The 118,255-nt window shown below is 39.3% G+C and overlaps 3 protein-coding genes across 9 annotated transcripts; all 3 read left to right on the forward strand.

Annotated features, from left to right (window-relative positions):
- The first annotated feature begins 3,228 nt into the window (after positions 1-3,228).
- gria3a (glutamate receptor, ionotropic, AMPA 3a) lies at positions 3,229-57,564 on the forward strand. 4 transcript variants are annotated; one of them, XM_077241163.1, is made up of 18 exons: positions 3,442-3,754; positions 3,982-4,140; positions 10,856-11,095; positions 16,167-16,354; positions 17,685-17,738; positions 17,832-17,993; positions 18,329-18,496; positions 18,773-18,877; positions 22,694-22,801; positions 25,247-25,453; positions 28,263-28,636; positions 29,965-30,163; positions 45,220-45,467; positions 46,308-46,422; positions 49,897-49,943; positions 50,016-50,130; positions 54,548-54,795; positions 56,174-57,436. In XM_077241163.1, the coding sequence occupies exons 1-17, from the start codon at positions 3,667-3,669 to the stop codon at positions 54,791-54,793; spliced, it is 2,823 nt and encodes a 940-aa protein (XP_077097278.1). In that variant the 5' UTR covers positions 3,442-3,666; the 3' UTR covers positions 54,794-54,795; positions 56,174-57,436. The 4 variants fall into 4 exon arrangements, 3 of the variants coding, with proteins under 3 accessions (XP_077097276.1, XP_077097278.1, XP_077097277.1); XM_077241161.1 differs by lacking the exons at positions 46,308-46,422; positions 49,897-49,943 and having other exon boundaries at positions 3,229-3,754; positions 56,174-57,564; XM_077241162.1 differs by lacking the exons at positions 49,897-49,943; positions 50,016-50,130 and having other exon boundaries at positions 56,174-57,564.
- A 1,088-nt stretch (positions 57,565-58,652) lies between these two features.
- Positions 58,653-80,509, forward strand: nlgn3b (neuroligin 3b). Its single transcript, XM_077241166.1, has 8 exons — positions 58,653-58,858; positions 67,077-67,780; positions 69,021-69,074; positions 69,770-69,925; positions 72,155-72,340; positions 75,905-76,029; positions 76,226-76,893; positions 77,832-80,509. Exons 2-8 carry the CDS (start codon positions 67,315-67,317, stop codon positions 78,709-78,711), a joined length of 2,535 nt encoding a protein of 844 aa, XP_077097281.1. The 5' UTR covers positions 58,653-58,858; positions 67,077-67,314; the 3' UTR covers positions 78,712-80,509.
- On the forward strand, positions 80,298-94,511 carry plp1b (proteolipid protein 1b). Of its 4 annotated transcripts, XM_077241170.1 has the most exons (8): positions 80,298-80,417; positions 88,753-88,851; positions 91,002-91,188; positions 91,274-91,430; positions 92,080-92,254; positions 92,325-92,398; positions 92,483-92,548; positions 93,618-94,511. In XM_077241170.1, exons 2-8 carry the CDS (start codon positions 88,848-88,850, stop codon positions 93,690-93,692), a joined length of 738 nt encoding a protein of 245 aa, XP_077097285.1. In that variant the 5' UTR covers positions 80,298-80,417; positions 88,753-88,847; the 3' UTR covers positions 93,693-94,511. The 4 variants fall into 4 exon arrangements, with proteins under 4 accessions (XP_077097285.1, XP_077097284.1, XP_077097283.1 ...); XM_077241169.1 differs by lacking the exon at positions 80,298-80,417 and having other exon boundaries at positions 88,707-88,851; XM_077241168.1 differs by lacking the exons at positions 80,298-80,417; positions 88,753-88,851 and adding an exon at positions 90,171-90,418.
- The last annotated feature ends 23,744 nt before the right edge of the window (positions 94,512-118,255 follow it).

Raw genomic sequence — 118,255 nt, forward strand, 5'->3', positions numbered from 1 at the left:
TTACTATATGCACATTTTCTTATTTATGTATTTTTTATAAAACTTTCAAATACATAAACAGTAATAAAGTACAAATCATTTGCATTAATTCCTACGTGGCATTGATTCAACAAGGTGCTAAAAGCATTCTTTAGAAATGTTGGCCCATATTGATAGGATAGCATCTTGCAGTTGATGGAGATTTGTGGAATGCACATCCAGGGCACAAAGCTCCCGTTCACCACATCCCAAAGATGCTCTATTGGGTTGAGATCCGGTGACTGTGGGGGCCATTTTAGTACAGTGAACTCATTGTAATGTTCAAGAAACCAATTTGAAATGATTTGAGCTTTGTGACATGGTGCATTATCCTGCTGGAAGTAGCCATCAGAGGATGGGTACATGGTGGCCATAAAGGGATGGACATGATCAGAAACAATGCTCAAATAGGCCGTGGCATTTAAACGATGCCCAATTAGCACTAAGGGGCCTAAAGTGTGCCAAGAAAACATCCCCCACGCCATTACACCACCACCACCGGCCTGCACAGTGGTAACAAGGCATGATGGATCCATGTTCTCATTCTGTTTACGCCAAATTCTGACTCTACCATCTGAAAGTCTCAACAGAAATCGAGACTCATCAGACCAGGCAACATTTTTCCAGTCTTCAAATGTACAATTTTGGTGAGCTTCAAATTGTAGCCTCTTTATCCTATTTGTAGTGGAGATGGGTGGTACCCGGTGGGGTCTTCTGCTGTTGTAGCCCATCCGCTTCAAGGTTGTACATGTTGTGGCTTCACAAATGCTTTGCTGCATACCTCGGTTGTAACGAGTGGTTATTTCAGTCAAAGTTGCTCTTCTATCAGCTTCAATCAGTCAGCCCATTCTCCTCTGACCTCTAGCATCAACAAGGCATTTTCGCCCTCAGGACTGCCGCATACTGGATGTTTTTCCCTTTACACACCATTCTTTGTAAACCCTAGAAAAGGTTGTGTGTGAAAATCCCAGTAACTGAGCAGATTGTGAAATACTCAGACCGGCCCGTCTGGCACCAACAACCATGCCACGCTCAAAATTGCTTAAATCACCTTTCTTTCCCATTCTGACATTCAGTTTGGAGTTCAGGAGATTGTCTTGACCAGGACCACACCCCTAAATGCATTGAAGCAACTGCCATGTGATTGGTTGATTAGATAATTGCATTAATGAGAAATTGAACAGGTGTTCCTAATAATCCTTTAGGTGAGTGTGTGTGTATATATATATATATATATATATATAGATAGATATATATAGATATATAGATATAGGTGATGGGTAGGTTAGGGTAGAGGGATATAGCATATGGTTAGTAAAACATAAAAACCATTAGGCCTATGGAGAGTAATATGTATGCATATGTGTGTGTAATATATTTGTAAACATTTTAAGGAATACTGAATATGAATGCATGTAATGAGAGCTCACAGGTATTTGAATGTTACCTGCAGTGAAATTAATTTTGTTCACAGCTCTCAATCATTATGCAGAATGAATGAACTTTCCACTTGCCTGAATATAGGACAGATAATTCCCCAGGGCTTTGTGTGTGTGTGTCTGTGTGTGTGTCTGTGTGTGTGTGTCTGTGTGTCAGTGCTTATGCATATGCATTAATTAGTTCCTTTAATCAATCTCTTGAGCTTGCAGCAGTATTATAGTAGTATCATTGAGATACAATTATAGATTATATTTTTTGGGGGGATCCTGGAACAGTGATATTGTTACTGTTATGCTACATCAAGTGCTATGCATCAGTGATAATTATTATCAAGAATAAATTAATCTATAGAAAATGTTGTCACTTCAGTAACATGTTTTTTATTTTTAAGGCCTCATAGATTTGTTTGTGTTGTATATGCAGTATTTTGCACAGCTTGTGAGGGAACCCTATTGTTTATCCCATGTTTTTTCCCCCTTATATATGTTTTATGCTTTTCTCTGTCGTGGGAGTACAGGGGACTCAAAAGATATCAGATCAGCTGCGTTCCATCTGTGCTGCTGTTTCAGAGTGAAAAAGCCAGCTGTAGACAACATCACTGTTTCTGTTGCAATAATTTATTGCGGGCGAGTTGCATGCTAATCTGAATTCATATGCGACCAGTTCAGTGTGCAATACATTTCATTAGTGACACCTGTAAGAAACTGGTGCAAGATTGGTCATTTTGGGCAGTTAATTCTCTTTATAGTCACTGTGTTTCTTAAATAATTAGTTGTGTATATATACTATTTGTTAACTTGTCCAGCCATCTGCACATCAAGTTGCAAGTCAGAATTTACCCAAAAGACAAGATGGTCAACTCAGATCAGAACACACATGGTTCACTTATAAGTGTGTTTTGAATGTGAGTGAGAGAGATGATTGTGAGAGTGTGTATGTGTGTCTGCATTCAACAAGAGAGTAGGTCTGATAAATCTGGCACTGCATACACAGACTTGCCTTGTATGGTCAGTTTAAACGTACACACACACTCACTCACATATAGGAAATGAGGAGCTGAGGAAATCTGGGTTGCTGTTAGTCAGCCGTATCCAGCTCAGTGCTGTGAGCTTTAGTTTTGGGTGATGCCATTGCCAATGCTGAAAAAGTGGAAGCATATCACAATTACAGGCACCTTCAGAGAGCTTTTCTCTTAGCAGAGCATGTTTCAAAAATAAAGATCCTATAATTGCATAAACGCATTGAAACATCAATGCCGATGAACATGTTTTCTGGAAGGACAGCTTGTGTTATCTGAAGCACTCCAGAGACAGACTTCACACACAGTCAACAGCAGTGATCAAACAGATCAGAGGATTAAAATAGAAAAAAATCTCTCTTGAATATATGGACAAGACAAAATAGATAAACACTTATGTGAAAATAATAGAATCATAATAGCCGATTAAATCACAAATCTCTTGAAACTGCAAGAACCTCCAGATAAATTCTGAGGGGAAAAAATACAAATTTGGATTGTTTACACATGCAGTGCAGTGTGTTTGGTAAAGACCAAGTTAACAGCCTGCAGAGATAACCTCTATTCGACATAAAATATTAATATTCTGTTAAAAAATTAAGACAGAAGCACCTTACACTCGTTTATCGACACCTCTTGCGTTTCGACAGAATCGTAACTTACTTTAACACTATATGACTAGCATGCCGGTGTGGGATAGTAATGGTCCGGACCTGTGGGCTGCTGTACGAGAACTTTATTTTTTTCTGTTCGCGCGCGGTAAAACGTTTGGTCCGAGCGTACAAATGGACACGGGATTTGTGGCTGAATATAGGAGGTTTAAACGACGTCTTTGAAGTGGACTGTTCCCAGGGTCGCGTGCCGATTTTTCTGAGCTGTATGCGGACTGCGCACGCGGGTCCGCAGTGGCGGGTTGCGCGCGTGCGTTTGCGCGTACGCGGGTGCTGCTGTTGTAATTTCACGTCACATCAAGTTTGATCAGCGGTCCGATTGGATGATCTACACCGCTGTCCTGAATTGAGAAGCTCTTGCGCTTGTTTGCTCGTATTCGGCTCTCGTCCTGTAGCCCGAATGCACCTATCCGGCATCGCGTGAGGGAGTCGGTGCACATCTGGAGGATTTTGTTGTCGCCCTCGCGCCCGGTCTGGATGTTGCGCGCGAGCTGAAGAATTCTAGAGGTCGGAGACAAAATGCGGCGGCGAGCGCACGCGAGCGTCCTGCTCTTGCCGTGGCTGGTGCTGCAAACACAGGCAGGCTTTCCAAACCAGATCAATATCGGTAAGTGATTTGATTATTTATTGCTCAAAAAATAAAACATCTCCCCTTGTACACGTGCTGATCCTTATCTACCTGCTGCATCACCCACATATTCTTAATTCGAGAAGTTTGCACCTCTAGCGACAAACGGAGTGTGAATTATATGAAAGTCACTACTACTATCCCTACTATACACTATCCTTGTAAATTCAGGTAGATGTTTTTAACTCATCTGATCTCACATACAGGTGGTCTCTTCATGCGCTCCACGGTTCAGGAACACAGCGCGTTCCGCTTCGCCATTCAGCTCTACAACACCAATCAGAACATCACCGAGAAACCCTTTCACCTCAATTATAACGTGGACAATCTGGAGTCGTCTAATAGCTTCTCAGTCACGCACGCGTGTGAGTCTCTGCTCTTTTTTTCCTACATACAATTCTGCGGGACATCCTGCACCTGTTCTCCTTTAAGTGTTCATAACGATATATATACATATATATATATGAAGCTTATTTTGAGGATGTAGGCTTGGTTTGCAAGGACATATTGTGAGGAGGCAGGAGACAACCCTCAGATTCTAATTTTTAAAACAAACAGAACCAATTCGAACAATGAGTCACAGGACCTTGATCATTTTCACTATGTAGGTGGTGAGAAAATTCAATTGCGTGGAAGTCTCATAGTACATGCATGTACAATATTCTCTCACATCAAAGTCTCAATTTCCATCATTTCTCAGCCCACACCATATAAATAAGACTGTGGATCTGTCCTGTTTCTGATATCTGAGAGTATGTCACTGAATCCTATACCATTTTATCTGTTTTTACAACCTTTAAAGTTCATTGCATGCATTAAGTATGCATTCTTTTTTTTTTACCAAGTGTTCTTCTTTCTAGTCTAACTAGGGAACTAGACGTCAAAAGGTGTCAGCGTTCGTCATGAAGCGCTGCCCCTACACAAAAGACAAGAGACACATGCTCCATTTTTCTCCTTTAAACATTTTCTCTGAATTCTTTAAATAAAACAACCAAATATAAACTGTCATATTTAGTCCTTAAACAGAGAAAATGTTTAAATGAGAAAAATGGAGCATGTGTGGTAAAAATGTATAATTTTGTTGGAGGTGACAAAAAGCTAAGGTTTTAATTTCCAATAATGAAGTTATTTATTTGTTATTATTATTTTAATATCAAGAAAAAGAAAAGAAAGCGAGTGAAAAAGAAGAAAAAATAACACATAAAGACTGATAGTGTGAGAAGTTGGCAAAGAAGAGGAATGGAGAGAAAGAAATGTGAAAAAACTCTTCTGTGGCACAAGCCTCAGGTCTTTATAATGGAGAGATAAAGAAAAAGGGAGAAGGACTGCAAGAGAAAGAGCGATGATGATGAGTGCAGGCTGACATTTGCACACATGCCCAAACCAGTGCAAGGGTTAGTGCCCTGCACTCTCTGTGTGTGTGTGTGCGTGCGTGTGTGAGAGTGAGAGAGCTTTACCATCATTATAAAATGCCTGTTTACAGCTGCTGTCATTACCATTTTGTGTCTCTGACTGGCCTGGCTGCTCATCTGAGCGTGTCTATGTAAGAGACAGTGTTTGTGAGCTTTTGGTTTCCTCTCTTATCATGGTGTTATTGCTGCAGTCATTGATCTTTCGTCACTGCATTAACACACACACACACAAACACACTGCTCCAGGCATCAGGTTGGCCCATTGGACAAAAAAACGCTGGGCTTTTAAAAACATAAATACAAATATTTTCCATGTGGAGACATGCACATACCTCTCAGACTCTGAAGGTGATTTTAAAGTTTAATGAATAAACTGTGGAGATGCTCTCAAATCTCAAAGTACATATCCAGGAATAACATGACAGGAATGACAAAGTGCTTTAACAGGGATGCAAGAATGGTTCATAAATAGAGACAGACACTTCTTTTTCTCTCTGGGGTGGTGTTTGAATCAGAGCACACAAACTTTTGTATGCAGTGCCTGTATTAGTCAGGTGAGCCGGTTTTAGCTCAGTCCAGTCACTCACAGTGTTGTCAGTGCGATTTGTGCGTCTAACGGATCCTGCGAGAAAAGGTTTTGACAGCATATGTATGCAGTGACCCTGCTGTTTTAATTGAGGCAATCTGTGTAGTGAAGAGAAAACGGTAGGGGTCAGAGGGTTTGTAAACAGGTTATTTCTCTCTCTCTCTTTCTCTCCCTTTCTACGATTTTCCGTCTTCTCATCATTTTTTTCCATATTGCTCCCTGAAGCGTTCGAGAGACAGATGAAAAGAAGGGCAGAAAGGTAGTAAGCAGATGTAACCTGCTTGCTCAGAAAAAACAAATGAAGGAGGGAGAGACATGTAAACATTACCTTGTCTCTGTATAATTTCTGCACCACTAGTGTCACCAAACAGAATAGCAAAAATAACGACGGCATGAAATTGAAATTCACCCCATCTTTTTTCTAAATGCATGTTATTAATCTTAGGGGCTGTTTACACCTGGCCACTTCATGCGTTTTCTGTGATCTGATTTGAATCCGATCGCTCAAACCACTTCAGGAGGAGGTCTGGGCCGCATTCCAGACGAAACTGGACAAGTGTAAATGCATCTGGTTGGTGAAACTACAAAGGCCTATGTAAATTTTACTCCTCCCAAAAATGCTAAAAAATAAACATGTGAGAGCGTGTTATAGGCTATATGTAATGTTATAGCCATGTGACGGCGCTACTGCAACACGCATTACCGCAGCTGAGCATCTATTCATAAAGCCAGAGAATAGCGAGAAAGCGAGAAAACTATCGAAAATCAAAGTGAAAGTAAGTCGCAGACGCTTAACACACAATCATCATCATTAAAAGTAAAGAAACGAAATGATCTTACCAGAGCTGTTGCAGTGCTGTTTCGATAATCTAAACGATAAACCGTTTCGCTAATATGTAGGCTAGTACACCACAATATGTAAGAAAATATTTAGGGTGCTCCAATTTATCTGCGACCAATCGCTATCGGCCGATAATCGCAAATCTCTCAATTTGCCGATCTCATAAACCGATCTCATGCTGACTCCTCCTGCCGTGAGAGGTATGTGACATAGAGCAGTGGCACTGTCTCAATCTCTGTCCAGCGTGGGTAAAATAATTATTAGATTAGATTCAACTTTATTGTCATTGTGCAGAGTACTAGTACAGAGCCAATGAAACACAGCATCTAACCTAAAGTGCAAAAAGTAAATATATATATATATATATATAAATAAATCTAAACCTATATATAAAATAAACTTCTTATATGAGTGCAAAATATGAGGTATGTCTTTTTTGTGTGAATTCAATTCAGCGTTTGAAATCAGGCTTGTGCTTTGTGTAAGCTATATGTGCAACAAAATTGCTACATTGTAAAAACAAAAATGCACTGCAAGTTCAAACATGTAGGTGAGAGAATTATAATTTTTTGGAAAAATGTCTAAAAAAATTTTGAAAACTTGCTCATTCTCATTTAAAGAGACATGCACTGAAACAGGTGGCTGTGAACAGAGCTGTTTTTGAGGAGGTAAAAAGGGTGTTGTTTTATACAACCATTAAGGATTTTTAACCAAAGTATATTACAAACTTTACATGAAGACCCTAAAGAATCATACCAACTTGTGGAAAATGGGCATCCGATGACCTCTTTAAGACCGATTCACATTGCACCGACAGATGCAGACCAACGCCGACAGCCACCAGACTGCAGCATGCCACTTCGCAGACATTCTGAATCCAATTCAGCATGTTCAATCGGCGAAAACAAGCTCTGACAGATTCCAGCAGACTCCGACAGAGTAACTCACTGATCCGACAAAATCCTGACGAATTGTCAGTGCGGTGTGAATTGGCCTTTTTGAAAATATCTGTCACTACTTCTGTTTTGCGACTTTAAATTATGCAACAAAATAGAATTTCTGATAACTGCTAAGAAAAAATGTCTAAAAACAGAGAATCTGCACTTCACAGTGCTTATATGCAGACTGACCGACTCTTATCTGTTGATTCCATATTTAAATTGATATGAAATGGATGCATATTTGTTTTGCCTTCAAATTATAGCTCATATTTTTTGGGGGAGAACACAATGCAAATGGCCACTGATATATTGTGTACCTATAGTTGTTATCAAACAGGTTTTTCAAACACTCAAGCCTCATCTGTAATTGGTCAGACAAACAGAAAGTCCCGCCACCATTGGCTGAGCAAACAAGCTGGGCAATGTTTTGATTGCACCACAGAGCCACAGTGTTTACACTTTTCATGAAAATCAACCTACACTTAGTTATAGATGACTCTATATTAAGCTGAGAAAGAAGAAAGTATTGTAACAAAAAAGTAAACTCTTCAGCTTTAAGGACTAAAATGAGAGAGTGAGTAAGAACTGAATGTGTCTTTCTGAACCGCAGTGATCGTTTAGTTAGTTCTCTCATGGTGAGAGCTGCTTTCCACTGAGGCGCAATCAATATAGAAAGAGGACAGGACAGGACCACACTCTCACACACACTAAAACATATACCCCCACACACAAACACACACTAAAACATATACCCACACAAAAACAGCACTCAATTTGTGTGTAGATATGATGTGTACGGTTATCTTTCTTTGGACTCATTTAATGAATATCCAGTTGGTGAATGCCGACAGCTTTGGTAGTAGCTAACTATTTCTGGCATATTTATAATAAATGTCAATCACAAATAATTACATTGTTATAATACAATAGGCTACTGTATATCATATATATTATTAACCAAACTAAACACCAGAAGCTTTAAATGCATTAAGTGTGAAGGTGGATTATATCAATATTGCTTTCTTCTGTCATGTATCACTTCCTCAAGATTTAATGTTGTGCTTAATTTTCTCACAGTTTGTGCTTACATTGTGCTTCAGTAGAAGTTGCAGTGGGCAGTGGCCACTGAGGCTAAATGTGAAAACGTTCATGTATAGAGTCCATTCAGGACTCGCTTGAACAATTACTAAAACATCCAATTCATACTTTGCACGTGATGTCACGTGCTGGCTGGCGGGCAAGAACGTCGTTATCTAGCAAGGAAATCCAGTAAACTAATCAAGGATCTTGCCAGGACGTCGCCAGTTTTAATATACAAAAGTTGGTGTTTTGAGGTGTAAACGACATGCCAGATAGTTGTTGTACAATTGGATGCACTATTATTCAGCATAATCGGGTTAAGAACGTGCATGTAAACGCGCTCATTCCCTTAAAGTGAAAGTAGAAACGGACTTTCAGCATCTGTCGCCGCATTAATGCCGCGTTCTCTCAGAGACGACGATAACGCTATAGCAACTATCTTAATTTACTGGCTTAATATTTCTCTTGTGGACCTACATTAATGACAGTAAAAAATTAGAAGAATATTTCTTTTTAAACAAGTTTTTAAAGCTGCTTTTTATTTTCACAGATGGCAGAGTTGTGCTGTTCGTGAACTAAAGACTGCTATTTTGTTTCCATAGCACATTAACAAAACGTTTAATGACACTAATAACACTAAAAACAATACAATTACTAAATATTAATAATATCACTAAAATGATATAGAGCTCGGGATCGTTTCGTCATTTTAGTGATATTATTAGTGATATTAATAGTTAATTAATAGTGATATATATTTAGTAATTGTATTGTTTTTAGTGTTATTAGTGTCATTAAACGTGTTGTTAATGTGCTATGGAAACAAAATAGCCTCTGCCTCACTATATAATTGATTGTAGGCTAGTATTGGAAATTTGCCGTTTTTTCAGCGTTTGTTGCTCGCCAGGTATCCATGGTAGTCACAATAGTGTCAGCAGAAAAATATAGGCTATGTGTTTCACTGATTATTGTCCAAGTGCTCTGATGTTTTTTTTTGTGGAAAGATATCAATAGTTAATCAGTATTAAAAGTAAAATCATGGCGGGCACCATTGCGCTCCTGTGCGCCATACAGCCTCCGCCACCTACTAGGCTGGAGTGTGAAGTGATGGGTGGTGCACAGGAAAGCAATAGCAGCCACCACAATTTTAGTGGATTAAAAAACATTTTGATTTACTGCTAATTTAAATATTGAGGATGTTTCCCCTTCAGTGTCTTTGGTGGGTATGGCTCTATGTACAGGCATATGTGTGTGTGTGTGTTTGTTTATATGTAGTGAGTGTTCGTTGTTGTTGTTGTTGTTTTTTTGCTGTACCAAAGCTCTCAATTGTGTAGTATGAATATATTTTCTTTGCTGCATGATGATTTGAGCATCCTTTTTTCAAGCGTAGGCTGTGTATGTGTGTGTTTATCTGTGTGTGATGATTTTCAACCTCTGGGCTCTCTGAGTAATTTGACATTTGCTTGTATTTTCTTCCTTTTCTCCCTCATGCTTACATGACACATACTTCTTTTGCCTTGCTTTTTTGTTTGTATGTCTTCTGGACACATTTGGGAACATTTGCCCCGTTTGTTCCTTTTCCTTGAATCAACTAACCTCTAATCCTTCCATAGTCCCTTATTCTCTCATATTCTCTTCTTTTCAAGAGGCAGGTGTTTGTGTAAGGCAAAAAATAATTTTCTTTGGGAAACAAATAGTAAAAATGTACTCTTTCTGGATAACATATGGTTGTAAATATTCAGTTAATAACACAGCAAAAGCTGAATTAATGCTTAACACTGACCTTTCTAAGGATTCATTCATGGTTAGGGTCGTGGCGACGTCAGTGAACTCAATCTGTCTACTGTCAGCTTAGCTACATGGTTGCTAGATTTAGAAACATTTGCAGTTTGTCTTTAAATAATTTAGATGACAACTGCATTTAAGGTATTTCAAAATAAATAAATAAGACATTTGATTTGGATTTTAGAAGAAGAATGTACGCCATATTGGAATACATGCAGTCTGTGAAATAAAATATGATATCATAATCTCTCCATTTCTGCTACAGGCTATTGTCTCTTCAGTTTTTTTTAAAGACATACTCAGACACACACATACACAAGTACATAAACTCAGTAGAGAGTGTCATAATACAAAATGCTTTTAAGTTTGTGTGCCTACTGTTTGTTTATTTTAAATGTACTGACTGATGCTTCCATCTCTCTTTTGGTCTGGCAGTCTGTTCTCAGTTCTCCAGGGGTGTCTATGCAATATTTGGATTCTATGACAGGAGGTCAATGAACACATTAACATCGTTCTGCGGTGCTCTGCACACCTCCTTCATCACTCCATCTTTTCCCACGGACACAGATGTGCAGTTTGTCCTGCAGATGAGGCCGAGCCTCCGGGGGGCGCTGCTCAGCTTGCTAGCCCATTACAAATGGGAGAAATTTGTCTACCTGTATGACACTGATAGAGGTGAGTAAACACACACACACACTAACGCGTATACTGTCAGTTGCCAAGTATTCGGACACTAGGAATAGTCAGTGGTGGAAAGAGTACAAAAAATATACTCAAGTAAAAGTACCATTACATTCCAAAAAATTTAGTGTGAGTAGAGTAAAAAACTACTTGAGTAAGAGTAAAAAAGTAGCTCATTTAAAAGTACTCATGAGTAGTGAGTAGTGAGTACTGAGCTGCGGATTCTACCCCCTATAATAAACACTGTTCACTACAATTTATAAATTAAAGAAAATTTGCACATACTGTAATTCACATTATACTTTGTTCTTTGTCATAAAAAATGAAGAATATCTATCATCCATCTTTTTAAAATGCATCAGATCAGTACACTCATCACCATTTAAATCATATTATTTGGGGGGGGGGAAGGCATTTAAAATTAGGCGAAATAGCGAAGCTGTTTTATCAGCAGCATCCACACACACAAAAACAAAAGTTGAACAATGAAAATGATTTTGCGCAAGTGCACTTGCCAAATGAAGACGGATTGTATAATGGATCAATCAAAAAACGTTGTTTATTAACGAGCTGTAGTCACGCACTGACAGAAATGCAGTTCAAGTAAACGCCATGGTTCATAGAGTGCACTGATTCTGAATCTGGCGGCATGGGGAGCGCGAGACGCGGCAGTGCACAGATCGTGACGCGCGTCTCTCTATAATAATGTGATTGTGAAGTAAATGGGAGCGGGAATTCACCGCATTATGAACTCGTCACGCAATACCCCCAACCTCAGACCAAATGTTAGGCCCTGTAGACAGGCCAGCCTATATAAATATCATATTAAGCAGAAATGTGAAATGTACCTTTAGCATATTAGAGGAAGACGCTGATATCTGGATTGAATTGATGCGTGAAGAATGCACTTCCACAGCAGTCACGAGTAACAGCAGGAATACGCGGTTAAAGTTTTCTATGCTTAATTTGATTTGATGACAGTCACGAGAACGATTACTCGATCCAATCACGTTGATGGATAAAAATAAAATAAAATAAAAACAAGCATGTAACGAGTAACGACCACAAACTGAAGGAAATTAGCGGAGAAAAAGTACCGACATTACTTAAAATGTAGCCTACTCAAGTAAAAGTAAAATTACACAATTACTAAACTACTCAAAAAAGTACAATTTCTGAAAAAAACTACTTAATTACAGTAACGTGAGTATTTGTAATTCGTTACTTCACACCCCTGGGAATAGTTCACCCAAAAATGAAAACGCAATAACACAAAAGAAGATATTTTGAGAAATGTGTTGTTTTTTATTCAATGGAAGTCAGTGCTCACCAAAACTGTCTGATTACTAACATTCTTCAACATATCTTCTTTTGTGTTCTGCAGAAGAAAGAAAATCATACAGATGGTGGTACGAAATTTTTTGGGTGAACTATACCTTTAAAATTTTAAAGAAATGGAGGTGGCGACAGATCTTTTCTTCCATATTGTGACGTTAAGTCAGCATCTTTAAAAAGCTTCTTGAATTGTAACAGCATATTGAAAAATGAAAAAAAATGCATGGTGGGGATCTCTACATCGGTAGTCAAAAACCCATTCAATTGGATTTCTTTTGTAGTGTAGATGCTCGTGCACTGACATTTTGGGGGGCAGGTGCTCAAGTGAAAAAAGGCACCCCTCGTATAATTACTTATAAAATGTAAAGTTTTTAAATTGTTGATTAATTACACTATTTATCACTATACACAATAGGGCTGTTATACCAATTAATTGAAATCAGTATAATCAAAATCCATCTAACCATTTATCAACCATGAACACTGCAATTACAATTGCCTAAATAATTTCATGATATCAATGTTCTAAATATAACATTTTGAATATAGAAATATGAAATGTTGGGAAAAAACTAAATGGCGGAAAGTCATAAGTGAATCATGATCCATTCAACCAATTCGTTCTAACCGGCTGATCTTTCATGAAAGAAGCAGGTGTCCACTTTATGAATAGGTCACTGAATATTTGACTCAGCTGATTCATTCAACAACGGTGAATCATTCAAGAACGAAACACCACTGTGTGTTACTGGGAGACGCAACTTTTCTGCTTAGTTTGGAACTTGGCAAAAAACACTCACTTATATGAAAAAACAATCACTCATTTCATTGTAAAATAGAGCTAAAACAGTCCAAATTGACAGCGTTGTGTCTATAAATGAGAAAATGATCAACTTCCTGTTTATTGAACTGCTGTATAAAATAAAGATCACATTTTGCAATCGTGCTGATATTCAAGAAAATGGAACTCTTGCTGGTGTGATATTGCTAAACAATTTTATGTTATGAACACAAAATACAATACAAGGGCAATTCATATTTTGAATATTGGGTGCATTTTTACTTATTTTAGAGGTATTTCTGACCTTTTATGATGCGATTTTACACCAACGGCAGACTAGCTTGCTTGTGCTGAAGCTTAAAGGGGCAAAATATATTTACCCATGTGATGTCATCGGTCACCTAATATCAAAACGAGCCATTTTTTGATATTGAATAAATAAATGCTTTCTTTATAAGAGGACGTTTTAAGCTATGAAACTTGCAGGGTGCTTTATTGATACAAAGACCTCTTATATCTCAAAAGATCAAGGCATATTTGATTTCTCATGTCATGACCCATTTAATGGAGGGCTATTGGCTAAGTTAGGCTGGCTGTATTGAGATGTTTAATTTCACAGTGGTGACAAACAGTGCCGAGGTTTAGCACAGACACGATCGTTACCTGGCTGTCACCAATTAAGCAGATCCGGGAGACGTGGATGCTGCTCGCCTGCTCTACTGAGCGCTGTGGTGACTGTGACAAGGGATGTCAGAGAGGGGGAGGGGCTCGTGTGGTCTCACAGAATTGGTCTCACCGTGATGCCACGGGCCAAATTGAAACAAAAATTAAAATATAAAATAAAATAAAATAAAAAGTGTCTAGGCCAAAATGGCAGGTGCTTGAGCACCACTTAGGGTCTATCTGTGCACGTACCTGATGCGTTGTATAGGTCTAATGTCTACTTTTGTTCACACAAATATTATAAATCAGATTTTGGCTTGCAAATTACAGCTAAAGCAGTAGACATCACTCCTCATATTAGATATTGTGACGGCAGAGTCAAACACTGGTATAATGGAGGACAGTTTTGCTTTCTGTTTGTGTTCCAAATCACCTGATGGGCTTACAGCCAACAATCACACATTATTTTCCTAGCTTGTTTACTCTGAAGAGAGTGCTTACAGGGACAGTTAAAGATACCGAGAGAGACATTGTTATGTTTTCTCCAGGGATCCTCCTTAATGGATTAAACCCATCATACTAATGCACAGAATATTTGGAGTAACTGTGTACTTACAGCTAGAAGTTAATGGAATTTTATTTGTACCTCCACATCTTAATACAATAGGCGGCAAAATTCAGAGACCTCATTGATCATTTGTACAAAAGGTCAGATTTTCTTCCATTGAAGCACAAGATCATGCTCTTTGGAATCGGATCATTCTCAAATCATGATAGAGTGAAGACAGTCTCAATCTGTTACCACCCTTGAAATCATCCACTACAGTCAGCAGGGAGTTGTGCTGGTAGTGCCAAACTTTAAATGGCTTTACATCACCACAGGGCTCTTGGATCTGTTAAATATGCTAAACAGTGACAATTAAAAAAATCTGCGTGAGATTGGAGCCTTGGCTTGATGGTTCACATAAACATTCAGAGACATTGAGTTGTGATGTTCAGATGGGTGCCGCAATCTTTGGCAGGGATGCTCAATAAATAATTCAAAAGGCCAAGTATATAATTTGGAAAATTAATCTGTTAGAGGTTAAGAGATATTTAATGAAGGACTGTAAAAGATTTTGTCCTTACAATGTTTAGCAAGACCCTCTTAATTGCTAATGAGGAACAATGTTTAATTAACTCATAAACCTTAGCAGGTCTGAGCGCTGCTATCACATGGCACGTGCCCTTCCTCTTAATATTTAAGATTTGAAGTGCTTGTGTGTATGTATGTCATTTGAATTCTCACCTCTCTGCAAGCTGTCAGTCTTGCTTAATTGGTCACTGCTAAACAGCCTTGCGGTCTGGCACTCTAGGACGTATACTAATTAAAATAGTGATTGAGTGTATGTGTGCGCGTGTTGTCCTATAATAAATGTGATCGCGGGGCTAAAAACGCGATCAAATAGAACAGGGCTGATTTGTGTCCTGTGTGTGTATGGCCTTGAGCTGGAGGTGATAAAGGGTGTTATTGCTTTTGTGTTTGCTTTGAATCCTTTAACAGGTTAAGTATACCTGTGGTATGTTGTCTATTAATACAGAAAATAATCTATCTATCTATCTATCTATCTATCTATCTATCTATCTATCTATCTATCTATCTATCTATCTATCTATCTATCTATCTATCTATCTATCTATCTATCTATCTATCTATCTATCTATCTATCTATCTATCTATCTATCTATCTCACTTTCCTTAGTGATCTTTTTTTCTTCTCTTGAATACATATAGGATGGAAAGACTTTTTCCCCAACATTTTTACGATAATCATAGCTTATATCACAGCTAACAAAACCCTCACTCGCTGAGGTGGGGTGCCTATTCAGGGGTCTAATATGTGCTGCAGTGGATCTGATGTATTGCAGAAGACCTGATCAGTTGCGTAAAATATATGATCTGCAGTGGATCTGATCTATAGTGGAACATATCAGGGAATTACTTGAATGAAGGCCAAAAACACACCTTCACGAACAAATGCATAAAATATGTGCGTTCTGCCATTGCATTATTATCATTGGTGCAGAGTTGCAATAATTACATTCACCATGTCTCTTTCTCAACCTTCTTTTATCCCTTCAGATTTGCACTGCATCAGCAGTTCCTGTGTGTTCTCAAACCAGAGAGAGAAATGAAGCAGTACTTGCTCCATCATTCTGGCCCAATTCTGCCCTGTTACTACATCTGCACTGGCTCTGATGTAGCAGTGTTTTTCACACCATGTATTATCTCTCTTTTTCTCTCAGGGTTTTCCATCCTACAGGCCATTATGGAATCCGCAGTGATGAATAATTGGCAGGTGACGGCGCGTTCAGTGGGGAACATAGTGGATCCGCTGGAATACCGACGCATTATTGAAGAAATGGATCGTCGGCAGGAGAAACGCTTCCTTATCGACTGTGAGGTTGAACGCATTAACAGTATTCTAGAGCAGGTAAATAAAAACACATAATTTCATCTGTCGGCCTGTGAGTCTGTTTACAGTGACTGTCTGTCATAGTGGTAGATCAGGAAAAGTTCTCAGTCTTGTGGTATCGATCAATACCTTACTAAAATTCAACAGTCGTTAGCGAATAAGGTGATAAAAATAGTGTGTGTGAAAGCATGCGTGTGTTTGTCTAAGTAGGGCACAGCGTCCTATAACAAGTTAACAGTGAGAACTAAAAATACTCCCTTTCCTCTCATCCAAAAATACAGCTCTCAAAGGTACTGTTACATTCTCCGATTCTGTTTGTCTCTTTCACTTATTCTTTGTCTTTCAGTTTTTTTTACCCTCTGTCTATATTTTCTTGTTTTTTTCCCCACACATTCATTTGCATTGAGACAGAGTAGAAAAGAATGTGTGTGCGTGTGTGTCACTAGGAGGTCATAGAGATAATGAAATCCACAAGTAGATCAATCAGTGCTCAGAGAAAGCTAATAAGAGCTCTGCGCTTTCAGCAGACTGGCTGTCTGTTTCTATATGTAAATCAATAGCTGTGTGTGGGTGTGGTTGTGGTTGGGTCATACCTTTATGTTGTGCTGGCACAGCACTAAAAATTTCAATATTGCCAATGCATTCAAGTACTGCAACTGTGTAGAACAATAAATAATAACACAGTCCTGTGATGTGTGGAAGTATGCATTGTAACATCTCCACAGTTCCCAACATGTTCAAGCAGGACAATGGAGACAGTTGATTCATATCTGATTACATAACAATGGGCACTACTGACCTGATTGATTTAGTGAAAAAACATTTAAAATCTACCTATCCATCTATTTGTATATATGCATTTTCCCTGACATAAATGTTGTGGTAGTGAGACTTGGCATTTTTCATTTAAAATAAAATAAAATAAAATATATATTTTTTTTATATTTGGCTTTATTTGTGATTTCAAATATTCTATGGCATGGCCGAAACTATTACCCATAAAACGACAATCAAAGACCTTGTCACTCATGGCCCGTGACTTTTCCCTAGTATTCAGCTATACTAATAATAAAAAGAAAGACACCATTATTTTTCCCCAGTACACCCCCCCACCCCACCCCCCCCCCCAATTATTTACTAATAATAAAAAGAAAAACGCAAGCAAACTTTTTCTTTCCTCCACTGGGACTGCGAAGTGCCCACAGTTACAGAATCACCCTTCTGCAGTTAAGGCTTTTGCATTTAATTTGTTTCCAATTTCGCCTGTCATTCGTTGGTTTCGATATCATGTCCACATAAACTATCAGACATAATGCTGGATGACAGTCTTCCATTCTTTTATTTCTAGGTTGTGATCTCAGGAAAGAACAGTCGAGGATTTCATTACATCCTTGCTAATCTTGTGAGAAAATACACACACATGCAAAGAGCTCTTATTTCCTAACCTTCTGTGAGTGACCTTTCACTTTTGACTATTGGCCATTGCTCTCTGCAGGGGTTCTCTAACATGAGTTTGGATAAGGTGTTTTCAGGCGGAGCAAATATTACCGGATTCCAAATCATAAATTCTGATAGCCCGATTGTGCAGCAGTTTCTCCAGCGCTGGGAGCGGCTTGATGAGAGAGAGTTCCCTGAGTCTAGAAACACTCCCCTAAAGGTCTCTCTCTTTATTTCTATGCTTATTTATGTGCATTTGTGATGTGTTTATTTGGGAGTGTCCCACTTGTGAATATGCTTGCTTGTATGTGTAATTTATGATAACATATTTTGATGAGTTTAATGTAGCAGTCATGCTGTAGTTTTATTAATCATCTCTTTTTTGCTGTTTCTTGCTGAAATTCTCCCATACTGCACCTTTATTTAATAGAATATGAGCTCTCATTTGGTCAAAATGCAGTGTATTGAAAAACTACTTGTCTATAGTGTGGTTCATCTTTCTATACTGATGTTTCCAGGGATGCAAACCGTTTGTCTGTTTGTTGTCATGTTTAGTATACATCTGCACTCACACACGATGCCATCCTGGTGATCACTGAGGCATTTCGGTATTTGAGACGTCAGCGCGTTGATATTTCCCGTCGAGGGAGTGCAGGCGACTGCCTTGCCAACCCAGCAGTACCATGGAGCCAGGGAATCGACATTGAAAGAGCTCTCAAAATGGTAGGAGGGGTCCACAAAGGGCCTCAGACAGAGAGCTGAGAGGCTTCTTCTAAGAGTTAGAAAGACAGCAACATTCACATTTTTACTATAAATGAATGTTCAATACTGTTTAGATATGCATTTTACATTTGTTGAAATAGTTTGTGTTTATTTTCACCTGTATGGTTAAATGATACATATATTACTTTTAATAATGTTGTTTCATGCTTTTCTTTTCTTTTTATTTTGCTTGTTATTTTGTTGGTGTTACTGTTCCTGTGTACTTTCCTTCTGCAGGTTCAGGTTCATGGTATGACGGGAAATATTCAGTTCGACTCCTTTGGACGGCGATCAAATTACACCATTGATGTTTATGAAACGAAACCGGGAGGAGCCAGAAAGGTTAGTAGTTCTGGGAGGGCAGTTTCTATAAATTCACTCAATATTAATGTCACAGTGAAGCCACAAGTCACTTTAGAAAATTTAGCAGTGCTGAAAATAAGACTATTTATTTTAATACACCTACTGGCCACTATATTAGGTAATCCTTGCTAGTACCGAGTTGGACCCCTTTTTGCCTTCAGAACTGCCTTATTTTATTATGGCATAGATTCAGCAAGGTGCTGGAAACATTCCACAGAGATTTTGGTCCATATTAAAATTATAGCATCAAGCATTTGCTGGAGATTTGTCGGATGCACATCCATGATGCAAATCTCTCATTCCACCACATCACAAAGGTGCTCTAATGGATTGAGATCTGGTGACTTTGGAGGCCATTTGAGAATAGTGAACTTATTGTCATTTTCAAGAAACCAGTTTGAGAAGAGCTTTGTCACATGGTGCGTTATCCTGCTGGAAATAGCTGTCAGAGGATGGGTACACTGGTCATAAAGGGATGGACATGGTCAGCATCAGCTTCAAGGTTCGACATTCAGATATGCTCTTCTGCTTACCTCGGTTGCCTGCCGCCATATCACCTGTAACCCAAGACTGGTTGCCCACTGTAGCTAAGGATTGAGCGTGGTCAGTACCTGGATAAAACTAGGTTGCTGCTGGAAGAGGTGTTAGTTAGGCCAGCAAGGGGATGCTCACCCTGTGGTTTGTGTGGTTCACTATACTGTATACTGTACTGTAAAAAAGCACCATTGGCCTCTGTCCATTATCATGGCCTCCTAATCATCCCCATATATACTGATTGGCTTCATCACACTGTCTCCTCTCCACCAATACGCTGTTGTATGGTAGGCATTCTGGCACAATATGGCTTCTGTTGCATCATCCAGGTGGATGCTGCACATTGGTGGTGGGGGTTGAGGAGACCCCCCCCCCCCCCCTTCCATATGTAAAGCGTTTTAAGTGACGAGAAAAGCCCTATATTATTGTATGACCTCTGGCATGACCTCAAGGCATTTTCTCCCACAGAACTGCCTCTCACTGGATAGTTTCTCTATTTTGGACCATTCTCTGTAATCCCTAGATATGGTTGTTTGCAAAAATCCCAGTAGATCAGCAGTTTCTGAAATACTCAGACTTGCCTGTCTGACACCAACAACCATGCCACGTTCAAAGTCACTTAAATCCTCTTTCTCCCCAAAAGGCCCCCCCCCCCCCCCCCCATCTGATGCTCAGTTCAAACTTCAGCAGATCATATTGACCATGTCTGCCATGCCAGTTGCTGTCATGTAATTGGCTAATTAGATACTTGCGTTAACTAGCAGTTGAAAAGTCATTATTAACTCTTTCCCCACCATTGATGGAATTTTTTGTCATATTTGACACGACGATTCCCGTCATTAATGGAATTTCGCGGCAATCCGTGTTTTAACTGTTTTATAGTAGGGGGCGATGTTAAGCATCTTCTGAAAGAATACACAATCTCAGGGTCAAAATGCATGCAAAAAAGAAACAGAAACAAGTGATCGAAGCATTGCTTATGCACATGTAGTCTGACAAACATTTTATTTTCTCAGCATTTTGTCAAAATGTTGCTCACCCACATTAAAAAAAATATAGAATGCATGAAGCTAGAATAAAAAATAATTGTTTAAAAGCAGAGGCTTGTGACATTCTTTTGACATTTTGATATTGCATTTGAAATATTCATGCAACAAAATATTCTGGGGGCCATGAATTTTTGTGGAAATTGTTAAAAATCCTGGCAGTGGCTGGCAAAAAGAAAAGAAAAAAAGTTGGCAGGTAAAGAGTTAAGCAAGAGTTTTTCCCCCTTTGTTTCCCTTTTCTTTTTTTCTTTACTGTACAAATGTATAGTACTTTATGTATAGTACAAATAAACATTTTATCTTAAAAGATCAAGGAAAATTGTATTTCTCACTATACAACGCCTTTAACGTGCACTTGAATGCTCCAGCTACCGTCATACTTGCTTTCCTCCTCCAGTCATTGGGTGCGTCCCAATTCGCATACTATCCGTCCTAAATAGTATTCGAAAATAGAATTAGTATATCCCAAATCGTAGTATGTTGAAATGAGTGTTCCAAAGATACCCGAATGGTCTACTATTTCCGGTCAGAATCCAAAGTGCAGATCGATGCGCACTCTAACGGCTAATATTACCCACAACCCATCGCGCGTTGGACGGGTATTCGGTGAGAACTACAAACACGAGTGAAAAGTCTTAAAAAACTACAGGCATGGAGGACACGCGAGTCCGCCGGTTATGTGGCGAGGTTTAGATAAAGGGGTTTGAGTGATTAATTATCAGTATCTAACCTGACGAAAATGTATTTATTCAACGTAGTCTACATTATATTGCATCTGCAGCAGCATTGTGAACTTTTGTAAAGATACGTTTAGCCATTAAAGCAACACTATGTAGTTTTTGCTCTCGGGGTCCCCCTACAGTTGGGAAACAGTATTGTCTTCTACTACGGTTGTAAAATCTGTCATGGTTACACCAGGGTATACACGTGCATTTGTTGACAAGCCGATACCGTCTTGAGTTCTCGCGAGTTCTCACGTCTTTGGCAGACTGCAAGCGTTGCGTGTGAAATGTCTTCATCGCAGGTACATTGGCATATATTTCAGCATGTCAAATGAATATAATTTCATGGGTTTTATTTTTTTTCAAACGCCAAAAGATCGCGTAGGTCATGTTTACAAGCCAGCGTCATTATAGTAGCCTATTGACAACTGTTTTACATAATGGATATGCAAATTAATTTCAATGTTTGTGTGGTAGGTAATAGCCATATATCGTCAATATTATAATATAATATCAAGCTACCATAGATGAATCTTCAAATTAGAAAAATCTAGGACCAGATAGATTCCGTAACATGGCCAGGCAGACAACAAATTTAAAAAAATAGAGATAGTATTCAAGCAATATATTTACTAGTCCAACTGCATGACAGCCAGGTCAGCATCGGTCGGGCACCCCTCCTCCTCCTTTAGGACCAATATTGATCCTCGTCCGGCCTTTTATTTTCACACTCTTTTTTTCTTTTTCTAGTCTCCTCCGACAAAACCTTTGCCTTCTTCGTTTTAGTTGCTGCTTCGGTCATGACAACAACATACAGACGGCAAACAAACGCTAGTTAGGCTCTCACGTCAGAATTTGAGGAAGTGGGGGGTGGTGGGGAAGTGAGGTATGCCTTAAAGCAGTCGAATTTTGTAGTTCTTTTTGTGCTCGGGTTTCTACCCGAACCCCAAAGTTACGTAGTGCCAGTAAAAGCGATACAGGCTATCGCAGACGTGTCATTTAACCTATTGTAAGTCGATGTACCATCTCTCATGTCTTGGAAATATATTATGAAGGTTGAAAAACTACATAGTGTTGCTTTAACTTTTAAATGCATCATTATATTCAAATTGCAAACACATGAGGAGAGTCTCCACATGAAAGACCCACGACTGGCAGATGAACGTGCTACTACATTTCTCTCCGAAACGGTAGGAAATTAAATTAGATTGAATGGAGGATTTTAACTGTGACAACAAGATTGACAGGGCAGTTTACGGTAACAGGATGCACGCAACAGATCTGTCCGTTAAAGATGACGAAGTAGTATGTCTCAAAGCTTGCCTACTCTTTTGCTACACACTCAAATGAGTACATACTTTTAGGGCGTAGTATAAGTAGGAGAATTGGGACGCAGCAAATCTCTTTCTGTTTTTACTAATTTCTTTAATTGGTTGACATTGATTGATTGATTCTGTTTATATTTTTGCTGTTTCTGTTTCTGTACCTTACAGATTGGCTACTGGAATGAATACGAGAAATTTGTTTATATAGTGGAGCAGCAGGTTACCAACGAATCCTCCTCTGTGGAAAACAGAACCATTGTGGTCACTACTATCATGGTACACTATCTAAAGCTGCTTTTAAATATGCCGAACCATGACCCTTCTGCCCTCTCAGGTTTAGTGTCACAGTTGCATTGCATCCTCGGGGGGGCAGAACGTTTTTCTGTTTTGCTTTGCTTTGCACTCACTCACTACATGTTGAAACAGTCGACCACAATAGAGTGTTTCAACTGTATCCGTGTGAGTGCCAAAGCATTTTCAGTTCCATTCCAGTGGCCTGTTGTAGCAGTGACATCACAATACTGGCTTTGGTAAGAAATAGGTTAGAATGTTCCTCTCTCTGCTTCTTTCACTTCACCACAAAACGTAAGTACTGAACGACTGAGATGTCGGGCTGGATGCAAATGACAGTGTACATAGACACATGCACACAATATTGGCTGAGGGTTTTCTCACACATGTGGAATATTAAGTAAAGTGTTTTATTTTACATCCCCTCAGAGTTCAGATGTTCTCTGGATTTTCTAGCTGAGCTGTTTTTAATTTCCAGCTGTCAAATCAGAAGTGCCCATTAGGCTCAGACAGTTTGTTATTAATTTAGCTCCCTAAAATGACATAATCGTCCCAGCAGAAACAATGAATGTGAGCAGGGACATGACTGTGAGCGAGTGTGAGCAGTGTCCACTCAATAGCAAATCAATACAATTAAAGTTTTTGCTTAGATAGGCTTTTACGTATTTCTCTAATTTATTAGTGTCTATTTAAGTGCCACGTGAAGACGAGTTGTGGTTGGGAACCAGCTGAGTGCCTTTTCATTCAATATTACGTTCTAGTAATATTACAAAATTAAATGCATACAAATATACTGCCACTGTTTAGATGCATCCTGTAAAATACAGCTGCAATTTTGATTGACTAAAAATAAAAAATCTGACCAAGCAGCCCTAATTTTGTAACACCCAACCAAAGCAAAATGATGAATATATTCGAGTGAACTGCGCTTTTATACCATTTTAAAATAGCAAAATGTAATTAGAATTTTACTGTCCATCCCATATATTAACAGTTAACAAGAAATGCAGAACTTCTTAATCTAGAGCATTTCAAACACGACACGTGCCAGGTTATGCACGTGGTAATGTTTTGCCTACTGGACATGCTGCGTTGGACGACTCGTGTTTAAAGAAACATGCGTTAATTGAACCAAATGCTGGAAGTGAATCGGTTGGGGCTGTAGAGTGATTACAGCTGGGCTTAAACGAGTTTCATAATTAGGTCCTTAATGAAGAATTCTGAGAACTTGAGGGCAGGGGGGGGGATGGGAGGGGGAGGGGGGGGGATGGGAGGGGGAGGGGGGGGGAAGGAGGGGGGGGGGGCTGTAGAGGCGAGGACTTAGATGAAACTGAAAGAATATTAATTAAAGAGTGAATGTGGTAATTGATCTTTTGAATAATAACCTGAAGGTCACAGAAACCAAATCCTATTGAGAAAATGAATCAAATGAACTTCAGAACTGTGTCAATGAGTAATACAGTTATTTTAATACAGGTACATTACATTTATTAGAAAGTGAGCATTTATAAGACCAGTCAGAATTACATAAGTAAACAAATTTCACTAAATTTAGTAAGTCACAGAAGCAGTCATATTTAAATGTACCACAAGGTTCGCCTTATGTTACATTTAAAAGTGATGATGACCTCTTTCTGACTCTGCCTATGATGATCTCATAAGTAGATACAGAAAGTGAAAGAAGAACTAAATCCTAGGTTAATTAGATGATTAGGTTAATAAGAGTTTGTTTAAGGAATGTTTTATTCTGCATAGATTGGAAAGATGTGCCTGTGTATAGAAATCTCATATAAACTGACTGAAAATACAGATGAGTTTAGATGGCTCCGTTTGTAAAAAAAAAAACCTAGAGATTGATCTGATGCTATCAAAGCAGTATTTTGATTGCTTTTAATGTTAGAGTTTCATCATCATTCATGTTAACGTTTGGTCTGATTAAAATAGTTAAAAGCACGCACACATGTGAGAAAACCTTTGCCACCCTCTTTAACCCACCATCCTGCATGCACTTTAGACGTACATGTGTGTAAGTTTAAGTGGAGCCCCCTTAAACTTGCTTGCTTTAGACTGACGAATGACTCCAGTTCACTAATGAGAGGACCTGCAAGTTTACTTCTGTCAGCTCTGTATTTCTCTCTCCACTTTGAGAATTTAGATTCCATGAATAGCACTGTCCACAAACCTAAAACCCACTTTAAATTCAATCTAGCCTTCCTCACAGCTGCTGTTTGTTTGGTAGCTTGGCTGTTGGTCACATTGCTGTTACAAGACTCAAAATGCATGTTTATATTTCAGTATGTGTTTGTGCGAATGAGTAAGAATGAATGTGAATGTGTGTGTGAGAGAGAAGTATCGGCATGATGGCAGACTAATGATTTTCTGGGTTTTCAGTCTGAAAGCCAGCTCAACTTCCTCTGATTTGGTTAACAGGAAGCTCCATATGTAATGTACAAGAGGAATTATATGCAGATGGATGGAAATGATCGCTATGAGGGCTACTGTGTAGACTTGGCATCAGAAATCGCGAAGCACGTCGGCATTAGGTATAAACTGTCCATTGTAGCTGATGGGAAATACGGAGCACGCGACCCTGAGACCAAGACCTGGAACGGCATGGTGGGGGAGTTGGTATATGGGGTGAGTGCTGAGAAAATTTTCCTGCAATAGGAAGGTTTTGGTGGTGGGATAGTGGCTGTGTGAAGCCAGCAACACCTAGGAGGCCTCGTATATAATCACTGATCGCTCTGTCAAAATAAAAGTCACAGAATCACGGTTTATTTTTCTTTGCAGGTTTCAAAATGTGTCATACAGAATATTTTCATATAACTGAGCTGTTTGCTTTTTGAGTTTGGTGCTTGTCAGAGTTGTTCTCAACATTTATTTCCTGTGTCACATGATTTATTTTGACACTGTAATGTGATTTTTACATTATTTACAGTCTCCTGGTGTTGCTGACATCACCCAAGTCTTTGGTCATGGTCAGTGTTTTTACACAATAAAGCTCCAAAGTAGTGTCTCTCTGCATGTTGTTGAGGCACCATAAGTAAATCCATTTAAAATCCATTTAATTACAAAAAATAGCTTCGCCCAATTTGTTCCCGGGTGCTGTTAAAGTTAAACAACACAATATAATTTCTAAGAATGAGAAGAGTATGTGTCTCTATGCTTTTGTTTTGTTTCTGTGTGATATTCAACATATCCTGACTATATGAGATGCATATCATTTAATAATTTCAGGTGAAGAGTGTTTAACTGGATTTGTAGTCTTTTTTTTTAACTGAAATGATCCTATACACAATACTAGAATGCACTATGTATCTTCATCATATCGGCTATCAGTTAATGTTGGAATTTGTATGTATACATTGACAAATATTGGATATTTTTCAGCAGATATACAGGTCCTTCTAAAAAAAGTAGCATATTGTGATAAAGTTCATTATTTTCCAATGTAATGATAAAAATTAAACTTTCATATATTTTAGATTCATTGCACACCAACTAAAATATTTCAGGTCTTTTATTGTTTTAATACTGATGATTTTGGCATACAGCTCATGAAAACCCAAAATTCCTATCTCAAAAAATTAGCATATCATGAAAAGGGCCTCTAAACGAGCTATTAACCTAATCATCTGAATCAACTAATTAACTCTAAACACCTGCAAAAGATTCCTGAGGCTTTTAAAAACTCCCAGCCGGTTTCATTACTCAAATCCGCAATCATGGGTAAAAATGCCGATCTGACTGCTGTCCAGAAGGCCATCATTGAGACCCTCAAGCAAGAGGGTAAGACACAGAAAGAAATTGCGGCGTGGCATGGTAGCAATCGGCCTGTGGCACTGCTGAGGTGTTATGGAGGCCCAGGATGCATCGATAGCGGCCTTAAGCTCATCCAGAGTGTTGGGTCTTGCGTCTCTCAACTTTCTCTTCACAATATCCCACAGATTCTCTATGGGGTTCAGGTCAGGAGAGTTGGCAGGCCAATTGAGCACAGTAATACCATGGTCAGTAAACCATTTACAAGTGGTTTTGGCACTGTGAGCAGGGGCCAGGTCGTGCTGAAAAATGAAATCTTCATCTCCATAAGGCTTTTCAGCAGATGAAAGCATGAAGTGCTCCAAAATCTCCTGATAGCTAGCTGCATTGACCCTGCCCTCGATAAAACACAGTGGACCAACACCAGCAGCTGACATGGCACCCCAGACCATCACTGACTGTGGGTACTCCAGTGCTGCTTCTCTGTAGCCCAGGTCAGGCGCTTCTCCCGCTGTTTCTGGTTCAAAAGTGGCTTGACCTGGGGAATGCGGCACCTGTAGCCCATTTCCTGCACACGCCTGTGCACGGTGGCTCTGGATGTTTCTACTCCAGACTCAGTCCACTGCTTCCGCAGGTCCCCCAAGGTCTGGAATCGGTCCTTCTCCACAATCTTCCTCAGGGTCCGGTCACCTCTTCTCGTTGTGCAGCATTTTTTGCCACACTTTTTCATGCCCACAGACTTCCCACTGAGGTGCCTTGATACAGCACTCTGGGAACAGCCTATTTGTTCAGAAATTTCTTTCTGTGTCTTACCCTCTTGCTTGAGGGTGTCAATGATGGCCTTCTGGACAGCAGTCAGGTCGGCAGTCTTACCCATGATTGCGGTTTTGAGTAATGGAACAGGCTGGGATTTTTTAAAAGCTTCAGGAATCTTTTGCAGGTGTTTAGAGTTAATTAGTTGATTCAGATGATTAGGTTAATAGCTCGTTTAGAGACCCTTTTCATGATATGCTAATTTTTTGAGATAGGAATTTTGGGTTTTCATGAGCTGTATGCCAAAATCATCAGTATTGAAACAATAAAAGACCTGAAATATTTCAGTTGGTGTGCAATGAATCTAAAATATATGAAAGTTTAATTTTTATCATTACTTTATGGAAAATAATGAACTTTATCACAATATGCTAATTTTTTGAGAAGGACCTGTATAATATATTATAATATTTAATTTAATATAAATTTATATTGTCAGGCATTTATTGTAAACCATTTTTTTTTTCCATGTCATGAAAATAATTCCTGGCTTCTCTGTATTGGCCAGAATTGAGCGCATCCTTACACACAATGCTTTTTTTTTACAACACAATTTTAAATTGAGTTCTGAGTTGCATTCATAAGTAGATGGAGACAAGAAGGCATTATGGGACAGAAGTACATGGTAACATTCTGCTACATACAGTTACAACATACAGTTAAATGTAAAGCGTGAACCAAAGGTTCTCCATTTCTTGCTGTTATGAACCTTGTGTTGTTGGTACTGAAACAACTGGTTCACTCCTCAATTCTGCATTTTTATTGTCATTAGACTTTGAAAATGTTAAACTGTCTAATCACATTTCCATGATCACACCATGACATTGTTTTTCTCATACTATGAACTGAGAGTTACTGTGTTCCATGTTTCCAGAGGGCAGATATAGCTGTGGCTCCTCTCACTATAACCCTTGTCCGGGAGGAGGTGATAGATTTCTCCAAGCCCTTCATGAGTCTGGGCATTTCCATCATGATCAAGAAACCACAGAAGTCCAAACCGGGAGTCTTCTCCTTCCTAGACCCATTGGCCTATGAGATCTGGATGTGTATCGTGTTTGCATATATCGGTGTGAGCGTGGTTCTCTTCCTGGTGAGTCGTTTCAGTCCATACGAATGGCACCTGGACGAGAATGAAGAGGCGAAGGATCCGCAGACGCCACCTGACCCGCCCAACGACTTTGGCATCTTTAATAGTCTCTGGTTCTCTCTTGGAGCTTTCATGCAGCAAGGATGCGATATTTCGCCAAGGTTGGTGTATTATTTAGCCTGTTCTTGTCTCTCCATCCACATCTTTCTCTCTCCCCTCATCTGTGCATTTTATGGTTGTCTCCTCTTTCATGGTGCATATATGTTATTTTACTTGGGGTTTTTCACTTGTCAATAAGCTAAAGCTTAACTCTTAACCCTTAACTCATTCTATCATCGTGTCACTTCATTCATTCACTAAAAAACACTCATCAGTCACAATATTGTCACTACAACTGTTCCTGTCTTCCTCCACTTTTCCTCTTGAAATACAGCTTGTGTTAAATCAGTGGTTCTCTCTTTTTTCACTACTCTTTGGAACTAAAGAAACTTTCGCTCCACATTCAGCCAATAATATAACCATCTATCAGTATTGCTGCCAAGTTTTGGCACTTATAATGACATATAATCATTTAACAGAGGCTTTTGTACGAAGCAACTTAATATATATATATATATATATATATATATAAATAAATATAGCTGCGAGCAGCGATGAAGGGCCAAAGCCGGCGGCACCGCCACCCTTAAAAATGAGGGTAAACAACAAATAATTTAATGCACATGAACCAATGTCATGTTTGCAGTTACATTATAAAGTTTTTATTCAAACGCCTGCTGTTTAATAATAAAATATTAAATTCTTTAAAAAAACACAATGAAAACTGCATGTTTTGGATAATGATCCAGCATGTCTTATTCAGAAATAAATGAAATAATGAACAAAGTATACTGCTTTGCAGGTGCAATGATAAAGGGTTAGTTCGCCAAAAAAACTAAAATTCAGTTATTTACTCATTGTCTAGTTGTTTCAAACATACTGTAAGTAAACAAGATTTGAGAACTGCCTTGCGCTTTTGAGAACCATTGCTTTAAGTGATGCTTGACACCAACTAAAATAATTTATATTCACCATGTGTTGACTGTAAAATGTACAGATTTTCTCTTTCACTCTCTTTCTCTCTTTCTTGGAGGGCTACCGTGTTCTTGCTGCATGTCTCTATTTTACTGTCAGCAGTTTGGTGTTTATAAACTGTTTCAGTGGAGGATTGTCAGCCCTCTTCACTCATTGCATCGTTCTTCTATTCAGTCATTTGATTTTCCTGTCCATTTCTCTCACCAAATTCCTCTTGGATTTGTCTTTCATTCTTGAGGTGATCTTTGTGACCCTGTTCTCATCTTCATCTTTCTTCCGGCCATTCATTAGAGAGACCTGCCCAAACAGAAGCTTCAATTTTATCAATTTGTATTAATTGTTAACCTTTCACAGGAGATTTGTTTGCTCTCCAATTGTCTCTATGTCTCTCTTCCTCACTCCCTCTCTCTCTCAGGTCTCTGTCTGGCCGTATTGTTGGAGGTGTGTGGTGGTTCTTTACTCTGATCATCATTTCATCCTACACTGCCAATCTGGCTGCTTTCCTGACTGTGGAAAGGATGGTCTCGCCTATAGAGGGCGCAGAAGACCTGGCTAAGCAGACTGAGATCGCCTACGGAACGCTCGACTCCGGTTCCACTAAAGAGTTCTTCAGGGTAAGACCCAGCAATAGAAATGTTTTATCAAATGCAATACATTTTTAGCCAACTGGTGTGGTTATTGATGATAGTAAAAATAGTGCTCCGTGCCATTGTTTCCCAACCATATCTTGACCTTATTTACATCTACACGACCGTTCAAAAGTTTGGGGTTGGTATGGTTGTTTTTATGTTTTTGAAAGAAGTATGTTATGCTCCCTAAGGCTGTATTTAGTTGATCATAAATACAGTAAAATGCAATTTATTCCTGTGATGACAAAGCTAAATTTTCATCATCATTGCTTCACTCTTTAGAACAGGGGTTCTCAAACTTTTTGGGACCAGGGACCCCTTAGAGCGGAGAAAAAAAACTCATAACAATAACTGTCTGTGATTAATATGCTTAAAACTATTTGTACTTCAATGCCATTGGAATTAATTGCATTGTAATCTTTTTCACCCTAAAAACTTAAGACATGTTTTATAAAACAGAAACACATGTCAGTTTATCATGTTAATACCACTTATATTCTTGTAAACAGTGGGTCTTTTATTCAAATTGCATTTGGACTCAATTCAATAGCATTTACACTAAGTAATTTATCTTAAAAGCTTTGATAAAATCAACAGCAAGATAGCAAGCACAGGCTTGTTCTAATAAAACCAAACATTAAAATTCCCTAGATTAAAATTAAAACATTAACATTTTACATTAAAATAATAGTTAACCCAAAATGAAAATTCTGTCATCATTTACTCACCCTCAAGTTTTTCCAAACCTGAATGAGTTTCTTTCTCCTGCTGAACACAAAAGAAGATATTTTGAATAATGTCGGTAACCAAACAGTTGATGGACCCCATTGACTTCCATATGTTTTTTTTAAAAAGTACCAGAAACTCATTTAGGTTTGGAACAACTTGAGGGTGAGCAAATGATGACACACTTTTCATTTTCTTTGGGTGAACCATCCATTTAAAATAACATTTAAATTATGTAATGTTACTTTACATGCATTAACTTTAAAATAATGAACTCATTGCACCTTATATCAATGGCAGAACAATCAACAAATCATAACAGAATTAACACTGTTGCAGAACACATCCTAGTAATTAAGTTAAACCAAACTTTTGTTTTGGTGGGTTGTAGTGAATAAAAGTTTTGTATTGTTATTTATGTAGGCCCAGGGGCGGAATGTTTTTTAGTAAAGCCCCGCAATGTATTTGATTTTCTTTATGCTGCTCTGATGCACTCCATTACGCACCGCTCTGTTTGTTGGATGACAAAAAGTTCAGCGGTCTAGCTCATCAATTTCAAAATGATTAAAGATCGCCTGGCAAAATGTAAGTAGATAAAGATTTAATATTTGACAACTTTAATTATTTCACTAATATAAGCCTTTCTTTTTCTTTATTCCCTTAAATCGCTTTTATAATCAATTCATTAATTTTAATAAAAATACCCAATTTTAGTTTGGGCTAAAGCCCCGAATATCCACTGACCCTAGAACCGCCCCTATTTTTGTAAATGAAATGCTGAAACGTTCTCAAAACTGACGGATAAAAAAAAAAGGAACTGAAAATTGTAAAGGCTAGGCTACTGTATATTCGCGGATTCACTCTTCTCTCTGGATATGCGCGTGTGTCTGTGGGGGGAGGGGAGAGAAAGAGAGAGCTGGAGCGCTCTGCCAAGAATTTCCCCGATGGTCTGACTGGATTCCGCGATTCCGTTCATAGGGTACTAACATTATTTCGCGGAACCCCTGGCAACGGGTCCGCGGACCCCCACTTTGAGAACCACTGCTTTAGAAATCATTCTAATATGCTGATTTGGTGCTCAAGAAACATTTCTTATTAATGTCAAAAACAGTTGTGCCGTTTAATATTTTTATGGAAACCATTATAATTTTTTTTCAGGATTCTTTGATAAACAGAAAGTTCATCAAAGAAAGTTTGAAATAGACATTTTTTGTATTGATGTAAATGTTTTTACTTCACTTTTGTTCAATTTAAAGGCACAATATGTAAGATCTTTTGACTAAAATATCCAAAAACCACTAGAACAATGTTATATATTTTGTTGACTTGTATACTTACATTATCCCAAATGTTTCCAACAATGTTTAAATCTGGAGAATCAGCTAGTGTAACGACCCGTGTCATTGCGTAGCCTGTCAATTAGGGCTGGACGATTTTGGCTAAAATCATAATCGCGATTAATCGAACAAGTTACCTCGATTACGATTATTGAACGATTATTTTAAAAAAAATCTTTCTCATGTGTCACTGGCAAGGCTTATACTATAAATATGTTCACGGTTATTTTTTTGAATGAAAGAATGCATAATCCTATCTTTGTGATTCTAAAATAAGGAAACACACAGATAGCTTTTAATGCTTACTTATTAAATATTTCAAACAATTGAATCAAACAAAGCATACAATGCTTGAAATAAAAACGTCTAATAAAAAAGTAATTAAGTTTTAATGTAAAAAGAAAGTTTCCTCAAAATGTAGAAAATAGTTATTTTTGTAAACAAAATAAATTATTGTAAATATTGCCATCTTAAAAGTAAAATGTAACTTGTATAAAACTAAAAAAACTAATCCTTTTCATATTGTGTAGCATTTGTAAATGCTTGTGTTATCGAAACCTGCTTTGTGGAGTGGAGGCACTTGTTGCTGGGCGTTTGTCAGTCTCTCTCTTTTTTCGCGTGTTTCTTTGGTACAAGCGGCTCCTGTTGCTGAGTTGACTCAGTGTTTGAGTTCCCTTTCACGCAGAGATTCCGGAAAATACACGGATAAAGTGGCCTGGGATTTGACCCGGGTTTGTTTGACTTTGGTTCATTCACACTGCCAGTGATTTTCCGGAATCAAGAGTGCGTTCACACAGACACACACAACCCGCAAAGACACGTGACATGTCCCAGCGGCGTCTATAGTTTGCTTATGAGCTGCGATTTCTCTCGAGAAACTACGCTTGTGCATTTTTTTCTCTGATTCGATCATAAACTAGCGCATTACGAACCGTTTCACGCTGGCGAACGATCCCGGCGCCATCATTACGACACGGCATTGATTATGGCATTTGTTCACACACCGCGCGTTCCGGGACTGAACACGGCAATGTTACTATGTCCCCAACCTGGCATCAATCCCGGGTCGTGTTTGCGTTCACACAGAAGGTGTTTGTTCTGGCAATTTCCCGGGATCAACGCGCTGTGTGAAAGGGGCTCATGTTGCTTCAATGTCGCTGACTGGACGGGGCGGAGTTACGTGACTACACACGCGGTAATATGTTTTAAGGGGAAAGTACATTAACACACAGTGGACGGAAATATTAATAGGATTAAAAAACCGAAATAACCGACATGGTAAAATTACGTCGATTATAGGCTCTGAATTTCGGTTTCGATTAATCATCCAGCCCTACTGTCAATGATGTCATATCTGCGACATGTTACTAGGTCTGGGTACCAAGTTCAGTACTTTTTAGGTACCGACCGAATTGCGTCGATACTACCGAGTATCGAAACATGTCCTGTTTTTCGGTACCAAATTTCGGTACCTAAGTGGTTAATCTCGTCAGTGGTTAATCTTCGGTGAAACAATAAGCATGCAGCATGATTGGCTGTGGCAGAAAAAAAATAGTTTACGCGGCTGCCCAGAGACGTGGCTCATCGCATGTGAGGCTGTAGTGTGTGTGTGTGTGTGTGTGTGTGCGTGCAGTGTTGCCAACTTAGCGCCTTTGTCGCTATTTTTAGCGACTTATCAGACCCCTTTAGCGACATTTTTTCAAAAAAGCAACTAGCGACAAATCTAGCGACTTTTTTAGACAAACCTCAGTAACCTCCAGATGTTGCCAGTACTGTTCTGCGAGCGCGAGGTCTTGCTTTCTTCCTGCCTTCACTCTCTCTGACTGTATCTTGTTCAGTGAATGGCTGAGACGAGCAGCAGCACATTCATGTGTTGAGCGCGCGGCAGTTTTTTTGTTTTTTCACGGACTTGTCACTTATCTGCTTCTCTTTTGTTTTATATTTAAAGTTTTGTTGGACCATTTTAATTTCCTTTCTTTTCTTGTGCTTATTATTTGTAATACTGAGCTTTCACCCAGTTCCCGAACTCTCTCAATTCAGATAATTTTACACGTATAAAAAAATGTTGTCATTCACTATATCATAGCTACTTGTTCTATTGTCTGACAAAAATAATATAGGTAATGAGAACAGCTTTATTGGACATTCGGCTATATTATATTATATTAATATACAGAATGTGAGCATGAATTTAGAGAGAAAACACATTAGGCAGGCAGAATGCAAGTACGACGCGATGACGTCATGAGTATGCTAATTGGCGTATGACGTCATCTAGCGACATTTAGCAACTTTTATTGAAGGCGTTAGAAAATAGTTGGCAACGCTGTGTGTGTGTGTGTGTGTGTATAAGCATCCCAACCTAGATAGAGAGAAAATAAGTGGAAATGATCAAAAGTGTACCTATGTACCTGACTCGATGCCAGAAGCACGCGATGCAATATTTTCGACAAGATAATTGCTGCCAAGACTGGCAACACGGTAAATCTGATAAGGCACTTAGAAGCGCACAGAATACACTTGAGAGTAGAAAGTTTAGCCGTCTTCGACTGCAAGAACTGGAGCGCGTCACAAATTAACCAAAACTAAGCGTATATGATACTTGCCTCACGTCACAGACATGAGAAATAGTCCTATAGACGGTCAATATATGTCTACTTTTAAACGAAACAATTAGAAATAAATAGTTTGATTACCTAATCCATATAGGCGCAAGCGCATTCACTACTGCAGGAATGACGAGTCAGCATCGCCATATTCATCTTTGCAGCCAACACACTTAGTAAACACTTGTTCATTAATAAACAATTAAATTATCTCCTTGCTATTGTTTCCCGACACATCCATAATCATTAGGCTACTTTTGCCAGTGCTTTGCGGTAAGCTTCAAGTGTGCTGAGCGCGAGGCATATATCGCGCCCCACAGTAGCCTATATTTAATTCAATTCACATTTATTTGTATAGCATTTTTCACAATGCATATCGTTTCAAAGCAGCTTTACAGAAAATGCATGTGTCTAAATTACAATTTAGAGTGATCTGTTATCAGAGGTGACTGTGTGTAATGCATTTCAATTAATTTTCATTCAGTTTCATTGTTAAACAATGCATTAAGTTAAAGCAGAAACAATGAGCTCATTGAAGTAAAGAATACATGTTGTTAAATGATTAGGAAACATAGATACTTTTTTACATGCTCAAAATATGAGTGTAAAGAAGTCAACAAACTGAAAAAATTAAAGTTTTTTTTTAGGTAATGTTATATTGTTAAAACTGGTTGCATAAAATTGGTATCGAAAAAAGTATCGTTCAGGAACCGGTTTCGAAGTCAAAGTATCAGTATCGGTATCGAACATTTTGTTACAATACCCAGTCCTACATGTTACCCTCGATTTCCAGTTTTACTTCCGTAGAAACCATGGAAACACCAAAGACACTTTAATATATTATGTTATATTAGACAGGTGAACAACTGTTTGGATACTTTTATAGACAGAAAATTAATCATTGTTATATATTTCAACACGGTTAGATTTATTGTTTGAATCTCTTGTTTTCTTGATTTACTCCTAGTAACATATTTGTACCCAAAAATTAAATCAGACAACACTATTTTGTCAAGTTGCTAACATATAATCAGAAAGAGCTTTATTTGTAACTGTAATACAGCATTTTCTCCACCATACAATGTTTTAAAGGGCCCCTATTATGGATTTTTGAAAATTACCTTTCATGTAGTGTGTAACATAGCTCTAAGTGAATGAAAACATCCTGCAAAGTTTTAAATCTGAAAGTGCACCGTATATAAAGTTATTGTCTTTCAAAAGTAAGAGTCGACTGTAATGAATGAGTAATGTAATGTAATGAGTCAATGAAATGAATCGTTTTTCAAACGAGTCATAAGCCGTTTCGCTGTGACGTCAAGACGAAACGTTAGCATATTGCGCGGCCACTTATAGCGCGCGCAGACACCAGGGAAACTTGAACCTCAAACCTGCAGCTGATTCCTGTGGATACTTGATAGCATCATTTCGAGAAGACTGCGCTCTGCTCTATAATGTGAAGGTAAAGCCAGGTTTTTTTTTCACTGCCCAAGGATGAGCATGTGAAGAATCCGTGGTTAAAATTCATCTTTACCACGATATCACAGCAGTATAATCCTAAACTTTTGCTGTGTTCCCTTAATTTTACTGACGACTGCTTCTCAAATCTCAGAGTTCAGAGCAGGATTCACAAACCGCTTGCTCTTGAAAGATGGTGTTCAAAATACTTAGTTTTGAGTTTTATATTGTGTATGTCTCCTGCTAACTGGCTAACTCATGTTGTCACTGTCTTACTGAAATACTTCTGCTAATCAGCTGTGGGCCACTATTACCTAAAACTCTTTCTATTAATGCACATTTTCGGTCGTTCTCACTACATTGAGGAAATATTTGTTTTACCAACATTTATGTTACATCAGATCATTCACTCTAGAGCTTGGCTAATGTACATTGCATACATGCACTGTTATTGATGTACAGTTACAGTTACAGTTTCCACCTATTCACCACAATATATTAGAAAAATACTGTGTAAATAAATTAGTACAAGTAAAATAATCGGTTTGTTGACGGACATGCACTGTTAATGCTGATGGTGAGGAATTACAGTTGCAACATCTTATAATGTGGCTCAAACTGAGTAATACTGGTGTGAGAAACACTGAGTCCTGCTCAAGTAGTCCTTGCGATCGAGGTTCGGGTTAAATAACTAGTTCTTCCAATGTTTCACCATTGGACTCGCGCTCGCATTAATATGGTCAAATCGACGTCATCGTTCGTTTCTGTGTTTAGTTTACAGTGTAGGAAGCCTCAGGACATGCAGAGCTGACGTTGTTATGGCAATGGGCGTTTTTTTGTTTTCAACGCACTGTACACGGTAAACCAATCACAACAGACTGAGCTGTCTGGCCAATCAGAACAGAGTAGCTCGCGGAAAGGAGGGATTTAGAGGGATTGATTCATTTGACGAGTCATTTGAGACTCATTGAAAATGTGATGATGTGCAAATATATATTATGAGGAAATTAAACAGTTTTTTTTTACCTTTGATGCACGTAAACATGTTGTGGGAGACTCCACAACAACATTAGGAAACTTTAAAATAGCATAATAGGGGCCCTTTAAAATGAATTGTATGCCATTTTGCAACACAAGTAACCCAACTTTTATTAATATGATATTCTAATATCGATCTAGCTTACTGCAGTGTGCATCAAGTATCTCATACCAGCCAGTAACATTAACATAACTTTCAACACACTCAAATTTATTTTTGGTATGATTGTTTTGACCAAGTAAAATAGAGTTGGATTACCCCACAATTTTAATTTTTCGAATAAAGTGACCTGTTTGAGTTGTAATTCAGCACTTGCAGCTGTTTCTTTAGAATAAAATAAAATAATGTGATTTTAAGTGATCCAACGTAACTGTAACAAAGTTCAAGTTTAGGGAAGAAGAACCAAACAGGCAAACATTAAACATAACATTGATTGTAAAATAAACATAACGGCAGCAGCTGACTGTTCCGGAGCTCCTCCATGGGACTCGAGAACAGTGTGTCGCGACTCGCGCAGGTACCTCTCATTAGCATTCACTCCACTGGCCTTGTTCCACTCCCACAGCTCTCGGCCCCGCCCTGCTTCATACTACAGTAATGTTAATAAAACTTTAATAAATTAGCTCGTCTATGAAAAGGATTTTTGCCTGAGTCCCTTCGGATTACTTTCCTTCTTTTGTGGAGGTAAAGACGACAACTCCCATCAATACACGCTCATTCACTGCATCAATCTATGCCTTTGTTATTGTTTTGAATAAGCGACCTCTAGCTGTGAAACTTACATAATCTGCCTTCAATGGATCCTTGCTAAATAACTAAAAGGATGTGCCAAAAAAAATTCTGCCTGTCTGAACAAATCCTAATGTACATTATTCAACTTTTTAGCCATAGCAGCTGAACTGAATTTGTCAATTAAAGGAGACATTCAAAATGTGCAGTATTGGAAGGGACTTCGTTACAGGATTGAAAAAGACTGATATATAGGATTGAGGGAGTATGTGATATTGCTACGATGACTATTCATAAACGTCATACTCTATTTGCTTACTTTACACATTAGAGGAGCAAGAATATAAATGATTGTTGCCTAACACCTAGAGATGGGAAGTCCGATTCTTTTCCGCAAACTGTTTTTTTCTGACATTTCGTTTCAATAAACTGGTTAAAAAAACGATTCACCAGTTTGTTTACATAACCACACAATGATGTCATGTATACACAACTCTATTATTAAAGCAAGCAATAGTCAGAAACAGAAACATGTTGGACATGCCCGAAAAACTGTTCTCAGTTCTATGTACTGTTGGACAAGTCTGTAAGTGAGTTTTGATTGATTAACTTGCTGACTTAAGCCACAAACTGTTTCAGACAGTTCAAACCAATTTGGTAAGCTGGTTAGGCCAGTTCACAAAAAAAAAAAACGGGGGGAAAAACGATTAGTTAGTGAACTGGACATCACTACTAATGTCTTCATCGTACACGACAGTTGTCGCACCGCAACAGCTTGAAGCATGTGTACACTAGACCCAACAAAGCGACTGTTGCAAATCTATTCGTTGTAGCGCGAGTGCTTGGATTACATCAGAAATAAAACGGGACATCAGTTCACTGTCGGGATTTTTTGTGGCGCGCCGGATCCAGTGTAGACAGCATCACTGATTATTATGGGTTCTTATTGCGTATTATGGGTTCTATTTGCTTTGGTCACGTTGCATCAGGCTGCTCACGTCTGGTGTACATGGTGTTAAAGAACTTTAATACTAAACTAAGTAATCTAAAGGAAAGCACATATTTGTGTGCATTTACCTGCAAGAAATTCTGACAATAAAATATAATGACAGACTTCTGGCAATCTGACAAAGACATGTCATCACAGACATGCCACCATCTTTGACTGAAAACATGTTTTACTGAATCTTTGCCATATACTGTTTTCAAGTGAGGTAGCCAGGGGGCAGAGTGTGTGTTTGTGTCTGTCCATGTGTTTTGAGATGACAGGGAACAGGGCAGTTTTAAGATGACCCAGATACAACACTGCTGATGAGCTCATCCTGTCATTTCACCTTAATGTCACGATTACTCGCTAATGCTGCGTGTGTGTGAAAGCAGATTTACATGTGCACACACTCATGCACGCACTTAATCAGTCACTCACAGTCACTGTCACGTCGCAGACCCCCTATAGAGTGGTTGGAGTCAGAGTTTTAGAGAGAGAACACATGAAATGAGATGCCCTTCTGCTCTGCTCTCTTTCATGAGTTGTCATCTGCTAACCCACTGGATCAGAGCAGAGATGACAGGAGAGCAGCTGACACATGTGAATGTCTGACTGAATGTGATGTGGAGACAGTCTCCACCTTGTGTTCATAACTTATTATTTCAGAAATAAAAAAAACTCATGTCAATAGAATTGAGTTATGTTTCCAGTCTATACTAGCAAGTAATGAAGACAATTCAACTTATTAGATGGTGATGCTGGTTTGAGTTTAGGTTTTTACATAGAAAAAACAATGTGCATATATTGTGGCAGTCAAACGGACCCCACAAGTAAGGGGATTTAAAGGAATAATCACCCTCATGTCATTCCAAAATTGATGACTTTATTTCTTCCATGGAATACAAAAGGAGAATTTGGTGTGCTGGTACTCTTTTCAATGGAATTAAAATGAGTGAGGTCTGACCCTTTTTAAAAAAAAGATATTTCAAAAACTCCATAAAATTATCGTAAAGAGGCCCATATGACTATTTTATTTAGCAAGGATGCATTAAATTGATCAAACGTTATGTTGAAGACATTTACATTGTTTCAGATTTTCTTTTACTATTTTCTTTTAGATCTGCTGTACAGCCGAAACAAACTTTGTTGCAGTATTTTCCTGTTATCACTGTAAAGCTGCTTTGAATCTGTATTGTAAAAAGCGCTATTTAAATAAGGGTGACTTAAACTTGACTAGTGATGCATGATATATCGGACACCATATCGGTATCGGCCAATATATGTTATTTTTTTACTGTTATCATTATCGGCCCAATAAGAAAATTTGGCCGATATATTAAAGTCAATAAATAATATTATTGCCTTCAGCTGTGACATTTCTGATGCGCACTGTTCGCCATGATGCTTTTGAATTTGCTGAAATATGATTGGAATCCCTTCAAAAAGGAAAATACAGTTAAGTGCAACATGAGCAGTGGAAAATCTGTGATATAGGCTACATAAAAGTATAATGACATCGTCAATTTGTGCTTGGGACATGTCTTTTAATGGTGAGACTTTTGTTTTTGTAATCAGGCTCTCAAAATTTTATACAAATTTGGATTTAGATTTATCGGCCAGTGTATCGGTCATCGGCTCTCATATATAATGAATTATCGGTATCGGCCAAAATGTTCATATCGGTGAATCCCTAGACTTGACTTGACAAAAAAATCAAGTATCAGTTTCCACACAAAAATATTAAGCATCACAACATTTACAATTGATAATAAGTGCATATTAGAATGATATTTGAAGGATCATGTGACCGGGGTGGTGATGGCGCAGTGGATAAGACACATGCCTTTGGTGTGAGAGACCCGGGTTCGAATCGAATATATATATATTAAAGAAAACTATTATTTAAATATTATATAAACATTTTTACTGTATTTTTTATCAAATAACGGGAGACTTATATAAAAAAATTGTACCAACCCCAAACTTTTGAAAGGTTGTGTAAATTTTAAATGACTGATTGCATTTTTGGGAATAATCACTCATCTAATAGTGTAAATTGGGACTAGGGGCCCTATTTTAACGATCTGAAACGCAAGTGTCAAAGCGCAAAGCGCAAGTAACTTTGTGGGCGGATCCCGGCGCTGTTGCTATTTTCCCGGCGGGATAAATGCCACTTGCGCCTGGCACAAATCTAAAAGGGGTTGGTCTGAAGTAGCTTCATTATTCATAGGTGTGGTTTGGGCGTAACGGTAAAAAACAAACCAATAAGAGCTTTATATCACATTCCCTTTAAGAGCATGATGAACGAGGTGCGCTTGTTCCATGGCGCAATACTATTATAACGGCGCATTTACCAGGCGCGCTTCAGAATCGGTTCTCAGCCGAGGAGATCGATGTTCTCGTCAGGGCTGAAAAGAAAGAGAAGTGACATTGGGGATGGGAGAAACCTACCCAAATTAGCTTCGGTTAAACATGCATATAATAATTTGGGTAAATGTGTAAGCTTTATGCCTATTTTCCCCATTGTCATGGACACAACAATGATTTCCCTCGTGTTTTAATATTTTTCCTTATAATAATGTATAATTTGCAAAAAGTTAAATGCATCTGTGTAGATGAGAGAATCATCTATAGTGAATGCACGTTGTTCACACTCTGTATTATGGCCAAGCATGCGCGCTTAAAATAGCATCTGAATGTACGCGCAACGTGCCATTGACTTTAGACTAGGTTTTTTCTGGTCAGTGGAGCAATTGTTTTATAGAACAGCAAAATAGCATGAGGGAAAGTTTGCGCCGGAACACACCTCCTCTTTGCGCTGAACCGCCCCGCGGAGCGCAAGTGTATTTCTTAGTTAACCGACGTGTGTCTGTGGAGGGAAAAGTCCGCTTTGCGCGGGTGCAAAATAGGAACGATACATGCGTCAGTGTACAAAGTCATTTGCGCCGGGTGCAAGATAGGGCCCTATATGTTCATCATGGTCTGAAAAGAGTCATTATTTTTGCATTTGTTTTGTGTCACCAGTGGCACAGAAATTGCACACTTCCCCCTTTGAATTCTACAGTCTGTGCCTGAAAACGCAAGAAAAACACATTCACCTCATACACCAGCTGTGTGTAGGTCAAGTTAACCTACTTGCATGCACGATACTTGTGAGTGTATGTGTGTAAAACTGTGTCCTATAAAAGCAGGAGTGTGTGGATCTGTCCTAATAAATTTAGGTGTGTGTGTGTGTGTGTTTACCCCAGAGATATACTGTCCGCTACATAGCCATTTATATCAAGTCTCACAAGATATGGACACAGAATACTTTGGTTTATGAAACTTAAGTTTTGATTTAGGGACCGTTCGGTATTTATGGAAAGGGCCACCGGAGGAAAATAGGGGAGGGTCATGTCTTTTTATTCTTTGTTGAGGGGAGGGTCATTCAACTTTTTTTAGCCTAGGGGGAGGGTCACCCAACTTTTGTATTCATGAAAACAGCAACATTTCAAAGTGGCTTGTTTGGTGCATATTTTTTCCATGTAGCTTTATGTAGCTCTCTCGGTCTCGATCCCCTATCGCTATCAGATGGGTCTGACCCAACAAAAATCCAGTTTGGCGCCGTCTGACAGTGCGCGCGCACTTCAGTACACGCTCAGAAAAAGTGCATCATGTACAGAACCCCAATAAAATTCCCCGCCATAGCTTTAAAGCACGAGCAAATAATGAACTTTTGTTATTGCGAATGAGTGCCTGTGAGTGTAACTCTACCGCGGCATTAACATGTGATATGAATGTACGTTGAGTGTATTGGGACTGAGTTGCCAGAACTGCAGCTGATAGAATGTGCGCTGTACGATACTACCATATTTTAGTTTCCATTCTTATTGTGTTTCCACAACAATGTTAGTGAGTAAATCTAATGAAATTGAAACCATAACAGTGGAGTGTGATGTGTTAGACGTAGGGCTACCACATTTTTAAATTACTATTAGAATTATTTGAAGTTAACATAATAAAGTACGCAGACCTACACCAAAAACGAGTTGAGGATAAATTCTTTAAAATTGGGCAATTCCAATGGACGTGACATTTGCAGTCAAAACTTGAAATATAAATTATCAGAAAATGCATTTAATATGCTACTGAAACGTCTGTTTATATATCCATACCCCCTTAATAAAGGAGTCAAGACATTAGAAAAATATCAGTCTACACATGCGTTTTATATTTAATATGAGTGAAATACACATGTGACGTGACACAACAAATCTTTAACTTTTAGGTGGCAAAATATTTTTTAATAATTCTACGAATTAGGCTACACTGCGCAAAACAAAAGTAGGCTAATAACCGGATGAAGAAGGGTCGGCCTCCACAGAACATAAAATATTATTTTTTAATTCATTTTTCGTGTTCGCATTTATGAGGAAAAAAACAATGTTACGGACGTGACAGTTCTCCGTTACGGACATGACCGCTCTGAAAGCGACTTCAGAAAGCACCAAGCTTTTCTTTAAAGTAAGTTTCGTTTTTTATTAATTGTATCTTAATTTTAATTAATGTTTCATCAACCAATTGCCTGGATTTAATAAATAACAAGTAAATATAGTAGAAAATAGATCATCATGACACGGAGTCGCCGGCGCGTGAACTGGACTCTTGTCTCATAAATGAACCGAAACTCATGCAGCGAACTTGCCTCACAGACTTGAGAAATATATAAAGCTTGATGTCTACTTTTAAACAGAACATTTAAATACGAAAAACAGACTGCTCTCTGCTTATGTAATCCGTATGAAATCTGTGAAGATCGAGTCAGCATCGTCAACTTCATCTTGAAGCCGACACACTGACACAGAAAAACCTTGTTTATTAATAAACAATTAAAAGCTCTCCTTGCTATATTTGACATATTCATAATCATTACTTTTGCCGGTTCTTTGTGGCAGCTTTAAGATACTTTATTGGGAGCGTCACCCTTGTTACATGAACGCTTCACCACTGCATCAGCACCGAAAACATGATTTTTTTTTTTTAAATCTAAAATAAAAAATCATGATACGAACCGAATTGTAGGTTTGGTCTATCGTTACAGCCTTATTAAGATGAGAAAGCAGGATTTTAGTCGTTAGTCAAGCGCAAAGATGTCATGCCTTTTTCCAGGGGAGGGTCATGCGTTTTTTCACAATCATTTTGGAAGGTCATAGAAAAATGTATTACTGGCGAAGGGAGGGTCAAGTCTTTTTTGACTACAGATCTCAAAACTCCTCCGGTGGCCCCTTAAATAAAAAACGAACAGTCCCTTACATCAAATGCAGAAGTACAGAAGAATTACAAGTGTTAGTACAACCATAATTTATCTTTTCTTTCTTTCATTCATTCTGTGCATTCTGAGTGTGAGGATGTTGTGTTGGAGAACTGTGTGTTGAAATGCTGAGTTTTTTTCTTAATATAGTCATGTACTTTAACTCCAGAGACAGGGCTTGTTTGTAATGTCACTGAAAGGAAAAGCCTTGGACGGGCAAGCATGGCAGATGTTTCTTCCTCTAGAGAATCTGAAGGAACTTTGCAGTGATTATTTTAAGAGCTCTTAATTTTCTTCTATGATTTTATACTCTGCTCTTGTCAGGTTTAGGAGGCTCCAAGATCAAAAGTCCCTGAAGGATTTTGTACAAAAGACTCATTGAGAGGAGACTTTGAGGTCTTTAGTTGACAATGTGTGTGGGGAGGGATGTACATGTTGTAAGACACCTGAAACTCAAGAAAAACACATTCACACGTGCATTTATATACCAGAAGTTTGTAGGTCAAGTTTAAATCAATGTTTCTTGATTTTAATTATGTTTATTGGTTTTAAATCTAATGAGCATTTAAATGGCAGATCATAGCATATGACAGGGTACTGCCTGTGTACTGATGAAAAGCTACAAATGCTCCTGGAATACAGGATATATATGTAACAAAAATGAGCTATTTTCTAATAATATAGTGGAGAATTATCAGTAGTGGCTTGTGATGGGCCAGTGTAGGTCCCAGTCCCAGTCCATCCCTTGCTGAGAAGACATTTTAACCTGTAAAATGTAATAAAACCCATTTATATCTCTCTGAACCTCCACAGAACACATTTCTATCTTTCCTAACCTTTCCATTAATTTCCTTTCTTTTTTCTCTTTCAGCGTTCAAAGATCGCCGTCTACGAGAAGATGTGGTCCTACATGAAGTCCGCCGAGCCTTCCGTGTTCGTTAAGACCACCCCCGACGGAGTGGCTCGCGTGCGCAAGTCAAAAGGGAAGTTTGCGTTCCTGCTTGAGTCCACGATGAACGAATACATCGAGCAGAGAAAGCCTTGCGACACTATGAAGGTGGGAGGGAACCTGGACTCCAAGGGCTACGGTGTGGCCACGCCCAAAGGGTCGGCATTAAGGTGGGTGGAATAATATAACAATTCCCTCTGTTGTTATAGTATTCCACCTACCCTGATTCCACCATCTCTCTCTTCTCTCTGTCTTCATGTTTTGTTTTTCATTCTTATTCTCTCACCCTTCTACCTTTTCTCAATCTCTCTACCTCAAACTCTTTTTCATTCTTTTTTGTTTATCACTCTACTTGTCTCTCTTTCTCTTGCGGTAAATGACAAGGTAATCGTGTCTTGTGCGTCAAGTTTTTTTTTTTTTTTAGTTATGTCTGTTGTGTTAATGTTTTACCGTGTTTCTCTCAACAGAAATGAAATTTAACTTGTTAATTACAGTCCATTTTTACAGTGTGATGCCTGTTGCTGTTGATTTCCTACACCCTTTTCTCCTGTCCTGCTCCTCCTTTTTAATCTTCTCTGTCCTTTGCTTTGTGCTGTGATTGCAGTTCTGTAATATTTGTGTGGTTGGATTCGGGTTTTTTTCTCTGCACTGGCGTTGTTCTGCCTGCTTCCATGCATGTCATGCCATAAACTGTTTCTTGTCCTCCTGGCAACGGAATGTCCTTGCATCCTTCCCATCACTCACTAGCACTCAACCTCTTTTTCTTTCTCTCACTTCCTGTTTTTCTCTCTCCACTCGGCACTACACACACCTCACTTGCATACATGCTTCTGTCTGTACCCAGTAGCTGACGCAATTAACCAATCAAACGGTCCAACCACTTCACCAGTTAACCGGTCTCTCCTTTGTATTGACCCCTAACGAAAGAGCAACTGCCAGTTGCTGCAGTCTCATTAGATTTCTCACGAACCTGTCCCTTTTCTTACGAGCTATGTGTTTATCGTTTGAAGAAGTGCTGTAAACCTGGCGGTGTTAAAGCTGAATGAGCAGGGCCTGCTGGACAAGCTGAAAAATAAATGGTGGTACGACAAGGGAGAGTGCGGCAGCGGGGGAGGGGACTCGAAGGTCAGCCTCAATCTCACCCAAACAACCATTTCCTAGCTACGAGTAATCGGCAAGGCTGTGACCCATGACCTCCGGCAACAGTACCGTGACCCTCAGGGGTGGACACGAGCAAACTGAGCTTAATGATCTGAGGACATTAGCACCACTGCGACAGCCGCAGTTACTGTCAGCGCCGCTAATGTAATGTTTTTTGGAGATAATGTAATAAGGCAAACTGTGATCAGATGTGACCCTTTACTTGGCTAATGGAGGAATGGAAGCAGAGGAGGAGAGGAATAAAGACTTGGGTGGGTGGATGTGTAGAGTGAGGTCAGGGTCACCGAGAGCGCAGCTTATTAGGATGGTTAGGTTCTTGCGAACCTGCTTCGCGGGTTTGTTTGTGTGGTAAAACAAGCGGTTTTGTTCTAGGTAGAATAGGCTAGGCCCTCTCTGGCTCTCCTCTGATCTGTAACATCAAACCATCACAAAATGTAGTGTTGTTTGTGTATACCAAGGCTCCAGGATCTAATGGCTATCAACAGAAAGAAAAAATAGAGATGAATGGGGATCTAATAGACAGTGCAAAAAAGACCACAACTGCTCTGGAAAATGGATGTCTGTAGCACAGAGAATTTGATGAGCCTATTTGATGTTTATTATTATGTTAAGGGATAGTTCACCCAAAAATTTTAATTCTGTCATCATTTACTGTGCTAGTGTGCTCCAAAGAGGTGTTACTTTTGTGTTCTGCAAAAGAAAGTAAGCCATACAGGTTTGGATTGACATGAGGGAGAGTAAGTGATGACAGGATTTTCATTTCTAGGTAAATGATCCCTAGTTTTGGAGCTGTAGTTTAGCGTAGTTATGATTACGTGTTCAGGTTGCAGTTTACAATACCCTCTAAAAATTTGGAAATGCCCTAGGTAAAGTGGCATTTTTGGACAATATCAACATGAATGTAAAATATTTTGGTGTAAATGCATTCAAGTAACTTGCAGTTATCATTGAAGACCAGAAATAATAAATTTGTTCTTAATTAAATATTAATGGCAATATATGGACGCCACAGTCCTAAAAGGCCTTAATACTGGATAAACTTAACTCAAGTTTCTTTTTTTTGCAGATTATTGGGTCAGCATGTCTTCATAGCTTTACCAATTGATTGCCTATTATGGTTAGTGCACAACAGACCAATTACAACACAGTTTAGAGATTTAAAAATAGCTATAATAATATTTATTTTAGTTAATATAATGTAGTTTTTTTCAGTTTGTGTTGTCCCTTGTCAATGCCAAGTCTTCACATATGACAAGTATTTATGCTGATATTGTCCAAATCACTATGCCTATGGTGTTTTCAAACATCTGGAGGGCACTATATGTCGAGTGTCTGTTTGTTAGTGTCATATTTCTGGTGGTGAAAAAAGAGAAGTGCGAAGATTTTTGGTATCTTCACATCTCCAATCAAATAGTCAGATGACAGATTTTTTTTTTAAAGACACCATCTTTGGTCTTTGGCCAACTCCCTGCTTCAAGTATGCAAATCCTTTTGGAGCCGCTAGCTCTTTCAGATTATTCCCTGAATTGGTGTGTAATCCATGGAAAAGCCATAACTCCCTTGTTGGTGTGATTAAAGAAAAAATATAAGACCACTGGGACAGACAGTCCTGAAGGAACTAAAACATCACAGGAAAACGTGAGAATTCTAATTAAACACTCCTAGATATCAAAGGTGGTGAAAGATCTGGTGCCGTATTTTAGATTCACTAAACGCACATTTTCATCTGCATACAAATGCACAGAAAACCACGAACAAGCACAAATTCATTATACTCACACACACACACTTCTAAATTAATTTATGGCCACTTTTCTTTAGCCCCTGTGCCTGCAGAATGGTCACCCTGTGTTCAGCCTATCATAAGGGCAAGGTAGCCCCACTCTGTCCTGATTGGTCTTCAAAAGCGGGTTCACTGTAGTAATTGGCTATCTCTCATGAGTGGCGCCTGAGCTCTAAAAACTCAGAGGAAGGTGGGCGCCGAGTCCGTGCATTGATAAGTTGAGCATGCTGGGTGGAGGGTGTCTAGTCTCTTATGACATCACAACTGCATGTTTCTCATTTATTGACCTGTCTGATCCAAAATGATCCAAAATGCATGAATGGAGTAATTCAGCAAACCCAGCAAGTATATTATACTATTATTAGTACACATAGCAAAATTAAAAAAAGCTGGTTCACTGCAAATATAGAGAAAACTCCAACACATACAGCATAAAGCTTTACTGAGTAAACACACAGTACAGTACAGTACAGTACAGAAACAGTGGTTAAAATCCACCCCAATACAGTAGGATGTATTCATGAATGTAGGAATCAGGGCCCTGTTTTTTACATATGGATTACTGAAAAAAACTTTTTTTTAGCTGTTGGCGATTTGACACACTTCTGAGTTCTTTGAAGCACATCATAGTCATGTACTCTCAAACCTGTGTATGCTGAAAACAGAATTTAACCATGGCCACTTCATTCTGACGAGAGCACGCTGTTGAAGTACAGTAGGAACAATATTTAGTAATTTTTTTAAAATTTGGGATAAAATTGGAGAAACCATATTTGTACAGTGCTGTTGCATTGAATAAAGTATGGATTTTCAATTATAATATAAGTAAACATACAGTAAATACGAGTTGAATGTACTCGAGCAACAGGTCCATCTCTCCATAAACAGATCTCATTCTTTCAAGGTATTATTCGTCGGGTGTCAAACCATTCGAGGTCCGAAGCTGCCTTGTGTCACGGTGGTAAGTATGGTATATTTGCTTTGCTGGATTACAACTCTCATCATTTAGCAGAAGGAAAATAAACTGAGTTTCCCAGCAGTCCTGCTGATGACATACTAACATCTTACAAACGGAAATGTCCAGAAGGAATAGTAACATCTTCGTTTCCATTTCCTTATTTTGTCTGCTTTTGTTTAAACTAATGTTTTTTTACAAATAAAATTTGCCATAGGATGCGTTATGCAAATATCTACGAAGGTCCAGCGAATATTAATATTCTGTTTATTATTTATATGCTGACTTTCATAAGGGCTTGGTGTTTTTGTTTGTAAGATGTTTGGCTTCAGCCCTCACCCACCGCAGACCGGTTCCCCTTCTGACTGCTGGGTCCTGTTTATCTGTTAGTCAAGTAAGGGTTTTTTCTCCCGATGGATCCGGCTTGCTGAATACTGGGTTAGAAAAGCTGCATTCACACTACAATTACAATAACCAAACTCATCTGCCCAATGCTCTTTGTAATAATGCTCTATTTGGCTGTGTTACCATGGTTACTCTCTCTGCCTCTGTTGGAACAGTGAGTGCCGATTACTCAAAGCGATAACAGTAGGTAGCACTGCCAGGTCAAAGGTAACACTGAGGCTAGCCCTGCCTGCATTCCCTCTCTCTCTCTCCATCTCTCCCTCTCTTATTCTTTCGCTGTCTACGATATCAACAGCACAAGGCCAGGTGTCCTACAGTATCGCTTTGGTTAACAGATATTCGGTAGGTTTAAGTTTTAATAACATAAAATAACATAATGGTGCCATGTTATTTATGTTATTTCCCCTCGTGAAGAACTCCTGTAAACCTTGCAGTGTTGAAACTCAGTGAACAAGGCATCTTAGACAAGCTGAAAAACAAGTGGTGGTACGATAAGGGTGAATGTGGGACCAAAGACTCTGGGAGTAAGGTTAGTCTGCTCACTCATTTGCCAACAAACATATTCATATTCTACAAACATCATAACAAGCCTTACTGGTTTTAATGGATTTAGTGGATTTGGCTCCAGCTGGATTCACTCAATTTTGGCCCCTTCTTTTGAAAGCCTCTTTACAAATGTAGCAAATATCAAAACCTTTAGCATTAATGAGACAACACAACAGATCCACACACAAACACACACACACACACACACGAAAGGAGAAATGGCATATTAAGGAAGCTCTTACCAGTGTTCGAGATACATTATCTTAATGATGTAGTAATTAAGTGTTACATAAAAGTGTTTTGTAGTAAGCATTCATAACAGTGATTTAGCAATTAAGTATTTCATTAAATTTTTCCTCTTCTGCTGCTGTGATATGGCCTCATTCTCAATATTGTTGTTGTTTTGTTAACTAATTAGTTTATAAATTGTCTCCAGGCAACATTCATAGATATTAATCATCAGAATGAAAACTTAAAAGAAGCACAGTCTCTCTGAAAGTATTTCTGCTTGGCCAGATGAAGGGAGACTGAATGCCATATAGCATGTGAAGATTAATACATTCTGTTCAAGTGAATGTACATACCAGGGACATATCCGTGGTTATTTTATAGCTAGTGGCATCGGTTTAAAGACCACGTGCAGGAAAGCGTGTTTGCCTGGAGACTCTAGTTGCAATTATTTTATCCCAATTCTCAATGTATCCAGTCTGATAAGAAAGTTAATTAACTCTGAAAACAAGTCCCATGTGCATAAGCACAGCAGATCCGTTACGAGGCTATGCCGCTGACTATATGGGCCTGTAACCATGGTAACCGTATTCGGGGAAAACAGGTCTCTAGCTTTGCATTCAAGACCGTAAAAGCTACACTCCCAGTCCTCGGTTGCTATGGTGCCCTTTCACAGGCTTCTAGTAAAGACAGACCATGTTTTTGTTTATCAGAGTTTCGTAGACAGCCAGGCTGGTGGTCACAGCAGCAGAACCGAGTCCTGTTGAGGCTTGTCTGTGTTTTGAGGTGTGGCGATGGTCGCATGCAGGTGTCTGTTAATGAGTTTTGAAGGCTGTGAAGCTTGCAGAAGTAGTTCAGAGAGGGGAATTGCCATAGTAACATCAATATTCTTCCCCCCTCCTTCTCCTCTTCCTTACTTCCTCTGTTAAGATGGCAGACCGAAGAAGCCAGAGGATCCGTCTGTAGCTCTCTGGTGGCAGCTTATTTGTCATGTTTCTGTACTGACTCAACTTCACCTCTAGAGGGGGCAACAGGCTCAGAGCTGGCTCTTCGCGCGCGCCTGTGTGTGTGTGTGTGTGTGTGTGTGTGTGTGCGTGCGTGCGCGCGTGCGTGTGTGTGTGTGTGTGTGATTCTGTTCGAAGGCAGTGTTTTACTGTCTCTCTGGCCAGTAGAGTGAAGGTATGAGAGGAGAGAAGGAATAACTTCTTCCTCTCTTGAGCTGCCTGAGCTTTTAATCAATTAACCTTTGACCTCTGGGCACACCTCATAATGATTTGATGCCCTTTTGAATACAGCCCTCAAGTACCCCTTTTTATTCAGTTCATCATCTTTCCCTCCAAGCAAGTTGTGTATGTGTGTAACAGGGCTTGCACGGCTAGTCTTTTTTTACTAGGCGAAAGGAGTCAGCGAATCACTGTTTACTTTGTTTATATCACTCAACATCAGCAGTCTTTGCTGTTTCCGTCAAGTCTAAGGCCCTGTCCCATTTCTCCCCCCTTAAAACTTCCACTTGGTTTTGAGTGCCCTCGAAATTAAAGTCCCCTCAACAAGGGAAGTGGAGTTGAAGAACTTTCCCTATGAAATGGGACACCACTATATGCAAATTAGCGCAGTAAACCTCACTACGTCACGCGCAGCAAACCTCACTACGTCACGCGCAGCGTCAACGTGTCTAATACTATTTTCATTCAGAAAATGCCGGTTCCAGCTGTTGTGTGGCCTGTGTTCGTTTATCTACGTCTGATGAATCAACAGAGACATGTGGAACATAGAAGACGCATTCGCCATATTTTTGTCTGTATTTAATCGTTTAGACGCGCACATGAAACCCAAAATATAGTTCGCTTGTCTAGTTGCAGTCCGTTTCCGAGCGCTCGCCGCCATGGGAACAGGGTCAAAGTTCGCAGATCATTGTGCTTATAATAGCACTTTTTACAGTCAAACACAATTTAGAATTAGCAATTTTACAACAATCACTGATTGTGCTCAGTGCAGTTTGGGTTTAACGTTAGGGAGAGCTTCATCTTTTTTCTTCACAGCGCGCTGTCATTTCTCAGTGTGCTGTGAAGAAAAAGATGAAGCACTAACGTTAGACGAACGCGGCTAGTTTTTAATAGTTTTACCTCACATCTTCTTTTTATAATCCTTGGAATCCAAAATCGAAAATAAAATTAGATTAACCAGATCAGATGTATATTTGATGGGCAGACTCTCTCGAAGCACTCGGCAGATATCATGAGCATCGTCAGATAGATAGCTTTGTGAAATATTTTCTAACATTAGTGTTCAAAACTTAACAGTCCACTGGATGTGCATCAAACTAACATATTCCAACATATTTAGAAATTTTAACATGCTTATTTTTGAAAATATACTTCAATTCTTCCTTTCCAGCGGTGTCCGCCATCTTGTTTAAAAACATTTAGCTTGCTGAGTCCGCAAGGTATCCTGGGTAATTTCATCTTCCACTTCGTTTTAAGCCTGCATCGGACTGCACTATGTTTTGAGGGTTGATTTTAAGGGGAGAATAGCATTCCCCCTTGCTCTTTAGAGTACCCTACCCCTACACGAGAACGCGCAAAAACAAGGGTTAGGGCAGAAATCTAGGGTAAGGGGAGGTATTGGACAGGCCCTAATTCTGCATTAATTGAGGGGTTGCGAGTGCATAGAAAGGTGAGAAATTGCCATTTACAGATTTTTTTTATTTTTATTATTCTTAATCGGTTTCTGTCTGGCTTTGAGTGCCACCTAATTTAAGTTTACTTAGTTTCACAATGCTTTGCAATAAATTTGGCTTGTATTTGAACTCAAAAATGAACCATCTATTTGAGCATACACTCTTAACGAAGGGTCCAAAAAGGGCTTTTTTGCAGCAAGACAGAAACTGTTTTGGGTTCCCCAAAGAACCTTTCAGTGAAACATTCTAAAACAACCACTTTTATATCAGTGTGAATAACATTTGAATAATTTGTAAAAAGTTTATTATATGTTAACAGCTCGTAACTGTATGATTTTAAGGTACACTATGTAACCTTTGGCCCTCTAGCGGTTACAAAACAAAACTGCATGCACTTTGCGGAAGAACTGTTGCTTCAGTTCCCCATGACTGTGCAGATGAATAATGTTATCCTACTGCTCATAAAATATTCACTACTATGCTTAAGAGATATAACCAGTTTATATGGAAAGGATCTTAAGGTGACTAGCTGAAGATGTTAAGGTTGACACGGTTCTTCCTTGAAAATAAATTCCAGCACAGTGCTACAACAACCAAAAAGAAATTACCCTTCATAATAGATAATACTTTACAATGAACTCTGATAGAGAGCTACATATGGCAATTTTACCTGTTCAATAAAATACCTTACCTTTACCTGTACCTTACCTGCCATCTCCATGTTGCTTTTATAACATTTCAAATCCCTCAGTTCTCGACATCTCCAAAAGCCAAGCCAATCTTGATTCTCGTTTTAATTCTTTTTTCTGCCGCATTCTCTTTTTGCAAGCAGATGCTCCTTTTTGGTGTTGTTTTTAAACGTGATTCCCTTGAGGTTTGAGATTTAGCTGCTCCATGTCAACCTTTCTCCTTTGTTGCAACAACTAACCGATGCCACTCCCACATGCGTCAGGGTAGCCAGAGCAACTTTTCTCTATTTATGTATATTTCAAAACGCGCACTGAATAGAGTGACGCAAGTATGCAATTTCGCGTGATTTTAGATCTAGTGGTATGCTTTCCACTAGATCTAAAATATAAACACTTTTAACAGTCTTAGCATAGTGAATTAAGGTAAGACAAAAACACATTTTGGAAGAAAGATTGATGGTGTATTGACTCATTTAAATCTTGTTCATTTTGAACAAAAAAGTTACATAGTGCACCTTTAAGTAATTTCCAGATTATTTGAGCATACACACAAAAATTATCCTCCTGCCGTCCAATGTATGTAGAGTTGGTGCAGTCAATGACAAGTTGACGCAGACCCAATGAGTTGACTAGTCGTGCAACCCCTGAGATTGAAAGTGAGGATACGCTGATTTGTGCGAATAAGTGCATGCTCGGTTGTGAAAGCTTGCATGCGTATGTTTAAGGTCCTTTATTAGTTATTACATAGTAGTTTGGTGTGCATCCAAGTATACTACTTTTGTACTAACTTTGTCTCCCCCCCATAGGATAAGACCAGCGCGCTGAGTCTCAGTAACGTGGCAGGCGTGTTCTATATCCTGGTGGGGGGTCTGGGTCTGGCGATGACTGTGGCTCTGGTGGAGTTCTGCTATAAGTCGCACCAGGAGACCAAACGACTCAAACTTGCCAAAAATGCCCAGAACTTCAAACCAGCTCCTCCGTCCACTGCACAGAGTTTCACCACATACAGAGAAGGCTATAACGTCTACGGAACAGAGAGCGTCAAAATATAATGGTTGGTCTAAGGATGTTTTATGTGTATGTTTTGAATGTTTGTTACTAGTGATACCATTAAAAAAGGTATTAATGATGGGAGGTCTACTTCTGATGAGTGATGATATCAGAGTTGGTGTTCAATTCTGAGGTAAGTAAAGATTTCCACTGTGTTAAAGCTGCTGTTAGCTATTTGTTTTTAGAAGAGCAGTTGTTCTGAGAAATCACACTTGTCTCTTTAACTGCCCTAGGCGCTGTAAACATTAAAAAAAAAAAAAAAATTCTGAGCATTGCCCAGTCAGCAGAGTAGGAGCGTGTCATTTTGTAATGAATTACACTACCGCTCAAAAGTTTGGGGTTGGTCCTCAAGGAGAAGTCTTATATGCATTTATCTTCTCAAAAATGCTGTAAATAGTAATAAATATTATTACAATTTACAATAGCCGTTTTCTAATTTGATGTTTAAATGTAATGTATTCCTGTGATGCAAAGCTGTATTTTCTGCAGCCATTACCCCAGTCTTCAGTATCACATCAATCATTCTTTAGGAACCCTTCTAATTTGCTGATTTGGTGCTAAAGACATTACCTTATCAATATTGAAATAGTGATACTTAATCTTTCTTGGAAGATGTGATTTTTCAGGATTCCTTAATGATTAGAACGTTCAAAAGAACAGCATTTATTTTAAAAATGGAAATCTTTTGTAACATAATAAATGGCTTTTTTGTCACTTTTGATTATTTTAATCCATCCATTAATTCACTGACCTTGAACTTTTGAACGATAATGTATATAAAATAAATAGTTACTTATATTAAAAAGGAACCATATATAAAATAAATAACTACAAAATAAATTGTGATTTATGTCATTTGAAATCGTGGCATTTTGCCAGTAAGAGAATTTGGCCAATCATTAAACTTGAAGGTGCCTCTCAACCTGTGATAAAGGAGGTGCTCTCTAATTCAGTGCTTAAAGTGCGGTCACATTTACCATTGTTCAGGGAATTTTCAATAGGAATCTGTCCGATCAGGAATGTTGGAGTGAAGCGAAATATTTCCCCACACATATTTTGCATCTGGTTCAAGTTGGTCAAGCAAATTTGCTTGAAAGCTGCTTGATTTGAAAGTGACTTCTCTGAGCTGTGCTTCATACAATATTGACAATAGACAATGGACCTTTTACCTGTAAAATTTAGATGATATTTCACTAATGTGACCTCACTTTTAGTCTGGTGGTACTTACAAACAGCTTTAAGTTGGTGCCATGAATCAGAGGCTCCATCTCTTCAAACTTCCTGCATTTAGTTCAGGTGTCAGTGAATTGTATTATTGTCAAAAGAACGTATCTTCCTGCAAGTCTCAAATGGGTTGGGCTGCTGTCTTTTCTTATTCTCAGATTGGAAGCCTGTCCCTTGCTGATCATGTCAAATGCGGCATGGGATAGACTCTCCGTCTCTTTGAGGCGACTGTGATTTCCCTTTAGAAAGTGGACATGCACCCAACCAAAACCCATCTCACCGGAACATATGTCTTCTCGGCTCTGACCACAACCTGAACCAATCACGCGACAGACTATCGGATGGACCAAACACCCGCCCACCCTCTCTCAGTGCCTTACTGAACCAGTGGCAAAACAACAAAACATGCAGGCCATCCCACAAAAGTCCTGGAGATTTCCTGCTGGGTGCTTTGAGAGCATAGTGCTGCTCAAACTATATGTAAAACGTATTCGTATTATGAGAGGGAAAGACGGTGAAGGAGGGAGAGATGGACACACACACCATTGAGAGGTTTGATCCCCTGATCAGTGATGACAAGTGTTTAATGAGCGACAGTCAGCTTGTCTCCATGAAAACTCAACACCAAAAGGGTTTCTGCAAACAAACATATTATGCAAACTGTAGTAAATGTTTTTGAAGGATTCTGCTCATTAATTTGTTTGAAAAAGAATTGTGCTGTGATTTTGTCCTCATCAACTTATGTTATGAATAATGTAAATAATGATTTCAGATACATTATGGCATCAGAGAACTAATGTCATTGTTTTCCTTTCACAATTTACAGGTTACTTTTTATTTCATAGTGCATTTACTTTAGTGGGAGAGTGAATTCATGCTGTGTGTGAGTGTTTCCGTTTTCTGTACTCAGAACCCAACAAGGGTGGAAGGTGCCGAATTGTTATTGCCGTATTACTTTATTCTTAAACATAGGCGAGAAATAATGACAACACATTTATATAGCATCTGCAACAATAACAAAATTCATATTCGTCACTATCATAAATAAGTTCTTTAAGTCAAGTTTAGGAAACAACAGCAAAATGTTTAATAGTTTGTGTACTTTGGTTTTAAAAATACTTTAATAACCTGTGATTGTCACAGAGGTATGATATCTGTTAAACCGATTAGAAAAAAAAGAAAAGAAAACACATGGATCTTTGATTTTATAAATCCAGATCAAAGCCACACTGTTGAAATTCTTAACATTTGTTTAGTAAAATGCATATTTATTTTGAAGATTTTATATAACTGACTTCTGTATGATTTCTAAGCGAACTTGCATGTACAGTAAGAATGAAAACTGCTTTCCCCTCAGTAAAGCCTCCATTGACATGCTCTCTTCCCATATCCTCCTCAATTATTGGTTAATAATAATAAAAGAATGAATAGAAAATAATGAAATGATTTAGATACATCCTGACGAAAACAATAGTCTGTCCCGCTGCATGACTGCATCCCACTTAAACATTTAAGTATATTTTGTAAATAAAGACAGATTTAAGACAAATTTCTACTGACTAATGTGTGATTTTTGCTTCAGAACCAATGAGTTTGTACACGTGTATATGTATTATCTCAAACATTCTTTTTTTTGTCATTGATGCTTACATTCTAAAAGGAATTTCAGTTCGTCTTTCTTATGGTTGTCTGTGCACATTAGGCTGATGGGAGGAAGTATTTTAACGTTGAAAAAACACCTCATATTAATTTGATGTCATCTTTTATCAGGGCCGACAGCTTCCCACTGCTGACTGACGTTCCACTAAACCACAAGAAGACCATGAGACCATGTCAGAAGCTTTGCATTCTAGATTACTGTAAACTGAAGAGATGTTCTTATTGATAATAACTCACTTACAAATAAGCCTCATCACTATTGCAAAATACATGCCACCTGCTGAGCAAATAAGCGCCTGCTGCTGTGCATGCAAATGTAGTACATGTTGCACAGCAGCAGCTGACAGTTATACAGGTTTGTGTAATAAGAGGTTAATGGAAAAGTGCTTTACTGAAACTGTTTTTAGAGCTTTATGACCAGTGCAGTTCTGCTTAATTCTTCTGAAGGTTTATTAATAAAGGCTGGTGTGGCGTAGCGGCAAAAGTCCTGGGCCGATCATCAGAGGGTAGTTGGTTCGATCCATTGAAACCTCATCATTCAGGAGGACTGTATCAGTATGTGTGAATAATGAGTGGTTAAAAGCGTCAGCTACGGCTTTGTAAAAACACATGAACAAATGTAAACGTTAAAAAGACACTGTTATTCTGTTCTCATACAGGGTTCTGTATTTATTCCCATTGCGGCAGCTCTGCAAACTGATCTTACGAGTTTTATTCAGATAATAAATGGTGATGCACCCGCCAGGCCGCCACACCCCACCAATGCATTATACGCTCTCATTTCCCCATGACTCAGTGGTGTTTCTTTTCATTTATAAGCTTCGTGTCTGGTTTGGATTAGACGAGCTTTTACATCCGCCTTATTTACTTAACTTATTTATTTATTTATTTATTTTTTGATTCGCTGCCGGTTTGTAAGATTGCTCTTGTCCCTTCGGTTGCCTGGCAACGCGCGTGGCAGTGGGCGCTCCTGACCTTGCGTCCGCGACCGCGCACAGCGCGCGCGCTTAAAATAGACCCGGGGAGATTGACGTTAATTGAAAATAAGAAAAACGCAAGAAGAGCCGAGCGCCGTTCATACGGCTCGACGGGGAAAAGGGGGGCATGTTGGATGGTGGGAACGATGAGCTATGAGAATATTACATTGCACGCTCGGATGCGATACCGGCTGAGCGATTCGGCAGGTGAGCCCAAAATTTTCTTATTTATGGCTGATCTGATGCGCGCCGTCGGTTCTCAATATCAGCCAGCGGTGAGAACGAACGATCCCGAGTAATAAGAGATATTTTCCGATGCTGGTGAATAAAAAAATATGGGTAGTTATGAAAAAGGCGTGAATTGGATTGTGTATGAGTGTATGTGGAACGCGTTTTGATTGAACAATGAACGATGGTCTAATGAATGCGCCGCATTGCTTGTGTTTTGGCTACGATAAAAGGTTGTGGGTTTTGTAAAGGAAATGTTTTCATTTTCTTTATTTCAATTGATTTGATATGATTTTAACGGCATTTTCATTATCATCTGCAGCATGGAAGCTTGCAATAGCAGGAGAGAGAGAGAGAGAGAGAGAGAGAGAGAGAGAGAGAGAGAGAGAGAGACGAATTGATAGAGAGAGGTAGAGAATTATCATTCGAATAACCTCAAAGCCGTGATTTGCTGCATCTGGGCTGTGGGGTCTCGTTAATCATAGTCATTAGATGGTCGTAAACAGTCGGATTTGTAGTTCTTCTCGTTGTCAGACTACATAAACTTATTCGCATCTTTTTGAAAACACCTCTGCCTACACCGTTATTTAGCTGTTCTACAGGCCCGTCTGCGCGAGGGACATTCGGGGGTCGAGTTGTTCTCCGCGTGCATGCTCAATACCCGCTGGTATATTAATCACGGCCAGCGCGTGACGCTGCGCGCGTGTGAATTAAAGCGCAGTTCGTCACCTGTTGGAAAGGTAACGGCAGCGCACGCGGGAGTGCCAGTCAGGAACCAGAGTCGCGACCGTCCGTGTGGATGAATACAGGAAGCGAGACCGGTACCAAGTCCAAGTTCTCATAGTGATTTTACCATCTGATGGCATGGTTTGCTTAAAGCTTTGCCAGCGCCAGCACGTGTGTGCGTGAGGCGTAATGTTGTATGTTACGTTACAAAACACTGGCATTAGCCGATTCGAGGGAAGGGTCGTGACACCACAGCTCGTTTCACGAGCTACTTGTTATCAGATGTGCAGTGAATACTGAACCTCACTAGAGTTTTCATAATGAATGCCCCCGCATAGTTTATTATCCGCGCGCCATCCCGCCACTGCACCGTTCAGTCGGAGCTACGGAGGAAGAGGGGGGAGGGACAAGACTATTGGTATTCATCTCTCGTATGGTAGTCTCTTTCACCGTCCCCGCCGTGAGTCCGGGGAACACACACATACTCCCCATTCCTAATGAATGCAGAAAATAAGCATTTTACCCTATCATTAAACCTGAATAGGCAATAGCACCAGTTTCATGTAAACAGAGCTGAATTCGTCAGTTCAATGAAAGCAGACTTTACCGTTTCATTTCTCGCACAGTTATGTTGGTTAAATTTCAAGGACCCCAATTTTGAAACACTTCTACCCTATACAACTGACCTGATTCAGGCGAGCGCCGTCCTCCCCTGTCCGCTCGCTATTGGAAAATGGGCACTGGAATAAACGGACTCCCAGTATTCTCTCGATGGGCCCCCACGATTCAGATTAACTGACCCACATTATAAGGTTGGAGGAACCCAGATCTTAAAAAATATATATTTACAGAAACGCGAGTTGGCTACGTTTGTTTATTATACTGATATTCTACAGGTAGCGAATCTCATCAGCACCATGGACAGCGACAGGAGTGAACAACGGTAAAATATCCACAAAAGAGCCCGTGGGTACACTTAAGGCTGGATGGCTTTAGCGGATGGTTTATTAAATTCAACATTTTAAAAGATCTGAAATATTAGTTTAGGCTTATTTCTATAAGTCAGCAGAGGTAAAAAAAAAAGAAAGAAAGAAATTTGAGGTAATCAGTTACATTATTGTAAGTTGACATACTCGAAGATTAGTAAACAAAACTTACATTTTGATTTTGTATTACACAAACAAGTTAATTATAATTTAAATATTGACTAAGCTAACTCGCTCAGTTTGATTGACTAACAGCATGTTAACTGCTAGCTACAGTAGTAAGAGGTTATGAAACAAGCATGGAGAATACACTTACTGTAAATGTACAGTTAAACATTATACACTAACACATCTCTCCCTATATTAAGCTTGTGCTACAACACACAAATTAACACTTAATTCCAACATGTATTATCCTTTTAAAGTCTCATGCAATAATGGGATTTAAAAATCAGTTCTTCAGTTTAATATAATATAGTTAGGTTCAGCTTAATATAATCAATTACTGAGTTCACATGACTTTTTTCTATTAAGTACAACAAACTTAGTAATATTTGATCTGTAACATTTGAGTGAAATTAACTAATTTCATTAAGTTAATTTCACTGTTCAGTTTTACTGGCATGATGGGAAATTCTCTTGCCATTGTGTAATTCATCAAGTTATAATTGATGGTTTTGATGCCTGAACTTGACCAGCATATTTCTGAAGGTCTGGTGTACCTTTAATCGAAATACTTTTCAGAGTTCAAGAGGTGCTGCATAATGGGAATGACCCAGTTAATTGCACACTGAATAATTGTAATTATTTGATCTTGCAGGTTGCTATTTTAAGGCATAATAATACTAGTGATGAGTCTGCATTGCAGCTGCTTTTGGTTAGGTTGAGATCCGTTTGTTTCTGTGTACATGGGATTTTTTAATTTTGTGTTGTTTGCAGTTCTAAAGTTGAATTTACTGGAAAGGCAATTATATAAAATAGGTCATATAAGCACCTGCTCAACACACCAGTGTTTTACACAACTGTGAATGAAAGTCGTTCCACGCCTCTAAGAGTGCCAGGGATGTAGAAATCAGGTATTTTAGGTTCTGTACTGGAAGTTGTTAATTATTTTGCATTGCATAGTGTTTTGCTCATATAATGTTCCTAAAATAGAAATTGTAAGGGGTTTTGATAATTTGATCATTTACCTTTGTTTACATCTTAGGCTGTAAATGGTTGCAAATCAGAAATTTTTTACCCAGAAAGTGTGCATTTCTGTCAGAGCCTTAGGAAGACTTACAGATTTGGTATTTGCATGATCTGTAAACAGTGCTTCTGGGGCAGTGACTTAGAAAATGGGGATTATTTAGCCTGATGTCACTTTTTTTTTGTCTTTAAAAATTGAACTGCTGCACCTGGACAGAGAAATTCATGTTTATTTGTCAGCAAATGTCTTGGTGACTTTTGGCAGCTCCAGGGCTTTCATGAAAACAGCAGTTTCTTTGTTTTCCCCCCGCCGTTTGGCCTTTAACACTGTATTCGTAGTCATCAAGCCTTTAGCCACTGCCTACAACGCACTGGATCCTTTACTGCAAACTGAAAATAACTCACTCCAGGTAAACGTTTAGTCTTTGAATATTTTGAATGCACCCGGGAACAATGCCAGTCAACACCATTATGACTAAAAGTTTGCTAAGAAGTATTTCCTACTTAAGCAAGGCGGTATTAGACTCTGGTCAAGCATATCCATAGCAGACTGGTGGGAGTGGCCTGATGGCATCGTGCCCAGTGCATTATAGGTGTCGAAGTTTTCCTACCTATTTGGCAAACGGAAAGACAGCAGCCTTTTTTCTCTTTTTTCTCTTGTCAGGTTGCACCAATTTCCTTTCTACATAGGCAGCCAAGTTTTATTGAAAGCCCATTTTGCCTGGGGTGAGACTAGGGGGTGGGAATCACAGGGAACCTCACGATATGATACTGTATCTGCCTCACAATACCGATTATATCACGAGACAGCAATTCTGGGATAATCAATATATTACACAATCCTATAATGATACATCACGATATCTGTCTAACTATGAAAACAAAATGCCTGTGAAAATGTTAAGTGTGGGTTTTCCAGACTTTGGACTAAAACGTGGCTGAGGCATCTATTATTTTACTTACGCTGTTGTCTGCCATCCCCTTTATACACCTCTTTTTCTTAGACTAGTTAAAGGTATTGTAGGTAGAAATCCCCAAAAATACTTTTTTCCAATTTTTTTCAAACTGTCTTTATATATCAATGCATAATTAAAATGTAAGTACTCGGGAAAATAAATTATAAAAATCGAGTGTCTGTAGTTCTCTCAGGACTGTAATAAACACAGCTCATTTTTCCATTCGGGACGAAAGAAATGATTGGCTGGGGCGACTGTCACTCTCCCTCGCTACCATGGATACCACCTCTGCTGATACAGGAGGAGCCCAAATGCGCGCACCCGTTTGAAAAGGAACGGAAGCTAGTAATAACAAACAATTATGGCAGAGAAAGAACAGTCACAATTCTCAGTAACGTTACCTGCATATAGAGGCAGCGAAGTCAAACGAGAAAAAAATGAAGACAGTATTTGAAAAGGCTATGAACAAAAAGTCTTTGGATAAATAAAGAAATCATAAGAGAGTCGGCGTGGCTTTCCAGCGTCGGCTACTACTGAGTGATCTCAAGGGGCTGAAAAGTGACTCCATGATGGCTTTATTTCTGCTGGACAGGTAATCTTGCTGTTTTCATTTTGATAGCATTTATTTTTTCATGAAGCATGTATCACTAGCACACCTAACTACCTAATATTAGCTACCTAACGTTACGTAGCATAACTAACGGTACTGGCTTAGCTATGACAGTGTAACTTTGGTGTCGACTAGTATAACGTTACTGTTAGTGAGCCAGGGTTGAGACGATAAATAAGCAATAGGCCTATCTGCAGTCGAAAGCTGTTTTATTTAATTTCGCCGAATCTAACTTTACGTTAAAAAGTTTAGGGGATCTATTTTTATACCTAGCTTTACCCTCTGCCTAAACTGTGTTCCTATTTTCACCGTGAACTCTACCTACTCCGTTTTTTCACGTTTGGTTTGTTGTTATATGCTCTACATATGTTTACATATGTCTTTATGTTGTATCTGTATGTGCTATACAATATATGTTGTGTGTGTGTGTGTGTTATATTATCTTGGGTCTGCAATGCAGTTGTGAGAAGGTGTTTGAGTGTATGTAATTCAGTTTATCTGTAAACAATCTTATGTTATGAATCTTACAAATTCACCTTCATCACAGTGTAACTGCAAACGTGTATCAATGAAGCTATTTATAGCTTTGCCTTATATTGAGTTTGATTCCGTTACGAGCTAGTAAAATATTTTAAACTTTACAAGTATCGTTATGCGAGCTGGATAGTGAGTACTAACAGCCATGTTAATTGTTTATATTCATACTGATAAAGTTAGTTATTTTATTACTTGTGATTCTGACATGATGTCACTGTATCTGGTAAAGCTGGTAAACACGTCCGACTCTTCCAGCTGAGCGAACGGCCGGGATCGCGCGTTCATTTGTTTTGGGGGCGTGGCTTTGGAAGGAGCCGAGTAGGGAGGGGGGGGGGGAGTTAATGGAATAATGAGCTGTGTTTATTGTAGTCCTAAGAGGACTACAGACACTCGATTTTTATAATTTCTTTTCCAGAGTACTTACATTTTAATTATGCATTGATATATAAATACAGTTTAAACAAATTTTGACAAAAAGTATTTTTGTGGATTTCTACCTACAATACCTTTAAGTTGTTCATGTTTCCCCCATCCATGTGTTGAGTGCACACCTCGGGGAGCCATGAAGTAGCGATGCTGGGAGCCGGGAAATCTATTTAGAGCGCCTTATTTTTTTAATTAAAATATCGATTATTGTATCGCACAAAGAAGGACAACAATATATTGCCCTATCGATATTTTGTCCCACTCCTAGTATCAACAGAAAACACTTGGTAAACTGGACAAAAAAGTATTCACTGTTGAAACTTTGGTGCTTTTTTAAAGGTTCCTTGTGACAGATTAAAGGTCAATGCGTTAATGACACTGTAACGTTCGGAATCCACTGGAGACGAAGATATCAAAGTTTATTTAACAAGAACTTACAAAAGCCAACTATACGAAACAGCGTGCAAGGCACAAACAATAACCGACACTGAGCACTGACTTGAGAGGAACTTAAATACACAGAGAAATAATGAGGACAAAAGCTGAAGACGTTGAGTGGTGATGATGATTGCTGGCAGGTGCGGGTAATGGTGTAGGAGGTGCAGGTGTGGGCCAAGGAGGATGCTGGGAACTGTAGTGCAGACAGTGGACTAACACATGACAGTGACGATGACAGTGACAGAGAAGATGACCATTAGGTGGTGACTGTGACCGTGGCCATGTTTTACTTATCACAGATAGTACATCTCTCATCTCTTCTCATCAACTTCTAATTTAGTGGCCCATGAAAAAATGCACATAAAAGGTCCATGTATCGTCATACATGATATAACACACCACTGACCAAAGTAACATGTCTTCGGCCAGAAAATAGCAAATTTTCCTCAATATAGAGAGCATCTGATTTTTTTTTTTTTAGTCAGTAGTTGTTGATATGTCTCTGGACAAGAGGTGGACGTGACACTCAACCAGATATGGCACGATATTCATTTTAATTTTCTTGGTCAGTTATGTTAATTTTTTCTTTTGTTTATCATTGTTGTTACATATTGATTCTATTCTCAGTGAAGATCCAAGAAATTGGACAGTCTTAACGATAATGGTTCTTTAGTGCGTCAGTTTTACCCAGCCATAATCACAGTCGTAGACTCTCAGACCTCCAGGTCTGATCTTTGGCCAGGTTTTTGTAAGGAAGGATGTAGATGTGAACTCTTGTTTTGTGGTTAGTCCTCATCACCGCAGTGGAGGTTAATGAATTCTGTGGGTTTCAACCCATAGGCTCTACATGCTGCCATCTCACAGCGTCATGCACGCACATTGATTTCAGATAAAGCAGCTGCTCTGCGTGTTTGTGGCTGAAGCGTTGCATATCGATCCACACACACAACGTGCATTCTGAACACAAGCCAAGCCCTGCATTCTGAGACTTTAGCTCCTCCCCTCAGAACGTAAGAGATCCACCTGCTGTCCATGTCTGATCCCTCGTGAGACTGAACCTATAGCACTGGAGTTGCGCAAGGGTCCAGGGTTAAAGAGTTTATAATTGCCCCTTAGTGCATGTGTAAATGTGATATGAACCAGAGATTGTGTGTGCATCTGCAATTGAGTGTTTCTGCTTGCTTGCTTTCTCTCTCTAAAGTAGGCCTACACCCTTTGTATAACATTCATATGCACTATCATTTAAAGATTTGAGGTCGATAAGATTTGTAAAAATGTTTTTGAAAGAAGTTTGTCATTTTTTATACATTTTTTGAATATGTAAAAAAACCCGAATATTTTAAAGTATCATTTCAATTTAAAATAACTTTTCTATTTAATTTGTTTAAAGTGTAATTTATTCTAATTTAATTTATGAGCTAAATTTTCAGCAGCATTACATTACAGTCTTCAGTGTCACATGATCCTTCAGAAATCATTCTAATATCCTGATTTGGTGCTCAAGAAACATTTATTTTTCTTCTTTTTATTCTTATTCTTATTATTTCTTATCTTAATATTTTTTCAGAAACTGATCACGTTTTTCAGGATTCTTTGAATAATAGAATTTTTAGAAGAACAGAATTTATTTGAAATACAAATCTCTTGTAACATTATAAATGTCAATGTAATGCAAAAAAAATCGTATTGACTCCAAACTATTGAACGTCAGTGTATACTTACAAAGTTCTGTCATGAAACTCTAAATGGCGCATGCTGATGTCTTTAACTCAATCCACTAGCAAACACGTTGCATAGGCCACAGCTGATTGGTTCCTGCAGTATCAGTAGCCAATGTGCTTGCTGCTCAACCTTCAAATACTTGTTTAGCGTCTGCTGTAGCAGTTTACAGAAGCAGCATGTCTTACTTTCTCACAGCAGCGTGTCGTGTAAGAATTGGCAGTGGCATGTCTTGTACTTGCTCTGCAGCAGCAGCATAGCAGATCTATTCCGCCAAGACCAAACACATTAACATTGTCACATTCATTACCATGCCAGACACTCCTAGAGCTGCATGACAGAACTATTGTTTTTGCATTCTCAAAGTTCATTTGAAATTTTTTTTACGCTTGAAAAGTGTTCTTTCTTTAAAATAAATGCCATGTGGTTTAATGTTTAGCCATCTAATGCTATGACATTCATGCATTTTAAGTTTGACATTAAGTGTCCCTTTTTGAGGCCACTGTAAGATGTGACAAACTGTATTTTCTGAGGGATTATTAATATGGTTCATATTCTGAGCGGTGTGATGAGAGGTTCTGGCTCTTACATCCTGTTTGTATGTATTTCAGGTTTGTGCTGAAAGGATTTGCGTGCTGGAAAAATGAACAGCTTCACCTGCTGAAATCAACAACCAATATGGAGCATTTGGTGGCGCACACCTGGCTGCGGAGATTCCCTCTGGATCTTCCTGAGTGTGTGGCGTTTGTTTTTGAGTGCTAGAGTGTGATTGTGTCAAAGCTGAGAGTGTCATTAAACTACAGGCAGAGATTATTCTGTTTGAACGTGTGTGTGCTGTTAAGAGGAACCATGTGGCACACACAGTCAGCAACTTACCTGCCGCTTCCCCACCTGCTCTGCCGACCTCTGAACTTTGCTCTGTGTTGGCTGCTTGTGTGGTTGATGTGGTCAGTCTCCATGGCAACAGCACTGACCTACCAGCCCACAGTAAACACAGCACTTGGGAGACTAAGGGGGATGCGGGTTGCTGTGGCAACGGAGGGTCTGGGCCCTGTGGATCAGTATCTGGGTGTGCCGTACGCTGCCCCACCTGTAGGAGAGAAGCGTTTCATGGCGCCCGATGCTCCGTCGGCCTGGTCCGGTGTACGGAACGCCACCCGCTTTCCTCCTGTCTGCCCACAGAACATTCGCAATGCAGTGCCCGACATCATGATGCCCGTCTGGGCCACCTACAACCTTGACACGGTCGCTACGTACCTGCAGGAGCAGAGTGAGGACTGTCTGTACCTGAATATATACGTACCCACAAAAAGTGGTGAGTACCTACAAATGCAAACTGCACACACACCTTCCTTATTTCATATACAGAACATTAATAATTTTTTGTTTTAGGTTCCTAGTTGAGGTAGATTTTACTTGCCACTTAGGGGTGTTAGTAAAAATTACACCCTGTTCAAAAGTGTGGGGTCGGTAATGTAAAAAAAATTGAAAGGCTCTAACGCTCACAAATGTTGCATTAATCTGACCAAAAATACAGTTAAATCAGTAATATTGTGAAAGATTATTAAAATAATAATATTTTAAAATGTATTTTATTCCTTTGATGGCAAAGCTGAATTCTTAGCATCATTACAGTCTTCAGTGTCACATGATGATCCTTAAGAAATCCTTCTAATATGCAGATTTGCTGCTCAAGAAACATTTCTTATTATTATCAATGTTGAAAACAGTTGTGCTGTTTTTGTGAAAACCGTGATATAGTTTTTGTGTGTGTGTTTGTTCTGAATTTTTGATACAAATTTAAAAGAGCAGCATTTATTTGAAAAATATATATATATATCTTTTATTAGAATGTAAATGTCTTTTCTGTCACTTATGGTCAATTGAATGCATCCTTACTAAATATAAGTATTAATATCCTTTAAAAATGTTTGATCGGTATAGCTTGACTGTAGTTTAACTATTGTAGATAAAAGAGTAGCTTGAAGCCTTGTAAGCTACAGTTTCAAAGTGTCCCCAACACTGCAACACACATAATGCACTGAGACAGAATTTTTATTGTAATATTGGATGTCAAAAATAAAATATTCCACTTTAGCCCTGTTATGTTAGCTTAAAAGAACTACAGTCCTCCACAGATCATCTCCGTTCCTGTCTTCCTCAGCCTAAGCTACATCAGAAGCTTCTCTGATATCCAGTTCAGGCCAGAATCCACTCTGAGCTTTCCTTGCAGTCTTTAAGTTGAACTGAAGCAGTATCTGTGTCCACTGGAGTGAACGTTTAGAGCACTGTTTTGGCCTCATTTGGAGGAAATAGCAGATTTCTCCTGGTAAATATTTTGAAAGCTTTATTATTGCAGGGTTCAGAAAAGTGAACCCCTGTTGGTTTCACACAGTAATTTAGATAAGAGTCCACTGAGCTTTTATACATTCCCCACTTACACACTTACACAGAAACAACAACACACACAAACACACCCACATGTTTCTCGGCGGTCTAGTTTCTATCTGCTCTTCTAATTTATCATCTCTCTCTCTCTCTTTTTCTCTCTCTAGGTACAAAGAGAACAGGCGACATGTCAGCTGACACAGAGCGTTCAGAAGATGATGGTATGTCCCGTTTTCATCATTCTTTCAGTTGAATCCATTTTTTATGCTTTTTCCTATTCATTTTTTATCCCATCGTGGGTTAATGCAGAAGAGAATAATCTGAATGATATTTTCACAATGTTGCATCATTCTCAGGATGATTTTATAAGGTGGTCTAGTGTGTTTGGCCCGTGTTTTGCTGTGGCTTTGGGTGGTTAAAGATATCATATTTCCGACCACTTCTACATGTGTAATTATTTTATACTGTTTCAATTTCAAATCCATAGTCTGTATTACTACATTTTGCCACTTTCTCGTTATAACGTTTGAATAGTAATTCAAACCGATCATTTACAAATGCATCTAATGAATAGACATTATTCACTTGCCTACCGTTATTTGTGAACACTGCATTTGAAGTCAACACTTCACCATAAAATGACTATAATCATTATAATAAATGAAACTGAAAGAAATTGAGTAATTTAAAGGAAGTCTCTGAGGCAGATCTTGGCTGCTTACATTGTTATTTTTAGCCACTTGTGCTCTGAATGTTGATAAGTTAAATAGATTATTTAAACCTGAAGTCTGTCAGTGGTGCAGAAGATCTCTGTGGAAATTTTGAGCAGCTGTGAAAAACACTTCAGAACACTTCAGAGCCTCATGTTTTGTTTGTGCACTTCTGTGTGTGTGTGTGTGTGTGTGTGTGTGTGCAGGTCTGAGGGATTCTCGAGATGACCCCCGTCCTGTGATGTTGTTTATACATGGTGGCTCGTACATGGAGGGCACAGGGAACATTATGGATGGTAGTGTGCTGGCCAGCTACGGCAATGTCATCGTCATAACCCTCAACTACAGGGTGGGAATATTAGGTATGTACCACATGGGAAAAGGATTTTAAGAAATTTGGTAAAATCTGTTTATTATGGCTTAATAAGTAATTTATGAATATTAAAAAAACATGTTCATGTTTTGGAGGCAAGATCAACATGCACAAGATAAAATACAGTCATTCCAAATTAAACATGTCAGCCATTATAAAAGCGTCCAAGTCTTTAGAAGACCTCAATAATGTTTTATAAATGCTTTGGGGAGCAGATCTGTCCATTACAGACTCATTCAGAGAGAGTGCTGTTAGTGTGCTTCTTTCCTAAAGAGCTCTGATTCTGTTAAATATCAGCGAGAAAAACATCAAAACAATGCGCATTTCCTACTCAGATGTTATCAGACAGAAAATTACCTACAATGAAAGAAAGCATTCTTTGAGTGAAGAATGCTCCCATCTTTAGGAATGAAGAAGCTCTGAAGAATGCTCTGATAAGACAGCACAGCTGAATCCTATAAAACAGCAGTCATCTCTGAAAGCAAACAGGCTTTATTTTCATTACCTTACATTTACCATCACTGATAACCTGTCGGTTGCAATAAAACCTCTGAATGAAAGAAATGTACTCAAAAGAGTACTCAATCACTATCTCAAAGACTGTGTCTTTAATAGGCAGAGATCCTGTACCCAAATCCTGACTTCACAACATTTACAGTACAACAATTAGATAAACTTATCAAAGCTTTTTTGTACATCTTGGACAAAGATGTCCTAAATATTACTGGTAAGGCTGTATACAGCTCCTAAAGAACACAGCCAATCCAAATGGCTTGCTCTAGTTTTGGCTGCTTAGCATGACCCAGTTAGCCCTTGAAAGATGTCATAACTACACAACCTGTTTTTTTTTGTTTTGTTTTTAAAGCAAAGTATAGACCTTATGCGCCAGAGAAACAAGGGCGCCGACATTTTTTGGAATATTGTCTTTGAACTGCCGTTTTTGCAGTTGCACTGTATATCTCTATGGGATTGCTGTCCAGGAGTAATTAGCTTTTGAAGTGGATTTACTTGATGTAAAGTTAACAAAAGGTATCATGAGGATTGTAATGTTTAAAGCAGATGTCTTAACAAATGTCAGTATACCGGGAAGATTTTAAAATGAGCCGTTCATTTATAAATAGGCAAGATCGCTGTGAAAATACAGACCGGAAGACAAAAGACAATGAGCGCAGCGCTGAAAAGGGGCGGGGCTACATAAGGTCTATAGCTACAGTACAGCTGAACAACTGCCAGTGAATGAATGAGAATCTAATGAATGGCTTTCTTTATGTCTGGTACACATTGTACGATTTTGGGTTGTCCCAGACAAAAGATGACCAATCGTAGCGATTTATGTGGTCATGGCTCCTAAACGGTGGTCCTACGTCGTACAGTGATAGAGATTTTAAGATGGCTGTTGTCACGGTCTTGCGACCAAAGATAGCCTGCGATAATTTTATGATAGTGTCCGAAATTTAATATGATCATCTCACAGTGAGTTTGTTTGCTAAGACCTACGTATAGCCTACTGACTAGCCCAAACAAAAAATGCAACATGAAATGGCGTATTGATCAACGCGACAAGCTTAAAACTACTTACCTCAAGCTCCATTTGCAAAATTGGCAAGTTGGCTTCTTTTCCCTAGCCATGACCGTGTCCATATCATCCTCTTTCGCTTCCTCCTTTTTTGACCGCACATAAAAACCACAATTGCCAAAGTGCGATTATTCTTGCTCTATTTGTTTACCAATAGCTCATGCTGATGACATTTTATTCTTCCATACTAACTTGCGTCATTGCCTATGATTCAATAGGTGTCATCATTGTACAGTCTACATACATGTCTTACCCAAGTTTATTAGATCCATGTCGTACAGTGTGATTTGTAATGATCTTATAGGATTGCTGAAATCGCACAGTCGGTAGCAGGCATTTGGTATAAACCTCCTTGGTGGAGACCTGCAGCTTTTTTCATAAAGTTTCCAGCCATTTCAAGGTTGTGCCGTAATATTCAGGGTTGAAGGATTTTTTTTATGCATGATTACAAAAAATAATACCTATAATCTCAGTGAGACATCTGTTTCTGTTTTTCTAAGCTTCAGTAAATTCGTTCTATTTTCAGCTGCCAAAAAACACATAAATAAAACAAAAAGATTTCACTCTCAGGATCATTGATGAGTAGTCAAAAAAAATATTGATTTCAAATCTTTCTGTCCTCTCTCTTTATTTCTCTACCAGGGTTTTTAAGCACGGGTGACCAGGCTGCTAAAGGGAATTATGGTCTCTTGGATCAGATTCAGGCTCTCCGCTGGATCAATAAGAATATTGGATATTTCGGTGGTGATCCAGGCCGCGTGACCGTGTTTGGCTCAGGAATCGGAGCATCCTGTGTCAGTTTGCTCACTCTTTCACACCATTCTGAAGGTCAGAGATCAGACACCTCAAATTATATTAATGTTTAATTCAACATATAAATGGTAACACTTTAGTTAGGGTCCAATTCTCACTATTAACTAGTTGCTTATTAGCATCCATATTACTACGATATTGGCTGTTTATTAGTACTTATAAAGCACATATTAATTCCTAATTCTGCATGACCATATTCTACATACCTTAATCCTACCCAATACCTAAACTTAACAACCTTAAGCTTACTAACTTTTAATACGCAGTAATTAGTTTATTGAGGCAAAAGTCGTAGTTAATAGTAGTTAATACCCTTAACTAAAGTGTGACCATATAAACATATAATGTCCCAGATGCAATGAAATTCTCCTCGCTACTGTCCCAAATGTTTATATATTCAGATCAACATCATTCATGAACATACGTTGAAACAGAGGGACCTGACAGTGAGTACGCTTTGATAAAAACAATATCAAAATATTATTAAATTATAATAATAATAATAATACGTACATTTAAATATCAATGAATTGTTTGGAAAGCAGAGATAATGGACAAAAATATGTCCTTTTAAAATCTCCTCATTAAAATCCTGATAATAAAGTCATATTCTATAATTATGCTTATTTAATTATACCGTCTATTCTATAATTATGCTTATTTAATTATACCGTAAGGCCTTATGATAATCAGTTAAAGGTGTGTATTACCTATTACATAGTGTATTTTTGCAGTCTGTATCTGCTGATACAGCTGCCTCTGCAACCATGACCACTGTCACATCCGAGTTTCCGTTACCACGGTAATCTCTGCTGTAACCATGGTAACTTGTCTCCTGCCTCATCAGCCTTATCCCTCTGTTGTGGGCCTCAAGTGTGTGTAGGTGTGTCTGTCACTGCAAAGCGTGTGTGCAAAGAGTGTTTTACAGACATCATAGTCAATCGCACACACCTACAGGGATATTGATCCTACATCATCGTTTTGCTTTGGTGTACAGTACTGATAACTCCTCTACCTTTTCATCTCTTTCTCTCACTGTTTTGTATTCCCCCTTCCTCTTCATGTCAGTTTTTATGTCAAAATTTGATGCTGATCCCCCTATTTCATATCCGTATGATAGTTTACGCATGCATTTACTGATACATATAGTTTAGCAAACCGTGATTTTGTAGATACTGTATAATTTTATAGCTCTTTTCTCGCTGAATGCATTTACAGCCAGAATAAAACCCAGCAGCACTTCTAGGTGGTTGTGTATTTTAGGACACCTTCACCAAAACTGGTATCTGTTTCCCAGAAATCCTGCTTTCTTACGGAAAACCACATCTCTGTTTTTGTCTAAATTGACTGTCACTACCAATTTTTGCAGTTAATGCTCCTGAAGAGAGCGTCCTTTTTTTGTGGGGACCACAGAACAGGTCATCCCTATTGAGCAGACATTATTTTTCAGTGTGTATAGAGTGAGGTCAGGGGTGGCAGACTGCACCGCTACTGTTACTATATCAGTTATGGAGATGTTAAAAATGATTGGACTTAAGCTACATCCCATTCTCTCTACCCTCCTTACATTCAACTGTGGTTTCTACAGTTTTGTTGCTTCTCTGAAATACACTGATACTAAGTCTTTAAATTATCCTGACTGTTCCAGACCGAGTGAAATATGCAGTATTACTTCAAACAATCAAAAATCAATTTTACTGTTCACTAGAAAGTCTCTTCTGCAGACAAGCAGAAAAAGATAAAAAGGATAAATCTGCATGTAGATTCCGCTTCATTTTATATGCCTGAACGTTGGATTGAGTAAAATAATATTTTCTACATGACAGCGATAGAGGAAATTTCAGGAAAAAAACTCTTCTTTTTATTTATTTATTTCATTTTTTGGTTTATTATCTGATGTGAGCATTATGTGACACATATTCATTCATCCTCTCAAACAAGAGTCTAATTTATTTGATATTTTCTGATGTTCCCGTACTATGCTAACATAAGTTGCAGTGCCATCTAAAGCAGGGGTTTTTAAACTGGATACCAAAGATTAGGTAGTATTATTTTTTTTTCCAACACAGTTTAAGGTTTATACACATGAAATTATTCTAATAGTGAGTAGAAATAGATATACTGTCTTAACACTGGTAAATATTTCTACATAATATTTAAATTAGCTTTGATTTTACTGTGACACAACAAAGGCTTTAAAAACAATAAAAAAAATACTATAAATAAATAAATAATTTATAATAATATAATATATATTCAAATTATTTATTTTTAAGAACAGCATGTTATCACACCTAATTTTTTTCATGCAGTGCAAATGGTTCTTTATACTGTACATCATATTTATAGTCGTTTGCAAAATAAAAACCCCTGATCTAAGACTTTTTTATTCAGCTTTATACATTATTAGTGTATACTGGAAGCTTCAATTCAAGGGTTTATTCCTTGTGTGTGCAAGAACATTTGGCAATATAGCTCTTCCTGATTCTGATAATAGCTGACTTAAGCTTCAATCCCCGAAATTCAGGAAAATTCAGCTCCCATCTGGTGGGTGATTGGCATGTTTTACACTCAGTAGAGCATCCCAGTAGGATGTAGCTGTTGAAGTAGTTTCTCTTCACTGTTTCCTTGTAGAGTAATTTGCATGAGTCAGAAATGCATGTGCTAATTATGGAAGGCTTGTCTTGATTGAAATGATGTGGTAGAATTGATTAGAACAGAAAAGTTGTAGTCACCTGATCAAGGTTGGTGAAACTTGTTTACACAACTTTCATACAGTTGCATCATAAAGTCATGATACGAGCTCATCACAGCAACAGTCCTGCTGGAGGAATCAGGGGTTAAAAGTGTTTTGCTGAAGGCCACAATAGTGATGACTCATGGCTCGTGCTTTGCAGAGAACATCAGATGATATTTGACTGTCATGATATTGTATTCTAGGCCTATCAAGTTGGGATTAGTGTCTCTATAGACATGTTAGCTGTCCGATATCTGTAATCGCTGTCTCAGAGGGGTTAGTTAAATTTAAAATATTAAATGATAAAAAAAAGCCCACCCCCGACCAGATGGGAGTTAACCAACTAATATTATATTATCTAACTGATTACAAAACTGTGAGTACAGTTCAATATGGAGCGTCAAACTTAAGAAACAGACAGAATGAATTCAATTGGAACATATGACAGAAACTGCATTTGGTCAGGAAAAAATGTCACCATAAAAGCAAAAATGACCCTGAAGATCAACTGCCCTTCATAAAAAAGTTAATTTCTAGCAATGGACCAAACTGATTATCTGGCACATGTAAGAAGAAATAACCTGTCCAGCATGTACTGATACTGTATAAAAGCATCTCATTTAATAATTGAGAGTGGATAAGAAAAATATAGTAATGTGGTTGAAGGATGTGAGGGTCACATACACAGAGTAAGCCCAGGATGTGGATGGACCCGTCTTTTATGACAGATGAAAGATACTGCAACTCTGCCCTTTGAGCATACTAATATAATTACTGATCTGGAATATTGGCATGGCATTTACGGTTTTATTTTCTTCTGACATTCTCTGTTCTCTCTCCAGGTTTGTTCCACAGAGCAATCATTCAGAGCGGCTCAGCACTGTCCAGTTGGTCAGTGAACTATCAGCCTGTGAAATACACACGTCTCCTCGCAGAGCGTGTTGGCTGTAATGTCCTTGACACACAAGTAAGATGACTGTTTTACTTTTAAAAGTATTTTGAGTAATTAAGGAGTGGGTGACAATGCAGTTGTGAAATTTGATTGGTTGCCAGTGGAATTATTTATTTTTAACTTTATTTTAGGATCTACTTTTTAATGACTAGCAATTTTTAGCAGTTGTGTAGGTGAGGAGGCAGATATAATAGCTGTGTGTTTTATGCAGGACCTGGTCCTCTGCATGCAGAAGCGTAGCTACAAGGAACTGGTGGAGCAGGAAATTCAGCCAGCGCGCTTCCACGTGGCCTTTGGCCCCGTCATTGATGGTGACCTCATCCCGGATGACCCTGAAGTGCTCATGGAGCAGGGGGAGTTCCTTAACTATGACATCATGTTGGGCGTTAACCAGGGCGAGGGCTTCCGCTTCGTAGAGGGTGTGGTGGAACCAGAAGAGGGCGGAGTTTCTGGCTCGGATTTTGACTTCACAGTGTCTGATTTTGTGGATGGTCTCTACGGTTATCCAGAAGGGAAGGACACTCTCAGAGAGACCATAAAGTTTATGTACACTGACTGGGCAGATCGAGACAATCCCGAGACCCGCCGCAAAACCCTCGTGGCCATGTTTACGGATCACCAGTGGGTGGAGCCAGCTGTGGTGACGGCCGACCTGCATGCACGTTACGGTTCTCCGACCTTCTTCTATGCATTCTACCATCACTGCCAGAGCCCTATGAAGCCTCCATGGGCGGACTCGGCACACGGTGATGAGCTCCCCTATGTGTTCGGCATTCCGCTTATTGGTCCCACTGAACTCTTTCCCTGCAACTTCTCCCGAAATGATATCATGCTGAGTGCTGTCGTTATGACCTACTGGACCAACTTTGCAAAGACCGGGTAAAACAGAACACTCTCTAAAATAGCCCAAGTAACCAATCAAAGAAATATGCACAATTAAGCAATACAAAGTGAAATATTATCATTGAGAATACAACTATAAAATATCTGGAAAATTTTTTTTTTTGCAAACATTATTTATACATGCCACTCTTAAATCAATTATGCAATCATTAAAAAAAAAAGTTCAGTCCAGTGCATGAAAAAATGCAGTAAAAAGGCATTATATAATAGTATTTACACCATATCATATTGTCACAATACAACTAGATCCCATCTTCCATCTTTCCCAGCCACCAGGGAATGGTAAAACAAGTGTAAACTGACTGGTAAACAGTCACTGTGACCTTGAAGTAGGTCACAGGGAGCATAGCTAGAAACTGTGGGAGGAAAATGCTATAAGTAAATTACAATGTAAAACAGGGCATCAGCATTTAAATCAATGAAACAGTGCCTTCTGGTGGAAAGAAAGTGGCATTAAAACAATGATACATACTGTACACATACATCAGCTCACAACAGGGATAGTTTCATATGTTGTTATTCACAATTTGTTTATGTTGATAAATCTTGTATATGTTTGATATGTGTTTCAAATAATAGCCTACATATTTAATCTATACATATCTGTTCAAAAGTTTGGGGTCAGTACGATATTTTGAGTCTCTTATGCTCACCAGTGAAAACAGTAATATTGTGAAATATTATTACAGTTTTAAATAACTTTATTTATATTTAAATATATTTTAAAATAATTTATTATTTAGTAATAGTTTGCTTTTACAGTATAAATAGTCAGAAATGATTGAATATTACTGAATATGTCATCATAAAATATGAACTAATTTTAAAATGTACTAAAACAAATTAAAAAAAGAACACTTTTGTATAGTTCAGATGTAATTAATTAACAGTTTTTTGTGTATCTGTTTGTTTAGGGATCCGAACAAGCCAGTTCCTCAGGACACAAAGTTCATCCACACGAAGGCAAACCGTTTTGAAGAAGTGACATGGGCCAAGTACGGTCCTCACGACCAGCTGTATCTGCATATTGGGCTGAAGCCTCGTGTTCGGGATCATTATCGAGCTACTAAAGTGGCCTTCTGGAAGCACCTGGTACCTCACCTGTACAACCTGCATGACATGTTCCACTACACATCCACCACCACGCGGGTTCCACCTCTTCTGACCACACACAGCTCTCACAGTGCTACGCCGCGGCCAGGCAACAAGGCTCGTACCCCTGGCAAACAGCCCCCCCAGTCCACAGCACGCAGCGGGCCGCTGGTCATTGCCAATCCGCGCGATTACTCCACGGAGCTGAGTGTCACGATCGCTGTGGGAGCGTCGCTCCTCTTCCTCAACGTCCTGGCCTTTGCTGCGCTCTACTACCGCAAGGACAAACGCAGTCGGCAGGACACGCCCCCTCAGTCCGCACCTCAGCGCCAGACCCCGCCCAATGACCTCAGTTACACACCCACCTCCATCTCTGGGGGTAACCCGGAGGAGGGCTCACTGTGCGACCCCCTACGTTTGACCCCGGCGTCATCTCCACGGGATTACGCCCTTACACTCCGCCGCTCACCTGATGACATTCCACTCATGACGCCCAGTTCTGTCGCCATGACTCCGAATAGCGGCACTATGACACCCAACACAGTTAGCTTGACACCCAATAGTGTTACCATGACGCCCAACACCATTACCATGTCACCTAATTCTTTGATGGGGTATCCCAGCATGCACCCTTACAACACCTTCACACATGGATACAACTCCACCAGCCTGCCCCACCCACACTCAACAACACGTGTATAACATGCAACAGAAAATCCACACGGCAACACACAACACTCACATCCCACAAATCCTTACAACACAATCACAGCGACTGATTACTGTAAACCAGATCAATCCATTGCGAACTGTTTAGCAGTATTCGAAAGTACAATAGCAGGTGAAACTAATAATAACATGAGCACAATCACCTCTGATTTAGGGCACTAATGAAACGACCCAACAGAAACAATCATATAAACCAGAAGGAAAGAACAATATAAGCCAGAAGGAAGTGTCACTGTAGCACACCAGTACGGCTCAGTATGAACGCACCTCTTCACGTCAGACCTATGTCTATTCAGACAATATTCACATTATATAAACAGATAAGAAACTTTTCTGTGGAATAAGACCGAAAGAACGAGCAGATTACCTGGAGAGTGAGCTGTAGTACCGCTGCTGCCTCTAGGTGGTGCTGCGAGACTCTAAAACCCTGCAGGTGGTTTGATCCGCAAGAACAGTAGGGGGCGCTGGAGTCCCATCAGTGGTTCACCATTATGAACCAAGCAAGCACTTATTCTAAGATATGTAATAATAATAATCTGTAATAACAAACATATTAATGGCTATTGTACAGTATAACATATATTAACGTCAATGTACAGACAGCTTTTTTGAATGTGTCAGAAGAAAAAAATAATTTCTAATCGTTTTTAAGATCAAATTATATCCATAGCAAAGAAGGTCATTTGAAGCCCAGAATGATTTTAAATCCTAAATATTTTTTTTTCTTTATTTATAAGCGCAATTTTTTTTTTACTATTTTATACCACCTCTCTCTCTCTCTCTCTCTCTCTCTCTCTCTCGCTCTCTCTCTCTCTCTCTCTCTCTCTCTCTCTCTCTCTCTCTCTCTCTCTCTATGAACGGGTGAATTGTGATGGCTATTTTAATTTTGGTATAATCGATTCATTTCGTTGTAGATTACACGAACACATCACATTGAGGATCTTAAGGAACACGGCGTGTGTAAAGATTATATTATTCGTGAGTGAGAGAGAGCGGGTGTGTAATTTTCAAGTTAAGCATCTTTAGATTATTTGTGTCTTGCTAAATGTTATCATTTTGTGAACATGCTTTTCAATCATCTTAAATCTGTATTGTATCTGAGTTTGTTTGATATGTTTTGTGAAAATGTTCAAACTCAATTTGATGCATTGAGTTTTTTCAGTATTTATCAGTGATATGACATCACTCATAAAGTAATATGACATCACTCACGCTGTGATATGACATAGCTACAGGCTTTTGCTGAGAACTTAAAATGTTAATCTTTCCCGTAAAACATGAATGTGGTGATTTTTACTGAACAATGGGCTTCTCTGATGAAGGACGTTCTAAAATATCATGTTTACTACGGAGCTGCACAGAGTTTGCACAGGGGTACAATCGTGTAGTAATGGTGTCATATCCTGCCAGATGGTTAGATTCTCTATGTTACCCGCTAACCACCCCTGCCATGATTTTTGTGCCAAATTTGCGATAGTTTCCTTGGTAACCAGCAGAACATTTGTCTTTTAACGTGTTTGTGTGGAAGTTCAACAGCTTTATAAAAGAATTTGCAGTATTTACCACCATTTGAGTTCATCTGGACTTAGAAGAGGAAAGACAATGGCTTTTGAATGCATGTGTTGGAAACAACAGTGTGTCTCTCCTGGATGAGGGTGACCTGATGTGCAGCTGCTCAGGTCTGTCAATTCAACGGCTTGCAGAAGTCTGTTCTTTTATACTCTGTACATTTCTGCCTCAAATTTGCAGTAAATATTGAGTTTGCCTAAAATTCCTTCTCCTTGTTGATCAAGATTGATTTGGAGTCTGAAGACTGAAGTTTTTGACCTCAAGAGAAATCTGACGCATTCAAGCCTTTTACAGCGCATTCAGGGCACATTCTCTCTGTCAGACTTTTATGCGTTCCATGGGAACTGACCCTGAGAAAACCTTAGAGCTACAGGAAAATCTTAACTAGATCAACAACAAAATATTTGTATTGGTATATTTCACACAAAATTGAAAATCTATTAGCCCATCTACTTACCACTAGGGCAGCGCTTTTCCATACAACTCTGCAATATAGGCCTAAGTCTATGGCCCAGTGGCATAAACAATCACAACAAGCTGCCATTTTTTTCAATCGCTAGGACACATTTCTCAATACTTAGACCATTTTTTCCCACACAGTTCTCCTAACCATCTTTTAACGTGGTAGGGTGGACTGACTACAGTTGAGACACTTTTTGCGTTTTGATTTTTCACACAAAAATAGATACTGAAAAGAAGTGAATTTCCACATGACATGCCACATGACATTTCATTAGCTTGTAGACTAAGATATTATCAATCAATAATACCCATAAGTAGTTTATATTTTCCAAAATTAGCTCATAAAAATAAGGTGCTTTTTGTCTCAACTGTACCCTATTGTGGTACAGTTGAGACAGTACCATGGTACAGTTGAGACACCCATTTTTAATGATGTAAAGGTAACGTACTCGGTTACCTAACGTAACCTCGGTTCTCTCTAGAAGAGGGAATGAGTATTGCGTAAGTTGCTTACGCTACGGGTAAAGTCATCTTTTCTCGAGATATGAAGCCAAAAATTATCCTTAATTTTGTATATATTGTCAACGCAGTGCAGCAGCTAGCAGACCTAGAGCAGGCTATCTCGCGTGCTCATTGGCTGCCCTGCGGCTACTGTAGCAGCCTACCACTGAGCCTGGTGTGACGTCACGCCCAGTGAGGACGCTTCGCGCCCTCTACGCGTCACAGCCCGCCAGAATGGGTGTAGCTTAGCATATAAAAGAGAGGCTCGGAGGCTGCTTCCCTGGTTTTCATCGACTGAAGCGAAAGTCGCTCGTGGCGCGAGCACGGCAGGTTACGCAATACTCGTTCCCTCTTCTAGAGAGAACTGAGGTTACGTTAGGTAACCGAGTACGTTCTCTTACGAGAGGTTCTCTCATATTGCGTAAGTTACTTACGCTACGGGAACCCCTTGTCAACGCTGTGCGCGCCAAGCATCCAATTCAGGAGTCCCAGGGAATGCCGGGGAACACAGATAAGCTGAAAACAGGCGGCCAGCAAGGCGGGCCAGCACATGTACATAATCACTAATAGGGAATACAGAGCGGCGTTGCCGGTCCATATAAAGCATATTAACCCATATAGTGCAGCTCAACCAGGAGAGCAAAAGACGTGTGAGAGTAGTCTGCGCATGATAACATCTGGGAAGAACGTACATCCCATTTACACAGACAAAAGTCTAGCCTGCAATGCGGGAACTTCCAGGTTATAGAACCTAACAAATGTGGACGGGGAGGCCCAGCCCGCCGCCACACAAATGTCATGAATTGAAATCCCACTGGACCAGGCCCACAACGAGGCCATGCCTCTAGTGGAATGAGCCCTGACGCCCAAAGGGCATTGCAGACTTTTAGATGCGTAAGCAGCTGCGATTGCGTACACTATCCATCTGGACAGGCTTTGTTTCGAGGCGGCGAGACCCTTGGTGCGCCCACCAAACAAAACAAAAAGCTGCTCCGAGCGCCTGAAAGGGGCGGAGCGCGTATTGTAAACCCTCAGCGCCCTGACAGGGCAGAGGAGATTAACATCGCTCTCGCTATCGGATGCTGGCAGAGCCGATAGTGAAATGACCTGCGCTACAAAGGGAGTGCCAATCACTTTAGGGACATAGCCATGTCTTGGCTTGAGGATGACTTTAGAGTCATTTGGTCCAAACTCAAGACACGCAGCGCTAACAGACAGCGCGTGTAAAACCCCAAACGTTTGACTGATGACAGAGGTGTCAGAAAAACGGTTTTGAGCGAGAGGTATTTTAGATCCACGGAATCTAACGGTTCAAAAGGATATGCTTTCAGGGCCTCTAGGACCAAAGAAAGATCCCACATAGGAACCGATGTGGGCCGCGGGGGATTCACCCTCCTGGCTCCTCTAAGGAAGAGGATGACAAGTTCGTTCCTTCCTATTGACTGGCCCCGCGTCGACTCAGCAAACGCTGCTACGGTCGCCACATAAACTTAAAGCGTAAAGGGGGACCTGCCCCTGTCCAACAGCTCTTGAAGGAAGCTAAGCAACCGCAAGACCCCACACGTTCGTGAGTCCAGACTTCTGTTGGCACACCATTTGGAGAACACAGACCATTTAGACGCGTAGAGGCGTCTCGTAGAGGGAGCTCTAGACTGCGTGATCGTATTCATAACTTCTTCTGGCAGGACAACGGGTATCTGTTGATTAACCATACGTGCAGAGACCAGCGCTCTGGATGGGGATGCCAGATTGAGCCGCGGGCTTGAGAGAGGAGATCTCTCCTGACCGGAATCGGCCAAGGGGCTGTATGTGACAGCCGCGTCAGCTCCGGGAACCAGATTTGGTTCTCCCACCACGGGGCTATAAGGAGCACCGAGTGGCGCGTTTCCCTGATTCTCTTGATAACCTGTGGCAACAATGAGAGCGGAGGGAAAGCATGCAGCAGGCGGTTGAGCCAGACTTGGGCCAGCGCGTCCTCATTCTTCGAGAAGAACATCGGGCAATGAGCGTTGTCTTTTGACGCAAAAAGGTCGACTTCCGCTTTGCCGAAAAGGCGCCATAGCAACTGGACTGTCTGGGGGTGCAGAGACCATTCCCCTGGGTGGAACGTTGTCCCTGGACAGTCTGTCTGGGCTGTCGTTCAGGTGGCCTGGCACATGCGCAGCTCTCAGCGAGCGCAGTGAGTGCTGAGACCAAACAAGGAGGCGTTATGTTAGATCGCAGAGGTTCCTGGCCCTGACGCCGCCCTGACAGTTCACGTAGGACATCACAGACATGTTGTCCGAGTGGACTAGAACACGCTGGTCCCGAATGAACGGGAGGAAGCGCCTCATCTCCAGACAGTTTATATGAAGGCGTTTCTCTCGGTCTGACCACAGGCCAAAGACGATCGCTGCCTTCGAAGACCGCGCCCCAACCCAAGTTGGAGGCATCCGTCAAGATGACCTTTCGATAAGAGACAGCTTCCATCATCACCCCCCCGCTGGTACCAGTCGGCCGCTAACCAGGACTGCAGAGCTGAAACGCAGCTCTGAGTCACTCTGATTCGTCTGCAGCCGGAAGCCCATGCTCGGTGAGGCACCCGAGCGTTCAGCCAGCATTGCAGCGGGCGCATATGCAGTAAGCCCAGCTGAAGCACTGCTGCAGCTGAGGCCATACAGCCCAGCATCCTCTGAAATGTTTACAGAGAAGCGATGCTGCCCTTCTGGAAAGACGCGGCCAGGTGTCGAACACGGCGCGCGCACTGTGTCAATAAACGAGCCGTCATAGCCACAGAGTCCAGTTCTATTCCCAGAAAGGAAACTAACTGACTAGGCAGTAAATAGCTCTTGGTCCAATTGACAGTGAGACCCAGGCTTTCCAGATGACTGAGGAGCACTGTTCTGTGAGATAAGAGTTCTATCTCTGACTGTGCCAAAATTAGCCAATCGTGCAAATAGTTCAGTATCCGCACACCCTGATTTCTCAAGGGATCGGAGCCGCGTCCATGCACTTTGTGAATGTACGGGGTGCTAAAGACAAGCCGAACGGCAGGACGGTGTATTGATATGCCTGACCGTCGAAGGCGAATCTCAAGAATGGCCTGTGACGGAGATTTATCTGAATCTGAAATGGGTGTGGCTCCTTCGGCGGTGAGCTGGTCGACGGCCTTAGAAAGGAGGCGCATGAGCTCTGCGTCCACGCCCTCCAGAGTTCGGCCGGATTCCTGGATCGAGGAGGAGGCCGAGTGATGAGAACCCGACCACTCCTCACTGTCCGAGGCCAGGATGGAACAGCTGTCACCTGTGGCGTCTCCTTCCGCTTCGTCACCTGAAGCGACGGCAGTGAGGGCCGAAGCCGGCAGCTGCGCATCTGGGAGGGGCGGAGAAGGAGAGAGAGAAGCTTGATGGAGGGGCTTCGGCGAGCGTTTCACTGTGACCTCAGGCTCCGGTGGTCTCTGAGAACGACGCTTCTTCTTGCGCGGTCCAGAAGAGGGCGGAGTGACAGCTTCAACATTGAAGGCCTCAACGGAAGATCCTCGCAATGGACGACCGGCTTCCTCAGACGCTTTCCTCTGCTTGCTGGTCGCTGGTTTCAACGGCGGCGGGTTCTCTCAGGATCCAGCGATGCGAAAAGCTTCGCTGAAGAGATGAAAAGAGGAAGCAGCCTCCGAGCCTCTCTTTTATACGCTAAGCCACACCCATTCTGGCGGGCTGTTACGCGTAGAGGGTGCGAAGCGTCCTCACTGGGCGTGACGTCACGCCAGGCTCAGTGGTAGGCTGCTGCAGTAGCCGCAGGGCAGCCAATGAGCACGCGAGATAGCCTGCTCTAGGTCTGCTAGCTGCTGCACTGCGTTGACAATATATACAAAATTAAGGATAATTTTTGGCTTCATATCTCGAGAAAAGATGACTTTACCCGTAGCGTAACCAACGTACGCAATACGAGAGAACCTCTCGTAAGAGAGCTAAACATTCATTGCAAATATAATAAATAAAGACAAATAAAGAAAATAACAATTGGGCAACATGTTTATTTATTCATCCATTTAAATTCATTAATTTTATTTAAGTTAGCACTGGTTAAAACATATAAAACAGGAACAATATATTTAATAAATTCATTACAGTTTTTTACAATCGCTATGACAATTTTTTCAATACTTTTAACAAATTTCCTAAACTCTTAACGCACCAACACACCTACAACACACAATTGGCAAAACAGTTACATTCATGCTCAAAATCACACATTGTAAACTAAACTCCAACACTAATTTTCAAAATACAATAATACACTATCAACAATACACTATGTCTACCAAAACACTGCAAATTTGCATGTCTCAAAATCAAATAATTTTTCAAAACACTAACATATGTTCTCGTCCATCAGGAAGATTTCATAGCACATTGTCATAAAAACACTAACATCAGATGGAATTACAGAAACTGCATTATTTTATATGTGCTGGTATGCCCTTATACAACAGACAGTATATTGTATTGATCATAGAGTAACTTCAGTTTCTTTTGAAGCCTCTCTTCAGTTTTGTTTTGTTGGGTTTAGGTCTTTTGCTGCAGAAATTCAATAAAAAAAGACCCATCTCAGAGTGCTTTATATAATGTACGGTTACTGTAATGAAAAAACGAAGACAGAGACAGAATTGCTGCAATAAATAAAATAAATTTATATATTTGCATAATTCAATCAGCTGTTTCTCAGTAACAATAGAATAAAATACAGGGGATATATCTGTGTTTCAATTCACAATACAAACAGCGGTTTACCTTGACTTTAGCCTGTAAGGTTAGGTTTAGAACATGGTGTTTTCTGTTCTGACATATAGTGTTAAAGCATTGGTAAATTTGCCAGTAAAAATCCATTGTTTTGGTCTTGTTTGAGCTTGTGTGTAAAAGAAGTTCAAGCATTTTAAATTTGTGTTAATTGTATGTATTTTGTGTTAAAGCAACAAGAAATGTGTTAATAGTATAGCTTACACAGATGGATGTAGTTCAAAATGTGTTAAGAGTTTAGGAAATTTGTTGAAAGTATTGAAAAATTTGTCATAGCGATTGTAAAAAACTGTAATGATACAGTCTAAATATCACAAATATAAAATTTTATTTTCATTTGCGTCCTTTGCTGGCTAATTACGACGTTAAACCTGTTATCATAACACCGAACAACTAAACAGTGTGTTTCCTAATAGAACTCCATACACCGCTGGCCACCTCGCACATTTCTCTAGATTTTGCAATGACCTTGCATGACACAATACCATGAAATATGCCAGTTTTTAGGCCACAGAATAACGTTTGTGATGATACCAGTTACGTTTAACAGTCACATAAGGATAATAAGCTATTCATTGTGGAGTGTGCATGGTGAACTGAAAGTCTTATCTTAGAAAAAAAACCTTTGGTGATATCTTTGGATCGGAGATGAGCCTGTTGTTCAAATTTCCCACAACCAAAGAGGACACTAATACACATGTGCACAGCAAAAATCACAACTTTTGCTTGCTGTGTACGCAAGTTATTTAAGGTGTCTCAACTGTACTCATGTCTCAACTGTACACAGTCTACCCTACAGCAGTTCATTTCACATTCAAAATGCACTAATACACCCCAAAACACTTAATCTATGTCTCTAAACAATTAATTATTCCATAACACATAACAAACGATTTCAACCAACAAACACACTTTGTCACTAAACCTAAAAAACACTAACAACCTTGCTTTTGTAAAGAAAATCTTACAAAACAAGAATGACACGCAGTACTGCTTATAATTAATCACTGCAGTAGTATTCATATTCCATGTTTACATTACAGTAGAAAATTATTCCTAAGTTTTCCCCTTTTGTATAGATGGTAATGAAATTGAAAGACTCACACTTGTGTAGGTGTCCACATACATCAAATTGTTTTGATAGTATTTAGGTTTAAAGATTCAGAATATATTTCAATATGGTATTACTGTAGAAATGTAGCAAATTTCTCTTATTCATTTAGGTTTTGAACTTAAGTTTAATAGTTTTGAAAAGTTGAGTAATGTTTGTGTCTGAGTGAGAAAAGAATTTATGTAACTTGAAAGATGTAGGCCTAGTCATTGAAAGCATTTTGTGCCAAAGCAATGTTAAGTGATCCACAGTTTAGCCCACATAGACTGATGTTGTGATCACTGTGTGAAGAGTTTTGAAAAAGTGCCTTAAGTATTGAGAAATGTGTCTTAGCGATTGTAAAAAAAACTGTAAGACTGTGTCTTAAGAACTAACTAGCAGTAAGCCGTGGGGAAATCCGACTTACTTTTTGGATACAAATTAAAAACACCTTTTAAGTTAAAAGATTATATAAGACTAGTCAAAGCAATTTATGCAATCGGCCCAAGGTTTGGCTATTATAATGTCAACATTTCTGAAAATATCCTCACTAATATAGTAAAATATGTTTAAAAAAAACATTTCAGTGGTCCTCGCATAAATAAGCCAAACAATGTTTTTCTATAAATCTTCTGATATGAGCAGGTTTTTGTGAAAGTTAGCAGTTTAGGTAATATCAACACTTGCCTATATAGAACCATCGCCTATTTGAGGTGTCCTCACTAATATGATAACACTTACAATTAAATTACACCTGTGTGTGTTAACATTTTTAACATTTTTAAGTGTGTTTACACACAAAAAATAAAGAATGGGTCTTTGACAGATCTTTTAATGGAGCGCACAACATTTCTTTCAAATCACACATAAGCCCCCATGCTTGCAAGTGTGTGAGTGTGTGTGTGTGTGTGTGTGTGTGTGTGTGTGTGTGTGTGTGTGTGTGTGTGTGTGTGTGTGTGTGTGTGTGCCTGCGTGTGCGTGTGTGCGTGTGTGTGTGTGTGTGTGTGTGTGTGTGTGTGTGTGTGTGTGTGTGTGTGTGTGTGTGTGTGTGTGTGTGTGAAAGAGAGTACTGTCTGTGTGTTCTTAATTCGGACAACTGTAGTATTGTATGGATGTAGTATTGAATCTTTTTGTCCCAAACTGACTCAGTCACACCGCCCTCATTTTGCTTCAAAATTTGTCTGTGTGTATACAAACTTAACCATATTTTGGAATCAAATTTGTACCTAGAAGTGAGTTGAATCTGACCATAACCTTTTTTTGGGGACATCCTACATTGTAAAAAAAAAAACATAATTAAAATGAAATCAATAACTGCGAAAATACAGAAAGTTAAGCAAATGTGTTTGTGTGTGTGTACACCGTTTATGTAGAACTTGTGAAGAGGCCAAACATAAGAGATACTAATGTTTGTGCATAAATGTTTAGGCCCATTTGTTCATCTTTATCATGAACATGAACATTTAGGATTCATTACACTGACACACACACAAAAACACTTACTCTTTATTTATCATGGCAGTGAAAGAGGGCACTGCATCTTTAAGATCTGCCCAATTGTGTGTGTGAGTGTGTTTGTTTGTGAGAGAGAGCAAAGGGGCTTGTTTATTGTTCCAGGGACAAAAGCGTGAGTGAGAATCATAAAAGCATCGAGAGATTAAACTACACGGCACATCAGAGAGACAGAGCGCGATACGCACACACATACTCACATGGGTAAGTCTACCTGAACTCACCTGAACCCATTATTAACCATGGCTATGATTTTCATAATTCTTCTCATATTTACTGGCAGAATTTGAATTGATTGTTCTGTCTGTGATTTGCATGTGATATTAGTTGTTTAGATAAATACATAGAAGTGTTTTAATGATCCTTGTTTTATGTAGTGTGTGTAAGATTAAGATGGCTTCTGATTGGTCAGAAGAAGCTTAGAAGCATCACTCCTGTACTTATGAAGGGGATATATGGTATTTAATGGATCCTAATTAATTAAAAAGGTTAGCTAATTGATTAACCAGCTGGCTCCGCTTTTGATTGGCTTAGACAGTTACTATGAGACGACCAGTAACCTCAGGAGACTCCAGCCAGAGGTCACATCAGGTCTTTAGGTCAAATATTCTCTTCTCCATGGGTGACTCCTGTACGGGCCAGTGCCAGTTTAAAAATAGGCATGAAGGGTTTACATGCATTGTAATATTTTGTACTTTTTGTTTTGTTTTGTTTTTGCAGTGGCTGGCAGTAGATTAGATGGACAAGAGCTTATCAGCCTTCTGCAGAATCACATTTTCAGTTTGAACTGTTACAGCAAATGTCTCATTGTCTGCTCAAACCTAGGGATAGGTCTTCCAAACTTGTTGTTCTTTCTTCTTCAAAACACAAAGGAACACTGGTGTCGAAACAACATTGGACCCCAACGACTTTTCTTTGTATGGACAAAAAGTAAATAAACTGAATTTCAAAGTATGTTCTTTTGTGTTACACAGAAGAAATAAGGTATACAGGTTTGGAACGACATGAGGGTGATATGACAGAAAATTATGAAATTATGAGAAAATTATGACAGAATGTTAATTTTTAGGTAAACTATCCCATTTAAGTTCATTTAAGACCCAAAAGCATTTCAACATTCTCAAACAGAGGGTGTGATGAATATATGTCTTTCGTATAGTAATCAGATTATTGTGAGTGTCAGGCATTTTTGACGTTTGTTGAGAAGATAATATAGAACAGTCTAAAAAGAGTGTAAAAGGATGACCTGCCATGATCCCAATTGTAACCCCAGTGGTGTCAGTATGTGTCTGTCTGTGCCGCTATGGGTGGAAATGCAATGACGCACTCCACTGCTGAGGCCTGTGAGTGTGTGTGTTTGTTCACAATGATACGTTTTGTTGTTAAAACAAAAGCCATTATGACTGTCACAAGTGCTTCTTTTTCTAGCCACAAAACCTCAAACACACATGAAAACGCACCCCCATACCCCCCCCCCCCCCAATCTCACCCTGACACCAGGCTACTCAGGCAAGAGAGAAAGAGAGAGGGAGGGAGGGAAAGAAGGAGAAAAAGAAGGGAGGGAGGGAGAGGAGCAGCTTAAGCGATGCGTTTTTTTCTTCCTTGAGGTGGACAGAGGAGTGTATCTGAAGAAAGAAAGAGAAATTAGAGCAAAAGAGGACAGAAATCTCTGTGGAGTGGACAAGCGTCTTCGCGGCTCTCTCCTGGTGTGGGTTCGGCTCAGCAGTGTCCATGTTTCCAGTGAAACAGCCGTGGTTGTGTAAAGCGCTAGGTGACCCGGGGCGCATCATCTTCTCTCACACACTGGGGACTGCAGAACTTCATAGCTGAGCCTTCTGCCGCTTATTGTTTGGCTTCTTTTCGTTAAATTGCTTTATTATTAGATATAGTTGTTTTGCCTGTTAAATTTTTTGGTGCATATAGCGCATATTCGTCCTTTTTTTTCTCTCAAAGTTTGCTTTCTTTCTTTCAGGTTTTTGTAATTTGGGTTTCTTTTTGTGGTTCGAGATTTCGAGCAGGGCTTTTTGATTGCCTGCATTTAAGCTTGTTCATTTTTGATTCCAGGATACACTGACTGTTTAAAAGTGTGTGCATGTGTCAGTCAGATAGATCACATCGTGTATGTGTGTGCATGTTTTTTTGTGTCCTTGACTTACTGTAGGCCAACAAACTCTTAAAAGAGTTAAAAGAGTTTGTATTAAGTGTGTATGCTCATTTATAGGTCAGCGGTGAGCTTTTCGAGATGATCATGAGTGCGCTTGTGTACTGTTAGAATAGAGTGTGTGTATAAATGTGTGTGTGTATTGTGTGTGCTGCATGTGCAGTGTGTGTGTTGATATATCACTCACCTACAGGTTGCTATGACTGCTGCATCCGCTGCCTGGGCGCCGTGCCCTACACCAGCCTGCTGGCCACCCTGCTCTGCTACACCGGTGTGGCACTCTTCTGTGGGGGAGGGCATGAGGCGCTCACTCACACTCACACATTCATAGAGCTCTACTTCGCAAGGGACGTCCAGGATTTCATTGTGCTGGCAGACTTGTGAGTGATTGTCTTTCTCTTTCTTTTTGTGATTGTGGGTCTGTTTTTGATTGTTTGTGACATTGTTCCATATTTTGTGTTTCAGTATAAAATATTTCCAGTATGTGATCTACGGTCTGGCCTCCTTCTTTTTCCTCTATGGATTGTTGCTGTTGGCTGAAGGTTTTTACACCACCAGTGCAGTAAAGCAGACGTTCGGAGAATTCAGGAGCACCCAGTTCGGGCGCGGCCTCAGCCTGACTGTGAGTGTGTGTGTGTGTGTGCGTGTGTGTGTGAGATTGTTTTTGAATTTTGTGGTCACTGGTCCCTTTGCATCTTTCTTGATAATGAAATATTAGGGTATGGAAAGGAAATAAAAAGGAATGAATATATATAACATTTTATATAACAAAAACTATTAATAATATGTTATATATTTTTTTATATAGCTATTAATTGTTATTATTTAACCCATAGGAATTTCTGTATTTAGTGTGCTTTGTTAAGTTATGCTCAGCCCTTCAGAAAGTATTTCCTTCAGCTTAAAATGACATTTTGAAAATGTGATATCTATAAAATGATTTGCAAAACTACTTTTGTATTGATAATAAATCCTACTATCACAAATGAATGGAGAAGTCATGGAAAAATCATGGAGAATCTTAGGTCAGAAAGTGTGGGAACAGTAAAATACACACCAGCTAGATCACTATTTCATCCAACTGCAGCTTGATTGTTGTATCTAAACTCCCTGATAACCTATGAGCAGTTGATTTAGTCTGATTTAGTCTTTTTATTTTGTTTGTATCTGGACTGTTTAAACAGTTTAGGTGCTATATAAATCAAGATTTACTTGCTTTTGTTCATGCTTGTTATGTTGCAATGATCTTATTATCTGTCTTTCTCGATCAGCTGATAATCCTGACATACATTCTAGCGGTGATCTGGCTGGTTGTCTTTGGCTTCACTGCCGTTCCCGTGCTCTTCTTCATTAATATGAAAAGCTCCTGTCACAAAGTCAACATTCTGGCGGAAACCACCTTGTTCAACCAGCAATCAAGAGTCTGCATGGATGCACGGATGTATGGTACGTCTGCACCCATGCGTGTGTGAATCTGTGTGTGTTCATGATCATGATGTCTGTTTTTTCTATGTAGGGTTTCTTCCCTGGAATGCTGTGCCCGGGATTGTTTGTGGAAATACACTGGCCAACATCTGCAAAACCCCAGAGGTTAGATGATTATAGTCCTGGACAAACACACATACTCAGAGTTTCAAGAGATCATATCACTTATATCCCTTTTCATGTTTCCAGTTCCACATGACCTATGACCTTTACATCTGTGCATTTGCTGGAGCAGTAATCACCCTTCTTGCCCTGGTTAGTGATCTCATATTCTACACATGTGAAATTTAAAGTAATTTATATTTACTTTGGAAGATGTTTTGTGCAAGGTCATAGTGGTTAACTGGTTCCTTCTTCAAGGGCCTCCTTGCTTTGCATTCATTATTAATTGGTAAATCCACCTCAGAATACTGAGAACAAAAACAGGTAATTTACACACATTTTGATTATTATATTTACACATTTATTTATGTATATTGACAAACTTCCATTGCCATCGAATTTGGATTGTATTCTTTGAGGTCAGATTGCAGAGCTGTCAAACAGCATGAAGTTCATTACTGAAGTACAGCAAGGGAATGTTTAGTTTACAATTATTATCTGACCTCTCTGTTACTGACAGATCCCCAGGGTCTCTACTCCCTTTCCTGTGTTTTTGGCAGCAGTTATTTCTCAGGCTTTATCTAATGAGAATCATTGAGCACTAACTATCGGGACAGCCCTCAGTCATGCTGAGGATCACAGTGAGATTGATGCAAACATGTAATAAGTAGAAAATTGCAGTTTCAATGGCCCCCAAAAAGTATTTAGACACTTAAGCTACACTTAAATTCTCCATTAGATACTGTATGTGCCATCTGCAAATAAATGCACATTTCTTTTGTGAAATGTTTTGCTTGAATATGTGCCTTTATGATATATAAGATTTAATTATTAGCTATGCCAGATGGTAAACAATAATAACTGCATTAACAAACTTTCACTACCTTTTCAAGGAATCAAGTCCTGAATTTATCTTGAGCAAGGGACTTAAATCCCAGTTGCTTTAAGTGATTGTTCCTCTAAAATATTAGTACTGTACGCTGCTACGGACGAGATTGTAAATAAATGCTGCAGTATGATGTGATATTAGAATCACATGCCTTTCCTGATGTTTCTAGTACAGTGAGTGTCAAAGGGATATAAACACTAATGTCACAAAACTTCAGATTTCCTCTTTTGCAGAGGAACAGTAGTCAGTGTATAGTCAGTAGTCTTTGCAGAAGTCAGTGACACCTTCTGATCAGACATATGGGTTGTTCTTTACTTTTCTTCCTTTTTCTAGTTCATTTACGTGGTTGCCACCACCTACAACTACGCTATTCTAAGATTTCTCGGAAGGAAGGGAATCCGTTGCTAAGTTCGGTGTTGCTAGGCCCGCTTTCCTGTTGCCTGTTGCAGTGGTGTCATCACTGTGGCCCTTGAGGAAACACAAGAGAGTGCCATGAAGCCCCTGCAGAGGTCTATCATACAGAGCACAACACACACCAGTTTCATGAGACGAATAAGTACAAACCTCACTAAAGAACACAGATTAATGAAAAAATATATATTGAAGCTCTATACATAAAAGCACAAACTACTGTACTGTAGATCTCTGGAGGAGTGGAATCTAGCTTCTCTATTTCTTCATTTTTCTCTTCTCTCTGTGTCTTTATCACACACACATTATCATACCGCTCTTCTTTCTCTCACGGCCATTTATTCATTTTAATAATTGTATTCATTGAGCTTCATGGTCATGTTAATGTCTTGCAGTTTGCTAGGATTTTAGCTTCTCTCTCTCACACGTTTCATCTTTTTGAGAGAGTTTGACTTGTTTCCTCAGTCAGTTGTTGGTTTATATTCTGAGACACACAGAGAAACAGCACTGAAGTGAGCAGATTTCTTTCTGTCAATTTGAATTCAGTATTTACAGACACTCTTAGTGTCAGTCAGTGTGTATTTGTTGTATATTTTTGACTAACTGTGGCAATATGCTGAACCTGTTCAATGATGGTGCTCGATCAAAGGAACTAATGTTTTTTTTATTGTTCTAACTCATTTTAGAAAACTACAAATATTTATACAGTCAGATTGATAACTAAATGATTAATAATAATGTAAACTGAAATGAATTTATGTAAAATTGTGTGTTGAATTCAAAGAAACTCATGCAATAAACTTTAATGAAAGTTGACGATCAGTTTTGTCAATTCTTCTTACAGTTACAGATCACATCTAGAGAGGATATTAAAATAAAATTGAAACTGAATTGTTAGAAGAAGATGAGGAACATGTTGATCAGAGAGAGAGAGAGAGAGAGAGAGAGAGAGAGAGAGAGAGAGAGAGAGAGAGAGAGAGAGAGAGAGAGAGAGAGAGAGAGAGAGAGAGAGAGAGAGAGAGAGAGAGAGAGAGAGAGAGAGAGAGAGAGAGAGAGAGAGAGACTTTATTAAGCCCCAAGGGTAATTTTTATATACGGTATATATATTTATATATATATATGTGTGTGTGTGTGTGTGTGTGTGTGTGTGTATGAAGACATGCACACACAGCAATGATCATTTACAGAAAATGTTGTATTCATATGCACTAAACCTACGACAGCATTTCCATCGCTGGTGAAGTTTATTTTAAATAAGTGCTAAATTAAAGCAAACTTAGTGGCAGACTCTGAGTTGAGCTTTGTTGTAAGTTGTAGTCCAGTCGGTGGCTGTGGGGATGAATCATCAGAGATAGAAGATTTGATCAAAGCATCTCTCGCAGAGGACTTTCCCAGCGTAGTGGAACATAGATGAGGAGAGATCACCCAGAGGACTGCAGCAGCCATTACACTAAAACACACAGACAAAACATTACTGATCACACGGCAGCACACCTTATTGCTGTGGATGGTCATAGGAAAAATTAATTCATTGGATACTGGATATATTGAAAATTCTCATCATTTAATCACCGTCATGCTGTCTCAGATGTATATGACTTTCTTCAGAAAAACACAAACAAATAAAAATAAAAATTCCATCTCTGCGTCCATATAAAGCTAGTGTACAGGTTGACTCTTTAAAAATCATGATGAACACGATGGTAGGCCTAATCCGCAGTTGATAAATTGTCTTCGGCCGTTTATGCCAAGCGTGAACTCGAACCAGAATATGACACATGGCTGGAAGCAAGAGTTTATAGCAAATCTTGTTCTGCTTTAGAATACATTTATTAATCCACTGTGGTTGTGTAGATTACCATCATGTTCACTTTGTGTGGTTTTTGAAGCATCAACTTTGGAGGTCCCATACACTTTCATTAAATGGACTCATAGAGATGGATTATTTTTCTAAAAATATTTGTTTTTTCATCTGAAGAAAGTCTGGGACAGCATGAAGTTGAGTAAATGCGTTTTTTAATATATATATAGTGTAGTCCCATGGACTATTTTAAAAATGTCATCACTACCTTTCTGGGCCTTGAAAATTGTTATAATGTTGCAGTCTATGGGGGTCAGAAAGCTCTCGAATTTCATCAAAAATATCTTCATTTGTGTTCTGAAGATGAACGAAGGTCTTATGGGTTTGGAACGACATGAGGGTGAGTAATTAATAGTGATCGACCGATATTGATTTTTATAACCGATACCGATACAGATTATTTGCATGTGTATGTGCCCGATAACCGATATGCAGAACCGATATTTATTTACTGTTATACTTCTGTTTTGGCACAATTATTACAACACAAATGAACTGAACAAACCATTTTATTTATAACAATCACTCCCTCCTTGCATACAAAAAAAAAACCTTTATATTTATACACAAATAAATAGAGGGGTCTGAGTCTAAAAAATAAAGCACAAAAACTATTCTAACATATTTGGATATGTTTATTTGTTTTCATAAATGGTAAACTAATCAAATTACAATAAAAACATTTATATTATTACATTATATAATTTATATCTAAATTATACATATCATTTATAAGCATCAGCAGCAACAATGTTAACAATAGGCAAAATAAATGTTAAAAGTCTAATGTTTTCATATGGAAAAAATAATTGACAGGGGAGTCATATCACCTTTGCAGAAATGTAATTCATTTTAAACAGTTTTAGAAGGTTTATGTGCCGTTTAATAGGTTTAAACTAAGAGTGAGGAATAATTCACTGGGTAATATTAATTCACTGCATAATATTAGCTGGAATAGCCTATAACATCAGGAAAGTAACAAACAAAACAGCATATACATCATTGCATTTTCCAACTAGTATGTTATTAATTATTATTAATATTTTTGTCGGTCTAGATCATGAAATGCTTTATGACAAAGTGCTGTTTATCTATGCATTTACACATAACTATAACATTAGGCTATACGTTACTCAACCGCGATCGCGCGTGCAGATAATAAATAATTAATTTCCACAAAGCGGTAAATTTAGATGTGTATTAGCGAAATAATTGCTATGTAGTAAATGATAATATAATCTAGGGTGTTTAAACAAGACAATCTTGTCAAAAGTTTCATTCAGTGGCCGTGCTTGAGCATTCCTGATCATCAACCCAGTGAGTGCTCAGCAATATGAACAAACTTTTTTTTCGAGACTAATGGTGAGCAAATACAACAGATAGAGAATTAAATTCAGCGCTTTTATTTTCAACATGCACTCATTCATGTCTGTTTTATTTAATTCATGTAAAGTTACGTCTTTATTGGGGAAGGACATGACGGATTACGCTACGTGGCTCAATGAGTTCGTCTCAATTTTTTAGAACCAAGCTGCATAAATAAACTATATCAGGCATTTATGTCTCAAATCTCATTTCTGCATGCATGTCTCTTATGTTAAATAAAGTTGAATAATTAAAGCAAAGCAAGTAGAACATATACTTTACCTGTGCACAGAGTTGTTATTGACTGATCTCCTCAGACGCGGGGTGCAATGGCGGAATTCTCAAAACGGCCACAAGATGGCGCCGTTTATCGGAAAATCCGATATTACAAAACCGATTCCCGATTATGGGAAAATGCTTAAATATCGGGAAAAATATTGGTAAACCGATACATCGGTCGATCACTATTAATTAATAACAGAATTTTTATTTTTGGGTGAACTAACCCTTTAATGTGTCTCCTGTGACCACTTTTGCAGAGAATCCTCTCTTATTTCGTGGTGCAGAAACAACTCAATATCAGCGTCCGTTTTCGGGCCTTCTCGCTTAGGTCTCTAGTGCTTAGGAACGTGGGTTCTAAAGCTCTTGCCTGATCATAACCCTTCTTATTTTCAATGACCTTTTTCTCTTTTGTAATGTCCCTCAGCCATCTCTTTTTCTACAGTCTTTCTTCAAATCTCCCTCTTGCTCACTCTCTCTCCTCCCCCATCATGAGTGTTCATGCCCTCTACTGCTGATTGGCTACAAGTGTGTTTTGGAGCTCGTTACAATCCACTTTCAACAGCGTTTCTTAGAAATCGCTTACTCCACCTTTAATACCAGGTGGAAATAAATAGACAACGTTCAGATGAAAACAACTTTGAGGAAGGTTGAGACATTGACTTCTGAGCCTGGTTCAGTTTTGAGGAAGAAGAGATTTAAAAAGTAAACCTTGAAACAATCCGGATGGCAGCAAATGTCAGGAATGTTGACGGTAATTTTCACACTTCCATTTAAGGGCAGCTTGCAGAAGGAACACATGGTTTTACCTTTCACACTGCAAAGGGAGACATACACAGATACACAGACGTCTTATTAAGAATAAAACTGTGTTGAATACTAATACTAATATATTAAACTTTATTGTCAAAATAAATGCAATTATTTAGTGAGACAGGTCACACTTAATTTGACAGTGTTGATGTGTTTACATAAGTACTGCTTTATACTGATAAACTATATACTTACAGTGTTACAGTTTGTGTAACTAATGTCTAATTATATAATTTAATATTACTGCTATAGAAATCAATTAAATAAAAATGTAATATAACACATACTCTAGCATAAAGTAGCCAATAACTTTTTCTAATTTTCATATGTGATTCCTCTTTCTGATTCCCTAGAGCCACTGATTTAATTTAATGGACACTGATTTAATTGACTTAAGGATACATTAAAATAAAAATGGCGTTTTTTTAAAAATACATTTATCGTACAATTTTCTTACCACTGCCTATGAGCCAATATAGGTCAACACATGTTATATCAAAATGAAAATGGTGTTGCATAAACGACTGACTTACTTCAATCCAGCTTCACTGTTCAGTCTCTGGTGCTCTGCTGGGGCTTCCACAACAGGCTCTTCTGTTGGTTCTGTAGTTGGAGTTTTTAGAGCAGATACAAGTGAAAGTTCCCCATGATTACTTGGAGGCTGGTTTTCTGCTTGTCTGGGTTTCAGTGGAGTCTCTACTACAGGTGCATGTGCTGTTATGAGTTGTTCCACTGGACTGTCTTCTTTTTTCTCTGTGGTCTGCGCACCTGAGGGTTTCGATGGATTCTCATTTAGAGTTTTGGTTGTTATCTCATGCAGTGCTCCACTGGATTGCCTTTGATCTATTGAAACTTCTTCAACTGTTTTCTTCCCTGTTACCTCTACAGCAGTGTCTGCAGGTGTCTTCAACAGTTCCTCTACAGATTTGACTGTAGGTTTCTCCACTACGTCCTTTTTAAGAGCGTCTGCAGGTGTCTTCAACAGTTCCTCTACAAGTTTGACTATAGGTTTCTCCACAACGTCCTTTTTAAGAGCATCTGCAGGTGTCTTCAACGGTTCCTCTACAGGTTTGACTATAGGTTTCTCCACTACGTCCTTTTTAAGAGCGTCTGCAGGTGTCTTCAACGGCTCCTCTACAGGTTTGACTATAGGTTTCTCCACTATGTCCTTTTTAAGAGCATCTGCAGGTGTCTTCAATGGTTCCTCTTCAGGTTTGACTGTAGGTTTCTCCACTACATCCTTTTTAAGAGCATCTGCAGGTGTCTTCAATGGGTTCTCTACAGGTTTGACTATAGGTTTCTCCACAACATCCTTTTTAAGAGCATCCACAGGTGTCTTCAACGGTTCCTCTACAGGTTTGACTATAGGTTTCTCCACTACGTCCTTTTTAAGAGCGTCTGCAGGTGTCTTCAACAGTTCCTCTACAGGTTTGACTATAGGTTTCTCCACAACGTCCTTTATAAGAGCATCTGCAGGTGTCTTCAACGGTTCCTCTACAGGTTTGAATATAGGTTTCTCCACTACGTCCTTTTTAAGAGCGTCTGCAGGTGTCTTCAACGGTTCCTCTACAGGTTTGACTATAGGTTTCTCCACTATGTCCTTTTTAAGAGCATCTGCAGGTGTCTTCAATGGGTTCTCTACAGGTTTGACTATAGGTTTCTCCACTACGTCCTTTTTAGGAGCATCTGCAGGTGTCTTCAATGGGTTCTCTACAGGTTTGACTATAGGTTTCTCCATTCCGTCATTTTTAAGAGCGTCTGCAGGTGTCTTCAACGGTTCCTCTACAGGTTTGACTATAGGTTTCTCCACTACGTCAATTTTATGAGCGTCTGCAGGTGTCTTCAATGGTTCCTCTACAGGTTTGACTATAGGTTTCTCCACTACGTCAATTTTATGAGCGTCTGCAGGTGTCTTCAATGGTTCCTCTACAGGTTTGGCTACAGGTTTCTCCACTACGTCCTTTTTAAGAGCATCTCCAGGTGTCTTCAGGGGTTCCTCTACAGGTTTTCCTATAGGTTTCTCCACTTCATCCTTTTTAATAGCATCCACAGGTGTCTTCAATGGTTCCTCTACAGGTTTGACTATAGGTTTCTCCACTACGTCAATTTTATGAGCGTCTGCAGGTGTCTTCAATGGTTCCTCTACAGGTTTGACTATAGGTTTCTCCACTACGTCAATTTTATGAGCGTCTGCAGGTGTCTTCAATGGTTCCTCTACAGGTTTGACTACAGGTTTCTCCACTTCGTCTTTTTTAATAGCATCTGCAGGTGTCTTCAGGGGTTCCTCTACAGGTTTTCCTATAGGTTTCTCCACTTCATCCTTTTTAATAGCATCCACAGGTGTCTTCAATGGTTCCTCTACAGGTTTTACTATAGGTTTCTCCACTACGTCCTTTTTAAGAGCATCCACAAGTGTCTTCAACGGTTCCTCTAGAGGTTTGACTATAGATTTCTCCACAATGTCCTTTTTAAGAGCATCTACAGGTGTCTTCAACGGTTCCTCTTCAGGTTTGACTATAGGTTTCTCCACAACATCCTTTTTAAGAGCATCCACAGGTGTCTTCAGCAGTTCCTCTACAGGTTTGACTATAGATTTCTCCACTTCGTCCTTTTTAATAGCATCCACAGGTGTCTTCAACGGTTCCTCTTCTGGTTTGACTATAGGTTTCTCCACTACATCCTTTTTAAGAGCATCTACAGGTGTCTTCAACGGTTCCTCTACAGGTTTGACTACAGGTTTCTCCACTACATCCTTTCTAAGAGCATCTGCAGGTATCTTCAATGGTTCCTCTACAGGTTTGACTACAGGTTTCTCCACTACGTCCTTTTTAAGAGCATCTGCAGGTGTCTTCAACGGTTCCTCTTCAGGTTTGACTATAGGTTTCTCCACTGCGCACTTTTTAAGAGCATCCGCAGGTGTCTTCAACGGTTCCTCTCCAGGTTTGACTATAGGTTTCTCCACTACATCCTTTTTAAGAGCATCTGCAAGTGTCTTCAATGGTTCCTCTACAGATTTGATTACCGGTTTCTCCACTACGTCCTTTTTAAGAGCATCTGCAGGTGTCTTCCACGGTTCCTCTTCAAGTTTGACTATAGGTTTCTCCACTACGTCCTTTTTAAGAGCATCTGCAGGTGTCTTCAATGGTTCCTCTACAGGTTTGACTATAGGATTCTCCACTACGTCCTTTTTAAGAGCATCTGGAGGTGTCTTCAACGGTTCCTCTACAGGTTTGACTTCAGGTTTCTCCACTTCGTCCTTTTTAATAGCATCCACAGGTGTCTTCAGCGGTTCCTCTACAGGTTTAACTATAGGTTTCTCCACTACGTCCTTTTTAAGAGCATCTGCAGGTGTCTTCAGCAGTTCCTCTACAGGTTTGACTACAGGTTTCTCCACTACATCCTTTCTACGAGCATCTGCAGGTGTCTTCAATGGTTCCTCTACTGGTTTGTCTATAGGTTTCTCCGCCACGTCCTTTTTAAGAGCATCTGGAGGTGCCTTCAACGGTTCCTCTACAGATTTGACTACAGGTTTCTCAACTTCGTCCTTTTTAAGAGCATCCACAGTTGTCTTCAGCGCTTCCTCTACAGGTTTGACTATAGGTTTCTCCACTACGTCCTTTTTAAGAGCATCTACAGGTGTCTTCCACGGTTCCTCTTCAGGTTTGACTATAGGTTTCTCCACTACATCCCTTTTAAGAGCATCTACAGGTGTCTTCAACGGTTCCTCTTCAGGTTTGACTATAGGTTTCTCCACTACGTGCTTTTTAAGAGCATCTACAGGTGTCTTCAACGGTTCCTCTATAGGTTTGACTACAGGTTTCTCCACTACATCCTTTCTAAGAGCATCTGAAGGTGTATTCAATGGTTCCTCCATAGATTTGACTATAGGTTTCTCCACTACATCCTTTTTAAGAGCATCTGCAGGTGTCTTCAATGGTTCCTCTACAGGTTTGACAATAGGTTTCTCCACTACATCCTTTTTAAGAGCATCTGCAGGTGTCTTCAACGGTTCCTCTTCAGGTTTGACTACAGGTTTCTCCACTATATCCTTTCTAAGAGCATCTGCAGGTGTCTTCAATGGTTCCTCTACAGGTTTGACTATAGGTTTCTCCACTACGTCCTTTTTAAGGGCATCTACAGGTGTCTTCAACGGTTCCTCTTCAGGTTTGACTATAGGTTTCTCCACAACGTCCTTTTTAAGAGCATCCACAGTTGTCTTCAGCGCTTCCTCTACAGGTTTGACTATAGGTTTCTCCACTACGTCCTTTTTAAGAGCATCTACAGGTGTCTTCAACGGTTCCTCTTCAGGTTTGAATATAGGTTTCTCCACTACATCCCTTTTAAGAGCATCTACAGGTGTCTTCAACGGTTCCTCTTCAGGTTTGACTATAGGTTTCTCCACTACGTGCTTTTTAAGAGCATCTACAGGTGTCTTCAACGGTTCCTCTATAGGTTTGACTACAGGTTTCTCCACTACATCCTTTCTAAGAGCATCTGAAGGTGTATTCAATGGTTCCTCCATAGATTTGACTATAGGTTTCTCCACTACATCCTTTTTAAGAGCATCTGCAGGTGTCTTCAATGGTTCCTCTACAGGTTTGACAATAGGTTTCTCCACTACATCCTTTTTAAGAGCATCTGCAGGTGTCTTCAACGGTTCCTCTTCAGGTTTGACTACAGGTTTCTCCACTATATCCTTTCTAAGAGCATCTGCAGGTGTCTTCAATGGTTCCTCTACAGGTTTGACTATAGGTTTCTCCACTACGTCCTTTTTAAGGGCATCTACAGGTGTCTTCAACGGTTCCTCTTCAGGTTTGACTATAGGTTTCTCCACAACGTCCTTTTTAAGAGCATCTACAGGTGTCTTCAACGGTTCCTCTATGGGTTTGACTACAGGTTTCTCCACTACATCCTTTCTAAGAGCATCTGAAGGTGTCTTCAATGGTTCCTCCACAGGTTTGACAATAGGTTTCTCCACTACATCCTTTTTAAGAGCATCTGCAGGTGTCTTCAATGGTTCCTCTACAGGTTTGACTATAGGTTTCTCCACTACATCCTTTTTAAGAGCATCTGCAGGTATCTTCAACGGTTCCTCTTCGGGTTTGACTACAGGTTTCTCCACTACATCCTTTCTAAGAGCATCTGCAGGTGTCTTCAATGGTTCCTCTACAGGTTTGACTATAGGTTTCTCCACTACGTCCTTTTTAAGGACATCTACAGGTGTCTTCAACGGTTCCTCTTCAGGTTTGACTATAGGTTTCTCCACAACGTCCTTTTTAAGAGCATCTACAGGGGTCTTCAACGGTTCCTCTTCAGGTTTGACTATAGGTTTCTCCACTACGTCCTTTTTAAGGGCATCCACAGGTGTCTTTAGCAGTTCCTGTACAGGTTTGACTATAGGTTTCTCCACTTCGTCCTTTTTAATAGCATCTACAGGTGTCTTCAACGGTTCCTCTTCAGGTTTGACTATAGGTTTCTCCACTACGTCCTTTTTAAGAGCATCTACAGGTGTCTTCAACGGTTCCTCTTCAGGTTTGACTATAGGTTTCTCCACTACGTCCTTTTTAAGAGCATCTACAGGTGTCTTCAACGGTTCCTCTTCAGGTTTGACTATAGGTTTCTCCACTACATCCTTTTTAAGAGCATCTACAGGTGTCTTCAACGGTTCCTCTTCAGGTTTGACGATAGGTTTCTCCACTACGTCCTTTTTAAGAGCATCTACAGGTGTCTTCAACGATTCCTCTTCAGGTTTGACTATAGGTTTCTCCACTAAATCCTTTTTAAGAGCATCTACAGGTGTCTTCAACGGTTCCTCTATAGGTTTGACAACAGGTTTCTCCACTACATTCTTTCTAAGAGCATCTGCAGGTGTCTTCAATGGTTCCTCTACAGGTTTGACTACAGGTTTCTCCACTACGTCCCTTTTAAGAGGATCTGCAGGTGTCATCAACGGCTCCTCTACAGGTTTGACTACAGGTTTCTCCACTTTGTCCTTTTTAATAGCATCTACAGGTGTCTTCAGCGGTTCCTCTACAGGTTTAACTATGGGTTTCTCCACTACGTCCTTTTTAAGAGCATCTGAGGGTGTCTTCAGCGGTTCCTCTACAGGTTTGACTACAGGTTTCTCCACTACATCCTTTCTAAGAGCATCTGCAGGTGTCTTCAATGGTTCCTCTACTGGTTTGTCAATAGGTTTCTCCACTACGTCCTTTTTAAGAGCATCTGGAGGTGTCTTCAACGGTTCCTCTTCAGGTTTGACTATAGGTTTCTCCAATACATCCTTTTTAAGAGCATCTACAGGTGTCTTCAACGGTTCCTCTATAGGTTTGACTACAGGTTTCTCCACTACATCCTTTCTAAGAGCATCTGAAGGTGTCTTCAATGGTTCCTCTACAGGTTTGACTATAGGTTTCTCCACTACATCCTTTTTAAGAGCATCTGCAGGTATCTTCAATGGTTCCTCTACAGGTTTGACTACAGGTTTCTCCACTACGTCCTTTTTAAGAGAATCTGCAGGTGTCTTCAACGGTTCCTCTTCAGGTTTGACTATAGGTTTCTCCACTGCGCCCTTTTTAAGAGCATCTGCAGGTGTCTTCAACGGTTCTTCTCCAGGTTGGACTATAGGTTTCCTCACTACATCCTTTTTAAGAGCATCTGCAGGTGTCTTCAATGGTTCCTCTACAGGTTTGACTACAGGTTTCTCCACTACGTCCCTTTTAAGAGCATCTGCAGGTGTCTTCAACGGTTCCTCTTCAAGTTTGACTATAGGTTTCTCCACTACGTCCTTTTTAAGAGCATCTGGAGGTGTCTTCAACGGTTCCTCTACAGGTTTGACTACAAGTTTTTCCACTTCGTCCTTTTTAAGACTATCCACAGGTGTCTTCAGCGGTTCCTCTACAGGTTTAACTATAGGTTTCTCCACTATGTCCTTTTTAAGAGCATCTGCAGGTGTCTTCAGCAGTTCCTCTACAGGTTTGACTACAGGTTTCTCCACTTCGTCCTTTTTAAGAGCATCCAGAGTTGTCTTCAGCGCTTCTTCTACAGGTTTAACTATAGGTTTCTCAACTACGTCCTTTTTAAGAGCATCTGCAGGTGTCTTCAGCGGTTCCTCTACAGGTTTGACTATAGGTTTCTCCACTACGTCCTTTTTAAGGGCATCTGCAGGTGTCTTCAACGGTTCCTCTACAGGTTTGACTACAAGTTTTTCCACTTCGTCCTTTTTAAGACTATCCACAAGTGTTTTCAGCGGTTCCTCTACAGGTTTAACTATAGGTTTCTCCACTACGTCCTTTTTAAGAGCATCTGCAGGTGTCTTCAGCAGTTCCTCTACAGGTTTGACTACAGGGTTCTCCACTTCGTCCTTTTTAAGAGCATCCGCAGGTGTCTTCAGCGGTTCCTCTACAGGTTTAACTATAGGTTTCTCCACTAGGTCCTTTTTAAGAGCATCTGCCGGTGTCTTCAGCGGTTCCTCTACAGGTTTGACTACAGGTTTCTCCACTACATCCTTTCTAAGAGCATCTGCAGGTGTCTTCAACGGTTCCTCTACAGGTTTGACTACAAGTTTTTCCACTTCGTCCTTTTTAAGACTATCCACAGGTGTCTTCAGCGGTTCCTCTACAGGTTTAACTATAGGTTTCTCCACTATGTCCTTTTTAAGAGCATCTGCAGGTGTCTTCAGCAGTTCCTCTACAGGTTTGACTACAGGTTTCTCCACTTCGTCCTTTTTAAGAGCATCCAGAGTTGTCTTCAGCGCTTCTTCTACAGGTTTAACTATAGGTTTCTCAACTACGTCCTTTTTAAGAGCATCTGCAGGTGTCTTCAGCGGTTCCTCTACAGGTTTGACTATAGGTTTCTCCACTACGTCCTTTTTAAGGGCATCTGCAGGTGTCTTCAACGGTTCCTCTACAGGTTTGACTACAAGTTTTTCCACTTCGTCCTTTTTAAGACTATCCACAAGTGTTTTCAGCGGTTCCTCTACAGGTTTAACTATAGGTTTCTCCACTACGTCCTTTTTAAGAGCATCTGCAGGTGTCTTCAGCAGTTCCTCTACAGGTTTGACTACAGGGTTCTCCACTTCGTCCTTTTTAAGAGCATCCGCAGGTGTCTTCAGCGGTTCCTCTACAGGTTTAACTATAGGTTTCTCCACTAGGTCCTTTTTAAGAGCATCTGCCGGTGTCTTCAGCGGTTCCTCTACAGGTTTGACTACAGGTTTCTCCACTACATCCTTTCTAAGAGCATCTGCAGGTGTCTTCAATGGTTCCTCTACAGGTTTGACTATAGGTTTCTCCACAACGTCTTTTTTAAGAGCATCTGGAGGTGTCTTCAGCGGTTCCTCTACAGTTTTAACTATAGGTTTCTCCACTACGTCCTTTTTAAGAGCATCGGCAGGTGTCTTCAGCAGTTCCTCTACAGGTTTGACTAAAGGTTTCTCTACTACGTCCTTTTTAAGAGCATCTGCAAGTGTCTTCAGCGGTTCCTCTACAAGTTTGACTATAGGTTTCTCCACTACGTCCTTTTTAAGAGCATCTGCAGGTGTCTTCAGCAGTTCCTCTACAGGTTTGACTAAAGGTTTCTCCACTACGTCCTTTTTAAGAGCATCTGCAAGTGTCTTCAGCGGTTCCTCCACAAGTTTGACCATAGGTTTCTGCCCCACATCCTTTACAGGAGCATCTGCAGGTGTCTTTGGTGGTTCTTTTACAGGGTTATCTGTTACGTCCTCTGCATGTGATCTCTTGGAGTCCTCAAGGACAGCATATGGACTGGAACACATTCAGAATAATTATGAAGCATCTGATTGTTCTTCTACACCTCAGGAAATATTAAATATAGTCTGTTATGAATTAATAAGTGTGAACATCTAAGAATTACTGCTTCAGTTTTTTTAACTTGCAATTGAGGAAATGAAAGGGTAAAAGGCTCTATCCATTACAGAGAGCGCCATCAGACCTTTTGGCTAGATGGGACACTCTCTTGACAGGTGTGTTTTCTGTTGTCCTCACAGGCCTAAGGGAGTGCAGATAGATGGAGTTATTTGGATTGAAACATGTATAAAATGCAGAAACATTGAATACATAAATAACACACAAGAAAAATAAGAACAGCTCTCACTCAAACTTCCTTAAGGCTGACATGACATAAGAGCTTTTAGGGGTTGTGGACGTGTCCAGACTCGAGGAGGCGGTGGCGCCACTCTGTGAACATGGTATGATGGAGGAAGTGACCCGACTGCTCTCAGGTGATGATTCATTCTTAGGCTTTACAAGCTTTGCTGGTTTACTGTTAGAGAGTGAACAGAAAAAAGGATGAGATGAACTGAGAGTGAGAGGGATAGAGACAATGATGTTAACATTGATCCATTTTTCAATGTTCATGGAATCACAGGAAAGACCTTTGACTGGTTGATACTACCACTCTCAGCCAGCAGGTGACAGTGTAAGTGTGCATTTACCATTTTACATCTGACTCAGTGTCCAGAACCTCTTGAGATTTGTGAATCCAACTTCCATCCTTTTTCAAAGGGGTTCGAACTTTTGTCGTCTTGAACACAGCCTGCCTGTTAACATCTACAATCACAGAAAACCTCTGTTAGAGTGTGTTTTGTTCACAAGTACAAGTATTATTGTTTGTGTTTGTTGTGCATGTTTTACCACTGGACATGGTGAGATCCTCTTCCTCAGTCAGGCCTATATTAGAAACACATGAAGTAAAAAATCGGATATTTTACAGCCTCAGTTTCTCTATATCCCATTTTAGTATAATCCATACTAGGTGTAATGTTTGATGTGCTCTTTTTAGTTTTGGTGCCAATTTCTGTAGAAACGCATACACATACAAACAACAAAAATGCTGCACAACCACTTTTTTTGTCTTCGGTGTGTGCAGTATCTCGCATACCATCTACAACAAAAACGCTGGTGCTGGCAATAAAATGTGTTGTGAATATTTTTTGTCTTCATGTACTGTTTGGAATTGCACTTGACATAGTAATTGCATTGTGTTGTGATGTATTAGTTCTTTTAGCACTTAAGTAGTAAAGACATACGTAGCCAACAATAAATGAGCTAGAAGACGTCAAGGACAATTGCAAAGAGGAATTGAGTAAAAGACATCGGCCCAGTCCCAATTCGCATACCATACATCCTGAATAGTATTCGAAAATATAATTAGTACGTCCCAAATCGTAGTACGTTGAAATGAGTGTTCCAAAGATTTCCGGCAACACGCGCTACAGCGACTGGATGGGGTCGCGTCTGGCGACGCAACAAAGTTGAGATCTGTTTAACTTTATGCAAATGAAGAGCGACTTTCGGGAGCGACAACCAATAGGAGTGGAGCGGCAAGAAAACTGATTCACTGTCATTGGATGTCATCCATAAAGGCAACCAGTAGTGGGAACGCCCACTAGCGACCTCATCGCCAGCCACTGGCGACATGCAGCGACAAAGTCGCTTGTAGTGTGAAAGGGGCTTAAAATTGCCCACAACCCATCGTGCGTTGGATGAGGATTCGGTTAGAACTACAAACACAAGTGAAAAGTGTAAAAAAAAAAAACTAGACATGGAGGACGAGTGAAGCCCCGTTCACACCGCCAGCGACTTTGTCGCTATATGTCGCTAGGCTCTTTACTGTGAAGTCGCTTGTGGGCGTTCGTAGTGCTGTCTCTCTAATGTTATTGGTAGACTGCACGTCTGGCCATATCAATACAAAATACCATCACAAGTGATATACACTCACCTAAAGGATTATTAGGAACACCATACTAATACTGTGTTTGACCCCCTTTCGCCTTCAGAACTGCTTTAATTCTACGTGGCATTGATTCAACAAGGTGCTGACAGCATTCTTTAGAAATGTTGGCCCATATTGATAGGATAGCATCTTGCAGTTGATGGAGATTTGTGGGATGCACATCTAGGGCACGAAGCTCCCATTCCACCACATCCCAAAGATGCTCTATTGGGTTGAGATCTGGTGACTGTGGGGGCCATTTTAGTACAGTGAACTCATTGTCATGTTCAAGAAACCAATTTAAAATGATTTGAGCTTTGTGACATGGTGCATTATCCTGCTGGAAGTAGCCATCAGAGGATGGGTACATGGTGGCTATAAAGGGATGGACATGGTCAGAAACAATGCTCAGGTAGGCCGTGGCATTTTAACGATGCCCAATTGGCACTAAGGGGCCTAAAGTGTGCCAAGAAAACATCACCCCAGACCATTACACCACCACCACCACCAGCCTGCACAGTGGTAACAAGGCATGATGGATCCATGTTCTCATTCTGTTTACGCCAAATTCTGACTCTACCATCTGAATGTCTCAAAAGAGAATGGAGACTCATCAGACCAGGCAACATTTTTCCAGTCTTCAACTGTCCAATTTTGGTGAGCTCTTGCAAATTGTAGCCTCTTTTTCCTATTTGTAGTGGAGATGAGTGGTACCCGGTGGGGTCTTCTGCTGTTGTAGCCCATCCGCCTCAAGGTTGTGCGTGTTGTGGCTTCACAAATGCTTTGCTGCATACCTCGGTTGTAACGAGTGGTTATTTCAGTCAAAGTTGCTCTTCTATCAGCTTGAATCAGTCAGCCCATTCTCCTATGACCTCTAGCATCATCAAGGCATTTTCGCCCACAGGACTGCCGCATACTGGATGTTTTTCCCTTTTCACACCATTCTTTGTAAACCCTAGAAATGATTGTGCGTGAAAATCCCAGTAACTGAGCAGATTGTGAAATACTCAGACCGGCCCGTCTGGCACCAACAACCATGCCATGCTCAAAATTGCTTAAATCAACTTTCTTTCCCATTCTGACATTCAGTTTGGAGTTCAGGAGATTGTCTTGACCAGGACCACACCCCTAAATGCATTGAAGCAACTGCCATGTGATTGGTTGATTAGATAATTGCATTAATGAGAAATTGAACAGGTGTTCCTAATAATCCTTTAGGTGAGTTTATACAACTATACAATTTTAATTTGACTAGGAATTAGGCTCAAAAGAAACAGTATATGCTGTTATATGCTGGGAGAGTGTTTTTATATTACCACAGCAGTGTTCAGTAAATTAAATTTTTTTTTTTTTTTTTAAATTACTGAGACCGTCGGTCGTCAAGATGGCGGTGCAAAGCTACAGTGACGTCATGTGAACCGAACGAATTGGTTGTCGCTCGCGAAAATCGCTTCTCATTTGCATAAAGTTGAAATTTCTCAACTTTTGTCACTTGTCTCGTCGCTTGACACGCCCACATTCTGTCGCCAACGGTCAATGTCGCTTGTGTCGCCGGAAGTCGCCAGTGCTCCATTGAAATGAATGGGACCATATCGCTTTGTCGCTGCCGGTGTGAACGGGGCTTGAGTCCGGCGGTTATGTAGAGGTTGATAAAGGGGTTTGAGTAATTAATTATCAGTATCTAACCTGATGAAAATGTATTTACTCAACTTTGTCTACATTGCATCTGCAGCAGCATTGTGAACTTTTGTAAAGATATTAGAATTACCTTTTAAATGCATTATTATATTCAAATTACAAACACATGAGGAGAGTCTTCGCATGAAAGACCCACGACTGGTAGATGAACGTGCTCTCCGAAACGGTAGGAAATCAAATTAGATTGAATGGAAGATTTTAACTGTGACAAGAAGATGATTGACAGGACAGTTTCAGTTACAGTGACAGGATAGGGTGACTAACAGTCCTGTTTTCCCAGGACATGTCCTGTTTTCACGTCTTGTCCTGGCTGTTTTTTATAAAGTGATGAATATGTCCTGGTTTCCAAAAAACTGCTGGGAAAGATCAGCTCTACAGCAAAATATAGATGGGCAAACAAGGAGCATGAGGAAGAAAAACAGGATAAAGAGGAAGAAAACTAAAGATATTTGTTAGTTCGTTTTTGTAAGTTTGTGAGAGCTTTTTTTGTTCTATTTGGATGTATTTCTTTTAGTTATTTATTATTTATATATTTATTTTTCTAATACAGAAGATACATTATTTCTTTCATTATTTTTGAAACCTGTCATAATAAAACATGTTGAGTAACCTTTGAGAAGCCTATTTGAATTTGTGTCTTGTAATATAACAATTTTCTATCCACACAGAGGAGGCATAGCCTACTTTAAATGTATTGAAATTAATAAGGCATTTTTGAGTAAACTTTGAGTATCTTTTGAGTATCTGTTTACGGGCCGAGTGTCCTGGTTTTTGGTAATCAAAATATGGTCACCCTATGACAGGATGCACACGCAACAGATCTGTCCATTAAAGATGACGTGATAATCTGTCCCAAAGCTTGTCTAAACACTCAAAAGTAGGCTATGTACTTTTTCTTCACAAAAAGAGTTACTTACATACTTTTATGTGGTAGTATAAGTAGGCGAATTGGGAGTCTGGGCCCTTGTATGCAGACATCCCAAGTCTCCCGGAATTTCCGGGAGTCTCCCGCATATTTATAGTGGCTCCCTGATGCCCGCAAATTAGTTCAAATCTCCCGGAATCTCGAGCTCGCACACACTGTGCTCCAAACCGTGTGCTCCAAACCGCAAACCAAGCCCTAGCGCGCGCACTGCAGCAAGGGAGAGACTATGGGTGCTTCCCAGTTAGAAATGTTACGTTCCCAGGACGTTCTTAGAACGTCCCCACTGGTGTCAAGGGAGAGACGTTTTTTTTCCTTTTACAAAGAACTGAACTGTACCACAAATGCCTTTGTATTTGTCTTGTACTTTTTGCACTGTATGTCTGTAATGGATCTAAACAATACAATATATATATATATAAAGGTAGGCTTTGTGTAGCGTTGAAAGGCCAAAGTCCTAAATTCTTCAGATGGGTAAAATGGCCGTTTTTAACTTAATTTTTGCAAAGAAATGTAGTGTTTCAAAACTGCATGATGTTTTAGAGCTGCCTTAGCATATTAACATCATGAGCCAAGTATTGTTTAAAACCAATTACCAGTGTGCGCATTAAAATGTAGGCTACCTCAAAAAAGAGGAATTTAATTATTTGTATGTCCAGAGTTCAGATAGCTTTACTGATTAAAAGTCCTTGTAAAGTTTAAAATAAACTTGTCTTCCCCTGTATGAGTGAGCATCATAGATATCAAATAGAGACTAGATGCCCTATTGGCCGCTGGAAACCGAGAAATCCGGCCGCCATCTTGAACCGGTCGTATTCCTAGTTTCGTTGCGTGGCAGCAGATAAGATGCCAGAGCATTGTGGAGCATTTTCCTGTTCTAATCGCCGGACCATCGAATATAGGGCTTTTCACAAGTAAGTCTTAACATTACCGTATTATTGGTTGTATTTTGTGAATAGAATTACCAGATAATCGAGAAGGAGCAAGAATATTTGCTATTACTGTACTGAAATCGTTGTGAAATGCTGCTTACTGCATCAGCCGGTGTTCACCCGGCATGGAGAGGTGGGGTAACTGTTAAAGTAATAATTACAACAGCTTCTAGGTTATCAGATAAGCATTCAACTGCCCTGTTGTATAGGTTATTTGTGTTTGCGCACATGATATCAGGAAGCAATGTAATAGGCTACACGCATGACAGCGATGCGCAAATTGAGTTATCCCTCCAACTTCTAGTGTTATTGATAACCTATATCTTATCACATGCGACTGGCTATTGATATTACAGAAGTCCTTTGGTAAAATTACATTATTAACCTACTCCATCTACCCTTGTAAAGTTAATCCGAATAGTAAAGTTAATCCGAACAGAGAGAGAGAGAGACAGAGAGAGAGAGAGACAGAGAGAGAGAGAGAGAGAGAGAGAGACTGTTCGTGTGTGTTTGTTTGTGTGTCTGTTCGTGTGTAGGCTTATGGAGGACCAGGAGTGCCACTTAAAAATAAAATGAAGATTCAATATATAAATTTAATAATTCAAACATAAAAATTTATATAAATAAATCACTTTTAAATGGACAAATTAATAGACATTTTTAAAGTTTATTTAATTCGTGTTTTTAAATGTATTGCAATAAAACCATAAAACAATAAATAAATAAAAACATTTTAAATGTATAAATAAATAGACACATTTAAAATTGTTTATTTAATTCATGTTTTTAAACGTAGATTAATAAAACAATAACAATTACTTTAATAGATCATTTTAAAGGCACATGTTAAATCGCTTTTTTAAAGCATTTGGCAAACCATTTCTCTATCTATTTGCCAAATGCTTTTCTTTGTCGGAAAGCCACTTATCACAAAACAACCACAATTATCCACTGCGTTTGCAACGTCTTCCCTCAACTGTGAAACTCTTCTATATATAAAATGATAATCGAGAGGAGAATTTGTTCCGCAGAAATCAGCTAAAGACACAAATCATCCGCAATCCCTCTGAAAACACATTCAGATTCACCTGCCATTTTGCGTCGCTCGCCTCGGCTCGAACCCGTCTTCAAACTCCCGCATATGACGTATGGTCTCTCTAACTGTCCAATGACAGTGCGTGTTACATTTAAAAGTGGGAGACAGGGGAAAGGTGATTGGTTGCTCCCACGTGTGTACTGTCCAATGGCATTTTTAAACTCCATTGACAAATGGATAAAGAAAAGCATTTGGCAACCCGACAAAGAAAAGCATTGGCAAATAGATAGAGAAATGGTTTGCCAAATGCTTTAAAAAAGCGATTTAACATGTGCCTTTAAAATGATTTATTAAAGTACTTTTTATTGTTTTATTAACCTACGTTTAAAAACATGAATTAAATAAACAATTTTAAATCCGTCTATTTATTTATACATTTAAAATGTTTGTTTGTTTATTTATTTATTGTTTTATAGCTTTATTGCAATACATTTAAAAACACGAATTAAATAAACAACTTTAAAAATGTCTATTAATTTGTCCATTTAAAAGTGATTTATTTATATACATTTTTATGTTTGAATTATTAAATTGATATATTGAATCTTCATTTTATTTTTAAGTGGCACTCCTGGTCCTCCATATAGGCTATGTGCGTGTCACAAATCATAAATTGTTTCTTCAACTTATTAAAATATCTTACATTACTGCAACTATCTGTTTCTGCTTCTTTATTATATTTATAGTGTGTGATTTATAAAATACATTATATCCTTCATCACACATAATGTGTCTGGTCACTTTATATCTTATATCAGAATATTATATTACTGTTAAGCCTACTATGGATATTAAAATACGCCGAACCATGTATCCTGTATCATAGCTACATGAATGACCTTTGCAGCAAAAAAAAAAACTGCGTGAAAATCAGTTCAGTATTCAGTGAGATATGATTAATTTAATGCGCTGACAGCTCATTTCACCTGCCATTCAGATTACACTGAGCGGAGCGGGTGACCGGTTTAAGATGGCGGCTCCAATTCTCGTCCGTGCCAATAGGCAGTAGCGGTCGATAGGGCGTCTACCTATATGATGTCTATGGGTGCTTCTCATTTCTTATTTGTGCATCCTCGTTTCCTTTCCTCGCTTCCTTTCCTAGCGCCTCAGCTCCTCCCCCTGTAGGTTGTGAGGGAAGGACGCAAGGAAAGAAAATGAGGATGGAGGAATCGAATGAAAGCTTTTTTTATACATTGGAATACTTGATCATTCGAGCGTCACTTCACAGCGTCATCAGCAGCGCTCAAAGCATCTGCCCTTATGTTGTTGAAGTTTGTTTATTTAAGAAATTCATAATGAATAATAATAAAGCAAGATACCCTGTTGAAATATGTGAGATGTGTGGTTTATATAAACTGCATAGGTAAACTATAATTTAAAAAGATTGTGACCGATGTGAAGGGGGAGGAGAATGTAGCCTATACGTGCGTCACGTTTAGTCAATGGAACAGTTCCGCATAGGATACACCTGTGTTGCTCATGACTCCTCTGAAAGCCTCCTCACTCCTCGTTCCTCGACTCCTCGCGGTGCAATTAGAGAATTGAGATGTCCTTCAAGATGGCTGTGCTTGATTGTTTTCCGGGTCATAGGATGGAGGACAGAGGAGCGAGGAGACGAGGAGGGATATTGAGAAGCACCAGCACCCTATGACTCTATGGTGAGCATCAGTAGCGCGAGTCGCATTGGAGTGACGTCAACTCCCCTCTTCGATTGATTGGCTAGAGATGGAGCTGTCAATCTAGAACTAGTGGACCAATGGTGACGCTTAAGCCCGTCCTAATTTACACGGAACTCAAACTGCAACATTTGGAAGAGCAAGCGCAGAACATGGAAAGAAGAGCGAAGAGAAAAACAGCACAAGCGTACAATTTTTTTATTATGAGCAGAAAATGAAAGAGAGCGCAGTACAGAGTAATAAAACCAAGGAAAACATAATTTTAAAGAAAGCAGGAACACAAGTTAAAGTTTTGTGAAAAATATTTTTTTATGTGTTTAAAGTTTTTATTCATGCTTGTTATGTTTTGATTCACGCTTATTATATTTTGATCCGTGGCCGCAATACATTTGGCGGGAATTTGATCCCATAGTGAGGAGGCTTTCAGAGGAGTCATGAGCGAGGATGCACAGGTGTATCCTATGCTGAAGTGTTTTATTGACTATACGTGAGACACGTATAAATTCTCCTCCCCCTTCTCATCGGTCACAATAATTTTAATTTATAATTTACTCTTGCCGTTTATATAAACCACACATCTCACATATTCCAACAGGATATCTTGCTTTACTATTATTTATTATGAATTTCTTAAATAAACACACAACATAAGGGCAGATTCTTTGAGCGCTGCTCATGACGCTATGAAGTGACGCTCGAGTGATCAAGTATTCCAATGTATAAAAAAAGCTTTCATTCGATTCCTCCATCCTCATTTGCTTTCCTTGCGTCCTTCCCTCACAACCTACAGGGGGAGGAGCTGAGACGCGAGGAAAGGAAGCGAGGAAAGGAAACGAGGATGCACAAATAAGAAATGAGAAGCACCCCTTGCGTGTGTGTGCTAGTGTGCGTGCCTCATGAAGCGCATGTAAGACAGCATGATATGAAAGCTAGATTCCCACATTTACCTCATTGGTGTTTGGATTTCAGTTTACTTACAGGATCTGTTCTGCTTACACATTTGCTGTTTGAATAATGTGCTTAAGGTTTGATGAAAGTCGGACTAAAACAACATGCCTTATCCAACGCTTTATCTCGGCTGAAATCGTAGCCGTCCAACTTTTGCGAATGTCAATGTAATTTGGCCTCGACGTTGTGCGTATGCTTCGAAAGACAGCGGTGAAGCCCGATGAACGATCAATTGTCTCATCATAGCTATAATATTTCTGTAGACAGATGAAAGTTGTTGCTCAATTATAACTGCGTGTGTACAGGTAAGATAATTACCTTTATCGCTAATCCTAACCCTCATACAAAACTGTTGTACTGTTATAGTACAATAGTTTTGTACTCATACGAAACTATTTCACTGCACTTCAAATTTCAAACTTTTTTGTTTTGCCACGTTTCACTAAATTTCAGGATCAAAAATTACAACATTACGCACACATACACACAAGTGGATAAGTCTCAAACATAATGTCAGGATATCCACCTTTCTTCCCAGAACAGTGAAATCATCTTCAATGATTGTTTTGTAGAAATTCCATTGATCACAGCCAGAGGAAGAACCCCTATGACATGCAAACCCTCTCAAACAAAAACTCCAGAACACACACAGAAAAGTTTTTACACCCTTACACCAAGACATTAAGAGCTAGGCCTATATAAGGAGCTCTCATATACGCAATCATTTTCACAAGGAGCACTTAAAGTAGCATGGTTTCAGACATGCTTCACTATATATTAGAGGACATTACAAAACGGCCCTCAGATAGCTTACAGCCAAAACGATACACACACCCTATATGTGTTTACTCCTACGAAAAAGAATTATACTTCAAATTAATTTTATGAAGTATACTTAAGTAATGTTCAAGTATGTTTTTATGTATAATTATGTAGTACTGCAAGTGAACTTATGTGTATACTAGTAGTTTACTATTTTAATACTTGGTGGGGAAACAGTAGAGTAGAATTAAAGTAAATTCCTATGTACACTACCAGTGGACTAGCCTACACAAAAATTCAGATACGCAGAATAGAAACATATCTGTTTTATATCAATATTTAAATCAATATTTTCAAACAATTTAAGTTTCACAAGGCTGTATATGAAAAAAATGTATATTTAATAGGCCACTCGATCAAAAGAGTTAACACAACTACAAGCCAAGTGTACTTTGAATACTTAATTATAATTTTAAGTAGGCCTATATCTTGTTCAAAAGATTGAGTACAAGAATAGGCCAAATATATTTGGACTTTTCTGTCAGTATAAGTCAAGTATTCTTAAAGGTGCTCTAAGCGATGTCGGGTGACATCACTTCTTGTTGACGTTTAAAGTATTGTCAAAAAAAAGAAGAAGGGTAGCTAGACCCTCCCTCCTCCTCATCCGCGCACTAACCCCCCAAACGCTTCTTATCGGTTATTGGCTGGAACAGTTTGTTAGTTTCGTGGTGTGGGTAAGCCCATTTTGTTTTAGTTGCCGTTTGTGGAGCCTGGGGTGTCTGCAGAGACCGTGTTTTTTCACAGTGTGTTCAGGGGACAGGCAGCTGGCAGATTGTGAGGAGATGTTTGTTGTATGTGACAAAAAATGTTTTGGCCTAAAAAACGTGTGACATCGCTTTGAGCACCTTTAAGTGCAATTTGAAGTATATTTCTAAGAAGTACATAAAGTATATTTCTGAGACAAATAAAATGTAGACAAAGTATGCTTTCTTATTTTTAGTTGAAAAGAAGTATACTAATAGAACACTTGAATAGACGTATTTTTCGTAAGGGATTATTATCGCTGTGTACAAGATCAGGTTCAGTTCCATGCTTATTTTATTTACTCTATAAGCTATTCCACCTGAAAGCTTGTTACTATATAAACCTGAACATGTTAGTTTGTAAGACAGTCTGTAATATTATGTTTTTTTTTTAAATATATAATAAGCTACTCAATCAAAATAGTAAACAAGTACAAGCCAAGAATACTTAGAATACTTAATTACAATACAATACTTAATACTTTTAAGTATATCTCAATCAACAAGAATAGGCCAAATATATTTAGATTTTCTGTTAGTATAAGTCAAGTATACTTAAGTGCAATTTGAAGTATATTTCTGAGAAGTACATAAAGTATATTTCTGAGAAGTACATAAAAAGTATTTTTTAGTTTAAAGGAAGTATACTAATAGCACACTTGAATAAACTTCTTTTT

This window comes from Siphateles boraxobius, unplaced genomic scaffold, assembly GCF_051911475.1.
Source record: "Siphateles boraxobius isolate OS27281-9 unplaced genomic scaffold, OSU_SipBor_1 24, whole genome shotgun sequence".
Taxonomy (NCBI): Eukaryota; Metazoa; Chordata; class Actinopteri; order Cypriniformes; family Leuciscidae; genus Siphateles; species Siphateles boraxobius.

Coding starts and splice junctions, on each gene's coding strand:
- gria3a (XM_077241163.1), top strand. CDS start 3,667: ATGCGGCGGCGAGCGCACGCGAGCGTCCTGCTCTTGCCGTGGCTGGTG. Junction 25,454..28,262: donor TGGGGGAGTTGGTATATGGG/GTGAGTGCTGAG, acceptor CCATGTTTCCAG/AGGGCAGATATAGCTGTGGC. Junction 49,944..50,015: donor CTTTGGTTAACAGATATTCG/GTAGGTTTAAGT, acceptor CCCCTCGTGAAG/AACTCCTGTAAACCTTGCAG.
- nlgn3b (XM_077241166.1), top strand. CDS start 67,315: ATGTGGCACACACAGTCAGCAACTTACCTGCCGCTTCCCCACCTGCTC. Junction 67,781..69,020: donor ATACGTACCCACAAAAAGTG/GTGAGTACCTAC, acceptor TTCTCTCTCTAG/GTACAAAGAGAACAGGCGAC. Junction 69,926..72,154: donor CTACAGGGTGGGAATATTAG/GTATGTACCACA, acceptor TTTCTCTACCAG/GGTTTTTAAGCACGGGTGAC.
- plp1b (XM_077241167.1), top strand. CDS start 90,938: ATGTGTGTGTGTATTGTGTGTGCTGCATGTGCAGTGTGTGTGTTGATA. Junction 91,431..92,079: donor GGCGCGGCCTCAGCCTGACT/GTGAGTGTGTGT, acceptor TTTCTCGATCAG/CTGATAATCCTGACATACAT. Junction 92,255..92,324: donor CATGGATGCACGGATGTATG/GTACGTCTGCAC, acceptor TTTTCTATGTAG/GGTTTCTTCCCTGGAATGCT.